The sequence below is a fragment of the Salvelinus alpinus genome, chromosome 8 (assembly GCF_045679555.1).
Source record: "Salvelinus alpinus chromosome 8, SLU_Salpinus.1, whole genome shotgun sequence".
Lineage (NCBI taxonomy): Eukaryota > Metazoa > Chordata > Actinopteri > Salmoniformes > Salmonidae > Salvelinus > Salvelinus alpinus.
Window position 1 is genome coordinate 35,534,260 of NC_092093.1, and position 119,951 is coordinate 35,654,210.

Sequence of the window (119,951 nt, forward strand, 5' to 3'; positions counted from 1 at the left end):
TCCCGAAGCATGTTTACATGCTAAGTAACCTAACTTTGCAGTCGTAAAAGACACTGGCGAGACCCTTTCCTCTCGTGCATGATTGGATCACTTTAACGTTCGCTGTGCTGTGATTGGCTCTAACACACTTCCTAGTATGTCCTTCTTTGAACACTTCTAGAAGTTCCTCACTACACAGTACAATTACCATATTTTGATAAATGTATCCCATTTTGGCCCTATAATTCCTACATCCATATGGATAGAATTTTGTTCCTACATCCTGTTCACCTTAGTTCTAAATAATGTTTATTTATCACAAGACAAGATAGACAAACAGAATAGAATGGACATAGTTCTAAATTCCACAAAATCTTTCAGTCAGTCCACACAATATTGTGGCACACAACAATATTTGCCACAACTGCATAAAAAATATTTTTATAATTATAGGCATATTTTTTTGCACTTTCTTTCTACTGCCCTGTCATAGAATTTTAAAGCTTCACATTGGTCAATTTAATTCCTTCTAGATTTCCATAATAAACCAGGCTGTAGTTGTGGATGGGCAGAGCCCACTCTTTTCTCTTCCACTGAAAGGCCCATAAACCCCTCCAAACACCGGGCTCAGACTGAGGACACAGCCACACTCAATGGGTCCCTGATGACGAACAATGTACCATTAGCATTTCATCTGGATGGAGTGGGAGCGTCTGTCAATGGGAGTGTGCTCTGACCTTGAGTGAGATTCGGCCCTTTCTCTGGAAACCAATCAGCGCAGGTGAAAATGAGGTGAGTCTGTTTAATAGCAGTTTTCTGCTGAGAGGTAGGCATATGCATCACAATCCGGGATAGCCTACAGCTGACTAAACTATATATTTCTGGGTAAGTATTCACATGCAACAGTTAACACAGCTCTCTTGTGAAGGGATATTTTTTCTTGTTGATGGTTGGAGAATTTCCACTTCTAATCTGGAGGCACAGCCCCGTTTGCCCAGGTTAATCAATCACTCACCTCACTGATAAGATGACAGGCTCAGTTTCACACACCAAGCCACCTGCAGGAGAGTATCTCATCTCCCCCTTCCCCAAACGCTGTGGTTGCTTTGGGTTGGCCAGATAAGGCTTTGTATAGTGTGGTGCAAGTATTGGAACAATCATACAAGCAACTGATTTATGGGTGCAGGAAACTAAGCTCTCGTGGTTAATGAATGCATTAGGCTGATAGTGATATATATAACTGGCTGTTTTTTGAGAATAGCAGACATATGTCTCATAACACAGAGAAATACAGTACCAACCATTTTAATACTTTATTGTTATTTACAGGGGAGTATGATTGCCATTATTGACAGAAAATAGTTTTGTTTGGCTAATTAAAGGAAGATGAAACCACCACAGATAAAATACAAGTGTAAAGAGCAGAATAGGTGTGAACCCCAGCCCCTCCCTCTGTTGCAGAAGATTGATGTTTTAGTGACAGATTCTTCCTGTGGCCCCTCTGTGGATCTTAAATCATGGATGAATAGGGGGCCCCTAAAAGCACCTTTACATCCTGTTCTATTTATCTGCTATAACCCAGAGAAGTGTGAGACCTTTACATTGCTCATGGTTTGGTGCTATTCTGGGTAATACAGTAGTAACTACGTAGTATAGGCAACGATATAAAAAAGTGTGGCATGTAAATTCAACAACCTCACAGTCAACAGGCCATTATTACTTCCCATTAAAATATATATTCAGATCACATAATATTAGGCACACAGTCACCACACAATGTCAGGCGTAACTATTAACTCCTAACATGTCAAGCAAGCACATTTTTAGGACTTGAAACGTGAAAAAGTAAATACTGCCACCTTGTGGTTATTTGAGAATTGTGCTAAGCTACACGCCTCCGCCCACACACCATTTCAGTTGAGTACAAAAAAAGGCTATAATCATTTGCCATAGAAACATCCAAGTCAATTATGTACCAGAGAAACAATCTGTCTATATCAGTTTAGCAGTTCTCAGAGGGGCCGTATAGAGAGGGTCATCTCTTTCCCCAGAGAGGGGGCGATATAGCGTTCCTCTCTTAGCAAACGGAGAACCAAGTCTTGGGTATCCTGGGGCCAGCGGTAGATCCTGGTACTCTGGAGCCAGGCGGGGACATGTCTCTGGAAGACAGGAATGGGATAGGAAACATTACACCACGGCGTGAGTGACTCATGAGGATATAACAGGATATAACAACAGTATAGAATCCTATCCCTATGGGGAAACATCTCACTATCCACTCACCTTGGTAGCAGTGGGAAATAATACGGGTACCAGTCGGAAATTAAGGCAGTGCTGTTGGATGAACTCATTCTGGATCTAAAATGGAAAAAGGTGCTCAAAGATAAACGCCTAATGCTTTTATGAATTGTCTTCATTGCATATTAAATGTATACTGTACATAAACTATACATGGCTGTGGTACAGTATATGTTTCCCTTTGTATTACACAGCAGTGTTTTATACCTATGCTACATCATGACAAGGAGGGGCTGTGGCCAAGGCCAGGAACCTTTTTGTCTCACTGTCCTAATCTTGGGACTCCATAATTTAAAAAAAGACTGTAGCTACACACATTCAGTTGATATAATCTTACACGTGCATGTATAAGTGCCTACCTGAGTGTGAATGTACTTAGTGTGGAGACCATGCTCATCCTCCCCGTATCCCTCCACGTCTGCCTTGTACTTAGGACTGATGACCACGATGATCAGCACTGACTTCTGCAACGCAGCATCTCATAGTCAGTTCAGTTTTTGATAAGATTTCTTTTCAAAGGGATACTTCAGGATTTTGGCAATGAGGCCAATGAAGGAAGTTAGAGGTAGTTTCTCGAGCCAATGCTAACTAGCGTTAGCGCAATGACTGGAAGTATGACTTTCAGTCATTGCGCTAACGCTAGTTAGCATTGTCTCGAGAAACTACCTGTAACTTCTTTCATACTGGACACAGAGACATAAAAATGGTATCCACAAGTTTATCTGACTCTGGAGAAGTAGATAAATGGCCTTACTTCGGGATTTTGGCAATATCTCTTTAAGGGTCTGTAATAAACTATTCATCAGGCATTTATAAAGTGGGTGTTCACCATTTATTAATCATTACTCCCACATTTATAAACCATTTGCTAATCGTTAGTAACATGTTTTTTGCAGCCCCTAATCTAAAGTGAGCACTAATTATGCTTTATAAATACATTGAGTGACCAGTGTAATTTCTCACAAAAAGATGGTAGACATTCCAGCAGTACCTGATAAAAGAATAAGCACATAACACAGGATATTTATGGGATATATATAGATTTGTGAAGAATTAGTTTATTAACATTTACAAATGTGGGAGTAATGATTCATAAATGGTTTATTACTGACCCTTTAAATAAAGTGTTACTAATTTTTTTCTGTATAGTTTCATAATTATATAGCTCAATGTTATGCTCTAAAAATGCTGACCGCTTAGACTTACATCCTTTAAATAGCTGTCCATCCACTTGTTGATGTCCATTCTTCTGACTGGATTATCAAACATGTCAATCTGCCAGAGAGAGAAGTTATGTATGAAAAATAGTGTTTAAAATATTGGGAAATTTCTGAATAAAAGACAATGGAAAATACAGTTTGCAAACTTACAGCTGGTTTAAAGCCCTGATCTATCAGAAACTTCACGAAGGTAAACATCTCACTGGCTGTGTCCACAGAATACGTAATAAAAACATTCCCTGCAATCAAACAGACAAGCATGGCATCCACATGAATGCTAATTGCACTCAAACAACTATTTACATTTTAGTGGATGTTAGACTTTGTTTTAAGTCTTAATATTGAGCTCTTACAAGCCAAGGCCATAAGGTGAGACAATCATTCTGATTCACAGAAAATCCACTGTTTAATGAAAAATTATCTTTAATATAATTTTGGGGGGGATAAAGTTTTTGCTGAAGGATGGAGAATGATATCCACTTACTGCACTCCTCAGGTAAACTGATGGTCTTCCTCAGTTCCTGTGTAGCTGTTCCTCCCCCACCTGGTTGGCCGGGGGTCACTGGGTAAGAGGGCACCACACTGACCTCAGACATCAACTCTCTGGGAGGGGCCACACTCTGAGGAAGATTGAAACTGGGGGCTTTTAGAGCTCCTTGTCCATGTAGTCTGTTTTGAGCCGTGGGAGTCCTAGAAAGGAAAACAGTATAGAAGATTTGGGTGTCTGCTCCAAACACTCATAAAACAGGAATTATATGTATATTGTAATGCCCATCAGCAGACATTAGTGCTAAAACTGGATCCCCACCAAACATTTGCCTGTTGACATTTGCCTATTAAACTATAAACAAAGCAGTACTAGGAACTTGCGAAATCCAATTGGTTTTGATATCTAGGCTAATGATACAATCTGATGTTAGACCAGTAGGCTATAGGGATATTTAGTGTACCAGGATGGTGGGTCTTGCTGAAGCTCCCGCTGAGGTTCCGTAGGGTGAAGATGGTTATAATGATGACGATTATAGAGGGGACGGGTTTGATTTACGGGTTTCTGACATGTGTACAGTCTCGGACACCTGCCGTGCACAGGATCAGGGCCTGTAGAGGGATGTGAGAAGACATGCTCTTAACATCCTGTCTTGGATGGGCTCCCAATTAAAATCATCACTATCTGAATTATAGAACGTGGATCATCCAGGCTATATTTCAGACAGTAATATAAACAACAACCTAAACAAAAACATCACCTACTTCCCAGAAAATGTTAAATAGCTTGGTCTTTCCACAAAAATAGTGCCTTTTAGGTGGGGTAACTCTGTAAAAAAAATAGTTTTATTTCACCTCATTTTTATTTGCTGTGATAAAGAGCTCATAATTTTCCCCTTCGTAAAAACATGCTTTCCCATTTCAAGAATTCAAATTAAGAAAAGTGTCAGTTAAAGTAACAGGGTTGACTGTGACAATTTTATCTTAAATCAGCCATAACTCCCATTGTGACAGGAGGAATGGAAGCATGTTGTTTTCAACAGGGAAGGGCAATAGAATGCGAGCTAAAAAATATATATATATAATAAAAAACGTTAAAACATTTATAGCCGATCTATATATGGGTAACAGGGGTTGTCGTGTTATGCTTGACACTCACAGTTTTTATCCACAAAAACACCAATGGCCAAAAAGAGTAGAACCAGCTCATCTGCCTTCACACTGATTTGACTATTAGATGTTCAATGTTTATTTTGAAAAAATTATAAAACAAGAAATAGTTTCAACATATTAAAATGAGAGTTCAGTTCCCATAACAGGGTTGACCTTAAAATGAGGGAGAAATCACATGAACTAAATTATCATCTTCAGAAATGACTTTATCAAAGCAACAAAATAACTAGAGCTTTACAATGATGGTGACAACATGGCGAACATTTTGAGTTAAGTGGGTTAAAATCTCAGAATCTCAGTCAGAAAAAGTCAGACTTTTCAAAATTCGGATTTTTTGGCATTTCGGCAAGTCTTTATTCATATAAAAAAATTTTTATAGATTTTTAAAAATGTCCATGTGGTTTATATTGAAGGGCAGTTCATTAAATATAACATGCTTTGACATTTTTTGGCACTTTAGCAAGTCTCTATTCATATTATTTATAAAAATGTCCATGTGGTATAAAAAGCTTTAAAATTCAATAATAGTACATAATTTCCACTTAAAATATCAAAGGGACGCAAAAGGCACTCTATTCGTGGAATGACCCAGCTCCATTATCATTTTGATTAATTTATCTATATCTTTTCTATTTAATTATATGAATGCAGTTGTCATATATAGCACGTTACTTACATTGAGGAGGCATGTGTGCTGGGTATTTCGGAGGGACACAGTGGATGTCATTTAAGTCAGACCTGAGAGGAAGAGGGGCCTCCAAGGGTTCTCCTCCTTCAAGGGAACAGTCCTGAGGTCGAGGACAGCTGGGTGGACCAGGGAAGCCCTCCGCTCCCCGCCGGAGAATCCCAGAGAAAGAGAAGTCCTCATCCTCAGTCCACTGAGCCCTCTCTCTGTAGGGGTGTAACCTGAGGTCGACAGGGTCAGGGGTGTGTGGGGACATGTCTTTCTGATGCAGGGAGTGGGCTCTGGGCTGGGGTCGAAGGTTACCCAGAGGGTCTTCCATAGGGGTTCTCCAGGAGTCCTTGGGGTATTCCACCTGGCCTACGTCATTGACGGTTACCTCAGGGGCGAACCAGGCCTCTTCCTTTGGCCTCTTTCTGTGTTCTGAGCACTGCCCACAGTCCAAGGGCAATGCTAGGTTCAGCGTTGATGATGTCATTGACTCATCTGTCTCCACCGGAATACTTCTGTGACGACAGGAATCTGACAACAAAAACAACAACAGCAACAGACAATGTTATTCAGCTTAAGCCATTTAGGAGAAGTAAAGCAGGAAAAAAATTGTGATATAGTAAGAGTGAGTTTAGTGTAAGGTTAACTTTCCTTTTCGATAGGTGTGGTAGTGTGTACTGTATTTGACAATGGCGTACCTGTGAAAGAGTCCATTCTTCTCTCAGGACGAGGGATAGATTTTTTTGTAAAAGGAAACAGAAACAAATGTGGTTTAACAGGAATGAAAGCTGAGCTCTGTGGATAGCAGAATGACATGACATTCCTGGCAACACTTTTTAGAAAAACTGTATTCACAAGTGAAACAAACTCTTTTACGGGTAAAACAGAAAGCAATGATATGTAGCAGATCGATGAAAAGCCCTTATCACTACAGAACTCAAAGCTGTCCTTTGGCAATTCTGCAACCAGAGTCACTATAATACATAACTGAAACCAGTCAGACCAAACATTACGTATGTTCCAAGGAAGTGAACTTTATCCTCCAGTCAAGCAACTAACTTACCTGCAATGTGTCTGTGAAAGAATAATACGAAAACAAGTAAAAATTCTCCTGACTTCAAGCAATGAAAACAAGTTAAAACATACAGCACAGGTGCCATTTACGGTCAAGTTTAACAGTTAAACCTGACCCCGGCTCCTATCTGTGTCAGAGCCGTGTATTCCACCCTCTATATGCAAATCTGCCCTGGAGCGAATAGGAAACATTCCCACAATTTTTGTCTAGAGGAAGAGATCAGTGCTAGCAAAGCAAGGGAGTCCCCCTTCACCATTTATGCAAATAATGTGGGGCATGCAGTTCACGTCCACCAATCAGGTTGTTGTCCAAACAGAGCAGGAATTCTGCAACCAGTCATGGTGAACCTTGTCATTTAAAGTGGAGTGAGTTGTCATAGTAAAAGCACACCTACAGACATGAGGGCACTTGATTCATGGAAAGTGTACAGCCAATTAAAGTGAACACGCTTTTAACATTCATGAGCTTGTTTTGCTAAGAAAAGACCAAAAAAAACACAGAACGATCCTACAAACTCTTACAAAATATAGAAAAAAGCTCAAGTTATATAACTCTAAAGTTATCCAGCAAAGAAAACAAGAAAATAAGCATTTCAAAAAGTTTTTCATATTCACAAGTAAATGGAGAGTTTTATTTGAGAACGCCTTAGCATCGGGTACAGAGGCTTTAGTTGGAGTCCAGTCACGCCAGTCACAGTCCAGTCTCTCTCTTGTAGTCATTCCTGTCGAACCAATCGTGGTTGTACTTGGTGTGCAGGATGCAGTAGGCGACGAAGCGCGGCAGACTGAGCACCACAAAGGTCAAAGTCACCGGTCTTCTAGCCATCGCTGATCCACCTTTCATTTTCCATTGGTTTTGTCTTCTACACACCTGGTTTTCATTCTCCAATTACATGTTCAAGTATTTAACCCTCTGTTTCCCCCATGTTTTTTGTGCGTGATTGTTTCAATGTTCATTTCAGGTTCATGATGGCTGGTTTTTCGACGGGTTCTGTTTTTCAACCGTGCGTAATATTTACCGTTTGTATTTGTTCAAGTGTATTTGTTACCTTATGCCTTTATTTTTGAGTAAAGTACGTTTCTCACTCATTTTGCTCCCCTGCGCCTGACTTCATGCACCAGCTACACTCACCTTCTCACCTACACGACACGTAGTAACCCACACCAGGACGGTAGACTAGATATGGTCCCTGTAGTGACACCGGGGACGAGTCACATTCTTCCCCTCTATGGTGAAATTCTTCAGCGCCATCACGTTGATCCAGCCAATGGGCACGGAGGCCAGGTGGGAGACCAGGATGATAGCCCCACGCAGGTCAGCCTGGTAATCTTGACACCAGGTAGAAGGTGTCCAATGATGGCCCAGGCAGCTCAGGTAGATGATGGCCGTATCAGACATCCCACAGTTACGGAAGCAGATCATGTAGAACTTGAAGAGATTGGCGGAGGATGAAGAAATGAAAAGCAGTGGCATCCTGTTTGGAGTAGTGACATTTCCTTTTAAATGTATCTATGAAATGTATTCATGAAAACAAGTTCTGAAACATCTCACAGACACATATAGATTTAGGAAACAGTACAAAAAATATAGGATATACACACACCTGGGATCCCCAGAATGCACAGCAAAGGGTAGTAGACCTTCTGAACAGTGATGAAGACACTGGCCCCCTCCATGTTTCAGTCCTAATCCTTAGTACCAGGCAATAGTAGAGATGGTAATCCTTGCAGTAAACCCATAAGGGTTAGCTGGATGGGAGGACATTATTGAGACAGAGATAAGCATAGTGTAATAAACAATATATGGATAAGGACCGAGAAGGGTTACATCACAGATTAATAAGCACACTATATTTACTTTTCTTTTTAAACATTGGTTTTTACTGGGCCTTTATGGATATATTATGGTTGGAGCTGGTTATTTATTGACAGGATGTTGTTAAGGTTACATTTCAATGAGAAAGGGGAGCACCGTTGAAACAGGTTTGTCAGACTTCTTGATCATGCTTGAGAATTGTGGCGGGGGTGCATCGTATGTCTGATGATGACTACTAACACAATAACAGACAAAGGATATTTGACTACCTGAAACATGCACATGTGAAGTCTCTATAGAATAGGATAGCATAGGATAACAGCGTGACCCTTGTGTACATATGACCTTGAAAGGCTTATATACTGTAAGGGTCTAAATGACTGTGTGGTAATGTATTGACACTGACATAAAGATGAATTTGTGCTGTTATCTTGGTCATATATCTGTGGTTCCAGTAAATGTTTTCTTGGAACTAGGAAACATACAATTTCACCTGTGCTGTGTCAATATAGCACCAACAGCACTTTCTTTTTTATACCTGGATGCCCATTTAGCAAAGTCCAATAAATGTTTATTAATTCACTTTTCATATAATTAATTAAAATGCCTTTATTAGTATGGCTTGTTCAATAGAAACAACGTTTTTAAAAATCCGACGCGTTTCGGCTGCATGGCCTTCGTCAGGGAGTACAACAAAATAATACAATGTCCTCTTTTGAACAGCTTTTCCAATTAGCCCTAATTAGAAGAGGGAGTGGTTACAAAATTGATTGGACACACCTAGTTAGCAATACTATACACATTAAAAAGTGAAATACTGAAGCTATGTTATCATAAAAATACAACTCCAAGATAGAAGTATCAGGACACTTAGAAAGGTAGTTCTAACCTTAAATATTACTGGGAGAAGTGTGAATAAGACAGCAATATATTCCATAGTACACTAGAACACAGCACAATATGAACAACAACAGTCTAAACATAGCTGAGGGCAATTGAGCAAAATGTCCACTAGATGACAGCAAATGGACCTATCACAACCCTACAGGAAGGGTGAGAAATCCATATCTTTATTTAAACCAGGGTATTTAGTGGCCTGTAGTTTGTAAATCCAAAAACTTTCTTTTGGTTTAATTGTTTAAGATGGTCCCCTTTTCTAATAGAGGCTGGAATAAGATCAATACCCATAGTTTGTAGGGAGGCAGGGTTGCCATGGTGTAAGGACTTGAAGTCGACTATGGACTTGAAGTAGAAGAGATGAAGTAGACTATAGAGATGACAAGGTCTTTGCCCTGAGAAAACCAACACGCAAGAATTCAGAATCACATCCGCAGAGAAGGAAGCCTAGATCTGTTTCTTTCAACTTTACAAGCAGTGACGATGAGGATCACCCCAGACACTCAGAGGCCAGCTCCTCCCAAGATTTTTTAGATCAGGAAGAGGAGTCACGCAGGTTCCTCAACAAGAGAGGGAGAGGACGCGGAAGAGGCCAACACGGAGGGGGAGGAAGAAATCAAGACTATCCAACCACACGGAGCAGGACCAGAACAAGGCTGTGATCAACATTTCTGGAGAACTCCTTTCTGATGATTGCAAGGGTATTGTCTAAAGGACTGTCCTTTGCCCCCACATATTCAACTAATGAATTTAATACAAAGATTGACCTATTTTGTTTCTACAGGAATCTACATCTGAAGGCCTGGTACAAGCAAAACATCTCTCCAACTACAGACACCAGTGTCTCAGGTCAGGCAGTTTCTGTTCCCTCAAAAACACCTTTTAAGCCCACTTTTTTGAGCCTGTAATCGAACCCACAAATGCTGATGCTCCAGATACTCAACTAGTCTAAGAAGGCCAGTTTGATTGCTTCTTTAATCAGAACAAAAGTTTTCAGCTGTGCTAACATAATTGCAAAAGGGTATTCTAATGATCAATTAGCCTTTTAAAATTATAAACCTGGATTAGCTAACACAACTTGCCAGTGGAACACAGGAGTGATGGTTGATGATAATGGGTCTCTGTACGCCTATGTAGATATTCCATAAAAAATCTGCCGTTTCCAGCTACAATAGTCATTTACAACATTAATAATGTCTACACTGTATTTCTGATCAATTTGATGTTATTTTAATGGACAAAAAATGTGCTTTACTTTCAAAAACAAGGACATTTCTAAGTGACCCCAAACTTTTGAACGGTAGTGTATATGAATGTAAATGCATGCTCTTTCCATGACTTAGACTGACCAGGGGAAGCCAGGTGAAAGCTATGATCCCTTATTATCCCTTATGTCACTTGTTAAAACCACTTCAATCAGTGTAGATGAAGGGGAGGAGACAGGTTAAAGAAGGATTTTTTTTAGCCTTGAGGCAATTCAGACATGGATTGTGTATGTGTGCCATTCAGAGGGTCAAAATGTATTGAAGTGCCTTTGAATGGGGTATAGTAGTAGGTGCCAGGCTCAGCGGTTTGTGTCAAGAACTGCAGTGCTGCTGGTTTATTCACGCTCAACAGTTTCCTGTGTGTATCAAGGATGGTCCACCACCCAAAGGACATTCAGCCAACTTGACACAACTGTGGGAAGCATTGGAGTCAACATGGGCCAGCATCCCTGTGGAACGCTTTCAACACCTTGTAGAGTCCATGCTATGTTATATCATTACCATTCCATTCAAACTGGATAAAACAAATATAGAAAACGTCATAGTAAACTAAATGTATTGCATTTTACCAGTACAATAACAACACATTTTCAAAACCCCCTAAAACATGCACATATCTACAATAATCCCATCAAAATTAATTGCGTATGTAACAATAATAAGATGTAGTACAGATTACTTACACAGAGGGGCAAGCCTGCGGGTGTAGTAGAGATCCACTGTGTTGGCAGTCCAGTCCAGTCCAGTCCAGTAGTATTAGGTGATGATGAGGACCAAGTGAGCCAGCTGCAGGTCAAATAAAGCTTCCCTGCTCTCTCTCTCTGTCTGGGAAGCCAGATCTACATATAGAAAGGAGGGCTCATCTACAGGTGTCACATCACCTGAAGCACAGGTAGACAGACCTCTGGTGGGTTTACGTTGATCTGTGAGAGCCAGGTCATGGAAATCAACATCTCATATGCTTAAATAAGAATCTTGTAATATCCTTCTAACAATATTGATTGACATATTGTTATTGTGATGTATCCAGGGAGATGAATTACAACAAGTTACTATGACTCATCAATGAAGTCACCAATCTTGGCAGCTGCTGGCTGATAGGGCTCAGTACAGTGTGCTTTCCCACACACAGTGATGGAAAAGACTCCCTCTTGTGGTCTTCACAGAAAATACAATTTAAGATTACTGTTGAACTCACAAAGTTAACGTAACCCTTTTTTTCTATTACAGAGCTTGTGCAGTGACTCTCACCTGATAACAAACGCCCTGCAGTTTATCAGCCAACATGTGACTGCCATTGCTGAGCTGTCCCTTTGCAAACTTTACCAATGGAGTTGACGATGTGCTAGACGAGCTGTGAGGTGATTGTATGAGCTGCAGGCTGTGTGTGTGTGTCGGTCTGACCGTAGAGTTCCTCTGTAACTAGCTGGCACTGGTGCCTCATCCCAGCTGCAGGCCTGCCCTGTGTTCTTGTAGCAGTCATTTAGAACCTCCTTAGGTGCCTGCTGGCCCTCCCCTCATCATACAGCTAAGGTGCTGGAGAGACTCCTGACCAATGATGTCAAAGGTGTGTCTTCTTTAAATCCCTTCTGTTTCACCGTGGAGCAGTGTGGTCATGAAGGCAGAGATGGACAGGCCTGTTGGATTATGTCCAGACACACACAGCAACAGACACAGCAATTCCATAGCATAAAATAATATATAAAATAAGTGGAAAGAGTGTAAAATGTTTATTGTTCTTTTTGAGTTTCAAATGCCAAATCACTGAATTAACAAAACAGAAAATGTTAACGGAAAAATAGAAGAATTAAACTAGGAAGGCTACTGACACTTTTAAAACTGTTAAGCTGTAAAACCGACGAGGGGGCTCAATCTTAAACAGATCCTTATTAGCACTTAAACTATCGTAAGATAAGAACAAATACTACATTTAGATTAAACAAGGTCAAACTTTACAGCCGGCTGCTTCACCAGTGTCTTTGCAACGTTCCCCCTGAAGATACAATGCACCTCATTCCTCAAAGATCTCTCCATTTAAGGTTAAATAAAACATACTCTGAAACAGGAGACGCAAGACTTCAGATATCCACGTCAGTTTAAACATAAAAATGTAAAGTAATCCAAAGGAAGTCTTAGTGGGTAACGTCTCCAAAGGAAGTGGTCCATAAATGAGCTGAGGAAGGATCCTACTGGTGGTGCTGTGCTGCATAGACAGACAGACAGACAGACAGACAGACAGACAGACAGACAGACAGACAGACAGACAGACCGACAGACCGACAGACCGACAGACCGACAGACCGACAGACCGACAGACCGACCGACCGACCGACCGACCGACCGACCGACCGACCGACATACATGTGGGACATGAGTTTGAGGAGCAGGTGGATGGGGACATGTCACTGTTCACAGAGGGAGGAAGAGACGTTACCCACTAAGACTTCCCAGTGCATGGCTTCACAGCATGGAGGAAACAAGGACCATGAGATAGATGCCTTGGAATGGCTGTTAAAATGGAACTCCGTATACAAGTTAAAATAAGACCATTAAAAGCAGAGATGAACATCTTTCTCTTCTAAAATAAACACCATGTCCTTCCAGTATACACTAAATAATACCTGGAAAGACCAATTTTATCCCCCATTATTTATTTTTCTTAAAACCTGGTAAGCGAGAAGAGATATGTTCAAAAGTATAATTCGCACACATTTGGCTGTAATTACAAAATGTAACATACATTATTTGTAAAATAACTTTGTTACGGCATTAGCCTAACATCTATTACTTTGAGGAGGACAAAACTATTTTACAAGGATGAACAAAATAAAAGCAAAATCATGAGGTGCAAAAGAAATCTCTACGGAGTATTTTGTCATGCTTGCCTCAAGTCCCTGTAAAACAGACGACTTTGCCCCCAAAATTATTTATACACTGAGGCGATACACTCAGGACTGGTGTTCTTATTTATTATTATACATGAGCAAAACCGCAAAAATGAAATAAATAATTGATGGTGTTCATTAAATTGCCCCCAAAATAATAATAAAAAAATATTAGCTTTGATAGACATGTCCTGTATATTCAGGATTAGAAGTGACAAGATATCATGGTCTCATGGTGCACTTTTGAATTATCATCTTCATTGACCATTTTCTTTACCATCATCATCATCATCATCATGGAGAAAATCAGTCAAAATGCCATCAGAAGCAAACAAACCACCAAAACATAAACCAAAAGTTAAGCAGACTAGCTGTTCATATTTACATTGAATACAGGCATTTCATTACATCATAACTAGCCCAACCACCCCCAAACCTCCCTCCCTCCCTCCTAACTGGTATCTCTGGTCTGTTGAGTCTGTCTCAAGGTTTGCCACGGAGAGTGTTTGAGAGTGTTGTGAGCTGGAGGAGAGTTGAGACATGATGCTCTGTTGAGCTGAGGAAGATGTACAGGTCCTTGGTGTGGCTCCAGAGAACTACGGTTCAGTCCAGTCCCAGCCCAGAGCTCTGTGTTTAGAGGTTGTCCCCTGGCTGGTACTGCGGCTCCGTGGCCGTGAAGTAGTCCTCCAGGAAGGCCTGCAGGTACTCGAAGGTGGGCCTCTCCTCTGCGTCCTTCTTCCAGCACTGCACCATGAGCTCGTGGAGGGAGATGGGGCAGTCCTGTGGACAGGGCATCCTGTAGCCTCGCTCCACTTGCTCCAGCACCTCCCGGTTGTTCATCCCTACACACACACAGACAGACAGACGGACAGACGGACGGACAGATGGACAGACGGACAGAGATAAGCAAAGAAAAAGGCTCTTCAAGTAATCGATAAGACGGTTCAATGAAAGAGATCTGTTTAGACTTTACCTCTACTGAATGACCTTAATGACACAGACATTGAGCTTTCAACCTCATACTGTAGATGCTGATCTTAAGGCAACATTTGGACCTGGGAAAAGCTTTCTCGTAACACAGGGGTCAAACGTTTTACAACCTGGGGACGTTGGAGTGGCTTGCCATCTATTTTTCACTAGCTACGAGATGTGGCTTCGGCATCAACAAGAACAGTCCGGAGGGAGGGCCTCAGAAGGCTGCTAAGACATCTTTCAGGATGATGCTATTATCCCCTAAGTCCCAGCTCGGCCCCCATAGCGTGCAAACCCTCCCCTCACTTCCCGTCCCTCCCTCTTTCCGCACACCAGCCCAGCCCAGTGCAGCGTGGCCCATCTGGACAAACATGTGTTCCCCATCCCCCCTCCCTCTCTCACTCAGTGAGGCTGATCTCAGTCAACTCCCTGCCCAAGACCAGCCCTCTCACATGGACTAGCAGCGGCCCAGAGGCAGGCCCTGGATTACGGTTATAAATCTCAGATTGTGTCAGGAAAACAAAGTTACTCGGCCGTGTTTAAAGACCCCTTCTTTTCTTTAACGTTCAGTGAACAGCAGGAGCTGCCTGCCACTTGTTATATAAGCTCTTGTTGTGGTGTATAACTGCATCATAGTCCTCTACCTATTTTCAATACAAGCGAGCACTCAACTCAGAATGTGGACATTACATCACAAGGGTTGCGTCCAAAAAAGGCCCCAGGACCCTAGTGTTCTAGAAACTAAATAGGGTGCCCATCGGAGACGTGACCATTGAATCTCTGGTTATTTGACCCTTCTCACCTGGGTAGGGTACACGTCCCTTGGTGACCAGCTCTGTGAGCAGGATGCCAAACGACCACACGTCGGACTTGATGGTGAACTTTCCGTACAGCGCAGCCTCCGGGGCCGTCCACTTAATCGGGAACTTAGCACCTACGAGAGAACAGAGGGGGAGATATGAATAAATGACAGAATGTAAGTTAGCTATGGTATTCTTTCTCTCTAGAGCTGGGAGTGTCTCTCAGTGTCTCTGGTCCAGTCTGTAGTACAGTGGAATAGGCAGACAGTGAGCACATGTTTGGATCTGAAATGGGAGCTATTGACATCCTGTCAGGGTGTGATTATGTGCACATTATGGCCAGTGTTGGAAGAACTCCCTTCATGACCTAAGGCAATCATTAGTGTGTGTCTGTGTTTCGTTATTGTGTGTGACTTCACCTTGCCGTGCTGTGTACTCGTTGTCCTCAATCAGCCTGGCCAGTCCGAAGTCGGCGATCTTACATACCAGGTTGTCCCCGACCAGGATGTTAGCCGAGCGCAGGTCTCTGTGGATGTAGTTCATCCTCTCGATGTACGCCATGCCTGCTGCCACCTGGAACACACACACACACACACACACACACACACACACACACACACACACACACACACACACACACACACACACACACACACACACACACACACACACACACACACACACACACACACACACACACACACACACAGTAAGCACAGTAAAAGCACTGCGTTCGACTTGGTTCCAGAGAGAGTGCTGCACATGGTGACACACCACTGTCTTGAAGTTTCAGTACTGCCGAGTCGTCTTGTTTGTGAAGTCACTCAGAGTTCCGTTATAGAAACACCGAGCGGAATGAGTGAAACAACATTTTCCAGGGCTTTACCTGGGCTGCCATGTCAACCAGATTGGGCAGTTTCAGTCCTCGTCCCTCCCCGTCCTTCAGGAAATCCAGAAGGCTTCCTAAACAACAGGAGATTTCTGTTGTCAGAACATGCATTTGAAATAGCAGATCTTTATTGAAACGTCAGTTGACAGTCTGACCAACATGTGGGATTCCTTCCCAGCCTGCCAACGAAACAATGATCACATCAAAGTTTCCATCCCAGTTTTTTTCGATACTTAATTCATGGATCTGAAGCTCTTTCATGTGGTGCTCGTAAAATGTCAGCTTCTTGGCCGACTCCGTCATAGTTAAATATAGGCTCTCATTATCGTCGTAATGAATAAAAACAATGCTCCAGAGTAATAACAACTACCGGGCAGGCAACAAGGCAGACGATTACATAGTCGATCTAGCTAGACCTACAACGTGTCACCGCAGGTGGTGGTTCACCACAGTGTCAATGTTGGATTGAGTGCTCCGGTCCGTTTTTCTCCATGGCATCGTCGCAGAGTACGTGGACAAAGGTATTGCGTGTGGGTTTCGTGTGTGTCTTTCACAACATGAACTGTGTGTGGGCGGGAGTGTGTGTTACACCATGTATAGCGTGTGTGTGTGTGTCTGACTATGTGTACATGCGTCCACTCATGTGTGTGAGAGTGACAATACCTTTGCCCATGTACTCAGTGACGATGTAGATGGGTTCCTCAGACACCACAGCGTAGAGCTGCACCAGTTTGTCATGCCGGAGCTTCTTCATGATCTGGGCTTCTTCCAGGAAGGACTCAGGAGACATGGTGCCAGGCTTCAGCGTCTTCACCGCCACCTTAGTGGTGCCGTTCCACGTTCCTGTTACCCACCAATGACAAAGAATTAGTACAGCCGTCACATCTCACAACTCCCGGGGCCGGTTTCCTAGACACGGTTTAAGCCTAGTGTTGGACTAAGAAGTTATTCAAATGGAGTATACCCATGAAGCGTGCATTTTAGTCCAAGGCTAGACTTAATCTGGAAAACTGTCCAATTATGTATACGTTACATCATGTCACAAAGCAAGACGTGACCCCACTTTGTTGTGAATTTAATTAGGTATTGCTGTTGTACAATCTAGTATGTTCATATCTAGAAACAGTCTTGCTTTGGCATACCAACAACACAGCACACAACCCCGAAATGGACGTTGAAGTCTGCTTGCCTTTAAAGGTTGTGCTGAGGGACGCATCAATGTGCATCACATTTCTAGCGACCCTTCATTTCAAATGGCTTTCAAAAGCCGCGAGAGAGATCTGGTGAGGTTTTAAACCCCACAATATACCAACACGGGGAAGGATAACCCATTGGAGGATGATTAACAAAAGCAACAGCCTCATAAGTAAAACCCCTCTGTGGAGCTGTGCCTGTTACTGCACTGTAGCGCAGTGTGGCCATGCCAATGTTCTTCTCTACAGTACTTTACATACACCCAATATTGAACCATTGAAATCATGGTCGATTCTTCATACAAGGTCATTTAGCTTGTTCTGTGGCTCAGTCGCAAATTGCACAATATTCCCTATATAGTGCAGCAGTTTAGACCAGGGCCCATAGGGCTCTGTTCAAAAAGTATTGCACCATATACAGTAAGGAATATGATGCCATTTGGGATGTGGTCTGTGTCAGTAGATAATGCAGAAATATCAGCTTTGACCTAAAGGCAAGACAGACCTCCAGTCATTCGGTGACATTTGGAATTCACATGCGTTTCTACTGTGGTGGGTTTAATTTAAGAGCGCACTCAGAAATCCTTGAGAGCAGTGTTGATTAGTTACACAGCTATGGCTGCCGGGCCTCGTCGGCCATTTTGGGGCCTGGCGCTGTGCAGTTACTGTGCTGAGGTCACCCGCTGGGTTCTGAGGTAATGGTATCCCAGGGGGCTGGGTGTCACTAGCAGCAGGGTGTGGGGCTAGCAGCTGGGACTAGCCACAACCTAAACTCCAAACCCCTAAACAGCCCGTTGAAATGTTACAACAGGACAGGACACACCCCTGATCTCTGGATGTAAAAGTAGTCCATGTAGCCAGTTCTACACAGGATACATTCAAATAATAGTGAGATTGTCTGCTTAAAAGTCAACCTAAGACTATTGATTTAAGCCTGAAGCCTCAACTGAAGCATGATACAAATAATATTAGCAAAAATCTAGGGTATCCTGGAGAAAGATGATAACGTACATGTTTGCTAACCAGTATAATACAGAACAGAACTACCTGCACAAAAGTTTTTTTTTGTGTTTTGCAGACTGGACTGAAAAAGTCCTCAGGTGATTCAATAAAACCCCTTTACATTTAGAAATAAATACATGTAAGTTATCCAATTTCCCTCCCGGACACCCCTCAATAGAAATGAAAAGAACTGAATGGAACTATTTTGTTCTTACCACACCACACCTCAGCAAAACATCCCGCCCCCAGCTTTACTTCGAACTCAAGTGAGTCTCTGGCGATTTCCCAGGAATCGTGAGTCAGGCCCATAGTATCAGGGGTGCAGTTCACACACACACCCGTTAAATTAAAGCACAAACCATCCGCACTCTCTACAGGGGAAGGAACAGGGAAGTCAAGGCACACAGGGTTAACTACTAGGGAGAGGAACATGCAAAGAGGCAGATGGAAGGCGGCCATATTGAACTGAGAGAGCGGAGCTTGTAGACATTGACAGACAATCTCATTTAACAGTAAAGACACAAATGGTGTTTTTTGGTCTCCGGCCTTTCTCTCAAAGAGAGAGGTTGTGAGTAGACTGTCAATCTGTTCTCGTTCTGATGTCTCTGCTTGCTCAGTCAGTGGCCCCTTTCCACGCAGCCTGTGGTCGGACGTTTACGGAGGCGACTCTGCCCGTACCCATCCAGACCTCCCCAAACTGCCCATTCCCCAGACGCTTGATGAGCTGCAGTGACTCCCGGGGGATCTCCCACACGTCTTTGGTTTTGACGGACAGGTCGGTGAGGCGGGGCATCCCTTTGTGGCAGGGCACCACCAAGCGACAGCACAGCCCCGCGGCCCGCTCTGCACACAGGCACAAGGAGCGCGCGCGCACACACACACACGCACACAGAGACACAGGGTGAGATAGAGAAGGAAGGGGGTTGAAAGAAAGCAGTTAGCAAAGCGCTGTGAAGAGATAGAGAGGAGGGAGAGAGAGAGAAGCTGCAGTAGACAGTACGTTAAAGGGATCTGCCATAGCAGAACAGTTCCAGGTGCATCCAGCAGTGAGCTCAGGTAAGCACCACAGCAGCCAGTCAATGTGTCCCACTAGATGTCCCAGACAGTGTCTGTCCCCAGGCCATAAGGTCAAGAATGAATCTGTCTAATGCCCTCTTAGCTACTGTTCATCAAATCACACTGAGTGCTCTTCCAACCTCTATCCTCCCCCCTACAGTACTGCACTAGGGTTCTGTCATCTCCGTTGATGACACACGTAACGAGAGGTTTTTACCAGCTGCACTATACTTCTTTGAATGTAAGGAATTCAAAAATAAATTGAAGGGTCAATATTGCTCAGGTTGCAGCCTGTTTTGAGGTTGCTCTTAGTTAAAGCTAGAACCCGCTGCGCACAGGCGTCAGTTCAACGTCTAGTTTTGATTCAGACCTGGTTGAGTTGTCAACTAACGCTAATTCAACATGAAACCAACAAACATTTCACCATGTCATTGGATTTAGGATAAAAGTCGGGTGAAACAAAGACGAAATACCCTTATGTTTTCCACGTTGATTCTTGATTTTTTGGGGGGGGGTTTGAAATGACGTGGAAACAACGTGATTAGCAAAGGCAGGTCAGGCTTGACCACAACAGCCTGCTATAGATGGCCACGTTAATGGTTCTACTTTGGCTAATGGCATGTGTGACTCCCAATGCTTTACAATAACGACTGTAATTGCTTAGAGACGTGGCTTGTCAATCACTCCAGATGCACTACACGGCGCATTACAACTAGGACGTTTTAATGTTCATGCATACTACGTAGTGAAGGAGGGTACTGTAATCTAGATTTGAGTCAGGGACAACAGAAGCCATTGTGGCTGGCAGCTGTGTCCATTATTGTGTGTGAGGACGAAAACACGTCCTCTCATCCCTGACATGAAAATTGGCGTTTCTCCTTTCCGCAGTGGAAGTAGCTGTGTTTGCCCACCGCCGATTAAAAAGCGAGGCATGGGAATGGTGCTTCCGCCTACTTCCCTTCCACTTTGATTCCCCTGACTTTAAGCGTGGGCCCCTATGCCAGGGGCCCCGGGCCCCCCAGGAGATAAGCACCAAGCTGTTTGCTCAGGGCAGTAAAGGGGAGATAAAGGCTCTCCATCAGGAGTGTTCTGGCGTGCAGTTCTGACTGCACGCCAGCCATTAAAGCCCATCGGTACTTGCCGCTGTGGCCAGGTATCAATACTGTACTTTATGTCTCAGTCTCACTATCATAAAACGTGTCACTACGGCAAATGGGAGAGGCTGGCGTTGGACACACTGCATGCACACAATAGGTATCAAAACTGTTATTAGCCCGTGTTGGCTATTAAAAATAAGTGGTATTTCCAAGGAAAGGATTTCATAATTTTTTTAAAGATAGTTTGGGCTAGTGTTGTTTTTGACAACAGTATGTGATTGCTGTGTGACTGCTGTGGAAAGATGCGTTGATAATCTAGAAATTGAATCTCGATTAAAAAACCCAAGTGAGAGATTGTGAGAAAGCAAAAGGGTAATTCCACGAAATGAGTCCTTTTGATATTTTAAATTAGACATTTTGCACCAATATTGGATTTTAAAAGCGTGTTATATTAAATGAAGTGCCCTTTAAAGCGGAAATCAGCAGTTGAAACAATAACAAAGTGTCCTCCCAGGCCCTGTTTCAGTAAAAAGCTGAGGGATGGGGCTGGAGAAATGTAACCACTTCCAAATTCATAGACAGAGCTATGGTTCCAAGGACCGACAATCCATGATATTAAAATGATAGATTTAATGTTTTGAGGCATGTTTTGGGGCTATTTAGTGTTTGTTTACATTAACATTGTTTACAAACATTGAAGTAAAACAAGCTTGTATTTGGGTTTTTTGATGGGGTATGACAGTTGAACTAAGTTCATGAGGCATTTACAAGTGATATTCTTCAAGAATCAATGGGTACATATCATTCATTTATTAGTCCAAAAATGTATGTAGCAACTTCAGATTCTATAAATATGGATATAGGCTTGCTAAAATGCCAAAATGCTGAATTTTGGCATGTCCCTCTGTGCACTTTCCGACTTCTCTGAGGATTTTAACCCACTTAAGCCCAACATTCCTCACCATCATTGTAAAGCCCTAGTTATTTTGTTGATTTGAAAGAGTCAATTCTGAAGATTGTTTATTTCGTGTGATTAGTGATTCATTTTAAGGTAAAAAACCAACCTGTCCCTCATTTTAAGGTCAACTCTGTTACGTGAACTGAACTCGCATTTTTATTAAATGGTGAAAGTTTTCCTTAAAAGCTTTTTGTAAAGAAACATTGAACATCTAATAGTCAAATCATAGTATAAAATCAGGTGAGCTGGTCCTAACCTTTTTGGACATTTTCTGATGTTTTGTGGTGGAAAACTGAGTGGGTTGAGCATATCAAGTCAACTAGATAGACAGGTTAGAAATGTTTTAACAATTAAAACTTTTTTTGTGAACAATTGCCCCTCCCTGTTGCACACAACAAGCTTCCATTCCCCCTGTCACAAGGGGATTCATGGCTGCTTTACTCGTCAACCCTGTTACGGTCAACCGGTCAACTGTTACTTTATTTGGCACCTAATAGGCACTTACTATAGTAATAGTCATTTTTATTGAACCTCTTGAGAGTGGAAAACGTGCATGTCATGACACAATGCTAAAATTACAATCATCTTTTTTTTTTTTACCAACTTACACTACCCAAAAAGGGACTCATTTTGTGGAACGACCCAAAAGGCAACAGAAGAAGCACAAGCCCTGGAAGAAAACAACAGCAGTCAAGGTCATTCGAAGAGGTGTGTTTGAACTTCACATATGTTCTCTGGAGTGGCGATAAGGGGAAAAAATGGACAGTTAATGCACTGTGACACAAACATACACACAAAATCCATACTGTTCATTTCCAATGGGCTAAGTACAGACATGTCAACGTGCTAACTGGAGCATGTGGAGGGAAAATATCACCCTTCTCATGGAGAGAGACAGACAGGGGAGAGAGACAGACACACACAGGGGGAGAGTGATCCATAAAGAGAGAGGGAGAGAGAGAAAGGGAGAGCGTGGAGAGAGAGAAAGAGTGGCGGAGGAAAAGAGAGAGCGATATACTGTATATATATATATATATAGAGAGAGAGAGAGAGAGAGAGAGAGAGAGAGAGAGAGAGAGAGAGAGAGAGAGAGAGAGCACTGTCTCATCTGACACCAACACATGCTCAGGAATGCAGTCTGTCATCACAAAGTGACGTTCAACTTTCCTTGTGGTCTGTACAACTGGGACACTCAATAGCATGGTGACGGTACAGTACAGACCACCGTTATTAAACGGGCTCATTACTCTCTACAGGGTGAGATATTAAGACCCCTATCTCACATTAAGACAAACAGTAGACTACATCATCCTATCAGGGTCCCCTTTTCAAACCACAATAAGTGGCGCCAGAGTCAATCTAAAATGTATTCCTCTTAATATTTTTTGAATAGTTGATTTCAAACCATGCCACTTCATCCCTCCTTGAATCACTTAGCTGTTGCATTCTCAACAGTTTTATGAAAGTTTGAAAGTACTTTGCTCAGTAATTGACGTTTGTGTTTATGGATCACATTACACCAGGCGTCAGTTAAATTTCACTCCAATTTCACTCTATTCCCTTCTCAAATGTTAAGTGTCAGCATCACTTTCTCGTTCTGCTGTTGAAGAGGCCTCCCCAGTGTAAATCACATTATACTGATTGTGTCAGCAGAATACACTTCTGGATTAATCCAAGGAATTGGACGCCAGGCCGAGGAGAAGCCTCTTGTATCTATTTGTTTTGAAATGATGTCTCCACTATAACACCAACATCACTACAGCTATTAAAAAGAAAGGAGGACCAAGGCACTCTTCATATAATTCATTAAAATGCCTTTATTTGTATGGCGTGTTCAATGTAAACAAAGATTAAAATCTCTGACGCGTTTCAGCCGCATGGCCTTCTGTCTACAAAAACCTACTATTGTGTACCTTAGTAACTTCTGTCTACAAAAACCTACTATTGTGTACCTTAGTAACTTCTGTCTACAAAAACCTACTATTGTGTACCTTAGTAACTTCTGTCTACAAAAACCTACTATTGTGTACCTTAGTAACTTCTGTCTACAAAAACCTACTATTGTGTACCTTAGTAACTTCTGTCTACAAAAACCTACTATTGTGTACCTGTCACGATCGTGTGTAGGAGAGACGGACCAAAACGCAGCATGAGGAAAATAAGCCATCTTCTTTTAATTAAATGAACGAAGATGAACATAAAACGAAAACACTATACAAACAAACAAAACAACAAATGATCGTGAAGCTAAATAACGCAAGTGCACAGACAAGCAACAAACGTTAAACAAGACAACTACCCACAAAAGCCTACTGCCTATGGCTACCTTAAATATGGCTCCCAATCAGAGACAAATGAATGACAGCTGTCTCTGATTGAGACCCAATCCAGGCAGCCATAGACATAACTAGACAACCTCACAATTATCTATCCCATACACAATACAACACCCATAGACTAAACAAAACACACACAACATACAATGCCCACCCCAACTCACGCCCTGACCAACTAAACATAATCAAAATAACATAAAAATAGGTCAGGAACGTGACATAACCCCCCCCTCAAGGTGCGTACTCCGAACGCACCACCAAAAGTCTAGGGGAGGGTCTGGGTGGGCATCTGTCCACGGTGGTGGCTCAGGCTGAGGGCGAGGTCCACACCCCACCATAATCAATCCCCGCTTCTTTATCCCCCTCACAATGCCCACCCTCCAAATAACCCCACCTAAATTAAGGGGCATCATCAGGATAAGGAGCAGCACCGGAATGAGGGGCAACACCGGAATGAGGGGCAACACCGGAATGAGGGGCAACACCAGAATGAGGGGCAACACCAGAATGACTGGCGGATCCTGGCTGGCTGGCTCTGGACGCTCTTGGCTGGTTGACGGCTCTGGACGGTCATGGCTGGCTGACAGCTCTGGACGGTCATGGCTCGCTGACGGCTCTGGACGGTCATGGCTCGCTGACGGCTCTGGACGGTCATGGCTCGCTGACGGCTCTGGACGGTCATGGCTCGCTGACGGCTCTGGACGGTCATGGCTCGCTGACGGCTCTGGACGGTCATGGCTCGCTGACGGCTCTGGACGGTCATGGCTCGCTGACGGCTCTGGACGGTCATGGCTCGCTGACGGCTCTGGACGGTCATGGCTGGCTGAAGGCTCTGGCTGATCCGGTCTGGCGGAAGGCTCTGGCTGATCCGGTCTGGCGGAAGGCTCTGGCTGATCCGGTCTGGCGGAAGGCTCTGGCTGATCCGGTCTGGCGGAAGGCTCTGGCTGATCCGGTCTGGCGGAAGGCTCTGGCTGATCCGGTCTGGCGGAAGGCTCTGGCTGATCCGGTCTGGCGGAAGGCTCTGGCTGATCCGGTCTGGCGGAAGGCTCTAGCGGCTCCTGTCTGGCGGACGGCTCTAGCGGCTCCTGTCTGGCGGACGGCTCTGTAGGCTCATGGCAGACGGGCGGCTTTGCAGGCTCATGGCAGACGGGCGGCTTTGCAGGCTCATGGCAGACGGACAGTTCAGACGGCGTATGGCAGACGGGCAGTTCAGGCGCCGCTGGGCAGACGGGCAGTTCAGGCGCCGCTGGGCAGACGGGCAGTTCAGGCGCCGCTGGGCAGACGGGCAGTTCAGGCGCCGCTGGGCAGACGGGCAGTTCAGGCGCCGCTGGGCAGACGGCAGACTCTGGCCGGCTGAGACGCACTATAGGCCTGGTGCGTGGTACCGGAACTGGAGGCACTGGGCTGGAGACACGCACCTCAGGGCGAGTGCGGGGAGAAGGAACAGTGCGTACAGGGCTCTGGAGACGCACAGGAGGCTTGGTGCGTGGTGCCGGAACTGGAGGCACTGGGCTGGAGACACGCACCATAGGGAGAGTGCGTGGAGGAGGAACAGGGCTCTGGAGATGCACTGGAAGCCTGGTGCGTGGTGTAGGCACTGGTGGTACTGAGCTGGGGTGGGAAGGTGGCGCCGGATATACCGGACCGTGAAGGAGGACACGTGCTCTTGAGCACCGAGCCTCCCCAACCTTACCAGGTTGAATGGTCCCCGTAGCCCTGCCAGTGCGGCGAGGTGGAATAGCCCGCACTGGGCTATGCAGGCGAACCGGGGACACCACCTGTAAGGCTGGTGCCATGTACGCCGGCCCGAGGAGACGTACTGGAGACCAGATACGTTGGGCCGGCTTCATGGCACTCGGCTCGATGCCCAACCTAGCCCTCCCAGTGCGGCAAGGTGGAATAGCCCGCACTGGGCTAAGCACGCGTACTGGGGACACCGTGCGCTTTACCGCATAACACGGTGTCTGACCAGTACGACGCCCTCTTACTCCACGGCAAGCCCGGGGAGTTGGCTCAGGTATCCAACCCGGCTTCGCCACACTCCCCTTTAGCCCCCCCCAAGAAATGTTTGGGTGTTACTCACGGGCTTTTCAGGCTTCCGTGCAAGACGCGTCCCCTCATAACTCCGGTTCTTCACTCCGGTAGCCTCTGCTCTCCTCAGTGCCTCCAGCTGTTCCCATGGGAGGCGATCCCTTCCAGCCAGGATCTCCTCCCATGTGTAGCAACCTTTACCGTCCAAAACATCCTCCCATGTCCATGAGTCCTGTTTACTTTGCCGCTGTTGTTGGTTCCGCTCACGCTGCTTGATCCTGTTGTGGTGGGTAGTTCTGTCACGATCGTGTGTAGGAGAGACGGACCAAAACGCAGCATGAGGAAAATAAGCCATCTTCTTTTAATTAAATGAACGAAGATGAACATAAAACGAAAACACTATACAAACAAACAAAACAACAAATGATCGTGAAGCTAAATAACGCAAGTGCACAGACAAGCAACAAACGTTAAACAAGACAACTACCCACAAAAGCCTACTGCCTATGGCTACCTTAAATATGGCTCCCAATCAGAGACAAATGAATGACAGCTGTCTCTGATTGAGACCCAATCCAGGCAGCCATAGACATAACTAGACAACCTCACAATTATCTATCCCATACACAATACAACACCCATAGACTAAACAAAACACACACAACATACAATGCCCACCCCAACTCACGCCCTGACCAACTAAACATAATCAAAATAACATAAAAATAGGTCAGGAACGTGACAGTACCTTAGTAACTTCTGTCTACAAAAACCTACTATTGTGTACCTTAGTAACTTCTGTCTACAAAAACCTACCATTGTGTACCTTAGTAACTTCTTTGAACTGTACCTTACTTTAACTCCAGGCCTACATACTGTATATTCTCATCATCGGTATAAACTTTGTCACTCATAAAGGTCTTATAAACACTGTAATGGTGTATGAATGGTAGGTGTAATAAATTATATGTATACTTTTGCATCTGCCTCAGTTTAGGATATTTTCTATGTGCAGCACAGGAGGTTGCTGGCCCTTCAATAGGGGAGAATGAGTTCATGGTAATGACTGGAGCGGAATCAGTGGAATGGGATCACGTTTCCAAGTGTTTGATGCCATTCCATTCGCTCCGTTCCGGGCCATTACTATGAGCCGCTGGTGTGCAGGTATACATATTTTCCATAATAAACATGGCAATAGCGGTGTATGAACGGTGTATGAACGGTGTATGAACGGTGGGTGTAGTAATGTTCTATTAACGGTGCGTCTTGGACCATTTCTGACTCTTACCTGAGTAGTGCTGTACCAGCTGCTGCAGGGTTTCAAACTGAGCCCTGGTGGTGATGTAGTAACCGCCGCTGTCCAGCTTACGGATCTTATAATGCTTCACGTGGTCCCCCTTCACGTCATCCCAGTCTCGTATGGACAGGGAGAAGGCACCTACAAAACACAGATGTGGAGGGGAGTGAGTCACTGCGAAAACGTTCACTTACCTCATGCATTAATAATAATTGTGGTCATAGCGAACGGTTGATAGTATTACCAGATGCAGAAATAGCCCACCGGGAAAATATTCTGACGTCATTTCAACCAGTTTTACCCGCTGGATAGTTTTTCTAGAACAGTAGGCTGCTCCTCAAGTTGGGTACATCATGCATCCTATTACAGTGCCGTCCCGACAGTCTCTTGAGGTTACCTTTAGTGGTTTCACTCTCCCTGATGAGATAGGTGCCACGGGGATTGCCAGTGAACAGAAGTTGCCTCTCTGCATCCTTCCGGCCCAGTTTCCCAAAGTACCAGCTACAGAGAGAGGGTTTAACACAGGGACAGGTCAATAATGAGTGAGGGAAGCCATTGTATAAGCCATCTATCCGGATCGATTCGAGTGCGGAAAACCGTCTTTGAAGTTGAAAATGGTGATCTGACATACAGAGCTGAGAGACACAGGTCACAAGGCCAGTTGAAATTCTCACTATAAACCCTGTCAATAAAATCACCCTTTGGCCGTGGTTTCTCAGACTAGAGGCTGAACAATCGCTAACTGCATGTTGAGAGTGAACAGGGGATTTAATACCCTGCATGAAATGTCTCCCCTTGTCTTACAAGCCAGTGTTGGTAAATTGAGCCACACCCAACGCAAACCCTGGCTGTGCTTAAATCCAGTATACTGTAGTGAGCCTAATGAGAGTTTGCCGTGTGGTGCACCATTCGAATAATTACATCATTACTCCTCAGAGAGTCTGATGAGGAGGGAGGTGGGGTGGGGGGCTGTAGCCCCGTCAGACACCCAGGTTCATTCACACATGACACAGACAAAGCTCTTATACATTCTCTATGACATTTCAAATATCGGAACATACACACACAGCATTTAACGCAATTCTCCTGTCTTTTATAGTGTCTAATAAAAGTCGCTTTAATGAGCTGGGGAAAGTGCCAGCTCTGCAGAGACATACACATCCCAGTATGATTACATTTCTGCTCAGAGCTTTGTGTTGACTGTTAACTCCAGACGCTGAGAGAAAGAGAGGATGTCTATGCTTGTCTTGACTTCTGACATCTTCCTCTCTCCCTGTTGTCTCAGACAGTGAAGAGAATGAAGAGAGGAGAGAGAACCAGCGCTTGACTTGGGCAGGAGCTCACCGGAGCTGAGTACCGGCACCTCAAATGTTCTACTGCTTGAGCTCCTGTTCCTCTTATAGAATATTAGCTCAAAAGTATTATGGATCTCCTGCACCTAAATATAAACAGTACCAGCACTCAAAATGAGTACCGGCAATTATTTTAGTCCAACTCAAGCACTGGAGAAAAGAGAGACAGAGACAGCGTGTGTGTTCAATCACTACATTTTTCATTTCATTCTTTTTTTTTTCATGCCATGTAGTCAGCTCTGTCAGAGCGTGTCCCAATGAAACTCAGTATGACAGACTGCTACTCACTCCTCAGCCTGGATGGAGTCCACTGGAGCCACGTAATTACTGGGAATGTAGCCATTTCCACCGGTGGTGAGGGAACGAGCATCCCACCAGTCCCCTTCACTGAGGGAGAGAGGGAGGGAGAGAGGGAGGGGGGAGGGTCAGATGGTTTCATGTACAGAGTGTATTATTAGAGCGGCGAGAATACAAACCACTATGTTCAATAATGCAGTTGACAATGTGAATACATTGAAAGCAGTATATACCTTGTTCATATGGAATCGTGGAGGGAGGTAGTATTTGGCAGCACTGGCTGATTACAAGCAGAGAAGGGAGGAAGACGGATGTAGAGAGGAGAGAGAACCAGTGCTTGCATGCCTACACAGCCATTACTGCCTTTCTCATGTCCTCCCTCTTTCCCTTTAACTGCCTCCTCTCCTACTCTCCCTCCATCGCCTTTCCTATACTCTCCTCCCTCCCACCGTCACTCTCACTTGTCTGTCCTCCAGACACACTGCCCTCTTTTACATCTCTCTCTCTCCCTCGAACATTTCATCTTTCTTTTTGTGCGAGCTAGTGGCATTTGTCCTGAATAAAAACATGATGGGAGGGGGGACTAGGGTACGACATCACAGCAAGAAATGGGGCCGGTTTCCTTTGTTCTGAGAGCAGAATGGAGGTTCCCCCTGGAGGGCTAGTGTGTTCATCCTAACACGCTAACGCTAACAGCTGAGAGGAAGGATGGATTGCTGGGAGGAAAGCAGGAGAGACAGAGAGAGAGAGAGAGAGAGAGAGAGAGAGAGAGAGAGAGAGAGAGAGAGAGAGAGAGAGAGAGAGAGAGAGAGAGAGAGAGAGAGAGAGAGAGAGAGAGAGAGAGAGAGAGAGAGAGAGAGACAGAGAGAGACAGAGAGAGAGAGAGACAGAGAGACAGAGAGAGAGACAGAGAGAGAGACAGAGAGAGACAGAGAGACAGAGAGATAGAGAGACAGAGAGAGAGACAGAGAGAGAGAGAGAGAGAGAGAGAGAGAGAGAGAGAGAGAGAGAGCGAGAGAGACGGGAGTGGCCCGTCTGTCTTCTTCAACCCTCTTTAAACCATCTCGACTCCGCCGCAAAGACGGAAAACAACAACATGTAAACAAAGAGAGAACCATCCTCCTCCCATCTCCAGAAGTATTGTAATGCTCTGACTAGCCCCCCTTCCCTGTGGTCACTGCTGATGACAGAGTAATGAGTGGATTGTGTCGACAGACTGGAGTCAGGCTGGTATCCACCAGCATAGTATTCATAGTTGGAATATGTACAAAAACAATACCCAATTTACTAACCATTAAGACTTGAACCATTGAACAACAAATCAGAGCTATTTCCTGCATATTTCTGAGGTCATTTTTCAGTCTGAGAAAAATGTGCTAAATATGCCATTGTATTATAAACACTTGTAAATGTGTCTTCATATCAAAACTGCTATAGGAAACTAGCACAAGCAATCAAACTGGAGCATTATAAAGACTTGAGTCTTATTGTTTAGGATGGTTCCCTGGAACGTGTTGGATGCATACACCAAGCTCAGTGTTCCCTTGAGGATACCACCACATCACAACACAACAGTCCCTTCACTCACTGCTCGGTGCCCAGTGTGTCCGAGGGAGTCCCAGGGCTGCTCACCTAAGCCCTGCCTGAACAGGCATCTGCCATGGACTGTCTGTGCGCCAGGCAGCCCTGACTACGAGGGAGAGACAGGGTCTGGGACTGGGTTGGGTGCAACTAGTCTTCTCTCCAGGAGGGGGCAGTGTACCCAGTTAGAGGTTCCTGCCAGGAAGGGAGGGAGGGAAGCAGCAGTCGTGGGCGGACTGAGGACGGACGATGGAGGGTGGTGGATGCAGCTCTTTCTGGCCACTGCCCAGGAGGAGGAGGAGGAGGAGGAGGAGGAGGAGAGATGAGGAGAGGATAGGGAGGGTTACTAATGATGGTGCTCTTCCTGCCTTTGCTCGAGATGGGGAAGGCGGTGGGTGGATAGGTGAAAGGTGTGCTGCTGGGGTATGAGGAGGAATCAAAATCAAATCAAATCAAATGTATTTATATAGCCCTTTGTACATCAGCTGATATCTCTGCTGTACAGAAACCCAGCCTAAAACCCCAAACAGCAAGCAATGCAGGTGTAGAAGCACGGTGGCTAGGAAGAGCAGCCCTTCCACATGGGGTGAGAGGACAGGATGTTAAAGCAGTATGACTGGGTGTGGTGACTAGAGAGGAGAGAAGACACTGTGCTGGGACTGGAGTACAGGTCAAACAACTACAGGGGTGAACATGGACATGGGGACAATAGAAGAGATAGGAAATCACAAACCTAAAACAGACCCAGTCACACACGCTCCTGAGAGAAATATACATTGTTATTTTGCAGCGCGCAGGCTATCAATTCAGCTGAGTGGAGTCTTTCACAGAGAAAAAAAGCAGCATGTTTGAAACATCAGCTGTCTTCCCATTGGCTGGTCTGAGACAGTTTTGCTGACAGAAGGGTAACTGTACCCAACATGGCCGTAGAGTAGGCACAGGAAACAGGGTGGCTGCACTTCGTGTCCGACAGTTCGAAGCGAAAGTCCACACCAGAACCAGAGCAGACTGAAGAACAACACAGAACCATTCCACGTCACCCACCGCAAACTAAAGACCACTGACTGCTTCACCCAGTTTAAATGTAGATGTAACCGCAGCTGTTCATGGTCGAAAATGTAAATACAACAGCTGTCCCAGACGCCATTCAATCCCCACTTTCCCCGATCAAAATGCCTTACCTTGACGGCCAGACTGCAAGAGTGATTGTAATATGCATTCTAATTTACATATATAACACAGACCTGTTTCCTCCCCTCGGCGCAGTGGGTCTGATGTGTGATAAGCATCTCTACTGTTCCTGTACTTACGTGCTGTTGATGATCTGAAACTTCTCCCCTTTCCTAAAGCTGAGGTCGTCCTCTGTTCGGGCCTCGTAGTCGTAAAGTGCCACGAAGAGGGTGACTCCTGCCGAGAGAAACACACAGCGTCAGCACTCACACGATTAGGACGAGCAGCGAATGAACCTGAGAGTCTGACAGACTCACATTGAACTGGCTGGCACTGTGAGGGAGGCTGGGTGCACTGTAAGCTTTTATACGAGAGACAGCAGCCATTTCTGGATGCAGTGGATATACTGTGTATGAGCTATATTGAATTAAAATGTGAAATCATCCATTTTATGGGCATAACTAGCTGGAAATTAACCTTCGTACAGTACTGGGCATCTTTCACCTAGAAGGTAGCTGTCACGCCCTGGCCTTAGTTATCTTTGTTCTCTTTATTATTTTAGTTAGGTCAGGGTGTGACATGGGGGATGCAGGTGTTTTTGTTATTGTCTAGGGTTTTTTGTATGTCTATGGGTGTTTGCTAGTCTAGGTGTGATGTATGTCTATGGTTGCCTAGATTGGTTCTCAATTAGAGACAGCTGTCTATCGTTGTCTCTGATTGGGAACCATATTTAGGCAGCCATATTCATTGGGTAGTTCGTGGGTTATTGTCTTTGTTAGTTGCCTGTGTCTGCACTATTTGTTTATAGCGTCACGTTTGTTGTTTTGTAGTTTGTTTAAGTGTTCTGCTTTTCGTCATTAATAAATAGAAGATGTATTGTTATCACGCTGCGCCTTGGTCCTCCTCTCTTCAACGTTACGACGAGCGTGACAGTAGCACACAAATACTGCAGAAATGATGAACGGAAAATAACCTCTCAGCAGACACGTACAGTAAATAACATATGTAATAGCAGAGTTCTGTCAAATAGGAAAAACACATTCCTTTCCAAGATTAGACTGAGACAAGTGTGAAAGCCTCCTAGTCCCTGGGGAAGTGTGTAGGGGCTCCAGACAGACTGGGCTGAGAGAGGGGCTGAGCTCCATCTACCCAGGCGGCCTGCTGAATCTCTCAGGATAAGCCTCCAAAAGTCTGAAGAGCTTTCTTTAGTCATCTCATTTCCCTTATCTGAAAAGACTTGACGCATCACAGCAATATGGTGGAAGCCTACACAGTCTTAAAGATCTAGTTTCAACACAGTGACAGTGGGTCAAATACAACCATGGACCTACAGAAATATCACACACTAACAGTACTGCCTGGCTGCTCCACTGCAGTCTCCCAGTCTTCACAAACACAGACAGACACAGCCAGAGATATCATAATCCAGCCTTTCAAATGGAACTCTTTTTTATCAAAGAGCCTGTGGCTAATGCTGGCCTGGCCTCCACACACTAGAGGATAGAAGGATGTCAGTGAGTTGTGGCTGTGATTGGACAGGAACCAGGAAGGAACATCAAGAGGCATGATGTATGTTGACCTCGCAAGCTGGGCCGGCCTGATCTTTACCCATGCTGCCTGCAGGTGACCAGGGGAGCTAGCTGATTGGCTTGAAAGGGCTGATGAGGAAGCTGAGTGTGCTCTTCTTGTTCCTCAAGGGCCTCATCATCACATTTACCTCAGGTCACTTCAAAGCCCTAGCCCTTATGACTGGGGGTGGAAGGGACAATGATGAGCCTGTGCTTTGAGAGCAGGGCCCTTGATGATATCAGCAGTGAGAAGAGCACAAGCTGCTGCCTTTCACATGACACAGTACAGAGACAGAGAGAAAGAGAGAGACAGAGAGAGAGAGACAGAGTGAGAAAGAGAGACAGAGAGAGCACACTGGGGGCTTTTGAGAGCCACACCTCTGATGCATCTACCCGCCACACCAGTCCCAAGATACAGACTGCATCACTTTTGAAACAATAAGTCCACATCTCCACCATTTACAAGAAACCCACAGAGCAAACCACAAAACAACAACCAGGCTTGGTTATGCAGAATCCGAGAATATTGGTATGTGAAGCCCATTCAATTCAGTTACATAAGGTCATGGGACAAATGATACTAGCTGTGAATTTTCATTCTGACTATTAACTAAGTGCATACAGATGAAGCTATGGGGCTGATCGGACAAGGCAGTACCATTATTTTGTCATTAAAGTGGTTGAGAGACCGAGAGGGACAGCTTGTACCAAAGTTCCCGACTAGGGAGAAATGTCAAAGTTAAACCCCGTGGTCCACTGCGACCGCCTGTGTGGATTTGGACTACTTTGGGACAGAAATAATCCACACTTTGAGGGAAGCCGTGTTTAGTTAAGTGGAAACGCTGAGTTCTTCTTGTAACAGCTGTGGCTCAGTAAAACATGAAGGATATAAATATTATAGAAATATTCCCCATGTAAACAATGAAACCACACACAAAAGGCTGTGCAAGCGCCGGCCGGACGTTCCAACACAGGGGCGAGGCGCCGGGACGGGGCCGTGAGGTGAAGAGAGTCGGGGGAAATCCGTAAAGGGGAACATATCAAAACCCCTACCTGTTCCGCCACGGGTGCGGAGGGTCCCTGTGTGGGAGGAGGTGTGGACCCCCCCGAAAACCGTTATCCCCTGGCCAACGGGGGCCTGGAAGTTGTTGAAGTTTGGGATGGCGGTGACCCCGAAGCTGGGGTAGTGCTGGTGCTGTGGCGTGGGGTCGGCGCCATAGCGGTAGCCCGCGGCACTCTGGGAGATGCTGGTGTCTCGGTCGTCCGTGAGTTTCGTTGCTTCTTTATCCTTGCATTGCACACAGCCCATCATCTATATTCTATAAAGTCAAGAAGAAACACAGAAAGAGAAGAGGGATTATCAACTTGACTGGAAATCAATTGTCCAACCAGTCTGAAAATGAAGTTAACAGGGGAGATGAGTCGTAATACATGCAATAGAGGTGAACTTTAGCATTGTTCATGGTTTGCTCTCCCATCTCCTCAGATCACATTTCCTTGGGATGCTTTCTCTCAAGGACCACTGGGAAGTTTATAGCCTGATACGCACGCACGCACGCACGCACGCACGCACGCACGCACGCACGCACGCACGCACGCACGCACGCACGCACGCACGCACGCACGCACGCACGCACGCACGCACGCACGCACGCACGCACGCACGCACGCACGCACGCACGCACGCACGCACGCACGCACGCACGCACGCACGCACGCACGCACGCACGCACGCACGCACGCACGCACGCACGCACGCACGCACGCACGCACGCACGCACGCACGCACGCACGCACGCACACACACACACACACACACACACACACACACACACACACACACACACACACACACACACACACACACACACACACACACACACACCACAGACTACTGGGAAGTTTATAGCCTGACACACACATACAGACACAGACACAGACGACACACACAGCAGAGCTCCGGATGACTCACACACACACACACACACTGTGTCTCTTTCATGGCCAGGAGAAAAACCACACTGTGATACACACTGGGCTTAGGGAAGGAGAGCTAGTCGGGGAGCAGGGGACCCATGGAGGAAGGGTCACAGGGGTATTAGCTCATCGATTATTTCCATGATCACATCACCGCCAGCATCGACCGTCCGTCCGGTCAAATGGACTCCAGTCAACGGAAGGGTGGGAGGTGGGGATGGAGAGAGGAGAGCAACTGCAGTGTGGATGTTACTTCTGTCAGTTAAAGCGACGGGACATATTTCCAGTAGGACATCTCTATGTTGCTACCACCCATTGTTCAGCCAAGGGTAGTGTACTTCTATGGTATAATCTAGGTCATTAAATACCCGTATATAAACACACCTCCATACAAACAAAAAATATATACCTTCAGTAGACTATTTATACGTTAGCTGAGACGGTATTTGCACTGTCAAAACGAAAGCGTAAAGTTAATGAACTGCCGAGAGCCAAGCTCTACTGCCGTGGTGCTGGGGAAGATTACCACTGGACAGTTTTATTCACCCTGCGAGAATGAATGTCATCTCATTACCAGTGTGCAAAACAAACACGAACATAACACTTTGTCTGTGTAGTAGATCAGTGGAGACAAATAGACTGTAAATTGCAGTGTTCCTATGGAGACAGACTGCTGATCTAGCCTTCAGCTAAAGCCACTGACTGCCCTCAAACGTGTCATTTGAAAATATTCAGGATTTAAATAAGAGCCCTGTTTCTCTCTCTGTCTCTTTATCCCTCCCTCTACCGCCCTCCTTCTCTCTCTCTCTCCCCCTCATTCCAAGCCTCCTGGCCCAGAGTCTCCTGGCTCTTCCATCTCTTCTGAGAGGAGCAGGACGTGCAGTCTGCAGTCATTGAAGACACATGCAAGGAGAAAAGACTCTGGCTCGGTTATGCTTCCCTTTGGTCAAAGGGAAAAATAAGGCCCAAAGTATAGGAAGCCCTCCTCCTCTCCATCAATCAGCACAGCAGCAGGACAATGGTCATCCATAGAGCATGGCCGTGGCCCAGACCCTTCTTCCGTCATCGTCACTGACTGACTACCGCCCGCTTGGCCAATGGAGAGAGAGAGAAAGAGAGGACAGCGAGAGAGACAGACAGACAGACAGAGAAATAAAGAACATCAGGGTTCCCAATCTATTAAAGTATAAACAACTAAACTACATATTGGATTATATTTGTAGATTAAGGCTGAATCCACACAGATACAGAGATCAGATGAAAAGGTATCTCGGTGACATCGTCCAATCTCATACACTACATAACATTTCAGAGCATCGTATTTGCCCTGTGACCGTGACCTGGCAAACCGACCTGGCTCCGCAAAATTGGCGTGCGAATGCAGTAAATGCCACAATGACTCAGCGGTCTAACTCTGTAATCCAAGTCGACAAGCCCTGAGTGGGAAGAGGAATCAGATAACTGCTATGGTCAGTGGTGGATTCCACAGCCGTTCTAATCGCCTAGCTACACCTAACAACTTGTAGCATCACTGAAAATGCTCAAAGTTGCTCGATAATCTACCTCACAACAAAGCCGCCCAGCAGCAGAGAGAGATTGGATTGGCTGTTGGACGTTGACATTTTCATTGATCTCTGTTAGCCGGTCAGAAGGCTTGGCTTGTGTTGTGGTAAATGTCAGTAATCTGTGGAAGCGGTATGTTGTTGACTAGATACAGTCAAAGCTGCCTCTGATAGCGGCACAGTATTATAGGTGATTACAAAGGAGCCAGTTGGAATAGGTTGCTGCTGTGTAGACGATGGGAGATGCTAAGAGTAGCAAGCGCACACACACACACACAGCAGTGTGTAGTCAGCTTCAACCATATCCCAGAGTACTGCAGGACCACTCCCAGTATTGTTATTCTATCCTGCAGTAGGCAGCTATAAGACAGTCATCAAAGCAGGAGACCGTCAGCCATGAACTAACAGAGCCTCAGCCCAGTACTACAAACACTGCTCACCATGGACCCCTCAACACTGCTCACTATGGACCCCTCAACACTGCTCACTATGGACCCCTCAACACTGCTCACTATGGACCCCTCAACACTGCTCACTATGGACCCCTCAACACTGCTCACTATGGACCCCTCAACACTGCTCACTATGGACCCCTCAACACTGCTCACCATGGACCCCTCAACACTGCTCACTATGGACCCCTCAACACTGCTCACTATGGACCCCTCAACACTGCTCACTATGGACCCCTCAACACTGCTCACTATGGACCCCTCAACACTGCTCACTATGGACCCCTCAACACTGCGACCCATGGATCCCTCAACACTGCTCACCATGGACCCCTCAACACTGCTCACCATGGAACCCTCAACACTGCTCACCATGGACCCCTCAACACTGCTCACCATGGAACCCTCAACACTGCTCACCATGGACCCCTCAACACTGCTCACCATGGACCCCTCAACACTGCTCACCATGGACCCCTCAACACTGCTCACCATGGACCCCTCAACACTGCTCACTATGGACCCCTCAACACTGCTCACTATGGACCCCTCAACACTGCTCACTATGGACCCCTCAACACTGCTCACTATGAACCCCTCAACACTGCTCACCATGGACCCCTCAACACTGCTCACTATGGACCCCTCAACACTGCTCACCATGGACCCCTCAACACTGCTCACTATGAACCCCTCAACACTGCTCACCATGGACCCCTCAACACTGCTCACTATGGACCCCTCAACACTGCTCACCATGGACCCCTCAACACTGCTCACCATGGACCCCTCAACACTGCTCACTATGGACCCCTCAACACTGCTCACCATGGACCCCTCAACACTGCTCACTATGAACCCCTCAACACTGCTCACCATGGACCCCTCAACACTGCTCACTATGGACCCCTCAACACTGCTCACCATGGACCCCTCAACACTGCTCACTATGAACCCCTCAACACTGCTCACCATGGACCCCTCAACACTGCTCACAATGGACCCCTCAACACTGCTCACCATGGACCCCTCAACACTGCTCACTATGGACCCCTCAACACTGCTCACTATGGACCCCTCAACACTGCTCACTATGGACCCCTCAACACTGCTCACTATGGACCCCTCAACACTGCGACCCATGGACCCCTCAACACTGCTCACTATGGACCCCTCAACACTGCGACCCATGGATCCCTCAACACTGCTCACCATGGACCCCTCAACACTGCTCACCATGGAACCCTCAACACTGCTCACCATGGACCCCTCAACACTGCTCACCATGGAACCCTCAACACTGCTCACCATGGACCCCTCAACACTGCTCACCATGGACCCCTCAACACTGCTCACCATGGACCCCTCAACACTGCTCACCATGGACCCCTCAACACTGCTCACTATGGACCCCTCAACACTGCTCACTATGGACCCCTCAACACTGCTCACTATGAACCCCTCAACACTGCTCACCATGGACCCCTCAACACTGCTCACTATGGACCCCTCAACACTGCTCACCATGGACCCCTCAACACTGCTCACTATGAACCCCTCAACACTGCTCACCATGGACCCCTCAACACTGCTCACTATGGACCCCTCAACACTGCTCACCATGGACCCCTCAACACTGCTCACCATGGACCCCTCAACACTGCTCACTATGGACCCCTCAACACTGCTCACCATGGACCCCTCAACACTGCTCACTATGAACCCCTCAACACTGCTCACCATGGACCCCTCAACACTGCTCACTATGGACCCCTCAACACTGCTCACCATGGACCCCTCAACACTGCTCACTATGAACCCCTCAACACTGCTCACAATGGACCCCTCAACACTGCTCACCATGGACCCCTCAACACTGCTCACTATGGACCCCTCAACACTGCTCACTATGGACCCCTCAACACTGCTCACTATGGACCCCTCAACACTGCGACCCATGGACCCCTCAACACTGCTCACTATGGACCCCTCAACACTGCTCACTATGAACCCCTCAACACTGCTCACTATGGACCCCTCAACACTGCTCACTATGAATCCCTCAACACTGCTCACCATGGACCCCTCAACACTGCTCACCATGGACCCCTCAACACTACTCACCATGGACCCCTCAACACTGCTCACTATGGACCCCTCAACACTGCTCACTATGGACCCCTCAACACAGGCTAGGGACTGAGCTCAGCCTCACTGCTTCCTTTGAACCCAACCTCTTTCATCTCTTTCTTTGCACCCTTCCCTCTTTCTTTCTCCCTTTCCTCTCCCTCTCTCCACTGATTAATTATTCCCTCCTGTTCAGAAAACAGAAAACACCTGCTAGCCGTAGGCGCTTGTATTGCTGTTTACTCCTCCCCTTCCTCTGCTGCAGAATAACAGCCTGAAAGCGACTGAAAGCCATCAGCACAGTGTTTCATATAGAAACCCACATCCTCCTCACTCTTCTTCTCCTCCTCAGATTGGTTCAGCCAATCAGATCAATGGTCCTTCAGGCAAAATCAATTATAAAGCCGAATATGACCAGAAGCAGAGTAGCAGTTGGGTCTATAATTAGTTAAAATAAAGGCCAATCATTTAGGGTCTATATGGACCAAATTCATTAAGATCTTTAATTGAAAGCCAAAGATCTAAAGATTTGAAGAATCTAAGGCTCCTGTTCATTAAATAAAAAGCAAAAGGGACGAAAATTGATTAAATCAAGAAGGTGACATGTTCGAGCATATATCCGGCAATCAGTCTCTAAAGAGAAGGGATAGAAAAAAGATCCATCCACAGTGAACACACACTCGCTCAGAAAAAAGATCCATCCACAGTGAACACACACTCGCTCAGAAAAAAGATCCATCCACAGTGAACACACGCTCGCTCAGAAAAAAGATCCATCCACAGTGAACACACGCTCGCTCAGAAAAAAGATCCATCCACAGTGAACACACGTTCGTTCAGATCCATTTCAATTATTCATGGGACAGTTGTGCAAAATCAAGGTAGGCATGCCTCTGCGTCGGTGTTGGGCCAGCTGCAAGAGAACTGAGAGGGGAACGCCCTGGATGGAGTCATGTATATTTCATAGGGGGTGATGAATCATTAGCAAGGGGGGGGCTACACTGTCGCGTTATGCACTGGGGTGGTCTGGACCCTCATGGGACCCCCTCTATCTGGACAGAACACAGTAGGCCTTTACAGGATGCCATCATCTCTGAGCAGAGAGCAGGGAGGAGACGAAAGAGCAGGAAATAATATGGCAGCCTATTCAGTACAGTACATATCCATCTGTGGGTCTGTGGATTTTTTTGTGAGCTCATCTCAATGACCTAGTCCTTACCGTGTGGCCAAGCCAGCTCAATGATGTGGCTTAACCTATTTTACTTTCACCACTTCAGAGCCAGACAAAGGATAAAGACATTTGGTTTTGTTCTCTCACTTTAGTTCTGCGTGTGTGGAATATTAGCCTGCCTCAGTGTTATACCCTTCATCAGGTGAAACCGAGTGAATGTTAAAATAGACTTCCAGACAGAGAGAGCAGGAGGTCTACAGAGATAATGAGATAGAAGATTATTAAGGGGGGCGAGAGGAGCGACAGAGAGAGAGCGAGAGAGAGCAAGAGCGAGAGAAACAGAGGGAGGGGAAGGAGAGAGAGAGAGAGAGAGAGAGAGAGAGAGAGAGAGAGAGAGAGAGAGAGAGGGAGAGAGAGAGGGAGAGAGAGAGAAAGGGAGAGAGAGAGAGAGAGAGGGAGGTTAACTGGAAGTGTGAGACAAGGAGAGAGCAAAAGGGGGAGAGGGAGGAGGAGCAGAAGGAGGAGTGCCTTGGGGCGGAGCACAGCCCCCAAACACTTGACAAAAGGAGCAGAATAATGATCAGTGCTGGGCGTCACATGCTGAGCCCCAGTCCGCCGGGGGACGGCCTTGCCTCTGTGCTCGCAGCGTGCTGCCAACCAGCCAGCCAGCCTCTGTCACGCACACAGCCAGCAGCATCACGAGCAGTCCTGCACCATTCAAGGTTAACGCTCAGAGGCTTATGCCTCATTCAATCCCCAACCTACATACAGCCACTTAACATGAACAGGAACACAAACATAGCACCCAACGCACGCAATCAAGGGGTGAGCAGTGTGTTCATGTGTAAGCGCTAGTGGCTCAATTATCACAACAGCTGCAAGGCGAACATTGGGATTAAGCCGAATCACTGCATCAACGTTCTGACACCAACCCTCGTAATAATTTTTTGATCCCTCCAAATCTCTATACTGTATGTTTAGGACTCTAAATCAGACTGTGTGGTGCATCAGGTCCCCTCCTCTTTCTCCTCCTCCTCCTCTCCCTCCCTCTATCACAAGGCCTGGTGTTATGCGATTCATCATCAGCTGGCGGAGAGAGAGTGAGTGCTGTGGTGTGCTGCTTCCGGGTCTGACTGACTGCTCTGGCTGCGTCTCTGTGAGGAGAGAGAGTCCTGTGGTGTGCTGCTTCCGGGTCTGACTGACTGCTCTGGCTGTGTCTCTGTGAGGAGAGAGAGCTCGGGTTCAGGACGGGCTGGCCCACTGCCACCGGGTTACAGAGGTCACCTGGCACGGCCCTGAGGAAACAATTAGGCACAATACCACCGCTGGAGGAACAGGCCTCAGGCGGGATCCAAACCTCCTAGAAACCGCCCAGGAGTCGCCTAGCCCAAAGAGAGGGCTGGCGCTGGCCGGGGCTTGCTGGCCAGGCTCGCCCCGCCGCCTTCTCTCCCGCATCCCATAAAAGGAGAGATCTGCCACCGATTTTCTATGGAGAAGCCTTCACCAAAAGAGAGGGAGGGAAATAGATCATTTAAAAAAAACTCTTACTCTCAATGGCTTACTCTGAATGAAAGGAAAACAACACGGAAGCAACAATTTACGTTAGGGATCCTGTGAGATATGAAACTGATTAGGCCTCATAAGAAGCCGTATCGTGCTGTTACCTTGACCAACAACACACTGACTAACCAATCCACTGATCAAAGTCTATTTGAGGACAATACTCAATCCAGAATGTAGTTCTCCTTTAAAGCCACAAAAAAGGACTCTGGCACAACAGTAGCCTCTGCCCTGAACACACATACAGTGCCTTGCAAGAGTATTCAGACACCTTGCATTTCTTCAGATTGTAACACAATGCAAAGTGGGATTCAAATGAATTTGTATTTTTGTCAATAATACACACAACATACTCTGTAATGTCAAAGTGGAAGAACAATTTGAAAAAAAAAACATTGTATTCATATATTTTTTTAAATAATTAAAATATAGTCGTTGCATTCGTATTCAGCTCCTTTTGTTTAGGCAAGCCTAAATTAGTCAAATGTGTCTTTTTTTTTAATCACATAAAAAGGTACATGGACTCACTCTGTGTGAAATTATAGGGGTTGACATGATTTTTGAATGACTACCCCTTCCTCTGTCCCCCATACATACAACATCTGTAAGGTCCCTCAGTCAAATATTACATTTCAAGCACAGATTCAACTACAAAGAGCAGGGAGTTTTTTTAAAGCCTCGTAAAAAAGGGCAGTGATTGGTAGATGGGTAACAGTAACAAATCAGACATGAAATATATCTTCAAGCCTGGTCCAGTTAATAATTATGCTGTGGATGATGTATTAAACCACCCCAACACATCAAAGATGCAGTCGTCCTTCTGAACTGAGCTGCAGGACAGGAAGGAAACTGCTTAAGGATGTCACCATGAGGCCATTGGTGATTTTAAAACAGCTACAGAGTTCAATGGCTGTGATGGGAGAGAACTGAGGATGGATCAACAACATTGTAGTGACTCCACAATAATGACCTAAATGAGTGAAAAAAAGAACACAAATATACAGAATAAAAATATTCCAAAACATTCATCTTGTATGCAACAACGTGCTAATACTGAAAAAATACAACACGGCAAAGGAATACACCTTTTGTCATAAATGCAAAGCCCTGTTTGGGTGTAAATCCAACACAACACATCACTGAGTAACTCCTTATTTTCAAGCATGGTGGCTGCTCTATCATGGTATGGGTATGCTTGTCATCTGCAAATACTGGGGAGTTTTCCAGGATAAAAAAGAAAATGGGATAGGGCTAAGCACAGGCAAAATCCTGAAACCTTTTTTTAGTCTGCTTTCCACCAGACACCGGCAGGGGAATTCACCTTTCAGCAGGACAATAACCGACAACACAAGGTCAAATATATACTGGAGTTGCTTACCAAGAAGACAGTGAATGTTCCTAAGTGGCCACTTTTACAATTTTGACTTAAATTTGCTTGAAATACTATGGCAAAACTTGAAAATTGCTGTCTAGCCATTATCCCCAGCATCTTGACAGAGCTTGTATAATAAAAAATGTCCAGGTGTGCAAAGCTGTTACAGACTTATTCAAGAAGACTCACAGCTTTAATTGCAGCCTAAGGGGTTTCTAACATGTATGGACTCAGGGAGCTGAATACTTAGGCAACAACTATATTTTTTTATAAATGTTTACATTATTTTATATTTAATCTATAACAAAAACAATATATATATACAGTGGGGAGAACAAGTATTTGATACACTGCCGATTTTGCAGGTTTTCCTACTTACAAAGCATGTAGAGGTCTGTAATTTTTATCATAGGTACACTTCAACTGTGAGAGACGGAATCTAAAACAAAAATCCAGAAAATCACATTGTATGATTTTTAAATAATTAATTAGCATTTTATTGCATGACATAAGTATTTGATCACCTACCAACCAGTAAGAATTCCGGCTCTCACAGACTTGTTAGTTTTTCTTTAAGAAGCCCTCCTGTTCTCCACTCATTACCTGTATTAACTGCACCTGTTTGAACTCGTTACCTGTATAAAAGACACCTGTCCACACACTCAATCAAACAGATTCCAACCTCTCCACAATGGCCAAGACCAGAGAGCTGTGTAAGGACATCAGGGATAAAATTGTAGACCTGCACAAGGCTGGGATGGGCTACAGGACAATAGGCAAGCAGCTTGGTGAGAAGGAAACAACTGTTGGCGCAATTATTAGAAAATGGAAGAAGTTCAAGATGACGGTCAATCACCCTCGGTCTGGGGCTCCATGCAAGATTTCACCTCGTGGGGCATCAATGATCATGAGGAAGGTGAGAGATCAGCCCAGAACTACACGGCAGGACCTGGTCAATGACCTGAAGAGAGCTGGGACCACAGTCTCAAAGAAAACCATTAGTAACACACTACGCCGTCATGGATTAAAATCCTGCAGCGCACGCAAGGTCCCCCTGCTCAAGCCAGCGCATGTCCAGGCCCGTCTGAAGTTTGCCAATGACCATCTGGATGATCCAGAGGAGGAATGGGAGAAGGTCATGTGGTCTGATGAGACAAAAATAGAGCTTTTTGCTCTAAACTCCACTCGCCGTGTTTGGAGGAATAGAAGGATGAGTACAACCCCAAGAACACCATCCCAACCGTGAAGCATGGAGGTGGAAACATCATTCTTTGGGGATGCTTTTCTGCAAAGGGGACAGGACGACTGCACCGTATTGAGGGGAGGATGGATGGGGCCATGTATCGCGAGATCTTGGCCAACAACCTCCTTCCCTCAGTAAGAGCATTGAAGATGGGTCGTGGCTGGGTCTTCCAGCATGACAACGACCCGAAACACACAGCCAGGGCAACTAAGGAGTGGCTCCGTAAGAAGCATCTCAAGGTCCTGGAGTGGCCTAGCCAGTCTCCAGACCTGAACCCAATAGAAAATCATTGGAGGGGGCCGAAAGTCCGTATTGCCCAGCGACAGCCCCGAAACCTGAAGGATCTGGAGAAGATCTGTAGGGAGGAGTGGGCCAAAATCCCTGCTGCAGTGTGTGCAAACCTAGTCAAGAACTACAGGAAACGTATGATCTCTGTAATTGCAAACAAAGGTTTCTGTACCAAATATTAAGTTCTGCTTTTCTGATGTATCAAATACTTATGTCATGCAATAAAATGCAAATTAATTACTTAAAAATCATACAATGTGATTTTCTGGATTTTTGTTTTAGATTCCGTCTCTCATAGTTGAAGTGTACCTATGATAAAAATTACAGACCTCTACATGCTTTGTAAGTAGGAAAACCTGCAAAATCGGCAGTGTATCAAATACTTGTTCTCCCCACTGTATATATATGTATATACAGTGGGGAGAACAAGTATTTGATACACTGCTGATTTTGCAGGTTTTCCTACTTACAAAGCATGTAGAGGTCTGTACTTTTCATCATAGGTACACTTCAACTGTGAGAGACAGAATCTAAAACAAAAACCCAGAAAATCACATTGTATGATTTTTAAGTAATTAATTTGCATTCTCTACATGCTTTGTTAGCAGGAAAACCTGCAAAATCGGCAGTGTTTCAAATACTTGTTCTCCCCACTGTATATATTCCACTGACATTACAGAGTATTTTGTGTACATTGTTGACAATTAAATCAATTGTAATCCCACTTTGTAACACAATAAAATATGAAGAAATCCAAGGTGTCTGAATACTTTTGCAGGGCACCGTATCAGTGCCTTTCAAAGGGAATGGGAGTCAGTGCATTAGCCTTGTGTATCTGGGATTATCTTGTTTCATGGCTTTTTTTATTCTTCCAGCATGTGCCCACCAGGAGGTCTGCTGGAGGATGCTCCAAGCCCTGTAATTAAAAAGGCAAGCGGGGACCACTCTATCCCCCCACAATAAGCTCCTCAGTATCTAACATGGTTTCCTGGGTAGAAGATAAGAAGAGCAGAATAGCCTGTAGCTATAAGCCTGCTTCTGTAGCTCGCCTCTCTCTGCCACAGCCGTAAAGTACCGGGACCAAGTGAGACAGTCAAGTTGTGTGACGTTCATGCGTTTCTTCCTGAAATGTAGTGTGGAACGCAGTCCCCCCCCCCCCCCCACTGTTTATGGTTAATTTCAGCAAGTTGCTTTTGGGCATGGGAGGCTGCCTCTCTGGGTGGGATTATGAACTGTGAGCTGTCAAACTGTGGATAACCCTTCTCCCCCAACTCTCTGAGAAGCCGCTCACTCGTTACTTCCTCTTTCCACTGGCTGAGCCAGGATCACAACACTGAGCCATCTTCCTCTCCCTCCACCTCCACCAACTCCCGAGGAAAGCCACTATCCTCTGCCCTGCCAGCGCCTGTCAGTCAAAGACCAGGCCAGCCATGGTTAGGATGTGCTGGGCTGGGTGAGTGGGAGGGGCCTGGGTTGGCACCATTGTGTCAGGGTGACTTAGTGTCAATGCATTCTGAGTGCTGCTGAGTAGCTCAGTTGGTAGAGCATGGCGCTTGCAATGTCTGGGTTGTGGGTTCGATTCCCACGGGGAACCAGTATGAAAATGTATGCACTCACTAGTGTAAGTTGCTCTGGATAAGAGAGTCTGCTAAATGACTCAGATGTAAAAACCTGACTAGCATTTACCCATAGGGGGAGAGGAGCTGCCTGCTGGGTGGAGGACTACTGAGCCTTAGCCTTTAGCCGTCCTGAGCCCTTAGCTGTTAGCCTGCCTGAGCCCAGTCTAATGCTCTCAGGGTGGGGATTAGCAATGTGGCTTCCCTGCTTTCTCTCCCTTGGACTGCAATTAGTGGAAACCGTTAGTTGGTTTTTAATCAGGCTAAAAATCAAGTACCAGCATTGTGTTATCATGCATTTACAACACAATCCACAGATACTGTTACTCAGAGGGGACACAATTTCGGGGAGTTCTTGCATTGGAATTATATACAATTCTTCTTATAGCATGCAATACCACGATAAACAAAGTTTGAATGCCGATACTCCGAGTCCATTGGGTACTTTTGAAGTGACAGGGTTGGCACAAAATCTGTAACCCATGAAGGAGGGGTGGGCTATTCACGCGGACCTGCCTACAGCTCGGCAGCATCGTCACTGCTGGGCTTGGAGGCGGCCTCGGTGGTTTCATTTCTGATATCCATTGTGGCAGATTAGCTGTTTAGAGCTAAATAGGCTAATAGCACTAACACATTTTAGAGCTAGCTAAGAAGCTAACTAAACTCTATAGTGGTGGGGCGTGAGGCAGAGTTGAGTGATGCAGCTTCAACTGTAAACTTGACCCCGTCCTTAGAAATCAAAATCAAGTATTTCAGACGGAGGAGTATCTTGTTATTTACGTAGCCTACCACAGATGAGCAGCAGTTTTTCACACTTTTTATGGAAACCCGAAAAGTGTCATACCTAACCGCCCAGTGGCTTTCCATAGCCCCGATACACACACACACACACACACACACACACACACACACACACACACACACACACACACACACACACACACACACACACACACACACACACACACACACACACACACACACACACACACACACACGCTGCGGCTCGCTCTGTCCATGGTGCTGATACAGCGCAGCGGAGACAGAGATTTCGTGGCAACCTGTCACTAAATCACTTGAATTTTTAAATAGGGACATAAAACTAAAAAGTGAGGAGGCACAAGTTTTAACTGAGGGGGGCTAAGCCCCCTTTTGCCCCCCCGTGGCGCCGGCACCGCTGTTACTGTACTTATTCCACTGCTATTTTCTCATAGAAAGATACAATAGCTTCCCATGTTAAGTTTATCAACCTGAATAACAAGTTAATATGTGTGTGTTCTGCGTTCTATATCACAGAGATGTTTCAAAACATAGCGCTAAGTAAATGATTGGCCGAGTGACAAGCATAAAAGCAGAGGTTGAGTATAAAAAAAAGTGACGTAAATACAACGGTCCCTAAATGGAGCTTGCCAGCCAGGCGAGCTTAAAACAAAAACGTCATTTTGAAAGCATGTCATCAAATAAAGTGGAATGGCAGATCCCTGTAATTTGAGCCCTCCAGAAGTATGCTGCCAGCTTACCTTGTGTTAACAATGCAGCTGTGTCCATGACGTGACCGTGACCTCTGCCCTATGGCTCCCCCAGGGAGGGCCCGTTCTAAATCAACAGCATTATACCACCCATCCAAGATGTTGCCCTGCCAAGGACCTAGCCAGCTACCCACTGAATGGAATATTCATTAAGTCTCCAGTCCAGAGAGAAAAATGTCTCTGATTGTTTGTCCTCTGATTATCTTTATATTCATTAGCTACCACATAGAACTGGCTTTGTGGTGGCAGAATGACACCATTACACATGAGCCATTATGCTAAGTCTAGTACAGAACCACCTAATTCAGAGAAATTTGAAAGCTATTCCAAAAACGCGTATTGTTTTTCTCTAGCTAGGCTACATGACGTGTTAATGGTGTCGTAAGACTAACATGGCTCTGTGGCTACAAGTCAAGACATGTCTAGCTGCCATCTTGTTTTGAAGAGGACCACACCCCCAGTAACGGCCCAAAGCCATCTGTCTGTACAACATTATCACCAGAAGTCAATGAAAGGACAGAGGAAGGCAACAGCAAGACATGGGGAGAATCTCACATGCATACGTCTCGCGTCCTCTCTCTCCTCACCTCCTTCTCAAAACCCATTGGAGGAGAAGGTCAGAGGGGAGGGACCTCTGGCGTTCTCATCCAATGAGTTTTGAGAACGAGGCGAGGAGAGAGAGGACGTGAGGAGTATGCAATTGAGATTCTCCCCATGGTCTCAGGGGAGACGGTAGTTAATGCATGTGTAAGCATCCTCAATGATTTACACCACCATTCACACCCCTGGAACATAGTATACCATACCTATTTTCAGCATGTTTTCACCATGTTGGTAATTTCAAAACGAATCCATTACATTTTAGTAATTTACATTTGAGTCAATTTTTATCTACATGAATCTACATACGAGGACAAGAAACGATAAAATCCTGCAATAACCGACAATTGAATACCATTAAATAGATGGAAGTGAAGTACTGTCCAATGGTAATTACATTACCAAGGGTGTCATGATTGACTAAAAATAGGCCTAACCCTTCTGCTAATGAGTTTCATTATAACTATAACAATGTGTCCCAATTTTCTCCCACGTGTCACTCACTACCGCGACGAGTGAAATGTGGAGGCAGGCACGTCATCATTTCCCAAGTCCCTCTGTTTTCAGCACAAGGTCAAGCAGGTACAGTGTTGACGCATCTTATTTGAATGAATGGTGGGCTGAACAACACACAAAAACAGTGAGGCTACTAGTCGGAGACCGCTGATGGAAAGCTGTTGTTTTAGTATACCGCATAGAAGTGATTTCCTTTCTCTTCGTACAGCAGTATAGACCTCCTTTTAAGTCTAAACTAAAATAATATATGCCATTTAGTAGCAGACGCTTTTATCCAAAGCGACAGTTATGTGCACATACATTTTATGGATGGATGGTCCCGGGAATCAAACCAAGTACCATGCTCTACTAAATGAGTTGCAGAGGACCACAAAATGGAGCCATGATTCTAGAGGCCTGAAATGAAAAGGAATTTACCATTGGGGAAGTCATCTAGCCTCAAATTATTATTTTTTAAATGAGGGAAACGTCTTGTGCTTTTGTGTGTCTGGCTGAAGGAAGCGACTGCACGCGTTGTTGTGTTTAAGTGCAACACTCTGTGCCCCCATTAGCTAGCGAGCTACCTTGTCGGTTAACACATGTACACAAACAGCATGATGTAACGATCGTCTAAGGGAGGAGACCAAAACGCAGCGTGGTAAGTGTTCATCTTCTAATTTAATCCAAACTGAACACTAAACAAAATAACAACGAGGAAGAACGAAAACGAAACAGTTCTGTCTGGTGCAGACACAAAACAGAACAACACACAGGTGGAAAAAGGCTACCTAAGTCTGGTTCTCAATCAGAGACAACGATAGACTCTGATTGAGAACCACACCCGGAACAAACACACAGAAAATAAAACATAGAACACCAGACATAGAATGCCCACCCCAACTCACGCCCTGACCAAACCAAAATAGAGACATAAAAAGGATCTCTAAGGTCAGGGCGTGACACATGAAGGCTATCTCACAAGGCTGCGAGAGCAGGATGTGGTTAAAACAATCACGTGTGCTAAAGTTTCCATTTACTGTGCCGCTGAAGAAAAACGTTGAGACTATATGTGAGGGTGTAAGAGCAGAGCATTAGCTTAACGCTATGCTTAAAGAACAGAGACCCTCAGTCAGACAGTGAAAACAGGCACTATCTGGTTCCATATGTAGAAGGTATAGGTAGGACAGGTGAAGCCAAGACTAGCTCTATGAATAGGCCAGGAGGACTAGGCTGTGCTCCAGCAATCACTGAGGTAACTCAGTGACTGCGTTCCAAACGGCACCCTATTCCCTATAGTGCCTTACATTTGACCAGAGCCCGTAGAATAGGGTGGCATTTGGGACGCACACAGAATGACTCATACTCAGGGTATCATCACCTCAGAAAGGGCACAGAGAGAGAGAGAGAGCAGAGAGTAATTCTAATTCTACAATGTATCATCCTAATAAAATAAATAAAATCTATAAATAATAACCCTTGCACTTGTCTTTTCCTACTAGCATTGACTTTGGTGATAACTTCTTTATTTACGACTGTGATATGTGGTTGTATCACACTAGCTATCTTAAGTTGAAGCAGGTTGCCATTTATTATCATGAATTCTGCCTCCAGGGCAAGATTCATGACAATATACACTACCAGTCAAAAGTTTGAACACACCTACAAGGGGTTTTCTGTATTTTTACTATTTTCTACATTGTAGAAAAATAGTGAAGACATCAAAACTATTAAATAACACATATGGAATCATGTAGTAACCAAAAAAAGTGTTAAACAAATCAAAATATTTTTTATATCTGAGATTCTTCAAACTAGCCACCCTTTGCCTTAATGATAGCTTTGCACATTCTTGGCATTCTCTCAACCAGCTTCACCTGGAATGCTTTTCCAACAGTCCTGAAGGAGTTCCCACATGCTGAGCACTTGTTGGCTGCTTTTCCTTCACTCTGCGGTCTGACTCATCCCAAACCATCTCAATTTGGTTGAGGTCGAGGGATTGTGGAGGCCAGGTCATCTGATGCAGCACTCCTTCACTCTCAACCTTGGTCAAATAGCCCTTACACAGCCTGGAGGTGTGTCGGGTCATTGTCCTGTTGAAAAACAAATGATAGTCCCACTAAGCGCAAACCAGATGGGATGGCGTATCGCTGCAGAATGCTGTGGCAGCCATGCTGGTTAAGTGTGCCTTGAGTTCTAAATAAGTCACTGACAGTGGCACCAGCAAAGCACCATCACACCAACACACCTCCTCCTCCATGATTTGCATGTGTGATTCCCACCGTGGAGACCATCCGTTCTCACCAAAAATCTCAAATTTGGACTTAACAGATTTCCACCGGTCTAATGTCCATTGCTTTTGTTTCTTTCCCCAAGCAAGTCTCTTCTTATTATTGGTGTCCTTTAGTAGTGGTTTCTTTGCAGCAATTCGACCATGAAGGCCTGATTCACGCAGCCTCCTCTGAACAGTTGATGTTGAGATGTGTCTGTAACTTGAACTCTGTGAAGCATTTATTTGGGCTGCAAATTCTGAGGCTGGTAACTCTAATGAACTTATCCTCTGCAGCAGAGGTAACTCTGGGTCTTCCTTTCCTGTGGCGGTCCTCATGAGAGCCAGTGTCATCATAGCGCTTGATGGTTTTTGCGACTGCACTTGAAGAAACCTTCAAAGTTCTTGAAATTTTCCACATTGACTGACTTTCAATTCTTAAAGTAATGACGGACTGTCGTTTCTCTTTGCTTATTTGAGCTGTTCTTGCCATAATATGTACTTGGTCTTTAACCAAATAGGGCTGTCTTCTGTATACCACCCCTACCTTGTCACAACACAACTGATTGTCTCAAACGCATTAAGGAAAGAAATTCCACAAATGAAAGTCACAGAGTAAAATACAACTTGAGTAAAAGTCCAAAAGTATTTGGTTTTAAATAAACTTAAGTATCAAAAGACAAATTCCTTATATTAAGCAAACCAGACGGCACGATTTCCTTGTTTTTTAAATGTACAGATAGCCAGGGGCACACTCCAACACTCAGACATGATTTACAAACAAAGCATGTGTTTAGTGAGTCCACCATTTCAGATGCAGTAGGGATGACCAGGGATTTTCTCTTGATCAGTGCGCGAATTGGACAATTTTCCTGTACTACTAAGCATTCAAAATGTAACAAGTACATTTGGGTGTCAGAGAAAATGTATGGAGTAAAAAGTACATTATTTTCTTTACGAATGTAGTGGAGTAAAAGTAAATTGCCTCAAATGCTTTAAGGAAAGAAATTCCACAAATGAACTTTTAACAAGGCACACCTGTTAATTGAAATGCATTCCAGGTGACAACCTCATGAAGCTGGTTGAGAGAATGCCAAGAGTGTCTCAAATATAAAATATACTTTGATTTGTTTAACACTGTTTTGGTTACTTCATGATTCCATACGTGTTATTTCACAGTTGTGATGTCTTCACTATTTTTCTACAATGTAGAAAATAGTAAAATAAAGAAAAACCCTGGAATGAGTGGGTGCTAAGAGGAATGCACTAACTGTAAGTCCCTCTGGATAAGAGCGTCTACTAAATGTCTAAAATGTAAAATGTCATCCACTGACTGTAGCAGCAGTAAGTCATACCTCTCCCACCACCAGCATGCAGCAGCTCCATCCCAGCAGCAGCAGAGCAGTGTAATAATACCTGATGCACAGGCGCCCATCACACGGCAACAGAGCGATCTATCACTTCAGACCCTGTTGCTAGGTTACCGACATTCTTCGGCACACTGAGTACTCTCAGCCCTTTTGCTGCTGGCAAGTAGAGCTTTCAGGTCTGGGGAGTGTCAACTAGAGAGGGAAAATGACGCAGGAGCCTCCGACTAAAGCACTTGTGAATGAGGACAAGGCATGAGAGACAGGGATGAGTGTGTGAGCCGTGTGCAGTAGTGTGTTGTGTAGTACGTGCAGCCTGCGTGTGTGTGTGTATGCTTGCGTGTGTGTGTGTGAGTGTATGCTTGCGTGTGTGTAAGTGTATGCTTGCGTTTGTGTGTGAGTGTATGCTTGCGTTTGTGTGTGAGTGTATGCTTGCGTGTGTGAGTGTATGCTTGCGTGTGTGTTTGAGTGTATGCTTGCGTGTCTGTGTGAGAGTGTATGCTTGCGTGTGAGTGTATGCTTGCGTGTGAGTGTAAGCTTGCGTGTGAGTGTATGCTTGCGTGTGTTCGTGCGTGCATTTATGAGTATGCGAGGGATACTGGGTGGCTTCAGGACGTCTTTCATCTGCTGGCCTTCCACTGAGAGAGGGAAAGAGAGACAGAGAGAGTGAAAAATCGAGAGAGAAATAAAGAGAGAGCGAGCGTGAGTGCTACAGGGGTAGCTCACTGCGCCAGTCATTAGTTATCCCTGGGAACATACAGTAAACCCCCTGTGCTGGCAGCCAGCTTCACGAAACAGGTCCACGTTCAGATCGGATCGGAGACGATGGTTCCTTGTTTAGGGATAATCTTACGACCCCTCTTTTTCTCTCTCCAGAGGCTTAGACAGAGGGCTACCGTCACTCTGTAGTCCCCTGTGTCTACGATAGGATGAACCTGGAGACCTGACCAGAGGTGGTCTGATGAGTTGAGTAACTGACCAACGTGGCTGGACATGGAGCTTATACTATTTAGAAACTTTGAAACTTGAATTTAACTTCAGAGGTAATAGTCTTTCTGACAGTATAACATCCACTTTCTAGGTCTGCCGATGTGTGATTGATTGATGACAAATACAGGTTCAATGGTATGAACTGGTGCAAAACTGAACAGGAACAGTCCTCTTCATTCCTGTTCTGTCGACTGGAGAAGCCTGTTGTATTGTCTGTTGGTGCAAGCCATGCTCACTGGACCAGCAACGTCAACTTGCTAACTGGGTCTATATTGAACATTGTTACTCTGATAGTGCTTCCTTTGTTCCCACATTCATCTTCACTTTTGACCAACTCTCTGTTTACACCCTAATAAAGATGCAGTGGTGGAAAAAGTACCCAATTGTGATACTTGAGTAAAAGTAAAGATGCCTTAATAGAAAATGACTCAAGTAAAAGTGAAAGTCACTGAGTAAAATACAACGATCAAAAGACAAATTCCTTATATTAAGCAAACCAGACGGCACAATTTTCTTGTTTTTTAAATTTACAGATAGCCAGGGGCACACTCCAACACTCAGACATGATTTACAAACAAAGCATGTGTTTAGTGAGTCCACCAGATCAGATGCAGTAGGGATGACCGGGGATTTTCTCTTGATCAGTGCGTGAATTGGACAATATTCCTGTCCTGCTAAGCATTCAAAATGTAACAAGTACTTTTGGGTGTCAGAGAAAATGTATGGAGTAAAAAGTACATTATTTTCTTTACGAATGTAGTGGAGTAAAAGTAAAAATATAAATAGTAAAGTACAGATACCCACAGAAACTTCTTAAGTAGTACTTTAAAGTATTTTTACTTAAGTACTTTACACCACTGGAAAGATGGTACTTGAAGATATTCTGTCAAACCACAATCACTGATGCTCTGCTTGCCCTCACCACCTCTTTTGCATCTAACCCAGCGCTAGTCACTAGAGGTAAATATTCTACTCAGAATGGTCTGATCAGATTTGCCTCAAAGGATCTTTCTCCTCACATTTCTCAAGGCTTTTGGCATCACTTGGCAGGTGGTTTCCATTAGGATCAACCAACAGATAATGTCTGAACACCTCAAAGAGCTGATTGCAGTAACACATTTGTTGAGTGCTGAGACTGAGATTCAGTCCTTTGGAAATTCCATGTCATGGAAAATTAACAAAATAAGAATAATTTCATAGCAGAAATGAAATAAAAGCTCAGAGATGTTGGCTAGTAAATTACTGTCACAGTTGTACTGTACAGTTGAAGTCGGAAGTTTACATACACCTTAGCCAAATGCATTGAAATTCAGTTTTTAACAATTCATGACATTTAATCCGAGTAAAATGTTCCTGTCTTAGGTCAGTTAGGATCACCACTTTATTTTAAGAATGTGAAATGTCAGAATAATAGTAAAGAGAATGATTTATTTCAGCTTTTATTTCTTTCATCACATTCCCAGTGGGTCAGAAGTTTACATACACTCAATTAGTATTTGGTAGCATTGCCTTTAAATTGTTTAACTTGGGTCAAACGTTTCGGGTAGCCTTCCACAAGCTTCCCACAATAAGTTGGGTGAATTTTGGCCCATTCCTCCTGACAGAGCTGGTGTAACTGAGTCAGGTTTGTAGACCTCTTTTGCTCGCACACGCTTTTTCAGTTCTGCCCACATATTTTCTATAGGATTGAGGTCAGGGCTTTGTGATGGCCACTCCAATACCTTGACTTTGTTGTCCTTAAGCCATTTTGCCACAGCTTTGGAAGTATGCTTGGGGTCATTGTCCATTTGGAAGACCCATTTGTGACCAAGCTTTAACTTCCTGACTGATGTCTTCAGATGTTGCTTCAATATATCCACATAATTGTCCTGCCTCATGATCCCATCTATTTTGTGAAGTGCACCAGTCCCTCCTGCAGCAAAGCACCCCTACAACATGATGCTGCCACCCCCGTGCTTCACGGTTGGGATGGTGTTCTTCGGCTTGCAAGCCTCACCCTTTTTCCTCCAAACATAACAATGGTCATTATGGCCAAACAGTTCTATTTTTGTTTCATCAGACCAGAGGAGATTTCTCAAAAAAGTACGATCTTTGTCCCCATGTGCAGTTGCAGTCCGTAGTCTGGCTTTTTTATGGCGGTTTTTGAGCAGTAGCTTCTTCCTTGCTGAGCGGCCTTTCAGGTTATGTCGATATAGGACTCGTTTTACTGTGGATATAGATACTTTTGTACCAGTTTCCTCCATCATCTTCACAAGGTCCTTTGCTGTTGTTCTGGGATTGATTTGCACTTTTCGCACCAAAGTACATTCATCTCTAGGAGACAGAACACGTCTCCTTTCTGAGCGGTATGACAGCTGCGTGGTCCCATGCTGTTTATACTTGCGTACTATTGTTTGTACAGATGAACGTGGTACCTCCAGGCGCTCCTAAGGATGAACCAGACTTGTGGAGGTCTACAATTTATTTTCTGAGGTCTTGGCTGATTTCTTTTGATTTTCCCATGATGTCGAGCAAAGAGGCACTGAGTTTGAAGGTAGGCCTTGAAATACATCCACAGGTACACCTCCAATTGACTCAAATGATATCAATTAGCCTATCAGAATCTAATAAAGCAATGACAACTTTTTCTGGAATTTTCCAAGCTGTTTAAAGGCACAGTCAACTTAGTGTATGTAAACTTCTGACCCACTGGAATTGTGATACAGTGAATTATAAGTGAAATAGTCTGTCTGTAAACAATTGTTGGAAAAATTACTTGTGTCATGCGCAAAGTAGATGTCCTAACCGACTTGCCAAAACTATAGTTTGTTAACAAGAAATGTGTGGAGTGGTTGAAAAACAAGTTTTAATGACTCCAACCTAAGTGTATGTAAACTTCCGACTTCAACTGTATGTAAGAGGTGGGGGGGGGGGGGGGGGTGCATTTAATATTCTCCTACCCTGTTCAGATCGGCCAAATGTGGGAGCCACAGTAAAAACCAGAACAGCACACAGAGTTAAAACACAACCTCACAGCTCTGCTATCACAGCCCAGGCTTAAAACACTGCGACGTGGCCAGATCCACTGCGCCACACAAGCTCTGCCAGCGCGCTTATATGGAAGCCTGTTGCCGCCAATCACCTAAATAGACATGATTTTACTGTAGGTTTGTGTCCCCAATAGCACTCTATTCCCTTTATACTGCACTACTTCTGACCAGAGCCCTATGGAGCCTGGTCAAAAGTAGTTTACTACATAGGCCCTATTATAGGGAATAGGGTGCCATATGGGACGCTGCCATATACATTTCTTTGTCTTGCGTGCAAGAGGAGTCATCCACAGTGCCATCAGTGGGTAATAAAGTGGCCAGGCACTATTAGCCCTAGAGTAGGGGTGTCAAACATACGGCACACAGGGGGTTACAAAATTGAACCAAATCAAAATTGTGTAGAAATGATAATGGACCTACATTCATACAGTTTGACTGTTCAGCTCTCTAACTATTAGCTAAATAAAAGCTAGACAGTCAGGGAGCTTAAAATACAATAAAAATACAATAAAAAACGATGGATAGCCTAGCGTCGTCCGGGTTATGGAGGGTTTGGCCAGTAGGGATATCCTTGTCTCATCGCGCACCAGCGACTCCTGTGGCGGGCCGGGCGCAGTGCGTGCTAACCGAGGGAGCCTTTCCTCCGACACATTGGTGCGGCTGGCTTCCGGGTTGGAGGCGCGCTGTGTTAAGAAGCAGTGCGGCTTGGTTGGGTTGTGTTTCGGAGGACGCATGGCTTTCGACCTTCGTCTCTCCCGAGCCCGTACGGGAGTTGTAGCGATGAGACAAGATAGTAATTACTAGCAATTGGATACCACGAAAATTGGGGAGAAAAGGGGGTAAAAAAATATATATAAAAACGATGGATAGAGGACAATATTCTATTACATTATTTTACGGCAAAGAAATATAACAATTTTTCAGTGTGGTCCTCTGGACCTCAATGAAGACCAAATGTGCCCCCCGGGGCAAAATGAGTTTGATAGCCCTGCCCTAGAGTGTCCATATGGCCAGAGCCCAACAGTCTGCCTCCTTCGTAATTAAAAGGACATCGTTGTCAACAAACCAAACCTCCAACATGTGGAGTGGTGCTCATGTAAACTGCAGGCCATTATGGGGCCAGAGCAAGAGGAAGCAAACAGAACTTCAAAGAGCTTCTCCTACTCTGGCACTACACTACACCCGGCTACGCCTGGGCCCTGTTGAAATGGGACTGACCAGCCGGTCCACATCATTCAATAGATTGATTCCAAGTGTATGGATAGCTACGTGAATCATCAGTGAGCAACATTAACATCAGAGATTCGGTCTGATGTTTTGAGCTAACCTTTTCTTTGTACTTTTTCATATCGAATCCAAATCTTGAGTTGAATATGAGTTCACTAGCTAAAGCATTCTAAAATGGGCCCCAACCACTAATACAGAGGGAATGAAGGGTTCTTTGTGTCAGCTGCCATCTTGACTGGGTAGAGATTAGGCTAATTTGCAAACCCTGCGACGGATGTTCCATACAGGAGTGTCAGACACAGAACGGTCAAGTGAAAGAGACCATTGTCACCGTCCACCCAAGTCCATAATAAGCCCATCCATGTGTGAAGCCATTAGTTAGCCTGGTCCAGTCTTAAGGCGTTCTCAACTCCTCTCATAATATACCTATCACGCCTCTCAACAGGGTGAGCAGTAAGTCTAACCTTAACAATGAGGAAAAGGCAGCAACCATTATCACCTTGACCCTGATTCCTGAATCAATGCCTCTTCATTTAAAGCCAATAAAACCACTGCAGACTCAGAGTAACGCTCAGCTCAGCTCCACTGTAATGAGCACATTGTGTTCAGTGAGGCAATATGGCCGCCTGAAGCCTACAGTCCTCCCTCTCGTACATATAAGCTAACAGCACAGAGTGTGACGTGTCCTCGTCAATAAGAGAGGTTTCTGTGTTGCTTGTACACCACACACTCATTGAGGGTTAGTCATTTTGTAGTGTGTGGGGGGGGGGGGGGGGGGTTCATGCATTTCTGCTGTAGGAGTCGGCAAGACATGGTGGGGTCATAGTAAGGCTGTTACATGACCGTATTACGGCCACACAGGCAGTCACGGGTCATGACTGCAGTCAAATTCCATGTGACCGTTGAGTCACTGTAAGTAGGCTTCTCCAAAACTGCGCTCTGATGCCGCTGATGGTCATTAGTAGTCTCCCAAACTTGCTTACGACCGGTCCCTAACGACTGGTACTCAGCGATCTATTATCCCTCTAAATAACTCTGACATCAGTGCTTGATGCATGGAATGAAATAAGTGTTCATATAAGCCCATGTTCTATAGGCTATGCAATTGCGCGAGAAACAGAGTTTTGATGGCCTCTATTAAAAAGAGGAGGTTCCCATCAGCTTTCTATAGGCTAGGCCTTCTCTATTTATTTCTCAACTTTCCTAATACTAAGCACATTGTTTCGCTTTACAACCGGAGTAGCCTGCATTGTTGGCATGAAAATGAACCGCGGGAAAAGCGTCCTCCATTCGCTATCCAAGTGTTTACGTATGACATGTCTTTTTGTCCCCTGCCACTGTTCTGACAGGTGCATGATAATGGCCCATTCGAAATAAAAACTAAATGTCACACATACGCATATATTATTTAGTATATGTAAAGACAAGATTAAACTAAGAATAGTCTGATGGGTGAAAATATTATCACTTGTGAATGATGCCCAACGTGTGCAGTCAACTCATAGTCTAGCCCATAGTCATATACTGTATGCTTGATAAGGTTTGTATCACAACTAACGGGGCCAAATAACTAAAAAACGTAGCCTAAAAGGCCCAAGACCCCTGGAACAAGGTTGGAGAGCCCATAGCCTACAGAGCCTAGTGAAACGTGTTCTTATAAGCTCAGTCATGGCGCAATCGCGTATGAAAACAGAGTTTTGACTGCCCACTATTTAATAGAGAATCCCAGCTTTCTCATGCTGCTACATGTATTGCTCAATTCTTAAAATTAAGCACATTACAAACGGTGTAGCCTACCTGGCATATTAGAAACGTAACCGCAAGTAACCTCCATTCGATATTCAAGTGCAGCCTACGGATGACATTTTTTTTGGTGGGCCATTCTAATATATTAGTTGGCTATAGGTAAAGACCAGATTAAATGGAGAATAGTCTGATGGGTGAGAATATTATCAAGTGCTTGTCAAATTGTGAATGAGAGACTGATGAAGTGTGTGCAGCCTGCGCAACAAACAGAGCAGAGCGCTTCCCTTTCATGCAACTTTTTTTCAAATCACCGCATCATGCAGCCTTCGAATGTATTACAAAGCAAAACATAGCCTAACATTTGTACCACAACTTTAGTTGCATAAATAACTATAAACGAAGCATATAGGAGCACCTGTTTCGTTGTTAACTGCTCAACACAGAATTGCAGCATGTGCGAAATCGTTGGGGAAAAATGTCCTTTCTATTTTATTCAGCTATGTTCAATTGTATTATTCTTACTATTAAATAATGCCAAGGGAATTATAAGCAAATCTTGCCTGCTAAATGAAATACCATAGCCAGATCAGGGCATAACATAAGGATGACTCAGAATATGCTATTCTGTTCTTTTGAAATAGGCTACATATCTTCATATCACATCATTCACACACACACACACACACACACACACACACACACACACACACACACACACACACACACACACACACACACACACACACACACACACACACACACACACACACACACACACACACACACACACACACACACACACACACCCTGCAGCAGAGTACTCCTCCACCATAGTGAGTATCGAGCTGCAGCAGCAGCCACAGAGACGGGTCATAACCTCTCTACCACGTTGACTTCCTGAGTCAAACAAACAGATACATCCAGAGAAATCAGAGACGAACAGCATAAATAAGTCCCCTTGGGGCCAAACATACATGCCCTGCACGTGTGTGCTCGTCCATCAGCCCTGCCCCCACCCAATAAGAGGGACAAACTGAAGCAAAGTAAGAAGGGGTTGAATGAGTCAGAGATCATTAAACCTTCTCGCCCTTTCTCCTCTTTCATCTGCAGAGAGAGAGAGGAAGGAGGAGAGAGGGGGAGCTTCAAAAGGCCCCATGCTGTAACTCTTGATTACATCCATCTGTGGCAGTCCTCCCTTTATCGTCCGTCTCTACCCTCCCACCTTTCCTCCACCTTTCCATGCCCTATGCCTGCAGGTTAGAGGGAGAGAGCCCTGCTAACCTGGCCCAGTGGCGTGAGACCGTGAAGAAATCATTGACATGGGAGCAGCAGGGCAGAGAGACTAGAGGAGCTCTTCTCTATGTGAAGGAGGAAAGCCTGCTGGTGGTGGTGGTGGTGGTGGCTCCCGAAAGCGAAGCGCCTCACTGAGACACTTTGATGTTTCCTGGAGCTGACGTCTTTAATTTTCTGCCTTTAATTTTCTGACGTCTTGTGTTTCTCCACTGCCGTGGCACCTCGACATACCGATAGCGATGGCGCAAGAGGGAGATGAGCTTTACTAAGAGGCTGGCAATTATGAGACTGAGGCTGGGCGATGATGTGGGTGGGTGGGGGGCACGAAGGCGGTTTCCCCTTCCTGAGGTGAATAGCACATGACCACAGAAGAGCCTGTCTGTAACCTGACTAGAAGGTTAAAGTGGAGTCTAGTGTTTTAGTCTGTCTGCTGAGGTTTTAATGAGGTGTTTCTCACAGGAAATAGTACCATTCTGGAGAGGGCCTATAGCCTATTTTATATTGGGTGGTATAGCAGTGGTCACCAACCGGTCGATCTTCAAAGCATTCCTAGTCTATCACCAAACATTTATTTTCTGCTTGCACTCCTTTTTTTTATCTGATTCATGTTGTGCTGTTGGCGGTAGGGACACTTGATTCAGAAACCCTGCACACCGGGTAGGCAAAGTGTTCCCATTTTTAACCATTTCATTTGTTTGAAAAGACAATCTCTGACCGAGAGATCTGGGGGTAAAATCCAGTAAAAATTGTTGAAAGTACTACTTAAGTAGTTTTTGGAGGTATCTGTACTTTCTTTTACTATTTATATTTTTGACCATTTTTACTTCACTACATTCCTAAAGAACATGATGTACTTTGTACTCCATACATTTTCCCTGACACCCAAAAGTAGTCATTACATTTTGAATGCTTAGCAGGACAGGAAAATGGCCTAATTCACACACTTATCAAGTGAGCATCGATACTGCCTCTGATCTGGCAGACTCACTAAACACATGCTTCATTTGTAAATTATGTCTGAGTGTTGGATCAATAAAAATTATGCCATCATGGTTTGCTTTATATAAGGCATTTGAAATGATTTATACTTATACATTTGATCCTTAAGTATATTTTAGCAATTACATTTACTTTTGATACTTAAGTATATTTAAAACCAAACACTTTTAGACTTTTACTCAAGTAGTATTTTACTGGCTGACTTTCACTCGAGTCATTTTTTATTAAAAGGTATCATTACTTTTACTCAAGTACGACAAGTGGCTACTTTTCCACCACTGCTAAAATCGAGTGCGCCTAGCCTACTGCGCTGGCCAATCGGATAGCTAAAATCAGTGCCTACCGCTTCCACGACCCCGGCGACAGCGAAGTTTGATACTAGCGTATGTGAGATTTCCTAACTTTTGAAAGCATGACCAGAAAGAGACTGTCAAAGAATACAGCAAAGAGCTGCTGTTTTTATGAGTGAGTTCATGTCTAAGTTTATTCAGCACTGTCAACATTGTTTTTATTACAAAACATAAGACGTGCTTTCTTTCTACTTCCACTCGCGCTGCAGCTGCAATGAATGATTATTCAAGTGTATCGATAGCCCAGGGTTTTTATTTTTATTAGCAGCTCGTAGTGTCTACTTTAATATAGAGGAATATTTCACTCTCTGGTCATAGGAACACTAGGAATTTGTGCATGAGACATGTGGTGCGACTCGATGGAAGATGGTGTCCACTCTCTCTGGTCAGTCTCACCGGAGGAGAGAGCAGGGTCTGTGGGAGGTGGAACTCCGAAATGTCTGACTTGTTGAGTCGTTGAACGCGGCACGTGTATAGCTACAACCAGTTAGCAAGTTGGACATTTCTGAGTTTCCTAGTTCCGGCTAGCATGTCAATGCGGCATAATGGCATCTTCAAAACAACTGGGAAATCGGAACTGGAAAATCACAGACTTCCAACTTCAGTGTATTCAAGACAACTGGGAACTCGGAATAAAACGAGAACCGACTGGGTAAAAACCTTTCGAACGGTCATCCAACTCAGAATTCCAAGTCGCAAACTCTGCCATCTTTCTAGAGCTCCGACTTTCCAACCTGAAGATCACTGACGTCATGATTTGACCTTTTATTTCAGAGTTCCCAGTTGTCTTGAAAGCACCATGACCATCAGATGCAATTACCATCAGTCCAGTAAAAAAATGTTTTAGTTGCAAATGACTTCAATTTATGCTCAGCTGTGCCTCGCAAGTGCTACACAAACGGATCTATTTTGTTATCAAAGCTTGAGTTTTGAAATATAATATGGTTTGAGAAGACCAATATTGTCAGGCCTAGCATATAGCCAATATGCTGTGATAATGTTATTAGGCCTATTGCGCAAACCTCATTCCTACAGAACAGTTTTTATTAGGTTAATGTTCCATTTTTTTAAGCAATGTTTTAACAAATTCTGAGCGGTAGATCTCGGCTTTCTTTTTGACTGTGAAAGTGATCTTGACTCAGAAAAGGTTGGTGACCACTGCCCTATAGCTATTGGGGTCTATAATGAATTGCTTCATTAAGCTTGCACAGGGGAAGGAGAGCGGCATGTGGAGGGAAAATGCCAACAGGAGCGTCAACATAGCGTGCAGCTACAATAGGTTAGCAGTTCGTACCACCATTACCACAGCCTAGCCTGCTTTGTCCCAGGCTCATCTGATTTCCTGTCAACCACGGGGGAACAACAACCGTTTGAGGGTTAACTCTGACATTTCAGATGTCTTTTTCCAAGCCCACACCCCAGCTAATCGTTGAGCGTGAGAGAAAGGGGTCAGAGAAAGGAACGGATTAAAACAGATAATTGAGGGGGTGGTGGGAGGTCTTCGCTTGGAACAACCTCGCTGGAATGAGTGACTCATTTTCAGATCTCACTAACCGTCACCCACACGCAGCACCGACAACAAACTCACACTGTTTTCCACTGTTTCACTCAGGGTACGACAGTGAGGGGGGGTCTCTGTACCATGGTGCCATGGTGCCATGATGACACCACTGCAGAGCTCCTGATTACTCCAGCATGTCATGTCTAACCAGGCAGACAGGCACCACTACATTATACACACTGACTCCCAAATGGCACCCTTCCCTACACAGTGCACCACTCTTGTTCACTACATAGTGAACAGAGTGCTATTTGGGACCTCTTGCCACAATCTCAACTCAGACCACCAGCGTTACAGCCACATCCACGCACAACTCTTCATGACCGCATAAGCTCCCGTTACAAACCATCAGCGCGCACAGTTACCGCCGTCCGTCCATGGCTCAACCAGATCATGGGATTACTGTCGATGCACGAGAGAGAGAGCATGCATATACTGTGCCAAAACGGAGGTCTGCATAATGCATGCATCTGCCGTGACTGCTAAATACCCAGTTGGCTTGATGGAAGCTAAAAGCTGGTTCTTGGAAGAAGAAACCATTGTGCACCAACCGGTTTCCACTCTGCCACTGCTGAGGAATTCAGTCCCCCCCCCCAAAAAGCTTCCTTTCCATTTATAGCCTGTTGTGCACTTGCTCCGGACTGACCAGCGGGGTTCCCACCACAATACATCCCCTTTGTCTGTCGGCCTGCCCATACTGCACTCCACACACAGGAAGAGGAAACCGCAGAGTGCAGGTCCTTTGACAGGGCCAAAGCATGGCTCGAGCTCTATGCTGATATTCCCAAATGGTCCCAAAACAAGTGAGCTCACTGCCAAGCAAAAGGAAGCCACTGTGTTTTTGACTGATATAGACTAGGTCCCAATTGGCACCCTATTTACTATTACTATATAGTGCACTAGTCCCAGCGATCATGATCAAATTGAAAAACATGTTTGTTAAGAATTCATTTTTTTCAAAGACATTGTGCGTCACTTGTGAAAGAGAAACGTTAAGACAGTAGGAAAGCTGGATAACTGTTCGGAACGGTTGTATGTATAAAGACAGTGAGAACACATGTATGTGCACTCTGTGACACCAGATGAACCTGCTGGTAGGGTAAAGTTCTGGGCTAACCCGCAGAGAGCTTTAGCTTGCAGCACAGAGAGGATTAAAATAGAGCGAGAGAGAGAGAGAGAGAGAGAGAGAGAGCGAGCGAGAGCAAGCGACAGACCGGCAGAGAGAGCGAGAGACAGACAGATGGACAGAGTGAGAGAGAGAGAGAGAAAGAAAGAGTAAGAGACAGACAGACAGTCAGGGAGAGAGAAAGAGAGAGACAGACAGACAGAGAGAAAGCGAGAGAGAGCACAGCCCGCTGGAATCCCATTGGAGTCAGGTCACATAAAGTCAAGCCAAAACATCCTATGGCTTTTTTTTTACCCTACAGGTCCCAGACAACGTGAGACTCTGAAATAAATGGGGATACTACTGAATATCTCCTTCCTGACTTGGTCACATGGGATTTGAGGTACACTAGGAAAACCACAGCCCCACTGCCAAGCTGGAAGACACATTTGCTATGAGTGCTGTGTATAACATCCTACTTGTAGAGGTTGACAAAGACAGACAGTGTAGCTGTGGACAGCCTATAGCACAAACTTCACAACAGCGGTTGCCAGCTGGTGTGTGTGCGTGTGAGCCTGGCTGGTTTGAGAGCAGTAATTGCTGTGACAGCGTGCGTGTACGTACCTCTGGTTTCAGCGTATCAGGATATTTATTTACTCCACATTGCTTTGTGCAGCGCAACAACAACAAAAAACAGGCCCTGCGGGGAGAGAAATACATTCAATTATTCATTTATCGCATTCAATGAAACATGACTATCAACAGTGTGCGCCAGCCAATGTCATTTACTGTATCCTTCACTCCAGAAATGGTATTTCTGCCCCGGCCCCGGCCCTCAGAGCTAATGGTCGTGACAGGCTGCGCTCTGTTGGACAGTGACCTCAAGATCTGCCCATTGGTAAACAACAGGTTGAAGTGCAGAACACACACTCTAGGAGGCAGCTTAATCAAAAAACCCTGTCTGTATGATGGCCTCTTTTCTCTCTGGCATTTCCTGTAGCAGGTACGTGGATTTTGGGGGGGCTCAATTCATTCAATGTTCTGAGCTGAAAGATTAATGCCTGAACGAGAGTGGTTTTCATCAAGTATCCTTCAATCAAGAGCCTCATACAGGTGTTACCAAGCTTTGATACTTGGAATTACTACAGATGATATGCGTGAGGCAAGGTGTGATTTAAGCAATTAACAACCCATTTTATTGAGTAACTTATGCCAACTTGAGTATCTAGGAAACCTTATATTGGCTTCGTAACAGACAGAGGCCACTTCAGCTTTCCAGTAGAAATCACAGCAGTAACTGATCAAAGCACCAAAAAAGCATACATAAATTCATTAAAACTGAGATGGCAAGATCTGAAGAACCATAACTTTTTTTTGCATCTACTACCTACCCCCAAGTATATTCACACATAAAGGAGAACAGCCAATGTGCTTGCACATAAATCAATCTCCACTTGAAACAGCGAGCAACGAATGCACCACGCCCTGCCAGCAGTTTGAAACACTAATGTTTCAACAGTGGAGTCATTATGCCCACAGGGACAGGCGTTAGCTACATGGTAAATTGACTAAACACACTTCATCTACAACAGCCATGATAACTCATAAAAACACACAAACTTGACTTCTAAGCAGAGCATTGTTATGATGCATCTGTTTCTATCTGAATCTGTTCATGGTTTGTGACTTTGTTGTGACGGGTATGAGAATAAACGTGAAATATTATTTCGTCTCTGATGTTTGGTTGTGTGTAATTCCCCAGTTTGTATAGAGGTCTAAATATTCTGGCTGTATTGGAGCATGTGTCATGTCATTAACTGGCATGCACGTGCACACACATACACATGTGCACGCACAAACGGACTTCAATCGTACACCCCATACTGTGATACAAACAGTTTAGGAACAGGATTTTTCAATAAAAAAAACTCACAAATCAGGCTAAACAGAATAGATACTGATTTAGATAGTGAGGCCAGAGGAAATTGGTGGGCAGAAGATATGAGAGTTCCCCGTCGTGTGAGTCAGCTTCAGTAGTTAATTACCTCCGTCTGACGGTGGCTGGCCAGACAGACAGACCTTGCTGGCAGAGAACAGAGAATGGGCTAGTAGAGACAGGCAATAATCATGTTTGATATTCTCACTCCTTCAGACTTTCCTTGACCCATTGACCCATACTGTTGTTCTGGGATGGTCATGACGTCACATATTGGAGTCATTCCATTATACTGTAGATTCAAAGGCTGGTATTCAGCTATTCAAAGGCTGGTATTCAACATAAAGGATTAAATGGCATGCAAATGTAAAAGGATATCAATTCGTCAAAACCCTGCAAACATTTAAAAGTCTAATATGGAGATAAAGGGACAAAAAAAAACAAGTACTCTCATTCAGTAGCATTCTGTTCTGCCAGACATTCTGCATTCTGCCAGACACCATTATTGAGGGTTTGCTGAGCTATCATATTTTGGGCGTATATGTGGATGAAACATTGGGAGTCCCAAAAATACACTGGCAGTGCCCTATGTGTGGAAGTGAAACGGGATTTTCGTCCACATGCGTGCTCTCGTTCTCTATCGAACATAATGGGGCTGAGGCTGAGGCCTGCGGGGGAGAGCATTCAGCCACACACAGATCACATGACTGGCCAGGCACAACGAGCTCAGTCATTCTTACTGTCGCTCTTTACTGAGTGGAGAGCAGACAAAAGCTACGGCTGATACAGTGTCTCTGCAGAGGGGGAGGAGCTCTCCATTCACAGCCTGCTGGGTAGGTACTAAGCAGGGGGACGTCATATACAGCCTGAGAGATAGTAGCCACAGCCCAGCCCCAATCTACATCTATACACTCATATAATGCACACCAAGTTAATTCCATGGCTTACCTCTAAAGGCAAGGGACTAGTCACTTTTTCATTTCAATGGCAGCTGTATCTACAGTATGTCCTTTGACAGATGTGGACTTTGATTGACAGGTCAGGAATGGATGTGAGCAGACAGCCTTCACATGGAGGCTCTCTGGCTGCGTCTATTCCTTATATAGTGCAGTACTTGTGATCAGAGCCCTATGGCACCTGGTCAAAAGTAGTGCACTATACAGTACCAGTCAAAAGTTTGGACACACCTACTCATTCAAGGGTTTTTCTTTATTTGTATTATTTTCTACATTGTAGAATAATAGTGAAGACATCAAAACTATGAAATAACACAAATGGAATCATGTAGTAACCAAAAAAAGTGTTAAATATGAAATATATTTTTGATTTGTTTAAGATTCTTCAAAGTAGCTGATGACAGCTTTGCACACTCTTGGCATTCTCTCAACCAGCTTCACCTGGAATGCTTTTCCAACAGTCCTGAAGGAGTTCCCACATGCTGAGCACTTGTTGGCTGCTTTTCCTTCACTCTGCGGTCCAACTCATCCCAAACCATCTCGATTGGGTTGAGGTCGTGTGATTGTGGAGGCCAGGTCATCTGATGCAGCACTCCATCACTCTCAACCTTGGTCAAATAGCCCTTACACAGCCTGGAGGTGTGTTTGGGGTCATTGTCCTGTTGAAAAACAAATGATAGTCCCACTAAGCCCAAACCAGATGGGATGGCGTATCGCTGCAGAATGCTGTAGTAGCAGTTGATGAACAGTTGATGTTAAGATGTGTCTGTTACTTGAATTCTGTGAAGCATTTATTTGGGCCGCAATCTGAGATGCAGTTAATTGCTGATTTCTGAGGCTGGTAACTCTAATGAACTTCTTTAGCAGAGGTAACTCTAGGTCTTCCTTTCCTGTGGCGGTCCTCATGAGAGCCAGTTTCATCATAGCACTTAATGTTTTTTTGCGACTGCACATGAAGAAATCTTCAAAGTTCTTGAAATTTTCCCGATTGACTGACCTTCATGTCTTAAAGTAATGATAGACTGTCGTTTCTCTTTGCTTATTTGAGCTGTTCTTGCCATAACATGGACTTGGTCTTTTACCAAATAGGACTATCTTCTGTATACCACTCCTACCTGGTCACAACACAACTGATTGCCTCAAACCCATTAAGGAAAGAAATTCCACAAATTAACTTTTAAGAAGGCACACCTGTTAATTGAAATGCATTCCAAGTGACTACCTCATAAAGCTGGTTGAGAGAATGCCAAGAGTGTGCAAAGCTGTAATCAAGGCAAAGGGTGGCTACTTTAAAGAACCTCAAATATAAAATATATTTTGATTTGTTTAACACTTTTTTGGTTTGTACATTTGTACATATGTGTTGTTTCATAGTTTTGATGTCTTCACTATTATTTTACAATGTAGAAAATAGTAAAAATAAAGAAGTACCCTGGAATGTAGAGTGTTTATACAGACAGAGTGGAGACAATGGATTACAATGAATGAAAGGTTAGAGTTGAATTACATTTTGGATGACGAATCACTGTAGCCTATACCCCAATGAGACCTCACATTAACCTAGTGTTGGGGAAATTTGCAATAAAGGGCCAGGTTTGTAATGTCACCACTGAATATGCAACACAATTATGAGATAATGAAATTCCTTCAAAATTACTTGCAGAGGAAGTGTTTAAAAAAAAAGAAACCCATATTACATCCAGCTCTGTTGCTGCTCTCCCACTACAGTAATTAAAGAGAAAGAAATTAACATTAACAATGGCTTAAGGCCCCTTTGACGTTTACTGAGCTTCCTCAAGGTAAAGCTCTATACTTCTGTCAATATTGCTTTATCCACTGGCAATGAGGGGGAATTTAAATGGGGCATATTGAGGGCCTAGGCCTGGTGCTCCAGCCAGGAGACCGGGGTGATGCCAGGATGAGCAATCGTCTCCTTTGTCAGCAGCAGCTGCATCAGCATTGCAGAGAAATGACACTGCAGAGAGGCAACAGAGAGGAGCGGGGAGCATGGAGGGCAGACAGGCAATCCTCAGAGACAGTTTAACTGCTACCTGTTGTACAGTTCCACTGTACAAGTGTATATCACTATACAGTAGTACAGTAGAGTATGGAGGCCAGACAGGCACCACTCAGACAATGTTTAACTGTTTCAAATAAGTCACAAATCCAATGCAAGTCAATGGTACCTATATTAGCATTTTCACGCCACATGTCCAAATCATCCTAAAGTTTCTAAAAATGTATTGTGTAACTCAATTATGTTACTTATAGAGGATTTGGATATGAAGTGTGAAAATGCTTATCTTTTATTGGATTTGTGCCACTAATGCTAAAAAGTTAGCATTTGAAACAGTGGCCAGGTAAACAAAACCAAAGCTTGGGTTACTGTCGTAGCTTGTCACAGACTGCTTACAGGGTAAGAAAACCAATATGTAATTTTGTAATTTGGGTGAACTATCCCTTTGACAATGGGGTGGGGGGGTTCTTTATAAAATAATCACCTAATAGCAGGAACAGCACCATCTATTGGTCAGAGCCTGGTAATAACAAGATGAAGGATAGCCTATTCATTGATGGAAATACCAGATGATGTAAATACATTTGACCGGTCATGCTTATTGGTCTATGGGTTGCATAATTTAGTGTAATTAAATTGCCGGGTGTATATATTCGTTGTGTAACTTCAATGACTAATTTCTCTGAACAGACAAAAACAAAAATTCACTGAGAATACATAACATAGGATGAAGAAACAATACTCCTAGCTGCAGCTCCATACTACTCGTCAAACATAGAGAACGGATACTTTATACCCGTTATTGGGGTGGGATTGGCATGGGGTGTGGAGGTTCCGTGGATGGCTTTAGGCCACTTCCTTGGATTCCTCATGTCGTTTTCATTGTTAGAAACAAAGTTTGGTCCAAATAGGATGTAAGGTACTATAATTATTGAATATTATATGAAGTCATAAATTAAAATGGCCTATTTGGGTACAAAAATATTTCAACAAATAATGTTTCTGGAATGCTTATCTTATCGGTTTCTAACTACAGAAACGATTTCATAACAATCCGAGGTGGCCGGTGTCATGGCTTACTGAAACGACATGGAACGATCCATATGTATGACATTAAACACAGCTAGCACATTCATAGGATTAATTAAATATTCATTTTAAAAAAACTTTGTGGGCCACAGACACACAGCAGACTTTTGTTTTCCCCTGAAAATGCAGACATCAGGGCAGCATATCATTATTAATAAATTACCAAACATACTGTACAGTATTCTCTTTTCATTCTCTTGTTCAATGGAGAGAGCACCACCCTCATGATTCATACTTTATTATGACGGGGGAAAATTAAACTATGTATTTTTTATTTCACCTTTATTTCACCAGGTAGGCCAGTTGAGAACAAGTTCTCATTTATAACTGCGACCTGGCCAAGATAAAGCAAAGCAGTGCGACAAAAACAACAACACAGAGTTACACATGGGATAAACAAACGTACAGTCAATAACACAATAGAAACATCTACATATACTGTGTGCAAATGTAGTAAGATTAGGGAGGTAAGGCAAAAAATAGGCCATAGTGGCGATATAATTGCAATTTAGCATTAACACTGGAGTGATAGATGTGCAGATGATGATGTGCAAGTAGAGATGCTGGAGTGCAAAAGAGCAAGAATAAATAACAATATGGGGATGAGGTAGTTGGTTGGGCTATTTACAGATGGGCTGTGTACAGGTGCAGTGATTGGTAAGCTGCTTTGACAGCTGATGCTTAAAGTTAGTGAGGGAGATATAAGTCTCCAGCTTCAGTGATTTTTGTAATTTGTTCCAGTCATTGGCAGCAGAGAACTGGAAGGAAAGGCAGCCAAAGGAGGAGTTGACTTTGGGGATGACCAGTGAAATATACCTGCTGGAGCGCGTGCTACGGTTGGTTATTGCTATGGTGACCAATGAGCTGAGATAAGGTGGGGCTTTACCTAGCAAATACTTATAGATGACCTGGAGCCAGTGGGTTTGGCGACGAATATGAAGCGAGGGCCAGCCAACGAGAGCATACAGGTCGCAGCATACTACGAGAGCATACGACTCAAACGTTTCCAATTGAAAGCCTAATCCATGAAGTTACATGTCCGAGTCATACATAATCACAACATACACAGGCACACAATCTTACCACCCACAATATGTTATACTGATATAATTTCATATGCAAAATCTTTAGGAGAGAGAAATCGTCCTGCCATTCAACAACGGACGAAGCGTTCCCTATATACAATCCAACACAAGGCAATATGAAGTCTAACATTGATTCATAAAGTAATAAAAGGGGAAACCCTCGGTTTTCATTTTCTCTTCATTTTCAATATTTTGTGTGCTCTCCCAGCTTTGTGTAAAGCCCCACGAGGATGTGATGGAGATTTAGCTTGTTGTTCCGACAGCAGCATATGGCGGAAACCTGCTATGAGAACCTATCATTGCTGCCTCAGTACTTGTGCAGTGGTAAGAACATTTAGGTTGGTGGTTGGTAGAATCCATGTACTTATTTAGCAATATAATCTTAAATATAGTCTTGCCAGTTTGCACATAAGAGCGCCATTAGGACTGCAAAGCTCCTGAATACAGACCTTTATTGAAGATGAAAGGTACAGTACATTGGAGTTTGAGAGATTAAATATGAGAGAGAGCGAGATTAAAATAGAAACAGTTCGGGACACTATTAGGGGAAGCCCTGGCGCTGTGCTGATGCTCTCAAACCAATTTAAATTGAAAAAAACAGTACATTTCCTTGAATGATATCTGTATAGTCAGTTACCACTTAGTGACACCAAACCAGTGTATAGGCTATTTCTGCTTTCACTGTAAACATCTTTCAGTACCAAGAAATCACTAGTTTCCTTCCCCACGAACCGCGCACACACACACACACACACACACACACACACACACACACACACACACACACACACACACACACACACACACACACACACACACACACACACACACACACACACACACACACACACACACACACACACACACACACACACACACACCAGGGTTTCCATTAGCCAGTAATAATCAGCTTTTGGCAACAACAAAAAAATAAAGAAAAGCAGATTAATAAAATTGGCACCGGGCAATTGTCCAGGAGAAGAAAAAATCTGATTGCAAAATAATGCTTTTTAGCCTTAATGGAAATATCAGTTGATGGAAATACATTTGACCAGTCATGCTTATCGGTCTATGGGTTGCATAATTTAGTGGAATTAAATTGGCGGGTGTATATGTTCGTTATGTAACTTATTTATCACAAGCGCACAGTACAGAACCTTTGAGAGGATAACAGCGTTTTTAGAAGCCCAATCATTACACAACAATTCTACTGTAAATGCAATCATGTGTTTAATTGTTTTTGGGCCACGATTAAATTAAGCTACTATTTTTATTTCTCAACTGGTAATTGAAGCGCGTTTCCCATTCGCAGAGGCAACGTATTCGCAGAGGCAACGTAAGGCAGACTTCCTCAATGAGCTGGAGGCAGTATACATTTTGAAAACATATGACCAAAAATGTAAACGCAACACGGAACAATTTCAAAAGATTTTACTGAGTTACAGTTCATATAAGTTAATCAGTCAATTTAAATAAATAAATTAGGCCCTTATCTATGGATTTTACATGACTGGGAATACAGATATGCATCTGTTGGTCACAGATACCTTAACAAAAAAGGTAGGGGCGTGGATCAGAAAACCAGTCAGTATCTGGTGTGACCAGCATTTTGCCTCATGCAGCGCAACACATCTCCTTCGCAAAGAGTGGATCAGGCTGTTGATTGTGTCCTGTGGAATGTTGTCCCACTCCTCTTCAATGGCTGTGGGAAGCTGCTGGATATTGTCGAGAACTGGAACACGCTGTCGTACACGTCGATCCAGAGCATCCCAAACATGCTCAATGGATAACATGTCTGGTGAGTATGCAGGCCATGGAAGAACTGCGAAATGTTCAGCTTCCTGAGACACCCTGATCTGTTTCACCTGTCTTGTGCTCGTCTCCACCCCCACCAGGTGTCTCCCATTTGTCCTCATTATCTCCTGTGTATTTATACCTGCGTTTTCTGTTTGTCTGTTGCCAGTTCGTCTTGTCCCGTCAAGTCCTACCAGCGTGTTTTCCCGTTTTCGAGTTGCTATTTTCTAGTCTTCCCGGTTTTGACCATTCTGCCTGCCCTGAGCCTGCCTGCCGTTCTGTACCCTTCTGACACTGCCCTGGATTACTGACCTCTGCCTGACCTGAGCCTGCCTGCCGTTCTGTACCTTACTGACATTGCCCTGGATTACTGACCTCTGCCTGCCCTTGACCTGTCATTTGCCTGCCCCCTGTTTGATAAACATCTGTGATTCGAACTGTCTGCATCTGAGTCTTATCCTGAGTCCTGATACTTCCAGGTATTGTGTACAGATCCTTGCAACATGGGGCTGTGCATTATCATGCTGAAACATGAGGGGATGGTGGCAGATTTTTTGGCATGACAATGGGCCTTAGGATTTCACCACGGTATCTCTGTGCATTCAAATTGCCATCTATAAAATGCAATTGTGTTAGTTGTCCATAGCTTATGCCTGCCCCTACCATAACCCCACCGCCACCATGGAGCACTTTGTTCACACGACGCCATACGTGGTCTGTCAAATTCTCTAAAATGACATTGGAGGCGGCTTATGGTAGAGAAATTAACATTACATTCTCTGGCAAGAGCTCTGGTGGACATTCCTGCAGTCAGCGTGCCAATTGCACGCTTCCTTTAAAACTTGAGACATCTGTGGCATTGTGTTATGTGACAAAACTGCACATTTTACAGTGGCCTTTTCTGTCCCCAGCACAAGGTGCATCTGTGTAAGGATCATGTTTAATCAGCTTGTTGATATGCCACACCTGTCAGGTGGATGGATTATCTTGGCAGAGGAAAAATCTTCACTAACAGGGATGTAAACAAATTTGTGCACAATATTTTTGTGCATATGGAACATTTCTGGGATCTTTTATTTCAGCTCATGAAACATGGGACCAGAACATTACTTGTTGCGTTTTATATTTTTGTTCAGTGTAGCTACTTAATTATTTGAAACCTGAATGTTTTACTACATATTATGAGGCATGTTTTACCTTGCTTCATAGTAGCTTATTCAAAATCTGACCATATCCGTGGAGGCCGTTATTGTATAAAAGATGCCATTGAAACCATGTTCTATTGGTTTAACTGTCTTTCATTGTCCGGTATCCAAATTCATACGTAGCCTGCTGCCTTGTGCACACTACTGCGCTAATAATGTGAAGAAATAATAGTTGATCAACATTTTAAGCCTTCAAACTTTTTTTCAATGTATCCTAGGCCTACTGGTTGTATGAATTTGAGCTCTATTGTCCCACAACTGTCCCAGAGTCTGTTTGGGCTATTTCTTTCTCGACAAGCTGACCAATAGAATAGATAGTATAAAGGTTTATGGGGGATAGTAGATTCTCATAGGTGGCGCGTCAATAAGGCTAGGTAGGGGAAACTAAGCATTCCCTAAGTAAATTGAATTAAATTGCCAACATTATAAATGGACAACGTTGTTTTTATTAATCTGTTTGTTTGTCAGTGTCAGCAGAGTAGACTACCCTGTAATTTGTAGTATTAAAAAATATTCTGCTAAACGTCTCCAGTCATATAAAATGTAGTAAAATTGCATGAAATGTGTTTTTCCCCATGCAAAGAAAGAATAAAAGTATCTGATATTGCCTATAACCCAGGCCTCTACGTTATGTGTACTCAGCCATGGATTGAACAGTCTTTTTTGCGAACAGTGATTGAGTTATTATTAGCCTAAATTATGACTATCCAATCTACTCATCACATTACATATAAGTCTAAATGCGATGATGAATGGAATGCTTTATTGTAAAGGTGCATTTTTTATAGATTTTTTTGCTTCCCCAAACTTGAAACTCACGTGCCGCCTATACATAGGCTACTGTTCATTACTCATCTTGTTGGCGGAGAAACGTAAATGCGGATAGTTATTATAACATCTTCAAAGTGCACGGTAAGGACACACGTCATTGCATCCTCGACTTGTATGTTGTGTTAAGACTAGTTACCATAATCTGAATGTGATTTCAGTCATTCTGAGCACCGTGGCAGGGCGCCCTAATCAGGTTATGTACCCAATGCATATGGGTCCGGTAAATTTCTCAAAATGTCTGGTAAATTAAAATGCTGCCCGTCAAATGTCTGGTGCCACGAATTCATAATGAGCCTACCCCACCCCCCCACTCAGGTAGAGGTGGTGTGGGTGTTGATAAGGGGTCTGGTACACAGTCTGTGTGTGATATGATCTGGCTCTGGGGACTTGTTAGACAAACAGTCCAGCTAATTGAATTCCGCTTTGAAGGAATATTCCCAAGATGGCTATCTCCATGAGGCCTGAGCCAACCCTGTTTTGACAGGCTTTCATGCAAGCATATCAGTTGCACACATCATTTAATCCGATGATGTTAGTGCAACAATGACCCAGCGGCACATGCTTGGGTTTCAGTCATATTCTTTCCACCATGTTTAATTTTGGGGTGGAGTCTACGACCTGTGAAGAAGTGAACACACCGGCCTTTCATATCACTAAAGTAAAAATGCGAAAGCAGAAACGACACAAAGATGCTTCTGGGGATTCACGTGGAGGAAATCATATGATGTCCTAGCTTCACATGTCAACCACAGCAGGCTGCTGAGGGGAGGACAGCTCATAATGAAGTCTGGAATGGAGTAAATGGAATGGTATAAAATCAAGCTTTATTTATACAGCACATTTCAGAAGTGGAATGCAAAGGAATGTGCTTGACAGGAAAAAACGAATAAAAAACTCAAATAAAAGCTGAAATATTTACTACATAACAAAGATAAAAAACTAAAGAAAAGCAAAGCTAAAAATATGTGTTTTAAGATCTCTTTTAAATATGTCCACAGTTTTGGGTTTTCTGGACGGCTATTCCAGAGGCTTGGGGCATAGTAACTAATGGCTGCCTCTCCATGCCTTTTGGTCCTAGGCTTTGGGATAGTTAAAAGGCCAGTGCCAGAGGACCTGAGGGACCTACTGGGTACATAACTTAAAAACATGTCTGACATGTATTGGAGTGCACAAATGTGGATTGACTTACAGTTGCAAGAAAAAGTATGTGAACCCTTTGAAATTACCTGGATTTCTGCATAAATTAGTCATACAATTTGATCTGATCTTCATCTTAGTCACAACAATAGACAAACACAGTGTGCTTAAGTATGTTAACCTCGAGGCTAATGACTTTTCCAAAAGCTTATTGGAGTCAGGAGTCAGCTAACCTGGAGTCCAATATATGAGACGAGATTGGAGATATTGGTTATAGCTGCCCTGCCCTATAAAAAACACTCACAAAATTTGAGTTTGCTATTGTGAATCATGTGAATCATGCCTCGAACAAAAGAGATCTCAGAAGACCTAATAAAAGGGGCTGAAAGGGGTTACAAAAGTATCTCTAAAAGCCTTGATGTTCATCAGTCCACGGTAAGACAAATTGTCTATAAATGGAGAAAGTTCAGCACTGTTGCTACTCTCTGAAGGAGTGGCCGTCATGCAAAGATGACTGCAAGAGCACAGTGCAGAATGCTCAATGAGGTGAAGAAGAATCCTAGAGTGTCAGCTAAAGACTTACAGAAATCTCTGGAACATGCTAACATCTCTGTTGACTAGTTTACGATATGTAAAACACTAAACAAGAATGGTGTTCATTGGAGGACACCATGGAAGAATCACTGCTGTCTGAAGTTCGCAAAAGAGCACCTGGATGTTCCACAGAGCTTCTGGCAAAATATTCTGTGGACAGATTAAACTAAAGTTGAGCTGTTTGGAAGGAACACACAACACTATGTGTGGAGAAAAAAAAACCCAGCACACCAATATCAAAACCTCATCCCAACTATAAAGTATGGTGGAGGGAGCATCATGGTTTGGGGCTGTTTGCTGCCTCAGGGCTTGGACAGCTTGCTATCATCGACAGAAAAATAAATTCCCAAGTTTATGAAGACATTTTACAGGAGAATGTAAGGCTATCTGTCTGCCAATTGAAGCTCAACAGAAGTTGGGTGATGCAACAGGACAACGACCCAAAACACAGAAGTAAATCAACAACAGAATTGTCAGGTTTTGGCCAGGACTGTTCTGTTTTTTTGTCACTAGATGTCCCCATTGCACCTTTTTTGTACCTTTTGTTTTTCGCTTGCTCTAATTATTGTTTGCACCTGTATGTCGTTCCCTTGTTAGTATTTAATCCCTGTGTGTTCCTCAGTTCCTTGCTCAGTGTTTGTATGTTAGCACCCAGCCCCAGCCCAAGCCTTGTTGTGAACATATATTTTTCTCTTGTTGGATTTTCCAGAGGTTCTCTGGTTTTGTTCTTTTGTATTTTGTATTAGTCTTTTGAGGTTTGTTTTTCCCTTGCTGTTTTTACCACTTTGTGGATTTTCTTTGTATTTTGGTAGATATCTATTTTTTTATTAAACCACCATCTCTAGTACTGCTGTGTCTGCCTCATCTTCTGGGTTCTGCCGATTTAGTGACTGTTTCTCGCACCGGGTCCTGACAGAAACACTGAGACATTAAAATGAACCCAGAGGCAGCCAGTACCCAGGACTTTTTTCCCATGCTGTCCCACCACGAGGGGACTGTCCAACGTCACGAAGCTGCTCTGGTTCAGCAAGAGGCCTTAATGGCTGGACATTCTCAACTTCTGTCGGAGATGATGACTTCCATAAAGCAGATTTCTGATCAACTTTCTCCTGCAACCGCTTCTGCTCCAGTTCATCAGATTCAAGTGCCCGTGGCAGTTAACCCCCTGGCTGAACCTCGTCTGCCGCCTCCCCAACGGTTCTCAGGTGATCCGAGTGGTTGTAAGGGGTTTTTCACCCAATGTTCTCTCTCCTTCGAGCTGCAACCCTCGTCATTTCCCACCGACCGGTCCAAGATAGCATATATCATCACCCTGCTGTCGGAAAAAGCCCTAGCCTGGGCTACTGCTGTGTGGGATGCCCAAAGTCCCTGCTGTGCCAGCTACTCTACCTTTGCTGAAGAATTCAAGCGAGTGTTTCAAGGTCCTACCAGCGGTCCTGACTCAGCCAAACAGCTCCTGACTCTCCGCCAAGGTCGGCGCAGCGTGACGGACTATGCCATCCAGTTCCGCACGGTGGCAGCAGCGAGTGGCTGGAATGACGAGGCGCTCACAGTGTGCTTTTTGAAGGGTCTTTCCGACACCATCCAAGATGAACTGGTCACTCGGGAACCACCGGACAACCTCGAGTCCCTGATCAAGTTGGCTTCACGCATAGACCAGCGTCTGAGAGAGAGAGAGCTCAACCGTAGATCTCTCACCCTAGCTCCTATCGGTCCCAGCTCCGAGTCTCCACCTTTATCCCCGCTGACTCCACCGGAACCCATGCAGGTTGGACGCATCTCCCAGGCTGAGAGAGACCGCCGGATGAGGGAGCGATGCTGTCTATATTGCGGCAAACCGGGCCATTTCCTCTCCACGTGTCCCGGGCTCCAGGGAAAACGCACTCTCCCGTGCAGGCCTGGGAGGACGGTAACGGGAAACATAACCTCCTCTCATCCATCTAACTCCCGCCTGCTCATTCCAGTTACCCTTTCCTGGGACAACCAAGAGCTTCCCCTTCAAGCCTTGGTAGACTCTGGAGCCGCAGGTAACTTCATGGATGGTGTCTGGGCGAAGGAGAATGGCGTCCCCTCTGAACCTCTAAGTGACCCCATAAGGGTTACTACGTTGGATAGAAGCCCTTTGGGATCTGGACTTGTCACTCGTGTCACTACCCCCTTGCGTCTTTCAGTTTCCCAACACCAGGAAGTGATGAACTTTCATCTGACCTCGTGTTCCGAGTTCCCTCTCGTCCTTGGATACCCCTGGCTTCACAGCCATAACCCTCACATCGACTGGTCTGTGGGCACTATCAAGCAGTGGGGTCCTACGTGCCAAGCCACTTGTATCTTCCCAAGTTCCCCGAGTTCCCCTCCCGAGTCTCTAGAATCCATCGACCTGTCCCGAGTTCCCGAGTGTTACCATGACCTCAAACCGGTATTTAGCAAACAGAGGGCCACCAAACTACCACCCCATAGACCTTACGATTGCCCCATCGACCTGTTTCCGGTCACCTGCCCCCCCAGGGGTCGGATCTTTTCCCTATCTCCTCCCGAACGAGCTGCTATGGATACCTACATCAAGGACGCTCTGGCAGCAGGCCTCATGCGTCCATCCACCTCGCCGGCGGGAGCAGGGTTTTTCTTTGTGGCCAAAAAAGACGGGGGATTACGTCCTTGCATCGACTACCGGGGACTTAATGCCATAACCGTCCGTAACCGCTACCCGCTACCCCTTATGGCCACAGCCTTTGAGCTGCTCCAGGAAGCAGTGGTCTTCACTAAGCTTGACCTGCGGAACGCATACCATCTTGTGCGGATCAAACCCGGTGACGAGTGGAAGACCGCTTTCAACACGCCTACTGGTCACTACGAATACTTGGTGATGCCCTTCGGCCTGACCAACGCCCCGGCTGTGTTCCAAGCGCTCATAAACGATGTGCTTAGGGATATGCTTAACATTTTCGTGTTTGTTTACTTGGATGACATCCTCATCTTTTCGAGCTCCCTTCAAGAACACACTAAGCATGTCAGACAAGTGCTCAAACGCCTCCTAGACAGCCATTTGTACGTTAAGCCGGAAAAGTGTGAATTCCATTCCTCTCGAGTACAGTTCCTGGGATTTGTAGTGGAACCCGGTCGAGTCCAGATGGACCCCAAGAAGGTAGGGGCGGTAGCAGATTGGCCCACCCCCAAGTCCTTTAAGGAAGTTCAGCGTTTCCTGGGCTTCACTAACTTCTACCGCAAGTTCATCAAGAACTTCAGCTCGGTGGCAGCCCCTCTCTCAGCTTTAACCAAGGGTGGCAACACAAGGTTTCTGTGGGGAAGAGAAGCTGAGACGGCCTTCCAAGGACTCAAGCAGCGCATCCTCTCTGCTCCCATCCTGACACTACCGACGGCGGATGAACCTTTTGTGGTGGAGGTAGACGCATCAGAGGTTGGTGTTGGAGCTGTCCTGTCTCAGAGGGGTGAAGACAAGAGGCTTCATCCTTGCGCCTTCTTCTCTCACCGGCTTACCCCGGCCGAGAGGAATTACGATGTGGGGGATCGTGAACTCCTAGCGGTTAAGATGGCATTGAAGGAATGGAGACACTGGCTCGAGGGGGCTTCTCAACCGTTTCAAGTGCTTACGGACCACAAAAATCTGGAGTATATCCAGCAGGCGAAGCGGTTGAACTCCAGACAAGCTCGATGGTCTCTTTTCTTCAGCCGATTCCAGTTTATTCTCACCTATAGACCCGGGTCGAAGAATCTCAAACCGGATGCCTTGTCACGAGTCTACTCTCCTGCCATTCGAGAAGATACTGACATGACTGTTCTTCCTGCCGCTAAGATCGTGGCTCCGATCTCGTGGCAAGTGGAGGATACCGTGAAACAAGCTCAAGCCATCGAACCGGGCCCTGGAGGAGGTCCTGCTAATCGGTTGTTTGTTCCCAAGGCAGCAAGGTCCCAAGTCCTTCTGTGGGGGCACTCCTCTCGCCTCACCTGTCACCCGGGCGTAGGTCGCACCTTGGAGTTCATCCAGCGTAAGTTCTGGTGGCCCACCATAAAAGAAGACGTTGCCACTTTCGTCAAGGCCTGTTCCGTGTGCTGCCAGGGCAAATCTTCTCACCTCCGCCCTCAAGGACTCCTTCACCCTTTATCAATTCCCCACCGACCCTGGTCCCATATCTCGCTGGACTTTATTACTGGCCTTCCTCCGTCCCATGGTAATACTACGATCCTAGTAATCATCGACAGGTTTTCTAAGGCGGCCAGGTTTGTTCCCTTGACCAAATTACCTTCTGCCAAGGAAACAGCTGAGTTGGTGATTAACCATGTGTTCCGAGTCTTTGGCATCCCGCAAGATATGGTTTCCGACAGAGGTCCCCAGTTCGCCTCAAGGTTTTGGAAGGCCTTCTGCCAACTCATAGGGGCCACGGCCAGTTTATCTTCAGGGTACCATCCGGAGTCCAACGGCCAAACTGAGAGGATGAATCAGGAGCTGGAAACCACCCTCAGATGTATGGTTTCCAACAACCCATCCACATGGTCATCCTTCATTGTTTGGGCTGAGTACACGCACAACACCTTGTGATCCTCCTCCACTGGTATATCCCCGCACGAGTGTCAGTTTGGCTATGCTCCTCTATTGTTCCCGGACCAGGAGGCAGAAGTCAGAGTGCCTTCAGCCTCGAGGTTCATCAGACGCTGTCGGCTTACGTGGAAGAAGGCCCGTCTTAATCTTCTGCGTTCCTCACAGCAGTACCAACGACAAGCCAACAGACGTCGCCGTCCCGGTCCTACCCTGTACCCCGGCCAGAGAGTATGGCTCTCAACAAAAAACTTACCGCTACGGGTGGAGTCTCGCAAGCTGTCCCAGAGATTCATCGGACCCTTTAAGATTGCCAGGAGAGTCAATCCCGTTACTTTTCGCCTGCACTTACCCAGATCCCTTAAAATCAATCCCACATTTCACATTTCTTTATTAAAACCTGTTGTTTTTTCTCCCCTTATTCCGGCAGGCAGACCTCCCCCTCCGCCCCGTGTCATCGGAGGCCAGTCGGCTTATACCGTCCACCGGATACTGGACTCCCGCCGGGTGCAGCGGTCCTGGCAGTATCTGGTGGACTGGGAAGGCTACGGTCCCGAGGAGCGCTCCTGGGTTCCTGCCAAGGACATACTGGACCCTGACCTCATTCGTCAGTTCAGGGCCCTCCACCCTGAGAAGGCTGGTAGGAACGTCAGGAGCCGTTCCTAGGAGGGGGATTCTGTCAGGTTTTGGCCAGGACTGTTCTGTTTTTTTGTCACTAGATGTCCCCATTGCACCTTTTTTGTACCTTTCGTTTTTCCCTTGCTCTAATTATTGTTTGCACCTGTATGTCGTTCCCTTGTTAGTATTTAATCCCTGTGTGTTCCTCAGTTCCTTGCTCAGTGTTTGTATGTTAGCACCCAGCCCCAGCCCAAGCCTTGTTGTGAACATATATTTTTCTCTTGTTGAATTTTCCAGAGGTTCTCTGGTTTTGTTCTTTTGTATTTTGGATTAGTCTTTTGAGGTTTGTTTTTCCCTTGCTGTTTTTACCACTTTGTGGATTTTCTTTGTATTTTGGTAGATATCTATTTTTTTATTAAACCACCATCTCTAGTACTGCTGTGTCTGCCTCATCTTCTGGGTTCTGCCGATTTAGTGACTGTTTCTCGCACCGGGTCCTGACAAGAATGGCTTCAACAGAAGAAAATACGCCTTCTGGAGTGGCCCAGTCAGAGTCCTGACCTCAACCTGATTTAAAATGCTGTGGCATGACCTCGAGAGCGGTTCACACCAGACATCCTAAGAATATTGCTGAACTGAAACAATTTTGTAAAGATGAACGGTCCAAAATTCCTCCTAACCGCTGTGCAGGTCTGATCCGCAACTACAGAAAACGTTTGGTTGAGTTTATTGCTGCCAATGGAGGGTCAACCAGTTATTAAATCCAAGGGTTCACATACTTTTCCCACCTACACTGTGAATGTTTACCCGGTGTGTTCAATGAAGACATGAAAACGTATAATTGTTTGTGTGTTATTAGTTTAACCTTTCACGAGCCTCTACCCCGGGTCCGGGATCACCCCCCACCCCCCCCACACACTGATTAGCATAGCTAGCATAGCTTCACAAGTAGATAGTAGCATCTAAATATCATTAAATCACAAGTCCAAGACACCAGATGAAAGATACAGATCTTGTGAATAAAGCCACCATTTCAGATTTTTAAAATGTTTTACAGGGAAGACAAAATATGTAAATCTATTAGCTAAACACGTTAGCAAAATACACCACTATTCTAACTCCATCAGTTTCTTACTCCTTCAGGTGCTATCACCAATTCGGCTCAACTAAGATATTGATAGCCAATAACCTATAAAAAAAAACATCAGATGACAGTCTGATAACATATTCATGGTATAGGATAGTTTTTGTTAGAAAAAAGTGCATATTTCAGGTAGAAATCACAGTTTACAATTGCACCGACCATCACAAATCGACTAGAATTACTAGATAGAGCAACGTGTATGACCAATTTACTCATCATAAAACATTTCATAAAAATAGACAAAGCATAGCAATGGAAAGACCCAGTTCTTGTGATTTCAGACCATATTTCAGATTTTCTAAGCGTTTTTCAGCGAAAACACAATAAATCGATAAGTTAGCATACCACATGTGCAAACGTTACCAGAGCATCGATTCCAGCCAAAGAGCGCTATAACGTAATCACCGCCAAAATATATTAATTTTTTCACTAACCTTCTCAGAATTCTTCCGATGACACTCCTGTAACATCATTTTACAACATACATATACAGTTTGTTCGAAAAGGTGCATATTTAGCCATACAAAACCGTGGTTATACAATGGAAATAGTCACAACTCAAGCCTCAAAATGAGGAACGTCAGCTTTCAGAGTGATCTAGTTTAATCGAAAGCTAATCATATACTTGACTAAAAAATACAGGGTTGACAGGAATCGAAAGACAAATTAGTTCTTAATGCAACCGCTGATTTACATTTTTAAAATTATCCTTACTTTTCAATACAGGGTTCGCCAAGTGAAGCTATACCAAACAAAATGGCGAAATATGCGTTTAAAATATTTCGACAGAACAACGATTTATCATATTAAATATTGCTTACTTTGAGATGTTCTTCCATCATATTCTTGGGCAATGTATCCTTTCTATGTTATAAACGTCTTTTGGTCGATAGATGTCCTCTGTCCTTCGAAATATCCACTAACGATCGAACGGGACCCCAAAACGTGTCCAAAGTTTCAGAGTGCACAACAAAGAAATTCCTCAAAATCGCACTAAACGGATATAAATTGCTATAAAACGGTTCAAATTAACTACATTATGATGTTTTTAACAACTATAACGACTGAAAACATGACCGGAGAAATATTGCTGGTTAGACAAGGATTTGGAATGAGGCAAGTCCGATGTCCTTCACGCTTCAGGCGCGCGACGAGAAAGGGCGGTCCCTATACATTTTGTGGTTTTATAATGGCTGTGATTGTGCAATCGATTCCATTCAAAACGTGATGACGTACAGACACCCAGAGGAAGACGTAGGCAGTGTCGGTTTCTTCATAGCATTCACTGTCGCCTTAAAAACAGACTCCAGATCAGGGGTAAAAATTTCTGAAATCAAACCCCTGTCATGAAAAGTGCTGTAGATATTGTTCTGTACCACTCAGAGACAAAATTCCAACTTCTATAGAAACTAGAAGGTGTTTTCTATCCAATAATAACAATAATATGCATATTGTACGATCAAGAATTTAGCACGAGGCAGTTTAATTTGGAGACCCAAATATGCTAATGCGGAACAGCACCCCCTATAGTTGCAAGAAGTTAAGCAGACTGTGTTTGTCTACTGTTTATGACCAGTTTATGACCAGAAATCCAGGTAATTCCAAAGGGTTCACATACTTTTTCTTGCCACTGTAAAAACCAATAGAAGAATCTTAAAATGAATTATAAAACTCACAGGCAGCCAGTACAGAGACCTTAAAACCACTGTAATGTGTGCTCTCCGTCTGGTCTTGGTCAGTACCCACGCTGTAGCATTCTGTATGTTTTACAGTTGACCAATGGCTTTCTTGGGTAGACCAGACAGGAGAGCATTACAGTAGTCAAGGCTGCTTGTAATAAAAGCATGGATGAGTCACTGTATCAGCCTGAGAGAGAAACGGCTGTGACTTGGCAATGTTCCTCAGGTGGTAAAAACCTATTTTGGTCACATTCCTAATGTTTGATGTGTTCGATACCATTCCATTGATTCGTTCCAGTGAGTACTATGAGCCTGTGCTCCCCAATTAAGGCACCACCAGCCGCCTGTGATGTCAACATACACCCCTAGTGAAGCTGTCATACTCTGCATTCATTCATGGTTAAACATTTACTCATCTGTAAAAATCTGTTAATTTTAGCCCATCAGTGCGTCAGTGTAAACCACACAATCTGAACAAAAACACAAGAGACAGATTTCATCTCCCCACACTAGATTTGTCACACAAATGGCATCATTGTTGTTGTGTGTGACCTTCGGAGCACTGGGCTGATGCTGAGCACAGAGCGGCTACTGAGCTCTGAGGTTAGGGGGACGACCCACGCGTGAGCCCCACATCGGACCGAACGTGGGCTTAGAGCAGAACAGCAGCTATGCGATTACATCAGCACTGAACACAACACAGGCCCCTGGTCATGGCCCTTTCAAAATGGCCTCTGCTAATAGAGGAGAGGGTGAGGGGACAGGGAATGTCACACTGAAGACTGTGACTACAGTGGCCCCAAACAGATTGTCAAAATGGAGCACAAAGTGGTTGGGTTGTGTTATGCACATCCAACTAGCATAAATCCAGCCAAAATTACAATACAAAGACCTGGATTGATTTAGCCTACAAATGTGGTGATGTTGGGCAAGATATGAACCAAAGCATCCCAGTTCAAATGAAAGCACCTGAAAAGCACAAAAACCCAGTCCCAAGAAGCGACTGTATAGCGTGATTTACTGTATGAGCAGGTCAGAGCAGTTTTGTCTCTCTGTGGTGCGACAGCAGGGAGTAGCAGCATGCCATGCTGTCACAGGATCAACAGTAAGCAGCAACATGGTGGTTTGGCAGCTCTCTCTCTCCAGCAGAAGAACGGGAGTGAATGGGAGAATGTGTACAGTTCTGTATCTCTGACTTACAAACTGCACTGTATGCAGACTGACTGGGACTGGGCTCCAGGTGCCAAGTGGTGAATTACACAGAGGAAAAGGCTCTGCATACCTCATTACTATCAGGTTAAATTACCCAAAAGAGCTCTCCTCTGTAGGGAAGTTCATTATGACAAGAGCAGCATACACTTGCCCTTTCCAAGCTGAAATTTCTACAAGGACAACAGTGGCTAAAATGCATTATGGAAAAGTCCAAACCTTTTTTCAAAACATTAAGGAATATTGAAGAGAGAGGAGGGAATATTTGCTCTATCTTGTGTTGAAATTAGACAAAACAAACCTCATTCATGTACATCGGGGAGGGGCAAATTTGATGGGGGTGGGGGCTGCAAAATAATCTGAACTCATCACGAGGGGCCTCAGTTGCTCCCGAGTCTGCGTACCCACATGTGAAAAAGAGGGCCGCCGCCCATGGAACGTAACCTTGTCAACCATGTTGAGTTGGTGTATGTGTGGCTTCTATGTAAGATGATATTTCAACATGAGCAGGGATTTCTGTAGTTTCCAAGGTAACCATTGTGGATCCTGCAAAAAAAACGCAGGAGCACCTTGCAGACAGCTTTTCACACCAAACAATTATACTATGCATCCATGCCTGACACCTGAAATCAAGCCGACAATATAGGCCTATGTTCTGCAATTGTAATACAAGCAACTTTTCTGTAAAAGACTTGCAGTAAGTTTAGTTAGCAAGTTGCTGTGCCAACCCGAGTCATTGGTCAAAAACCAACAGATACAGGAACTCTGGAAGTTGGGAGAATTGTACAAGCCTAGGCAAGTTGTCTTAACATTCTTAGCTTTAGTAAAAGAAAACAATAAAACATTTGAGAGAGGTATTCACATCAATACTGAAGAACAGCATATGTGATGTGTAGCCCAAGAGTTAGTGAAGAATTAAGCAACTTGTCTCTAGTTGATGGAGAGACAAGATACAATAGTCCCGACATCAACTACCGTACCGGAAAACCAACTGTAAGGTTTGGTGGAGGAGGAATAATGGTCTAGGGCTGTTTTTCATGGTTGGGACGAGGCCCCTTAGTTCCAGTGAAGGGAAATCTTAACTCTACAGCATACAATGACATTCTAGACGATTCTGTGCTACCAACTTTGTGGCAACAGTTTGCAGAAGGCCCTTTCCTGTTTCAGTATTACAATACCCCCGTGCACAAAGTGAGGTCCATACAGAAATGGTTTGTTGACATCGGTGTGGACGAATTTGACTGGCCTGCACAGAGCCCTGACCTCAACCACATCGAACACCTTTGGGATGAACTGGAACGCCGACTGCAAGCCAGGCTTAATCGCCCAAAATCAATGCCCGAACCTCACTAATGCATGTGGCTGAATGGAAGCAAGTCCCCGCAGCAATGTTCCAACATCTAGTGGAAAGCCTTCCCAGATGAGTGGAGGCTGTTATAGCAGCAAAGCGGCTGGCAACTCCATATTAATGCCCATGATTTTGGAATGAGATGTTCAACAAGAAAGTGTCCACATATTTTTGGTAATGTAGTGTATCTAACCTGTCTTTGACAAAACCTTCCTACAGGGTATGAAGGAAATGGACCAAATATAGCTTGGTATGGCATCTGACCTTTGTTGACAAGTAGTTAAAGAATAAGAAACTAACAATACAACAGTACAGTAAGCATAAATAATGCAAAACAAGGAAAATGTATCGGCCTATGTAAACTAGGCCACAGCTATGTAATAAACAACCAGTTACCATGTCTGGGACCTGTACTGCACAGAGGAAATAGCGTAAGTGCATTCATGACTTGATTTTAGGAAGGATGCCTTGTATTGTATTGATAGAAGAATGTGGAGGTCAACCAGCACAATTGACCCCAACTAACAAAGGAAAGTGGCAACCAATTTCACAACAACAGGTTGGTTTATTCTCAAAGACCGCATATTCTCAGGAGTATTCAATGAGGAGGTTATTATCCAACCCACTTCATGCAATTAAGATTATTTTAAATATGCATAAATAGCATTGTTATTCTGAATGAGTCATATCCAAGTCTTGTAATATTTTGACATTATTTTAATGGAAAAAGTGGGTAATCAACTAAATGCTGTGATGAATACATAGTAAAGGATGTGAAGGAATACAAGTTGGCAACATACAGTACGACGGTCTTCACAACCAAGTAATGGCAAGCTTGTTCACTGGTTGACTATAGCGCTTCACCTTATAAAGAGTAGTCAACCAATAGAAACCAATCAAGAAATCAACATTTGCTTCATCGTATCCTTCATCGTGATGCCATCTTTTATGAATGAATTGGGTAGAATGTTGACAGAGTTGGTTATCACTAGGCTACTAGTGCTGTATGGTAAACAAATTCACCAAGCGGCTCAATGCGACAAGGCACTGAAGGTTGACTGTTTTAGCAGACACAGCACATTGATTTTTATTTCTAATGAATACACATAACGCGTTCGAGGATCGAGGGCAGGATACTTGCGATTGGCCAGTACAATTTGCACGTTGTTATTATGGCAACGAAAGCCTATAAATATATTTCGGAAACATCTGATCTGTAAAATCAGGATACAGACAAGAGACAAAATGCGTTAACCACAAGAACACACTAAATTGACCCCATATCCTATTCCAATTGATACAATCAAAGTAATTAATTTCGCACTGTTAGCTATAGGGAGCGATTCAACCTAAACAGGATAGTAAAGGATAAATGGTTCCTTACCGATTCGAAGGTGTTTAATTAACCGGACGAATGTATTCCATTGCAGTTGTAGATGAGACAGACGCTTATAGTTTTTGTGAAAATAATGGCCAAATAGCTTGCAGAAATCCAGCGCTATCTTCGTGATGCCCCACTCCCTCGCTGTAGCTGATGAGTGTGATGGCGTTGTCTTTGCAGGGCCACAATTAAACTAACGGGACCAGTGGAGTGATTGACAACACCGCCAGCCAATAGAATGGGAGGATTATTTTAGTGAGGAACAGGGGATCGTAAACAGGGCCACGTTCAGTTTCCAAACGTGCTCGAACGTTGCAGATAGAAATGCCATAAATAGAGCCTCCGTGATTCCTTGTTCTACATGTCAGAGAGGCGTGTTTGCTTTAACATATTGATATCTGAACATTCCAAAATGTTGTGACCTACTGGACGCGCCCCAGGTTAGATAAAGTCAATAGGCTAAGCCTATGTGGAGAGCGTTGAAGTTGAGATACTATTGCATTAGAAGTATTTCCATGACATCAGATTAATTTGGGGTCTAGACTAGGACAAGGCGTGGTTGCCCATAATGAATGTCAATCAATAGATGGAGGGATGACGTATGCCTACTTCACATTTAGGCTATGATAAAAATGGATTTGGTAATGGAAAGTTGGCATCAGTTCAATTAGGACAGTGCGTGGCCAATTAACATGCCTATAGGCCTACATGAATACCACATGTTAGATACTTTTCGAGTTGAGAAGATACAAAATAACTGTTCAATACAAGGAAAAAGTGTAGGATAATGCAATGTCCTCCTCCTCATTCTCACCATCATCATCAGTGTGATTCAATCAAAGATGATTGGAATTCAGTAAATTATTCCTCGCGCTGACAACGCGCTCTGATAACCATTGCGTTGGGGCGCCCTCTGCTGCTTAAAGACAACAATTACCAGTTTTCGTCACTCAAACTTCCCCCCAGTTATCCCTGATTATAAACCAGGTAGTTTGCGTCTGGTATGCAGATTGGCTGAAAGACATGGTATATTTAAGGGATAAACGCTAATGTTCTGGTCATTACCTTGGAAATAATGGACGATGCACTCTGCATCCTCCCTTTGCAAGGTTTATTTTTCAAAGGTAATGTACAGAACGGAGGTGTTTATCCTGCTTATACCACAGTTGCCAAAGACAAAAATACTTGAGCACAAATTTACCGGTAGAAAATAATAATTTGGTTGATATTTAAATTTTTATAAGTAAATTCACACGTTCTTATCTTTTGGTTGCTAGAGATGCGAGTCGTTCGTTCAATTGGTTCTATATTTATGGACACGACCCAGTTGTTCGTTCTATATGTTCCGTTGTCATGCTCGGTGGCAACCTTTTTATCCCTTGCTTGCTAGCTAGCCAACTAGTTTGTTTAAGCAGTTTTCGATTGACATTTGGATACATAATTTGGATCCATCCAAATGAGTGATGATGCCTGAATTTGCCTGGCATAGATAGACAAGTTTGCCTTCTCATCAGGACACTCAACACTGTTAATTACGAGGAAATCACAGTGCATATCAAACACTAGGCTAGAAGCTAGCTAAAAAGTTTGTTGCTAGCAGAAAAGGCCAATATGACAAGCAAATAAAAACGTAGCAGTTGTTGGAAACAGCTGGTCAAACTAGAAACGTGGGAGGAATGGGCAGCATAGTGCCATTTGCGTCATGACTGCAACAGTATGAACCGGAGAAATTCCCGTTCATCACATAAGTATATATACCTTTTTGCTTAATTATACCTTGATAAAATTCAGGAAATTAGATCGGAATTATTCGAATACCAGTGAGATCAGATATGGAAATGTAGTCACACTTATGAAACTTCTGTTTTCAATCTCATGTCTTTATTCTAGAAACAGGGGTCTGGAAAGTAATTGTATAGGCCTAGTGTAAACATTCTCAGTGTAAGGGGGTGCGTGCTGGTGGCAGGGAAGTCAGGCGCAGGAGATCGAACTTAGTATAAACGGAGCAGTTTAATAAGTGCTCAAACACTCAGAAAACCAAAATATACAAGTGGGTAGAAAACCGGTCGCACACAAGAACATAACTGACAAGGACAATAGAACACATAACTGACAAGGACAATAGAACACATAACTGACAAGGACAATAGAACACATAACTGACAAGGACAATAGAACACACCGACAAGGACAATAAGGGGAAACAGAGGGTTAAATACACAACATGTAATTGATGGGATTGGAACCAGGTGTGATACAAGACAAGACCAAAGGAAAATGAAAAGAGGATCAGCGATGGCTAGAAAGTCGGTGACTTCGACCGCCGAACGCCGCCCGAACAAGGAGGGACCAACTTCGGCGGAAGTCGTGACACTCAGCATAATACCAGAGCAAATGCCAGTGTGGGCATGATATTCTAGGGAGAGGTTAGGCTACAGCTTGACCCTTGTTTCAGACTAACTTCTCTGTAATGTCGAACAATGGATCTTTTCACATCACGTTTTACAATGACAGTAGGCCTACTTTACATACATGCATTGCCACAGACAATGAAACTACAACCATGACATATTTAGTCAAAGCTCTCACAGACAAAGAAGGGTAGAACAGCTCTGAGCTCCCTGCATGTCAGTGTCATGGGGGGGATGGTCAGTGGGTACTTGCAGCTGTTGCCTCTCAGAATCCTCTGTTATAATTGAAATGGCAGTAATTGAAATGCCAGTTGTTTTCTAATGCCCCATGAGCAGTGAATCATTGACAGCTATGCTACATGCCTGTGCCAGCTACTCAGTCAGTCAGAGAGCACAGAACCCGCAGTCGTTCCCCACAATGAAGTGGAGTCTATTAACACTGGCATCTAGTCAACCCCTTAGCTGCCCCTCACCATTGGCTATAAGCCTTTTTGAAATGACACGCAGCATAGCGGACATGGTGTAAACAGCACTATCTTATATAAATTAAATTGAATTCCTCTTTTTCTCCCTCACAGCGTGGGTACAATTTTCCAGTCGTACTTTGGTTCTGTAAATCTGAAACGCAGACGTATGTATGTATTATGTATGCATAAAAGTACTGATTGCACAGAACAGTACAAAGGTAATGCACATATTTTAACACAATATCTGTGATCTTAATGCTTGTGCTTCGTTACAGTACTTATACTATATACAGCACCTGATGTCAGAATAGAAGCAAGTACCACTTTTCTCCAGAGAGTGGCAGTGATCAGTAACACAACGAGCCCTGACTCCTGTTGACCACTGTTACTAAACATATATTACAGTGGGTTAGCCTACATGACTTCAAGGCAAACACTGTATTTAATCCAAAACAAGAATTTGTGGCTTTTCTCTCTTAAGCCTTACAATGACAACGGAACAATTCAGACCTGTCAAATCATTCACTGTAATAACAAATGATAAGTTCCAACCCAAACCACAGTCCTAAAATTACTTTTTCTATCCTGCTCCACCCAATGTTGAAGATCACAAACTAGGATATTTTTCTCTGCTGTTAGTGCTGCCGTTCAACTGCTTTACGTCATACACTTAGTGTCACCGCTCAGAATGAAAGCCTTCAGCAGACGTATTAATAACGTAATGGAAATGTGAAATGTAAACTTCGTGTTTGAAGAGAGGGCACTGTCATAACGGTTCATCATTCAGTCCATCCATCCCTGTCTTGTACAATGGCTTCCTTGTCTTGTATTAGGGCTCGCCACAGACGCCACAGCATATCTGCTGACCCTATAGAGACCTGTAACTGGGTCATCTTGGAGTTGACGCTGGGACCTCGACGTTCCATGGCTGGTAGAAGGTCGCACGCAGATGGTTAGTAATTCAACATGGTAATCTGACAAACATTCCGGGGAGCAGCCTGCTGTGCTGGAGAACGAGTCAAACTTACTGCATAAAAAGACTCATCATGATCATGGATCAACAACTTCAAACACATTCACGTCTAAAAGTGAGAGTTAGGAGTGTCAAATACAAATTTCACAGAGTTTATTATCAAATAGAAAAAATGGTTCCCTATTCAACTTGCATATGTGTGATATTTTGCATAATTGGTTCTCTCTGCTCTTTCACAGTGTGGACACTTGGGTCTTTATAGGAAATCACAATGCATGATGAACAGTAAGGCATTTGCTGGCTGGAACTGAGTTCACATCTCAAGGTGAACCTGTTAGGTATGAGCGGTACTGTAGGGGTGGGTAAACTGATAAGACAGGCACTCAGGAAGACCTACTAGGTAACAGACAGGGACGGCACGGGAGTGAGTTCCGATTCAGGAAGAGGGATGCACCAGCAAAAATATTTGGATAAAAAGAGCACAAGGCTATTCAAACCACACAAAGGTGTGTCCATGACAGTATACACTGAGTGTACAAAGCATTATAATATCCTAATCCTAATATTGACTTGCTCCCCCTTTGGTCCTAAGAACATCCATCATTCGTCAGGGCCTGGGCTCTCCAAGGTGTCAAAAGCATTCCACAGCAATGCTGGCCCATGTTGAGTCTAATGCTTCCCACAGTTTTGTCAAATTGTCTGGATGTCACCTACTACCATGCTCTGTTCAAAGGCACTGAAATATTTTGTCTTGCCTATTCACCTCTGAATGGCACACATACACAATCCATGTCTCAAATGTCTCAAAGCTTCATAATCCTTCTTTAACCTGTCTCCTCCACTTAATCTACACCGATTGAAGTGGTTTTAACAGGTGACATCAATAAGGGATCATAGCTTTCACTTGGATTCACCTGGTCAGTCTGTCATGGTAAGAGCAGGTGTTCCCTAATGTTTTGTACACTCATTGTATACAGAAGCGAAGAAATGATATTTGGTACATAAATGAACTGTTACTACTGTACTTCATTATCAACCAATATATGAACTGATAGTCACCATACACATCTATATACTGTACATCTTTTCACAACAAAATAACATTTTTGAAATATAAAGCAAAACTGTATCAACATGTCAGTTAAGTGACATCATTGTCTTATGTACGAAACAGGAAGTAGCTTTACAAGCTACAACTATGTTCAAGTGCTCTTAGCAGATAGCTTACAATGCACAGTTGAGTTCCTTGGGCTAATGGTCTTTCCGCGTAGAAGTCATCCAGAAGACAGTACCACAGGTCTCAAAGTATCAGTGCGGACTGGTGGCTTGTCCCACTCCCAAGTTCTTCAGTTTATGATGTCTGGGTTCCTTGTTTCACATTCCTCATAGAGGTCTGGTTTCATGTTCCCTTCCTTTGAGTCCTCACTAGAAGAGACAAGGGGATATCCTTGGATTACTATTAACATCACATGAACATAACACCAGTTTAGCACCGTAATTAAGCAATAAGGCACGAGGGGGTGTGGTATATGGCCAACATACCATGGCTAAGGGCTGTTCTTAATCACTACACAACCTGTGCCTGTGCCTATATTGGCCATATACCACAAACCCTGAGGTGCCTTATTGCTATTATAAACTGGTTACCAACGTAATTAGAGCAGTAAAAAAAATATTTGTCATACCTGTGGTATACGGTCTGACATGCCACAGCTGTCAACCAATCAGCATTCAGGGCTCGAACCACCCAGTTTATAATAATAGGTATAGTACAATAATAAAGGTTGAAATGGCTACTAACCCAGGATTAGATGTTCATCCCTGGTTTCAAGGCTGTATCTCCAGAGTATAATATTGACAGATAAATACTAAGGAATTTAAAGTGTTAAATACTATATAATAGAATATTCCCTCTCTCTTCCCCTTCAGTGGACAAAAGAGGGTAAAGACCTGATGCTGGATCCCTCCACATCCTGGATGGTGTCAGCCAGGGGCTGGTGGACTGTCTCAGGCAGCAGCAGGGTGAGGGCTGCCCCTAGCAGAGTACACAGACCAAACAGAACCATAGGAGCCTTCTTACTGACACCCCTCAACAGGTAGATGATTGGGGCCAGGACTCCCCCTGCCCGGGCACACATGGAGCCCATACCGATCCCACTCTGCCTGAGGATCACATTGGAGACTTGTTCAGCCAAACTAACGTCACAACGTTATATTTAAAGTGCTGTAATAAAGACTGTGGATCAAGATTAGTCTCGCCAACATCCCAAAGCAATTACAGTACTTACTGCAAATTAATAACTTTGCATATCGAAAACAGAATACAATGAAAGAGGATTGTTAATACAGTCAAAACCCTCTTGAGCAGTTGTCTCAAACCTTATCAGAAGCTTGCGCTGACCCTAACATAAATCTACTGAGCCCAAGTTGGCTATTGCAATGTTACACACTGATGCCACAAGTTACACACTGTTACATACTGATGCCAGTTATCTTGCTCACGAAATACCTCAGCCCCCTCTCCACGAACAAAAGAAAGGTCACAGAGATACTGACTGAGTAGCGGAGAGGATTATTTAAACAACTCCAAAGATGGTTAGACTCATTTTGTGACCTCATGATCTACACCTGTTTGACTCTGCTGGAAACACGCCCAGACATCAGCAGTCCATATTAGTGATCAGAACACTACTTTTGACCGGAGCCCTATTGACCAGACGCTCACCTTATGACAGTAGGGAAAACCTCTGCTGAATAGATGTAGACTATGGACAGGGAGGCGGTGATCCCAAACTTTCCCACCATGGCCAGGACTGTTCTAATAATGGAGAGATCTGAGTGTGTGTGTGAGAGAGAGAGAGAAGTGATGGGGTTAGATGTTAAAGGGGTAAAGAGCTGGGCTGTGTATATGTATAGCACCTGCAACTCAAGTCTACATCCCTGTGGATCAATCCACCGCATTCCAACTGGAGACCGTAAACACCTAAGGTAGTGGCCTCGAGTGTGAGACTGACATGACTTCCCTGAGGGCCGCGGTGGGAGTTCTTGAACAACTCTTACTCCACATCCAGGAGGTTACGTCGGTGACAAACTCTGGCTATTACAAAAGGAGCTTGGTATCTACAAATAAATATTGTGGCTTGAATACCTTTTTCAGTTTCACAAAGACTTTCCATTGACACTAGCTAAACCCTAATAAACAGGGTTATAAAACAACACAACTATGGCATCATTCAATGTCAATAACTTCAGTCAACTGAAGTATTTTCAGTGCCAGGGGGACACTATAACTGATCATGTACCTCAGGATGTTTAGAAACAATACTTTAAAAGGCACATTAAAGGCAGCAGAGTTTTCTCTGGAAAGCTCCGTACCATCGGGAATGAAGACAGTGAGCAGGCAGGCTAGGCCTCCCACAACGAGGAAGGCTATCTGGGATATCCTCCTGGAGCGGTTGAGGGTGAAGAGAGTGATGGTGCGAGCAGGCATCTCCACCAGGCCAAAGATCAGCTGGGTCAGGTAGATGCTCATCCCAAAGTCAGAGATGTTTAGGGACAGGCCGTAGTAGACCAGCACGTTGACAAACCTGGACAGGCAGAGATGGAATGGTAGGGGAAACACTGATGAGGCAAAGAAGGGGTTAATAACACACTACTGTCACAGCAGTGAAACAAGGACTTCCTTCTTCCTCTGGTTTTCCACAAGTCTACCATGCAGAATAGAGAGCTACAGTACACAGGGTGAGAGATGAGAGGTTAATGTTGCAATGAATAGGAAATTAGAAGAACGTGTCTCTCTAGCCACAGACAGGGTAATACAACCCTGGCATAATCAAGGGACTTTTCTACCAGAGTAAAATTACAAAGAAGGCCTCCTCTAACTTGGACTGGATATGGAATATAACACAACATTTCACAATAGTGAAAAAGTTACGTCTATTGGCAATTTCTCTTCTCATTTCTCATGGCCTGGTAAGCTACGTAAAGTATTCACATTCGAATACTAATCCTCCAGTGTCACCTCGGTGAGTGGACACACTGCAATTCGAACGGCTTACACAACAAGCACAGGGACCTAAGGAGGCCTTGAGAAGATTGGTCAGTGAATAATTCTGCAAACTCCATTGGCATACCACATCAAGTGATCTACCCACAATAAAAAGAGTAGATGAAGATTAGAGTGTGTTCGACTGACGCGTGAGTGTTCGGCAGAAACCTAATTGAAACAGTTGATGATGTGATAAATGCTTGCCTGCCCCCAAGAGGCACGTGTCCTGACAAAGATCTACTGTATGTCTATTTCTCCCTCGATGACAGATTGTATTTGAGGCTTAATCGCTGTCAACTTCACAAGCAATTAGTGAACTGTGAAAAGAATGGCTGGACACTCACCACAGGTAAAACATGATCAATGAGCTCCTCCTCATTTTTGGAGTTCGGACCAGGTCAATGACTGTGTGTTTTGTCCTCTTCTCCATCTTCACCATGTCTTTGTACCCCTGGAAAATAACAAGAGCAGATTAGCCATGAGCATTTCACAGTGATGGTTATAAGTAAAGGAATGAGCTCATCAAAGCGATAAGCACACCAATGCAATTTATATAATGTTCATGCCCCACTGCATGCCTTACAGTATCGGGAAAACATGCAAAGCAATTTAACATGTGTAACCCATGTGAAATGGCTAGCTAGTTAGCGGTGGTGCGCGCTAATAGCGTTTCAATCGGTGACGTCACTCGCTTTGAGACCTTGAAGTAGTGGTTCCCCTTGCTCTGCAAGGGCCGCGGCTTTTGTGGAGCGATGGGTAACGATGCTTCGTGGGTGACTGTTGTTGATGTGTGCAGAGGGTCCCTGGTTCGCAGTCGGGACGGGGCGAGGGGATGGACTAAAGTTATACTGTTACATTGATGCTGTTGACCGGATCACTGGTTGCTGCGGAAAAGGAGGAGGTCGAAAGAGCAAGAGCAAGGGCCGCGGCTTTTGTGGAGTGGTGGGTGACTTGTTGATGTGTGCAGAGGGTCCCTGGTTCGCGCCCGGGTCGGGGCGAGGGGACGGACTAAAGTTATACTGTTACACACGCTCAGGCTTTAGCGCTATTGCTCTTACCATTGCTTGTATATAGAAGTGTTGTTTTGCAAGTGCTTTTATCAAGGCTGTTGGAATTTCTCTCTATAGCAATTAGCCTGTGGACAAAACAACATAACCAACAAACCACACCTGACATATCTCTATGTCCTCCCGCAGGGGTTTGCCGTTCATTAGAGCTGCTTTCCTGACCAGATCCATGGCCTCCTCGTACCTCTGGTTGGCCATCAGCCACCGAGCCGACTTTGGTAGGACCCTAAGAAGGTAGAGGAGAGGTGTTCAATTGAGCCACACACATAATCAACTACATATGACAACGGGCATTAGTTTGACCCCATGGGAACAAGAGATACATGAAGTTACATTTAGCCATGAGGTAGGAAGTAGGCCAATACTTGTCCTAGAATATCAGGGAAAATATGCACACAAACGTGCAATTTAGATATACTTAGATATTCCCAAATGGCATGTCATGACCCATCTGGCTTGGATTATTGAAGACAAAAGGGTTCCTCTTCATTCTCTTGAAATTCTCCTTTAGTGGGTTGGCGTGCTAGCCTGGACTCCAAACTGAATGATCCTTTCATTTTACTGAAGATAATGAAAGTGAGTGATATTCAGTTTGTAGTCCAGGCTATAGGCATACTGCAGCTGGCCAGTGACTCACCAGATGTAGAAGATGAAGAGGAAGCCTGGTGCTGAGATGGCCAGCTGGAGTTTACGCCAGTCTCGGATGAGGTAGGCCAGGCCTGCCAGGATGATGTAGCCAAACCCAAAGAAGTAGTCGGTGATGATCCCAGCTAGCATGCGGTGCTTTGATCCTGTCCACTCTGTGCCTTTGGGCCACGAACAAATCAGTATAGAGAGTAGAAAACCAGCACCTTATCATCTTCATTTTGCTAAGACCACAAGTCAATAACTTTATGAATATTTAATGTATGTGTGTGTTTGTGAGTGTGAGAGAGAGAGAGAGAGAGAGAGAGAGAGAGAGAGAGAGAGAGAGAGAGAGAGAGAGAGAGAGAGAGAGAGAGAGAGAGAGAGAGAGACCTAAAACAAATGCGTTCATGATGACAGCAGAAATAGTGGTTCCAACAACAAAGCGCAGGAAAACATATATGTAGAAATTTGGGGCGAACGCAGCTCCGACCCCACAGGTTGACTGGATAGTCAAACCAACCAGGATTATGTTCCTGCGTCCATACCTGAAACAAGAAAGAGGGAGATTATACCTTTTTAAATGACTAGAAACTGTTTCACTTGAGGTGTCCTCACTCACGGTACTGTACGGGTGTGTTGAGAATGAATTGGACTGATTGGGAGTGGGAAATGTGCTGCAAGTTAGATGCACTCTTTAATATCCCGTGTTAAAACGCTTCAAATGCTATTGACTTGGCTGGCCTACAAGAGCTCTGAATAAGACTGCTTCTACTGAAAATAGTCTGTGCAGACATTTCTCTGTGTACTTTCTATAAATAATCCGAGTTACACAAAGAAAATGTGCCAGCAAATGTAAATATCAATACAAGCTGCAAAGCGTTCATTGAGCTCAATTTTTGTTTTACTTCACCTAAAGTGGGACTGAGTTTGTGTGAGTTTCGTTTAGCATGACCCTGCATTAAGTTTGTGACCTACCTAGAATACATGTCTCATAGATCATCAGGCTAAATGAGATAAAAAAAAAAAAACATGGTGGAAAATGCACAGTTGTTTTATACTTACTTATCAGCTAAGAAACCAAACAGCACAGCGCCAACTAGAAGACCAAACATGTAGATTGAGGAACCAACATGGTTTAGATTGGCGTGGTCACACACCAGATCCCACTGTCAAGGACAGAGGGTTCAAATTAGTTAAAAAGCTACGTCATATTGGCAAGCACCTATTGCACAGCCCTGTAACTGTATTTTGACTGTGGTGTCCAAATATTTTGCCCATGAGCTATAGAAGTCTATGAGCACATGCTTCTCAACAGATTCCATCTAAGTGTCCATCATGGCTCTCACATCAATAATAACAAATGAGTCGTTCCATGTAATATCAGCATGCCATGACACCCACCATCTTAGATTGTTCTGAAATCGTGTCTGTATTTACAAATCGATAAGATTAGCGTTCCTGCAACATTATTTAGTTGAAAATCAAATAAAAGGGTCAAAAGCCACTGACGCACCCACCACCAATCTCACCCCTACAACCAGTATACAGTATCAGTTCTCTATGTCTGACAAGTAGTATGGAGCTGCGGCTTGGAGTATTGCTTCTTCATCCTAAGTAATGTATTCCCTGTGAATCTGATGTTTTTCCCCCCTTGTTCAGAGAAGTTAGCCATTGAAGTCACTAGTTTGCATTTCTTTACCATAAATGTGTGTGAAAGTACAAGGTACAAGGTACAATGTACCCTATTGCAATCATGTTAGCACAGCGTAAAACTGTTGTACTGATTAAAGAAGCAATAAAACTGGCCTTCTTTAGACTATTTGAGTATCGTGAGCATCAGCATTTGTGGGTTCGATTACAGGCTCAAAATGGCCAGAAACAAAGAACTTTCTTCTGAAACTCGTCAGTCTATTCTTGTTCTGAGAAATGAAGGCTATTCCATGCGAGAAATTGCCAAGAAACTGAAGATATCGTACAATGCTGTGTACTACTCCCTTCACAGAACAGCGCAAACTGGGCTTAACCAGAATAGAAAGAGGAGTGGGAGGCCCCGGTGCACAACTGAGCAAGAGGACAAGTACATTAGTGTCTAGTTTAAGAAACAGACGCCTCACAAGTCCTCAACTGGCAGCTTCATTAAATAGTGCCCGCAAAACACCAGTCTCAATGTCAACAGTGAAGAGTCGACTCCGGGATGCCGTTTTGCGGGTACTAGTTAATGAAGCTGCCAGAGGACTTGTGAGGCGAACCCACAAATGCTGATGCTCCAGATACTCAACTAGTCTAAAGAAGTCCAGTTTTATTGCTTCTTTAATCAGTACAACAGTGTTCAGCTGTGCTAACATAACTGCAAAAGGGTTTTCTAATGATCAATTAGCCTTTTAAAATTATAAACTTGGATTAGCTAACACAACGTGCCATTGGAACACAGGAGTGATGGTTGCGGATAATGGGCCTCTGTACGCCTATGTAGATATTCCATAAAAAATCTGCCGTTTCCAGCTACAATAGTCATATACAACATTAACAATGTCTAGGACCATGCATCAGGACTACCTGGCCTGATGACTCCTTGCTGTCCCCAGGCCACCTGGCTGTGCTGCTGCTCCAGTTTCAACTGTTCTGCCTGCGGCTATGGAACCCTGACCTGTTCACCGGACGTGCCACCAGTCTCAGACCTGCAGTTTTCAACTCTCTAGAGACAGCAGGAGCGGTAGAGATACTCTGAATGATCGGCTATGAAAAGCCAACTGGCATTTACTCCTGAGGTGCTGACCTGTTGTACCCTCAACAACCACTGTGATTATTATTATTTGACCCTGCTGGTCATCTATGAACATTTGAACATCTTGGCCATGTTGTGTTATAATCTCCACCCGGCACAGCCAGAAGAGGACTGGCCACCCCTCATAGCCTGATTCCTCTCTAGGTTTCTTCCTAGGTTCTGGCCTTCCTAGGGAGTTTTTCCTAGCCACCGTGCTTCTACACCTGCATCGCTTGCTGTTTGGGGTTTTAGGCTGGGTTTCTGTACAGCACTTTGTGACATCAGCTGATGTAAGAAGGGCTTTATAAATACATTTGATTGATTGATTGATTGATTTACACTGTATTTCTGATCAATTTGATATTATTTTAATGGACAAAAAAAGGTGCTTTTCTTTCAAAAACAAGGACATTTCTAAGTGACCCCAAACTTTTGAATGGTAGTGTATATGTAATGTGATTGGTGACATTTACCATTAAAGCCAACCCTCGGAAGTTGTGGGAACATACGTTTTTGGTTTCCCATTGGTTCTGGGAACAAAGCCAAGTTTCCTGACCGGTACAACTAAACGTTTTTTAAACGTTCTGAGAACAGAAGAGAACATTTTGCTGCTTCTGGGAAGGTACATTTTTAGTTGCAGGGAGGTTCTGAGAATGTTTTACTATGGTTCCTTAAAAGTTGTCCTGTGAGGATTTAAAAAAAATAAATAAAAAATACCGCCTTTTTCTCCCCAATTTCATGAGTACGATCTTGTCTCATCGCTGCAACTCCCCAACGTGCTCGGAAGCCAGCCGCACCAATGTGTCGGAGGAAACACTGTTCAACTGACAACCGAAGTCAGCCTGCAGGGGAACGAAGTCAGTCTGCATGCTTCCTTGTCTCATCGCTTCAACTCCCGACAGGGAGTCGTCCTCTGAAACATGACCTGCCAAACCACGCTTCTTAACACCCGCTCACTTAACCCGGAAGCCAGCCGCACCAATGTGTCGGAGGAAACAACATTCAACTGACGACCGAAGTCAGCCTGCAGGCTTCCTGGGAGGTTTTATTAACGTTCTGAGAACAGAAATGATAGGTTATTTTTAAGGTTCCTTAAAACTTTCACTGAACATCTCAATAAGACTTTTAATAAAACGAATAGCTTAGGTTAACTGTTATGAACTCCAAGCACTGTTAGGACACATATAAATTAATTTGCTTAGGCATTAATCATGCATTTCTTTTTTATTGTGGAACGGCATCAGTGAAATTCGAACCTATTATCTTATGTTCTCTACCTATGGAATTAGTTCACTGCTCCACCAGTATGGAGCTAACATGTCATGTTTTCTTTTATTCATACAAAGCTGTTAATTTTAGTCAACTCAAACAGACCCCATTTCAAAGGAAACTAGCACTCATTAAGATCAGTTGTGGCCAATTAGTGGCCAACACACTTAACAAGATAGAGGATAGTTCCTCAATATGTGCTGAGAATGTTCCAAAGCCAAGCAACTATGCTGCAACATTCCCAGAATGTTGTGGGAAGGTTATATGCAAAATAACCATAGGACAACCACACTCTCACCAAGCTCTAAGAAACATCTGGTTCTCAGAACGTTATGTGCTAGCTGGGTATTTGTTTGGGACTATATCCAGACCATTAAAACCATTAGAACTGCTTTAGAATAATGGCTTGCTTGTTCACCAAGAATGGTCTAACTAATCCAGAACTTTTGTGAAGGGAATAAACCACACACAGAGCAGCCATTTCCTGGACACAGATTAAGCCTAAGAGAAGGACAAACTGAATTGCTTTCATGGAGGACTGGCTTGAATTGTGAGGATGACCACACATTTTATTTTCATCATGAGCAAAAGCTATTGGTTTTCTACCCAAAGTTCCAAAGAAAATGTTGTAATCCATTGAAACACAAGACCAGCTGGATAAAATGGTGTGGCAGTAGCAGGGACAGTGGCATCTCCAATGGCATTGAGGAGTACACCACATCTGTCATTGGCTTCATCAATAAGTGCATCGATGACGTCGTCCCCACAGTGACCGTGCGTACATACCCCAACAAGAAACCATGGATTACAGGCAGCATCTGCACTGAGCTAAAGGCTAGAGCTGCCGTTTTCAAGGAGCGGGACTCTAACCCGGAAGCTTATAAGAAATCCCGCTATACCTTCCGACGAACCATCAAACAGGCAAATTGTCAATACAGGACTAAGATCGAGTCGTACTACACCGGCTCCGACGCTCGTCGGATGTGGCAGGGCCTGCAAACCATTACAGACTACAAAGGGAAGCACAGCCGAGAGCTGCCCAGTGACACGAGCCTACCAGACGAGCTAAACTACTTCTATGCTCGCTTCGTGGCAAATAACACTGGAACATGCATGAGAGCACCAGCTGTACCGGAAGACTGTGTGATCACACCCTCCGCAGCCGATGTGAGTAAGACCTTTAGCCAGGTCAACATTCACAAGGCCGCAGGGCCAGACGGATTACCAGGATGTGTACTGCGAGCATGCGCTGACCAACTAGCAAGTGTCTTCACTGACATTTTCAACCTATCCCTGTCCGAGTCTGTAATACCAACATGTTTTAAGCAGACCACCATAGTGCCTGTGCCCAAGAACACTAAGGTAACCTGCCTAAATGACTACCGACCCGTAGCACTCACGTCTATAGCCATGAAGGCTGGTCATGGCTCACCCTGGGACTAAACACCTCCCTCTGCAACTGGATACTGGACTTCCTGATGCCACCCCCCCCCCCCCCCCAGGTGGTAAGGGTAGGTAACAACACATCCGCCAAGCTGATCCTCAACACATGGGCCCCTCAGTGATGCGTGCTCAGCCCCCTCCTCTACTCCCTGTTCACTCATGACTGCATGGCCAGGCACGACTCCAACACCATCATTAAATTTGTCAATGACACAACAGTGGTATGCCTGATCACCGACAACAACGGGACAGCCTATAGGGAGGAGGTCAGAGACCTGGCCGTGCGGTGCCAGGACAACAACCTCTCCCTCAACGTGATCAAGACAAAGGAGATGATTGTGGACTAAAGGAAAAAGAGGACCAAGCACGCCCCCATTCTCATCGACGAGGCTGCAGTGGAACAGGTTGAGAGCTTCAAGTTCCTTGGTGTCCACATCACCAACAAACTAACATGGTCCAAGCACACCATGACAGTCGTGAAGCGGGCACAACAAAACCTATTCCCCCTCAGGAGACTGAAAAGATTTGGCATGGGTCCTCAGATCCTCAAAAGGTGCTACAGTTGCACCATCGAGCATCCTGACTGGTTGCATCACTGCCTGGTATGGACACTAATCGGCCTCCGACCGCAAGGTACTACAGAGGGTAGTGCAAACGGCCCAGTACATCACTGGGGCCAAGCTTCCTGCCATCCAGGACCTCTATACCAGGCGGTGTCAGAGAAACGCCCTGAAAATTGTCAAAGACTCCAGCCACCCTAGTCCTAGACTGTTCTCTCTGCTATCACACGGCAAGCGTTACTGGAGCGCCAAGTCTAGGTCCAAGAGGCTTCTAAACAGCTACTACCCCCAAGCCATAAGATTTCTGAACATCTAGTCAAATGGCTACCCAGACTATTCACATCGCCCCCCCCCCCCCCCTCTCCACACCACTACCACTCTCTGTTGTCATCTATACATAGTCACCTTAATTAACTCTACCTACATGTACATACTACCTCAACTAACCTCAACTAACACATTGACTCTGTACCGGCACCCCCTGTAAATATTGTTGTTTTTTACTGCTCCTCTCTAATTACTTTTTACTTTATCTCTTATTCTTATCCACATTTTTTGGAAACTGCACTGTCGGTTAGGGGCTCATAAGTAAGCATTTCCCTGTAAGGTCTACTACACCTGTTGTATTCGGCGCATGTGACTAATAACATTTGATCTGATTTGATATAGTGGGCAAAACCTGGTACTTTCACACTCATTTATCGTAAATAATGTAAGTGACTTCAATTGGTAATTTCTCTGAACAGGTGAACAAAACATCACAAGGTACACAGGGAAGCAATAATCCAAGAATCTATACTATAATAATTCTATACTACAATCTGAGCAGAATCTGAGATGGCGGGTGTCAATCTTTTTGAGGTGGAACCACACCCCGTGGAATGTAAACGAACGGGTTATGAGTTGTCATACATCCTACTGTATAGACAGCCTTTAACAGTCGGCCTCCCGGTGGAGGTCTGATCAAATCAAAGTTTATTGGTTGCGTACACAGTTCTCCAGACGTTATCGCAGGTGCAGTGAAATGCTCATGTTTCTCGCCCCAACAATGCAGCAATATCTAGCAATACAGTAACAATACACACCTCCCCCCCAAAAAATAAATAAATAAAGTACAATAAACTAAGACATTAAGAACGGGCAATCCTAGGTCAGTGTTTGTAAATCAAAAACCTTCAACATGTTCTGCGGGCTGGGACCATTCCACTATGGTTAGTGTCGCTGTGTGAAGGTCCCTCAAGATGCACTAGACCCAATCAGTTCATTCAAGTATCCCCCCACCCAACCCTGATCTACATACTGTTTACTAGTGGGTCATGGGGGGAATGAACTTCACTGGCCAGGCTTGAGAGAGAGAGAGAGAGAGAGAGAGAGAGAGAGAGAGAGAGAGAGAGAGAGAGAGAGAGAGAGAGAGAGAGAGAGAGAGAGAGAGAGAGAGAGAGAGAGGGAGAGAGAGAGAGAGAGAGAGAGAGAGAGAGAGAGAGAGAGAGAGAGAGAGAGAGAGAGAGAGAGAGAGAGAGAGAGAGAGAGAGAGAGAGATGCCTGCACCACAGGAGTCCATCTCACAACCCTCCACTCTCCCGCAGCCCAGCCTAGATCAGGTTCAGATATCACCACCACTACACAGTTACATAGCTGTAAAAATGCTTCCAGGGAAAAATGAGTTCCACATAACCAACTGCAGAATGGCTTCAATTCATGTGAGAATGTGGGACCAGAAGGTGTTCATCACATTTCAACCCCCCAGACAGACAGAGAGAGAGCCTGCCCTGCCTGGCAAGTCCATTTTCCTGCCGTGTCTCTTACTCACCTCGGTTGCCACGGTGCTGTGGAAGGTCGCCTTGCTGAATTCCCATCCCCCTTGGCAACCCTCAGTGGCGTGGCTGTCACTAAGGGCCAGGGCGGTGCTGTGATTCAGTTGAGCCAGCGGGGTGCCAGGGATCCCCCCAGGGACAGAGCAGGACCGGCCAGGGTCACCGTCTGGGCCGGTCACCAGGCTGAAGTTTAAATTGGGAGGGTCTGAGCTGGTGGTCAAGGGCCAGGTGGTGTTGGTGGAGCGACAGAGATGAGGGGGGACGGCCCCTGTGAATACGGATATCAGCATGTGGAACGCCAGCAGGATCTGGGGGAGGCAAATCCACACATACAGGCTCTTCTGGAACTTGCCAAAGCCCCCAATATGAGAAAGAATCTCGTCAAAATTCATGCTTCTTTCCATGGCTGCTATTCCAATGCAGACCTTACCCTAACGTATCACCACGGATACAAGTCCAACACAGCAGTGCACTCTCAAGTTGCCACTAAAGATCTGAGAGTGGAACAGAAGGCTGAAGACTGAGAGGCAGCTGGCACAGAGCTCAGGATTATCTACAAAGGCTGGTTTAATAATGAGTTGTGTCAGTCATCTCATTCAGATGCAATCACACCTGTCTGTAGCGTAGTGAACCCTGAGTGCAGGCAGGCTGTCGCTGTCGTCTGCGATGCTGTGAACCCGCGGGCACTGCACTAGCAGGGTAATATAACTGTCATCTGCAGGGGGGGAGGGAACTAGATCATGGGGTGGAGTCCAAGCTCAGAAGGAGGAGTTGCTCTTTGTGATAGCTGAGTGACTGCATTCACTCGCTCTCCCTCTCGCTCTGTTTATTTGCATGGTGAGAACCTTATATTATGGAAACAGTGGTAATAAGTCATATAGAAGCCCATAACACAACATACAGACATAAAGTGAAGGCTAATTGTCAAATGTATCAGAGGGACTCAAATTTCAAGAGGGATGTACAATAAAAGTCAACCTAAGCCCAAAGTTATCGTGCAGACAACTCCTTAGAAAGTGTGTGTGTGTACATGTATTTTTGCTTTACATTACGTTTTCAACAATCAGATTCCCAACAATGACGTGGGAATATTGCTAAGCTGTAAATCCACTTGCCTGCCCCCTGAGACACTACAGTTGCAAAACACCACCAAATGCCCCCAGTTCTAAAGAAATGCAAATTCTCTCTGGCACCCAATCATTCATCTGGCATGGGGATGCCAACAGGGGAGAGCTGGCTGGGGCTAAGCTGGCCAGACAAAAGCAGCAGATAAATAACATGGCAGGGGACTTGTACACGACACAAATGAAAGTCATGTACTCTGGCAACTCCATATTTACCCATTTTCCCTGGCTCTTATCATTTCATCTTCTCCCCTGTTGTGGTGTCACATGTTTGAACATGGTGAGTGCTCTTTTCTCTCAATGAGCCACAGCCCATCGCTCTCAACTAGGGAGGAACTCAATAATGTCTGGATGTTGAAATGACTGCCACTGACTATCATGATCATATTCCTCAGACTCACATGTGAAACTAGCATGTGAAGATTTCCTGTGTTTCTCGAGTGACATGAAGACAGCGTCTATGCAATAGATCCTGTGAATGGCAGTGTTGGAAGAACAGGAAGCCAATGAGAAACAATTTGTTTGTCAATTTGTTTGTCAATTGTTTCTCCCTGATAATGATCCAAGTTAATGTTTAGTTCCATAAAGGGCAAATGCTTTCTTTATAATGATGGCTAGCGGAGTAGAACACTTGAAAAATTAAAGGAGAGCCGGCACACTCCAGGAGCTCAGATGCAATAATTGAATAACCTAATGACTAATGTTTGGACAGAAAAGCTGTCTTCATCAGGGTATAATGACAAAAGCTGCGGGGTGACTCGTTTATATGGTACCAAAGGACACACACAGGTGTCTGTAATCATGGCCGGGTGTGGCCTGATATCATTGGTTAAGTCTCAGATATAAAAAATAACATACCAAAAACATGAATAGATAGCATACTATCATAGATACAATTTGGCTACATAGGCCTACAAACATTTACAATAGCAAAATCACAATAATCACAAGAATAGCTTCAGATCAAAGTCTACGTTGAGACCGAAGGGAGAAAGAGTCTTTAAATTAAAGATCCAGGCAGCCTCTCGTTTTAACAATAAATTGTCGAGGTCACCCCCTTTCCTAGGGAGGGTGACATGTTTGATGCCGATATAACGTAGGGACGAGATCGAGTGGTTTGCTTCCAAAAAGTGGGCCGCAACTGGTAAGTCGAGTTTTTGCACCTAATGGTGCTACGATGCTCCGAGATTCGTACTTTTAATTCACTCTTTGTTTTACCCAAATCATTTTTACCACAAGGACAAGTTATAAAATAAATAACTGCCTTAGTGGAGCACATGATAACACCTTAAATTGGGATCTGTTTCCCTGTTTGGGGGTGTTTGAAGGATCTACATTTATAAGTGCCATTACATTGAGCACAGCCATTACACTTGTAGTTTCCATCCAGTAGGGGCGTAAATAGTCGTTGTGCAGGGATATCTTGGGGTGGTAAATCAGAGTTTACCAGTTCATCTCTGAGGTTTCTGCCCCGTGAGAATACGATCAAGGGAGGGTCCGAAAACACATTACCGATACTGTCATCGGATCTTAGAATGTGCCAATGTTTGTGAACGATTCCCTTGATTTGTTCAGAGGACTTTGAATAGCGGGTAGTTAGAACACAAGAATGCTTCTTTTTGCAAGACTGACCTTGAAAAAGATCCTGTCTCGGTTTGTTTTGAATGTTCTCAATGGCAATATTAATCTGACCATTTTTGTACCCCCTCTCCTTGAATTTTCTTTGCGTCTCAGCCATATTTCTGTCGAAATCTGATTGTTTTTTGCAAATTCTTTTGATTCGACAGAATTGGCTGTAGGGCAAACTGTTTTTTGAAGGGACAACTATCAGCCCTCAACAAACGATCAGTAGGTTTCCTGTAAAGATCAGTGTATAGAACGTTATCCTCACACAAGATCAGAAGATCAAGGAAACTGATTTGACGTGTGTCAGATTGCATAGTAAATCTCAGATGCTCAGAAAAAAAGTTCAGAAAAGCATGGAATGCCTGGAGCTGTTTTGCATCACCACTCCATAGAACAAAAATATCATCAATATACCGTTTCCAAATAATGATGTTAGGCAAGAAAACATTTTTGAGAGGATTGAAAATGGACTGTTTCTCCATGTAACCCACATACAAATGAGCATAGTTAGGAGACATGGGGGATCCCATAGCAGTACCATTCGTCTGAATGAAGAAATCATTTAGAAACATGAAGTAGTTGTGTGTGTGTGTGAGTACTATTTCAGCCAATGTTATAAAGCATGCACTGGAAGGTAGTTCATTAGGGTCACGTTGCAGAAGAAAATGTTCCATAGCTTTAATACCGCCCTCGTGTGGAATATTCGTGTATAACGACTCAACGTCAAAAGTAACAAACAAAGTATTCTCAGGGAGAGGATCAAGAGATTCAATGATAGACACCATACTGCTGGTGTCCTTTACAAAGGCGGGGAGCTGTTCTGCGAGTGGTCTAATAAAAAAGTCGATAGAGGGGCCGTTACTGCATCAATGCCCGCTACAATAGGGCGCCCTGGAGTTTTTGTAATATTCTTGTGTAATTTCGGCAAAGTATAGAAAGTAGCAATTTTAGGGTGTTGAATAGCCAAAAAGTCTTATTCTTTTTTGGATATCTGACCAGAACTTAAATACCCATCTAGGACAGTAAAGATAGTATTCTGAAATTGGGAAGTGGGGTCACTTCTGAGTTTCTTGTAAAAGGTGTTGTCAAGCAGTTGACTATGACACTCATTTACATAAACAGTCCTATCCAAGAGTACAACCGACCCACCCTTATCAGCAGGGCGGGTAAGGACTGACGCATCGGATTGTAAATCAAGCAAAGCTTGTTTTTAATCCTTAGGTAAATTATGGAAAGATATGTACTCCTGTTTGTTCTTAAGGAGATGAACAACATATTATGCAACGAGTCTGCAAAATGTCTCAATGGAGTGATTGCGATTGTAATGAAGGTACAAAATAACTCATATTTCTAAAAGGAGTCGGGGTATGTGCAGGTGAGCAACCTACATGTTCAGTGAAAATATCACGATTAGATGAGCTAAAGTATTCCCCTTAAACTGATGTTTTATTAAAAACTTAAACATGTCTACCTTAACATCGAAATCGTTGCACTGAGTTGTAGGCACAACATATAACCCTTTACTAAGCAAGGAGAAATGGGCAGGGCTCAATATCTTGCTTGATAAATTGAAGACACTCAGTCCCGTGGGTCCCTCTGCCTTTGGTAGTCGTTTCTTCTTACCCCGTCGGGTGCGGCATCTCGTCCGTGCGCGTGTCCGCCTCCACCTCCGAGTTTCGGTCGGCCCAGTCTCTGGTTGGATAAAAAACTGGCTCTGGAAGCATGTGGATAGAAGTAAGCGGCCTCCCTCCCGCGTCTGTCATGGAGAGGAGGAGCAGAATATTCTGCCAGTTGTTCAAGGGTAAAGTGGGGATTTCATAATGGAAACTACATTTTAGCTGGATAATGCAGGCAACGGCATGACATCACCGGACAGGAATAAAAACCTTAGTAAAGTGGAAAACAGGGAATGGCAAATGGCAAATGGCTGTCACAGACTTGGCGTGGTGGGCACTAGGCAGTGGGCTGTAATCTGCTGTAGTCTGATATAGGTTAAATGCAGATTCTTTGAATGGTGTGTTTCAAGGATAACTAATAATAATGTAAATCAGGAATGGCCCGCGGATCAACTTCCAAAGGAAAAAATATATATATGTTTTTGAGGGTTAGAATAGTAGAATACACAAGGTGCAATTTCAAACTTTGCTTTTGTATGAGCAGTTTTTCTCTTGTGATGTCAGTCACTGACAGTCACTCAATTAGCCCATGTCAGCTAATTTTTTTTAGATAGGTAAATTAGTCTAGCGGCCAGCTATCTAAACTTATAGTAATCATGGTTGAATTAAAGACCGGGGTCCCCCCCCTCTCCCACAGATATCATATTAAAAACTGCAACCATTTCTCTCTACTCCATTTGTGGGTGTGGGTGTGGGTACGCAGACCCGTGAGCCACTGTGGCCCTCCATGATGAGTTCAGATTTTTTGTGGTCCCCACCCCCATCAACGTTGCCCATCCCTGATGTAAGTGTATGTCATATCCATAAAATAATACATTTGTTTACAAACCATCAAAAACCGGCAGACCTGTCTTGAGAGCAGTCTTTGTTTCCACTACAGCAAGATTGACACGTGAACATTCCTGGACGTTTACAATTTATTTGCATAATTCCTCAAATCTAAGCGAATCAGATGAACAACCAATCTTACAACTTGTCATAAGCCTCATTATGTGAGGATGCGTTACACTTCTGTTGAAGCATCATGCTGTTAGTTCTTCAGTCCAACATATTGTTGACCACAGAGTAACTGGCAATGGCATTTACTCTACTCCAGTTTAGTGTGAGATCCTGTGAAAGGTGTGTGTGTAATTTATGAGTGGCTGAGCTGAGAACAGCACAGCTTTGGACAGGAATGTCCCCCAGGGCCCCCCTGTCTAGGGGACCTGTCAGAGATGGCTCCTGGGAGGAAGAGGAGGTGGCCCTCTGTTTCAATGTTTATTAAAGCACTCAGAGAGGTCTCACCTACATTTTTGTTAAATAGTTTTTAGCAATCACCAACGGCAGAAACAGAAGTGTGAATAATTGCGCTGTAACTGTCAAGTTCAAGACATCAGGTAGTATATTTAAGACGAGAGTGAAAGTAAAAATAACTACTCAGTTTGAACCAGAGACATTTACTGCACAATGGGGTTCATGAAAGAAGCTCTGGCACAAATTCCTGTTTGTGATATAGGATTCCCTCTGGTTGTTCTGTGTGCCCCCTTGTGGTAGGAGAAGTATATTTTATGCAACAGGCAGCTACAAAACTGTCGGCAGGGTTACTGTTTCAAAAACCTTCAGAACGTTTTGCTGTCATGCGCTGGCCATAAGAGAAACACTTTCATAACCCCATGCCATATGATATGAATATGTTGGATGAAAAGTAAAAATAACCATTATGTATGGATATTATGAAAAATAACTTTGGTTATTACTTTATCTTATAATCAATACATGATACTCTTTGGAGATCATTCATAGAAGGGAGTCTTGCCTATATGAGTGGCTGCATTCCATATCAGTGTGTGTGTGCGTGGTGGAAAGAGAGAGAGAGAGACTGTCTGTTAGTGTGTCAGGATGCCACAGGCCCTTCCACCACTTCATTAAGAAACTAATACATGTATGTGTTTGTGCATGTGACGCCAGCCTCAGCACCTCCATCCCAAGCCCAGTATCCTGTCCACAGACCCCATCCTTGCGTACGGCACAAGAGGAAGGGGGACACATCAGCAGCTTGTGCCCCCACATCCACTGGGGCCTGTCTGTCTGTCTGTCTGTCTGTCTGTCTGTCTGTCTGTCTGTCTGTCTGTCTGTCTGTCTCGATATCAGGACACCTGACTGTCAGTTAATCTCCGCATTTATACTGAACAGAAGCATTTTTTAATTTGTATTTTTATTTATTTAAACTTTATTTAACTAGGCAAGTGTAAACGCAACATGTAACAATTTCTAAGATTTTACTGAGTTACAGGAAATCAGTCAATTTAAATAAATTCATTAGGCCCTAATCTATGGATTTCACATGGCTGGGAATACAGATTTGCATCATGCAGTGCGACACATCTCCTTCGCAGTTGATCAGGCTGTTGATTGTGGCCTGTGGAATGTTGTCCCACTCCTCTTCAATGGTTGTGCGAAGTTGCTGGATATTGGCGGGAGCTGGAACCTCAGTCATTCTACACATCGATCCAGAGCATCCAAAACATGCTCAATGGGTGACATGTCTGGTGAGTATACAAGCCATGGAAGAACTGGGACATTTTCAGCTTCCAGGAATTGTGTACAGATCCTTGTGACATGGGGCTGTGCATTATCATGCTGAAATATGAAGTGATGGCGGTGGATGAATGGTACGACAATGGGCCTCAGGATCTCGTCACGGTATATCTATAGATTCAATTTGCCATCTATAAAATGCAATTGTGTTCGTTGTCCGTAACTTATGCCTGCCCATACCATAACCCCACCACCACCATGGGGAACTATGTTACAACGTTGACATCAGCAAACCGCTCGCCCACACAACGCCATACATGTGGTCTGTGGTTGTGAGGCCGGTTGGAGGTACTGCCAAATGCTCTAAAACAAAGTTGGAGGTGGCTTATAGTAGAGAAATTAACATGAAAGTATCTGGCGAGAGCTCTGGTGGACATTTATGCAGTCAGTATGCCAATTGCACGCTCCCTCAAAACTTGAGACATCTGCGGCATTGTGTTGCATGACAAAACTGCATATTTCAGAGTGGCCTTTTAATGTCCCCAGCACAAGGTGCATCTGTGTAATGACCATGCTGTTTAATCAGCTTTGTGATATGCTACACCTGTCAGATGGATGGATTATCTTGGCAAAGGAGAAATGCTCACTAACATGGATGGAAATACATTTGTATACAACATTTGAGAGAAATAAGCTTTTTGTGCGTGTGGAACATTTCTGGGATCTCTTATTTCAGCTCATGAAACATGGGACCAACACTTTACATGTTTCGTTTATATTATTGTTCAGTGTAGATTCCCTTTCTTTGATCTGCTCAGTTAGTGAAGTTAGACTTTCCTGGCACCTTTCCTATTAAAGGGTTACTAAACACTGACATATAGCAAATGAGACTAGTACAATTTAAACATCCAAATCCTTGGGTGTTTTGTTTGGTCGAGGCTTATGTGCAATACAGTGACACAACATTACATTTACATTTAAGTCATTTAGCAGACGCTCTTATCCAGAGCGACTTACAAATTGGTGCATTCACCTTATGATATCCAGATATCCATAACATCACCTCTCAATGTACAGCAACAATGAAGTATAACTCAGTTTGATAATGTTCTCAGCTTAGACAGTGCATTATCAGCTTTTAAGGGGCATGAAGTCTAATGAGGTCTAATGCTTCGAAAGCCTTGACCTGATATTCAGTGTACTCGTGCCTCTAGACTACTACTGTAGGCGATACAAATCAAACATTGGTGTCATATGAAGCTTTACCGCTTGCTCTGTAATATGAGTAGTATGTGAAGCCCAGAGTTGATCCTCGGGCATTGTTAAAGCAATTGTACATGAGAGAACGAACAAACAACTAGTTGGTACTCGGCTCCGCCTCGTATCTACGACCGCAGCACAGCCGTGCAAAAAAAGTTGTTTAACACAACGTCGGGTGTAAAATTGCTTTTCTACAATGAAACAAAAAACATTATTTTAAAATGTATTCATAGGCTACTATTTCATCCCTCAAGAAGTATATACTGTTGTCCCGACATAAATATTGAGTTGCAAGCCAAGCCGACTGGTCATTTGTTCGATTGGCACTGTTGCCAGCCAAGCCGGTTGGTTGTTTGTTCGATTGGCATCGTTGCCAGCCAAGCCTACTGGTCGTTTGTTCCATTGTGGTTTGTTCTATTGGCACGTTGATATGACAAACAAAGATCGTGACTTTGCAGGCTCTTCTCCCTTGCTAGCTAGCAAACTACACAGCTAACACAATCCCTTCAAACTGATGCTGGCGAGACAGCAAACCAGCTGCATTTTGTTTCGTTTGAACTGTTATTCTATTGAGATGAAGAATACATGATTTTGCAGGACTTAGAAAAGCTGTCTGTCTTGTCAAGACATGTTGATTCTCTTTGGGCTGGTGGAAATCGCATTTCAAAATGTTGCAAAGGTCGCAGAAGCAGACAGCAACATGTGTTTAAATCCTGCTGTTGCAAACCAAATGCTAGTATACAAGCAGGGGGAAATAATGTTTAGATGCTTTTTTACACTGGAGATCGAGTTTATGGATTGCCTGGCTGGGAAGATGAGTCAGTGGATCCACAGTGATTTCTCAGATAGAACAGTAAACAAGTAGCCTATTTATGCATCATAGGCCTACCCGTTGTCAACAAAAAATGTGCCCGCTCAACAAAATCCAACACTTCCAGACCGCCTTCAGCTCTTTTATTAGAAAGGACTGACTTTTTTAGTTTGTGACTTATTTTTCCAGATGAAGTCAAGAAAGGTCTTATTGATCGCTACAAGTAGCAGAATTTACAAATAAAGATAATGAGGGGTACACAAAACGAGACAGTCAGAACAGTCAGGACAGAAGTACTCTCCCAAGTATAGAAAGATCTCTTTGTAGCCAATTATTAAATATATTAAATTCTTAATTTTAGGAGAGAAATTCATATGTTGTCTGACTAAGTGGTTTTTTGACAGATGTATTCCTAAATATTTAACACAGTCCTTTACAGGAATATTTTCTATTTCTTTATCATCAGAGTCAAATAAATATAAGATTTCACATTTAGAAACATTCAGCATTAATCCTGATGCAATAGAAAATGCAGATATAGCATTAAGGGCATGTGCGACCTGGTCTTTGTCTCTTAAGAAAAGAGTAGTATCATCAGCCAGTTGGGAAATTTTCTTTGTTAAAAATGGTTAAGCCATATACCTTTTCATTATTCAGAATATCTAGAGATAGAAGTTCCACAACCAAAATGAATAAAAATGAACTGATTGAAAAGATGTTTGATCAATACTGATTCAATATGGTATTTCATTCAAAATAAAGTGTTTAATAAGTTGGGAGGTCTTCAATTTTTACTGAACTGTAATTATATTCCTGAAAGCTAAATTGGCTATGTTTCACTAACAAGCTTTAAATGGCCTGGAAAATATGTTTCCTGCACAATTTTTCCCAACATAAAGCTCTTTTGTGGAATAATTCAGACATAACTGTAAGGAATAAGTCATTGTTCTTGTAACGGCAGCCTTCCCTCTCTTCACTAGAAGAGAGAGTGTAGCAGGGATCGGACCAACACGCAGCGTAGCCAGTGCTCAACATGTTTAATTAAACGAAAACAGTGAACACTTACAACGATACAAAACAACAAAAATGTGGCAAACCGAAACAGTCCTATCTGGTGCAGACAAAACACAGAGACAGGAAACAACCACCCACAATCCCCAACACAAAACAAGCCACCTATATATGATTCTCAATCAGGGACAACGATTGACAGCTGCCTCTGATTGAGAACCATATTAGGCTGGACACAGAAACAGACAAACTAGACACACAACATAGAATTCCCACCCAGCTCACGTCCTGACCAACACTAAACAAGCAAAACACATAAGAACTCTGGTCAGGACGTTACAGTACCCCCCTCCTGAGGTGCGGACTCCGAACGCACCCCTAAAACTCAAGAGGAGGGTCTGGGTGGGCATCTGTCCGCGGTGGCGGCTCCGGCACAGGACGAGGACACCACTCCACCATTGTCCTTGTCCCCCTCCTTAGCGTCCTTTGAGTGGCGACCCTGGTCTAGGAACCTTCACAAAGGTCCCCCCTAGATAGAGGAGACAGCTCAGGACAGAGAGGTAGCTCAGGACAGAGAGGTAGCTCAGGACAGAGAGGTAGCTCAGGACAGAGAGGTAGCACACGACAGAGAGGTAGCACACGACAGAGAGGCAACTCCGGACTGAAAAGCAGCTCCGGACAGAGGGGCAGCTCCGGACTGGAGGGCAGCTCATGACTGGAGGGCAGCTCATGACTGGAGGGCAGCTCATGACTGGAGGGCAGCTCATGACTGGAGGGCAGCTCATGACTGGAGGGCAGCTCATGACTGGAGGGCAGCTCATGACTGGCAGGCAGCTCATGACTGGCTGGCGGCTCTGGCGGCTCCTGACTGGCTGGCGGCTGGCGGCTCCTAACTGCCAGCCAGGCGGCTCCTGACTGGCTGGCGGCTCCTGACTGGCTGGCGGCTCTGGCGGCTCCTGACTGGCTGGCGGCTCTGGCGGCTCCTGACTGGCTGGCGGCTCTGGCGGCTCCTGACTGGCTGGCGGCTCTGGCGGCTCCTGACTGGCGGGCGGCTCTGGCGGCTCCTGACTGGCTGGCGGCTCTGGCGGCTCCTGACTGGCTGGCGGCTCTGGCGGCTCCTGACTGGCTGGCGGCTCTGGCGGCTCCTGACTGGCTGGCGGCTCTGACGGCTCGGGACAGACGGGCGGCTCTGACGGCTCGGGACAGACGGGCGGCTCTGACGGCTCGGGACAGACGGGCGGCTCAGACGGCGCTGGGCAGACGGATGGCTCAGACGGCGCTGGGCAGACGGATGGCTCAGACGGCGCTGGGCAGACGGATGGCTCAGACGGCGCTGGGCAGACGGATGGCTCAGACGGCGCTGGGCAGACGGATGGCTCAGACGGCGCTGGGCAGACGGATGGCTCAGACGGCGCTGGGCAGACGGATGGCTCAGACGGCGCTGGGCAGGCAGGCAGCTCAGACTGCGCTGGGCAGGCAGGCAGCTCAGACTGCGCTGGGGAGGCAGGCAGCTCAGACGGCGCTGGGCAGGTAGGCAGCTCATAGGGCGCTGAGCAGGCAAGCCGTGCAGGCGGCGTTGGGCAGACGGCCGACTCTGACCTGCTGAGGCGCACAGTAGGCCTGGTGCGTGGTGCCGGAACTGGTGGTACCGGACTGGAGACACGCACCTCAAGGCTAGTGCGGGGAGCAGGAACAGGGCACACTGGACTCTCGAGGCGCACTATCGGCCTGGTGCGTGGTACCGGAACTGGTGGTACCGGGCTGAGGGCACGCACCTCAGGGCGAGTGCGGGGAGAAGGAACAGTGCGTACAGGGCTCTGGAGACGCACAGGAGGCTTGGTGCGTGGTGCCGGAACTGGAGGTACTGGGCTGGAGACACACACCACAGGGAGAGTGCGTGGAGGAGGAACAGAGTTCTGGAGACGCACAGGAAGCCTGGTGCGTGGTGTTGGCACCGATGGTACTGGGCTGAGGGCACGCACCTCAAGGCGAGTGCGGGGTGCTGGAACTGGAGGCCTGGTACGTGGCGCCGGCACCGGAGAGCTGGTGCATGGGGGTGCCACAGGAGAGCTGGTGCGCTGAGCTGGCACAGGACGTGCAGGGCTAGGAAGGCGCACAGGAGGCCTGGTGCGTGAGGCTGGCACAGTCTTCACCAGACGGCTAGCCCGCACCTCAGGACGAGTATGGAGAGCTGACTCAGGTGACATCAAATCCCCGACATGTTCCGTCGGGCGGATGTCGTGCCTCATGCACCAAACCAGCAAATCCCTCATTTCTCTCTCCTCCAATTTCCCCATTAGATCCTTCACAGTCTCTACTTCGCTCACCTCCAATACCGCCCTCACTGGCTCTGGTTCCATCCTTGGCTCCTTACGGTAAGCAGGGGAAGTTGGCTCAAGCCTCCTACTTGACCCAGCTACACACCCCTTTAGCCCCCCCCCCCAAGACATTTTTGGGGGAGCCCCTCGGGCTTCCAGCCGCTCTGCCTTGCTAGCGCCTCATAATGCCGCCTCTCCGCTTTTGCTGCCTCCAGCTCCGCTTTGGGGCGGCGACATTCCTCTGGCTCTGCCCAGGGTCCTTTTCCGTCCAGCTCATCCTCCCATGTCCACTCCTGAACT

General features: G+C 44.6%; 4 protein-coding genes across 8 annotated transcripts; 1 reads left to right on the top strand and 3 right to left on the bottom strand.

Annotated features, from left to right (window-relative positions):
- Positions 1 to 1,277: 1,277 nt before the first annotated feature.
- traf3ip2a (TRAF3 interacting protein 2a) lies at positions 1,278 to 7,128 on the bottom strand. The gene is made up of 10 exons (XM_071413751.1): positions 6,893 to 7,128; positions 6,528 to 6,544; positions 5,833 to 6,360; positions 4,448 to 4,595; positions 3,982 to 4,187; positions 3,648 to 3,736; positions 3,484 to 3,552; positions 2,637 to 2,741; positions 2,263 to 2,337; positions 1,278 to 2,138 (listed from the first exon to the last, which is right to left on the bottom strand). Exons 2-10 carry the CDS (start codon positions 6,541 to 6,543, stop codon positions 1,992 to 1,994), a joined length of 1,383 nt encoding a protein of 460 aa, XP_071269852.1. The 5' UTR covers position 6,544; positions 6,893 to 7,128; the 3' UTR covers positions 1,278 to 1,991.
- Positions 7,129 to 12,596: 5,468 nt separating this feature from the next.
- LOC139583050 (tyrosine-protein kinase Fyn) lies at positions 12,597 to 90,049 on the bottom strand. Of its 5 annotated transcripts, XM_071413756.1 has the most exons (14): positions 89,869 to 90,049; positions 65,915 to 65,990; positions 34,419 to 34,684; positions 31,938 to 32,034; positions 29,038 to 29,136; positions 27,795 to 27,898; positions 27,389 to 27,538; positions 19,301 to 19,465; positions 18,838 to 18,993; positions 17,091 to 17,270; positions 16,425 to 16,501; positions 15,958 to 16,111; positions 15,541 to 15,672; positions 12,597 to 14,608 (listed from the first exon to the last, which is right to left on the bottom strand). In XM_071413756.1, exons 3-14 carry the CDS (start codon positions 34,675 to 34,677, stop codon positions 14,400 to 14,402), a joined length of 1,782 nt encoding a protein of 593 aa, XP_071269857.1. In that variant the 5' UTR covers positions 34,678 to 34,684; positions 65,915 to 65,990; positions 89,869 to 90,049; the 3' UTR covers positions 12,597 to 14,399. The 5 variants fall into 5 exon arrangements, with proteins under 5 accessions (XP_071269857.1, XP_071269856.1, XP_071269853.1 ...); XM_071413755.1 differs by lacking the exon at positions 19,301 to 19,465; XM_071413752.1 differs by lacking the exon at positions 18,838 to 18,993 and having other exon boundaries at positions 89,869 to 90,047.
- Positions 37,346 to 39,559, top strand: LOC139582291 (mucin-2-like). Its single transcript, XM_071412295.1, has one exon. The coding sequence runs from the start codon at positions 37,346 to 37,348 to the stop codon at positions 39,557 to 39,559; it is 2,214 nt and encodes a 737-aa protein (XP_071268396.1).
- A 3,805-nt stretch (positions 90,050 to 93,854) lies between the features above and the next one.
- Positions 93,855 to 108,378, bottom strand: LOC139583052 (solute carrier family 22 member 6-A-like). The gene is made up of 10 exons (XM_071413757.1): positions 107,305 to 108,378; positions 100,521 to 100,624; positions 99,849 to 100,003; positions 99,469 to 99,637; positions 98,934 to 99,057; positions 98,109 to 98,215; positions 97,092 to 97,303; positions 96,442 to 96,550; positions 95,667 to 95,879; positions 93,855 to 95,141 (listed from the first exon to the last, which is right to left on the bottom strand). Exons 1-10 carry the CDS (start codon positions 107,710 to 107,712, stop codon positions 95,063 to 95,065), a joined length of 1,680 nt encoding a protein of 559 aa, XP_071269858.1. The 5' UTR covers positions 107,713 to 108,378; the 3' UTR covers positions 93,855 to 95,062.
- Between the last annotated feature and the right edge of the window lie 11,573 nt (positions 108,379 to 119,951).

Excerpts from the sequence above, each read along its gene's own strand:
- traf3ip2a (XM_071413751.1), bottom strand. Across the intron at positions 4,596-5,832 it reads AGCACACATGCCTCCTCAAT|GCCCTGATCCTGTGCACGGC; the intron begins GTAAGTAACGTG and ends ATCCCTCTACAG. Across the intron at positions 2,742-3,483 it reads TGGACAGCTATTTAAAGGAT|AAGTCAGTGCTGATCATCGT; the intron begins GTAAGTCTAAGC and ends GCTGCGTTGCAG.
- LOC139583050 (XM_071413756.1), bottom strand. The coding sequence starts at position 34,677 with ATGATGGGCTGTGTGCAATGCAAGGATAAAGAAGCAACGAAACTCACG. Across the intron at positions 29,137-31,937 it reads TTTCAGATCATCAACAGCAC|TGAAGGGGACTGGTGGGATG; the intron begins GTAAGTACAGGA and ends TCTCTCCCTCAG. Across the intron at positions 27,539-27,794 it reads GGAGAGTGAAACCACTAAAG|GTGCCTTCTCCCTGTCCATA; the intron begins GTAACCTCAAGA and ends TGTGTTTTGTAG.
- LOC139582291 (XM_071412295.1), top strand. The coding sequence starts at position 37,346 with ATGGACCCCTCAACACTGCTCACTATGGACCCCTCAACACTGCTCACT.
- LOC139583052 (XM_071413757.1), bottom strand. The coding sequence starts at position 107,712 with ATGGAAAGAAGCATGAATTTTGACGAGATTCTTTCTCATATTGGGGGC. Across the intron at positions 100,004-100,520 it reads TTTGGTTTCTTAGCTGATAA|GTATGGACGCAGGAACATAA; the intron begins GTAAGTATAAAA and ends TTCTTGTTTCAG. Across the intron at positions 99,638-99,848 it reads CATGAACGCATTTGTTTTAG|GCACAGAGTGGACAGGATCA; the intron begins GTCTCTCTCTCT and ends CGTGGCCCAAAG.